At 42.2% G+C, this 144,179-nt stretch overlaps 1 protein-coding gene across 1 annotated transcript; it reads left to right on the top strand.

The window, feature by feature from the left end:
• Positions 1-56,557: 56,557 nt before the first annotated feature.
• Positions 56,558-103,439, top strand: LOC147635013 (Protein kinase superfamily protein). Its single transcript, XM_086804263.1, has 11 exons — positions 56,558-56,686; positions 57,319-57,478; positions 57,637-57,779; positions 57,926-58,039; positions 58,377-58,565; positions 96,400-96,555; positions 96,821-97,086; positions 102,127-102,224; positions 102,415-102,593; positions 102,718-102,828; positions 102,957-103,439. The coding sequence occupies exons 1-11, from the start codon at positions 56,561-56,563 to the stop codon at positions 103,131-103,133; spliced, it is 1,719 nt and encodes a 572-aa protein (XP_086660389.1). The 5' UTR covers positions 56,558-56,560; the 3' UTR covers positions 103,134-103,439.
• Positions 103,440-144,179: the final 40,740 nt, after the last annotated feature.

The raw sequence follows: 144,179 nt of genomic DNA, 5'->3' as shown, positions 1-144,179 counted from the left end.
TACCATGGTGACTGTTGTCATGTGGCTCAAAGGCAATTCTACATCAGTTAACATAGGTGCCATAGTTGATGTGATGCCATCCACTAGAGGAGGCAGTGAACTAGTATTAACTTGGGCAAGGGTAGCTCTAGGATCTAAGAAAGTGAAGCTCATACTAGTCTACCCTTTACTCCCTATAGCATGACCTTGTGGGTTAGAGGATGTAGATTGGTCCATGGTATATCCAGGTAATACTACAAAAGTAGGATCCGTTGGGCTCACGGGAGGTGTTACCATTCTGCTCATTGTGGGCATCCTTGCTTTGGATGTTCCCAACTTGCACCATGGGCCTTTGGTTCCTTTTATGTCCAATGACCCTATATATACAATTGCAGATACCCTGCAATCATTCCTCCTCTATTGTGGCCCCAGATATGGATTGGACAATACCTTCCCAAACTAACACCATATGCTTGGCCTATGGTGAAATCCACAAGAGTCTCTGTGGATGTGTCATACTCCCAATCGTTTGTAAGAAGATGTTGATCCATGATTTGCAAGCCTAGCTCTTTTCCAATGGGTAGATGCACTGTTATTGTGAGAAAGAAGAGATGAGAGAAGAGACAATGTACTCAAGAACTCATTAATGAACCATTAGCCAACTTGATTAGAAATGAACTACAATGCCTCATATATATAGGAAAGTTCCTCCACCCAAAAATGTGTGTAAATAGGAAAAAATGGAAATGAATGCTATAAATCCCAAAAATGCCTAGAGGCTAAAGAGTGTGCCACTAGCGTGACACCATCTGGAGATGACCCCTATCCAACACCTCCTCTTCAGGTCCAGATGGGAGGACCAACGCCAACGCACTGTGAAGAAGATAATCCAAGGTAGGTCGAGGAAGAGGCTTAGTAAACAAATCAGCAACATTATCTTTGGTAGGACAATACTAAAGGTGAATGCGACCTTCAGAAATCCAATCACGAACAAAATGAAAATGAACATCAATGTGTTTGGATCGTCCTCGAATAACTGGATTTTTGGCTAAAGCAATAGCACTCTGTAAATCTGAGTAGATGAGTGTCGGAGTAGATGAACATCCAAGATGATTCAGAAATCCAAGGTGATTCAGAAATCCAATCACGAACAAAATGAAAATGAACATCAATGTGTTTGGATCGTCCTCGAATAACTAGATTTTTGGCTAAAGCAATAGCACTCTGTGAATTTGAGTAGATGAGTGTCGAAGTAGATGAACATCCAAGGTGATTCGGAATTTGAGAAAGAGCATCAAACTTCTTAGGTAAGAAATAAACCCATGATTTGCGAGAGAAGTCATCCACAAGAAGCATATAATACTTGGATCCACCAAGCGATTGTACTTCCATAGGTCCTGCAAGATCAGCATGAATAAGCTCAAGTATGCGTGTAGCCCTATGAGTAGCCTCCTCTGGAAAAGAAGCCCAATGTTGCTTTCCTTGAGCACAAGAAGAAAAAATATGATGGCGAGGTTTTTGAAGCTTTGGTAGACCTGTAACCATGTCATGTGAGACAAGATGTTGCAAAGTAGCAAGAGGAACATGGCCAAAGCGGAAATGCCATAGATCACTATCTTCATTAGAAACAAGTGCTTTAGGAGAAGCAAATAATTGATGAAGATGAGACTCATGTGGTGGCAACTGTGCTGTAAAAGAGCTTATATGATAAAGCCCAGCATTTTGATAACCATGTGCCACACAAGAAAGTGATTGTCTATCAATGATTTCAATCACTTCATCATCAAAGTAAACCCCAAGACCTTTAGAAGTAGCCTTAGAGATAGAAAATAAGTTGGCAGACATCTTAGGCACATGCAAAACATCATGTAAGATAGCATCTCCAAAAGAAACATCACCAATACCAATCACAAGGAGAGACGAAGCATCACCAATGTGTACTGATGAATAGTGTACTGATGAAGAGATAGACTTATAGTTTTCCAATAAGGAAGAACTATTCGTCATGTGAGAGGTAGCACCACTGTCGGCAATCCACTCATCCGCAGTATGCGTATCAAGATCTTTGATTACCACAAGTGATGTGTCACATGAAGAAGTAGAAGACATAGCAACATATGCAACCTTGGCGTTACCGTCTTCCTTCTTGTCTTTGTTTTTATTGTGAGAAGATGTTGATGTAGAAGAACCCTTAGATTTGGATTCAACTTCAGCTTTTACCTTCTTAAATGCCGCTTTCTTAGCAAAACAACGATCCTCTGTATGGCCACTACGACCATAGAAAGTGCACTCCTTGGAAGAATCCTTTGATTTGTCCTTGTCGCCTTTGGTTGAAGAATCTTTAGCATTGGAATTAGAGCCTTTGCGTTGATCATTCCCCTTGCCTTTGCCTTTGCCCTTGCCTTGGCTTACAAAAGCCGAGTCCTTTTTATTTTGCTTGCAAGTAAGGCACTTATCATGAAGAAGACCCATAGTCTCTTCAAAGGAAGGGAAAGGAACTCGAAGAAAGATGTTATCTTTGAACGATTCAAAAGAAGAAGGCAATTTACCAAGTAGCTTGTGGACCGGATTGCTTACCAATGTACCAAACTCTTCAAGTTGCCGCTTGATTTGATTGAATTCTCCAAGCTTCTCCACTATGTTGTCGGATTTGGAGATAGAAAGCTTATCCAAATCTTCTTCCAACTTAGCCATCTTAACCATTGAAAGTCTTCCATATTGCATTTGTATAGCGTGCCATAATTGTTGAGCCGTACTCCTTGTAGAGAGAAATTGAGACATAACCGATGTAGACATGCCATGCACAAGTAAAGCTTTAGCCCATGCATCCATATAGGTTTGATATTGAGAAGGCACCATATGAGGAGAAGTGATTATAGACCACACCCCAGCGCTTTCCAAAAGAAGTTGCATAAACAAGGACCAAGTGTGGTAGTTGTTTGGGGTAAGCTTTTGTGAATCAGAAAGACTTGGAAGGCTCAAAGATTGAGTGAATGGGTTAAAGGGCTGATATGATTGAGTGGGGAGAGGAGTAGTAATGGAAGTAGTAGAAGGAGGAATCATAGTAGATGAAGTTGCCATAAAAGGCATAGATGATGTAGGGGGATATATCATAGAGGGCATAGAAGTATGTGGATAGGAAGGCATAAAGGACAAAGAAGAAAGAGAGAAAGGATCCATAGAAGGTAATGGATATGACGAAAAAGAGAAAGTAGAAGCACCTACCGAAGAAGGAATTGCACCAACTTCCATTGTAGTAGTTGCCAGTCCAACCGTCGTAGGAGATGTAGGATCCATAGTATCTTCAAGTTTGCCTTTGTCTTTTGGAGTAGAGGACTTCCGAGATCCCATAGGGAGTGTATGGTGGGAAAACACAAGGGAAGAAGTGTCGTACCTCCAAAAATGCAGCCAATAGATGGGCTGTCCCCACCAAGGAAGTATCTCCAAAATATGCACAAAGATAGTGTAAAAATGCAGCCACAAAACGCAGCCGATATATGAACCAATAGACTCCGTAGAAACCACCAAAAGAGGGCTAAGAATGTAGCCTTAGGTAGAAGGAGTATGGAGGAGTTGATTGTCCACAAAAACGCAAACACAAAATGTATAGCAAAGTGGAATTTTCAGCCGCCAATAGAGAGGTGTAGAAAAGAGGATGAATATGTACCTCAAAACACCATGAAGAGGGCTGAAGTTGATGATGAAAACGCAGCCAAGAAATCTCTCCACAAGAAGCCTCCAAAAAAACGCTACCGCATGTAGGGAAAACTAGTTGGTAATGTTTTCACCGCAAGTAGAGTTGTAGGACTCGGATTGAAGTGCTTTAAAAACACACTTGTAGAGGATGATAAGGGGCTGGTTTGAAGCCTCTTGCATCATTGAATGAGTGCAAGGATGATGAGTAAGGGCTTCTGCAAAAAACGCAAGCACAAATTCTGCATGCAGGCAGTCTGCGAAGAATAACTCAAAAACGGTGAGGAATTTGCGAAAACTTTCTTCTGCAAAGTTGTGGACCACGATGATTCCAGTTAGTCTTGCAAGCACATGCCTCAAAAACGCATTCGTTTAGCAGATAATCAAAAAATGAAAAAACACAATTGAAAGCGGGGTTGTTGAAGAGGACTAGAGGTAGAGAGGAAGAAGGATAAGGAGGAGAGGAAGAAGGATAAGGAGGCTCTATGTGCGCCACCACCTTGCTCTGATACCATGTGAGAAAGAAGAGATGAGAGAAGAGACAATGTACTCAAGAACTCATCAATGAACCACTAGCCAACTTGATTAGAAATAAACTACAATGCCTTATATATATAGGAAAGTTCCTCCACTAAAAAATGTGTGTAAATAAGAAAAAATGGAAATGAATGCTATAAATCCCAAAAATGCCTAGAGGCTAAAGAGTGTGCCACTAGCGTGACACCATCTGGAGATGACAGCTATCCAACAGTTATTGCTTGTATCAAGACTATCAGCGGGCACTACTTGCGCAGTCCTAGCATGGGACTCGTTTTGGGTGTATTGGGTTGTTTGGGCTGCTAGTCGTTGTTGTTGTGCTAATTACAAGGTCTCTTCTTCCTTTACTCTAGCAACTTGGATCAATGCCTCTATCACCTGCACTTATTCTAATGTCCTCCCACATCGAGTATAAGCACTTGTGCAGGGGATGGTTCGATGGTCATAGTCCTATTACAGGGGATGGTTCGATGGTCATAGTCCTATTGCAGCAGAGCAAGTGCAACACGAGCTGTATGGATAGGATTATCAACTAAAATTCTCCCTGCTTGCAACGATGAGAGTAAACCAGGTGTCTCTTTGGAGTTAACCTCAACTCCTTCATTATATGGCATGTAGGTTGTAAGGTTTGGCTCAAAGGTAGCAGTTGACGCCGGACCTCTGAGGTAGCTAGCTACGTGGCCAAAAAGATTAGTAGTTGGCTTGGCTAGACTGGTAAGACCTCTGAGGTAGCTAGCTACGTGGCCAAAAAGATTAGTAGTTGGCTTGGCTAGACTGGTAAGACCTGGTTAGGGTTCTCACTTCTTGGGGTTGGGGATCCTTCGATTGACTCGAAATATGAAGATGTCTCATTGTTCCCCAGAGAAGAGGTCCTTGTACAACACTAAGCTAGTTTCCAACTAAGCCCAGTGTACTAGACTATCGTCTATTTTGGCCTCTAATACACGTCTAGATTATAGGTGCATGTTGTTATAAGGTGCAGGAAGGTCCTATAGATGCCCTGGACAAGTTTGGGAATTTTTGAATGTTTTTTAATATTTTTAAATTTAATTTTTTTTGAAATTTTTTTGGATTGGCCAAAGTATTTCCGAAACAGGTGTTGTGTTTCTCAGCCCATCTGGCATCAGAAATAGTGTACTTTCTTCGGGTGAGTCAAGTGCTCAGGCGCTTGGGCTCCCATAGTTAAAGAAGATCCTTAACTATATAAAATTGTAATTTTTTTGGGTGTCGCACAAGTTGCGTCAATGCAACAGCCTAAAACATATAATAGGCAAGTTTGTGCGAGCAATTTTTGAAAAAAATTGTATTCTTTTTTTCCCCTCGGCCTTTTACCTTTCCCCTTTTACCTTTTATCTTTTCACTTTTCACTTTTTTATTTTTCCTTTTATTTTTACTTTTTTGCTTTTAGTTTTTTATGTTTCACTTTTATTGTTTACTGTTTACAGTTTCACTTTTCAGTTTCACCAAAAAGGGGGGTTTTCCTAGAATCTTTGACTTGGGGCCTACACACATTAACTATGTCCAGCCACATAATAAAATAGACTTTTGAAAATTTGTGGGGCTAGTGGCCTAAAATCCTGCATGTATTAAATGTGTCCAACCAATCAAGATGCATGCATTAAATGTCGCCTAAAAGCCTGCACGCATTAAATGTGTCTAGCCAATCAAGATGCCTCTCGAATTAGGGAGAGTATTATGTGTAATTAACTCGTGTTAATTACACTAATGAAAAATTACAAAAAATATAGAAAACATAAAAAATTATGTGTGTGCCAAATCCTCCCCTAATTTTTTTTATTATCCCAATTTCTCCACATAAGAAGTCAAAATTGGGATAAACCCTTTGCTAGGAAAGCGATTTTGTGGCCTGTTTTATCCAATTCTTTCAATTTTTTGCTCAAATGACTGTTTTTAGATTTTGAAATTGAAAAAAACATGCAAAAACCAAAAAATGCATAATTCAGAAATTGGACTTGCAATTGAAATGTGAAAGAGGAATTAATCTAAATGAAATAACTACCACACTCACAGGAAATGAAAAACGAGCAAAATTTGAACAATATGTAGGAAATTGTAGAAAATGCAGAAAACCCAAATCAAAGACCTGCTGCATCTTATCATCAGCATCCATAGTTTCCTCATCCCACAGTACAGCTTCCAAAACCTCACCATTATAGACATTCAATACAATACTCACATAAGCATCCACTTGCATATTGTTAGGCAAAATTTTGTAAAGGTTTTTTGGGCTTGTGTACATATGGGATGCATGGCATGTAAAAAAGCTTTGCCTTGAATGCCCTGGCAGGTGTACAGAGTGGATGGTTTTGTAGTAGGCTAGTACATGCATGTTTTTTTTCTGGGAGCCCTTGTATTTGAGCCACGTGTTCTCTTGCAAGATGTAAAGAGGAATCTCATAGTAGGCGTGGAAATATGCCTTTAGACAGAATAAGTGGAGGACCTTTGTGTGAGGTGGGAATGGGGATTAAGGCCCACTTAAATAAAATTTACAACTAAGGCTTAAGACTTAGCCAAAACTTAATAGGCATGGTGGCAGCCGCCACAAGTATGCAGAAACCGGTAGCTGGATTTGGAAATTACATGAGATGCGTGGACAAGCCCATGAAGGAAAGATTGGGAGGTGGCATGCCTCAAGCGGTAGCTAAGAATAGAAGGAAGGTGAGGAGGCTGGAAGCCGTCAGTCATCTGCATCATCTAGATATGCGTATGCTATCGAAGAGAGAGAGAGCTGGCCAAGACTAGGGGGGATGCTGCCAAAATGCCCCTGGACTGATCAGAGAATTGAGAAGACGAGGGGGTGGCCTGCCAAGCCGACACCTTGATCGTGTGGAAAAGAAGAGGAAAAGCCCTCTGAGTAAGTGGCCCCTCCGTCGAGCTGAAGTACAGAAGGCTGATTGTCATGAAGATCAGTGAGATGAGTCTAGAATGAAGACAACGCGATTAAAATGCTAGGAATTTTGAGGTTCGTGGACTGACCGTCTATAGTACGCCGATAGATTGCATGGGGCATCATTAAGAGATGCCCAAGAAGACATGAATCTAGATCGAAGGAGAAGTGATGAAGACCCAGCGTTGAGGGTTTGGAGGCAATGATGACAGCACAAAAAGCCGACTAGTTATGGTTCGAGAGATGGTTGACTTCAGCTAAAGAAGGTTCAAGGCAATTGAGAGGGTTATTCCCTTGGTTTTCCCTCATGGGATGCTATCGTTTGTTCTCAGCAGTAAGGATATGTGGGCACCCAATACAGTTCCCAGTGTAGTACCACCTTTACTATACTCCGTAAAAGATCCTAGTGGAGTAGTGGGTAGCCGGTGCTGCGTGCCAGGGCCCAGTGTTGACTCCAAAGGTTTGAGAGGAGTGTGAATGTGATCTCATATACGTCCGGGTGTTTTCCTCTTCCGTAAAAGATCTACAGGCTGTTGTAGTTAGAAGAGGGTGATTGTGCTGTTTTTCTAGTGAGGGTGGTGTGGTGAGCCGTGTGAGAAGTGTTCCAGCCAGTGTGCTAGTGGTGCCCCATGCTCATGGTGTTTCCAAGGCTGTTGGATGGCAGCTATAGAGGCAGGTGATTCCGTGGTCCGGAATTTCCGACAGCTTTTTGGTGCCCCCCACTGAGGAGAGCCAAGTGTTTTTCTTCGTCTACAAGGGTGTATGCCCAAGGGATTGAAGGTTTCAGGGAAGGTGTTTTTCTTGTTTTTTCTTGGGATTTGAGGTGAAACGTGGAGATCAAAATGATGTCATATCCAGAGTTTTTTGGTGGTCCTAATGAAGATGTAGCAGATTTTCTTGAAAGAATGGAGGTTGCGTGCATAAGCAACCACATCAACGAGCCGGCACAGGTATTGCGGTTGCTGAATATATGTTTAAAAGGAGATGCGAGGGCATGGTTCAAAACTTTTGAAGAGTCGTTAAGGGATGCTGAGCCACGCATTCCAATGATCGAGAATGGATTGGATTGCATTTTTGAACAAGTTCAACAGGTTCAAGAAGGTTGAGGATCCAGACAGAGTCTGGCATGAAGTGCAGGGGTTGACACAAGGCGAATTGGAGCCAATTGATGATTATGTGAAGAAATTCTCTTTGCTGTAGGAGACCTTATGCAGGGCTTTGGGGGAGGATCTCCGGACATGATGAAGAAGGATCATTTTGTTGCGGGATTGAAGGGAGGCATTCGCTGGAAGGTTGAACTAAAGAAGCTGAAATCTTATGAGGATGCGGTGGAGATTGCCAAATCAAAGGATTGGATGTTGTAACGGATGAACTAGCTGGGGATGGTTCCAGTGGTAGTGAGGCCTGAAATTAGAAGGGTAGAAGCGGTACCGATGAGAACCGTGTTGGAAAGAGTGCAACCGACAGAAGCTCAAATGAATAATGCCACACCACAGGGGACAAAGGTGGCACCCACAGCTATTATAGCTTCTGATGAAGGGCTTCAATAGGACATGAGGCAAATAGTGGATTGTATAAAGGAATCTGAGTTTGAAAATGATACGGAACACAGGTGGTGGTGGATGTGGCCGAGGCAGAGGTTATAATCAGGAAGGGGTTGAAGGTCAGACAGGCTATGGAAGTGGCCATGGTTTTGGCAGGGGTAGATGGTTTATTCCTACATGTTGGAATTGTGGTGAATTGAGGCATATAAGTCCCGATTATGATAAGCCGCCGCAAATGGGGGGTGATATGTATCCCTTACCCTCTCAGATTCCCAATAGGGCAAATGATTATGGAATTGAAATTAAAGGTGAAGCAGGGACCAGTGGGTTGACAAATGAGGAGAAGGGTAAAACTAAGGTGGTGAATGTGGTCACCCTTGAAAAGACAAAGGAGACAGAAGCTGATGTAATGCCTTTGGGGAAACGGACGCCACAGGAAAGGGATGGCAGGGATACTGCAGGGCCTAGCAAGAAGAAAGGTAAAGTGAAGGAAGGAGGGGATGTAAAGGTCAAGCGGAAGCAGAAGCCTCGTAGGAAGTTTCAAGTGACTGATTTTCCACTAGGGGTTGGGCAGGATAGCTACAATTTGCAGGAGGACATGGCTGGAAGGAAAGCTAATATTACTTTTGGTAGAGTTAGCTCCCAAATTGAAACGTCAGTGGAAAAGACTCGTGAATCCGAGAAAGAAAGAGCCTGCCAGAGGGATAGTGACTATTTTATCCGTTGAAGAGTTACCTGATATATGTCCTGTGGTAGATGTATGGAAAAAAGGGAAGAATCTGGGAGAAGCATACATAGATGGTGGTGCACAAATTTGTGTAATCACACTAGCAACTGTGTAGAGGCTTGGTCTTCATATTACTGAAGCATCTGGTTTCCGTATTCGGTTGGCCAATCACCAGAAGGTCAAATGCTTAGGTGTGATCAAGGAATTAGAGCTGCAGGCTTTTGATGTAAAGGTGCTTGTGGACTGTCATGTTATGCCGGCAGGAATGGGTGTGTTCCCCATCATTTTGGGAAGACCATGGCTAAGAGCGGTGAAGGCTGTTCAAGTCATTACTCTATATAACAGGCGAGGGGACAAAAAGCAGTTTAATATGGATAATCAGAAGCCTGTTGATGATGAAGAGGAAAATGAAGCATATTCGACTGTTGATGATACGACTAGTAGCACCACTACTAGTGAGGGAACAGAGAACACTTCATCCAGTGAGGAGGATGTAGAGATGGCTGCCCTGGTTATTGATGAGGAAGTGCTTAGTGATAAGGTTTCCCAACAAGAAGAGGCCATACAGGAAGAATGCGAGGAAGTGTCCAACTGATTTTATGACAGAGGATGCTCTTGAAGAGTATATGTTTTTTGAGGCAGATTTCCCTCAAGATCCTGATGTACTTCCTTTGGATGCTATGGTTGAGGTACAAGTGAATCATGAGCAGATGTATGCATGTGATGTGGAAGAGTATGCTTTTGAGTCTTTGGATGATGTACCTTTGTGGGATGAGTGGGATATAGAAAGTCTGCAGGATGATGAACCCAAGTTGGAGTTGGATGATGTGCATTAATGTTAAGAAAGCCACGAGCAGAATTGATGCTATGAAGAAGTCTATGAATGATGTTGATGCTATGGATGCGATTATGGATGCTGTGATAGATGAATTTCTTATTAGCCTTGATAAAGATAAGCATACAAAAATTGAGGTGGATGCTTTGGCAATGGTGCCTTTTAAAGGGGAGTTTGTTTTGCCTGTAGTAGTGGATAGCTTTGATGGTGATGTTTCTTATGTTGATGGACAAGAAAGTGCTATAGCACAGCAGGTCTTTCTTGATGAAGCTTTTATCAGTTATTACCCTCAGCAGGAATTGCTTCACTGGTTTTCCAATAATAGTGTTGACTATATCAGTGATTATGGAATTGAGATGAGGCAGGATGCTATGTATGTCAAGAGCTTTGTTTCCAAAGTTTCCTATATTATGTTGTGGAATGTGGGATGGCAAACTACGTCTTGGGAAGATAACAGTGTTTTTTCGAACACATGGAATAGAGATGTTTTGGTTACCTTGTATGATGCTCAAAGGATTGACAGAGGGAAACGTGGTCGTATGCTTTTTGCTGCTGATCATAAATGATACAGCAAACTAGGGGTTGGGCAAAGTATGTTAGGCAAAATTTTGTAAAGGTGTTTTGGGCTTGTGTACATATGGGATGCATGGCATGTAAAAAAGCTTTGCCCTAAATGCCCTGGCAAGTGTACAGAGTGGATGGTTTTGTAGTAGGCTAGTACATGCATGTTTTTTTTCTGGGAGCCCTTGTATTTGAGCCACGTGTTCTCTTGCAAGATGTAAAGAGGAATCTCACAGTAGGCGTGGAAATATGCCTTTAGACAGAATAAGTGGAGGACCTTTGTGTTAGGTGGGAATGGGGATTAAGGCCCACTTAAATAAAATTTGCAACTAAGGCTTAAGACTTAGCCAAAACTTAATAGGCAAGGTGGCAGCTGCCACAAGTATGCAGAAACCGGTGAACACGCAGAAGCTGGATTTGGAAATTACATGAGATGCGTGGACAAGCCCATGAAGGAAAGATTGGGAGGTGGCATGCCTCAAGCGGTAGCTAAGAATAGAAGGAAGGTGAGGAGGCTGGAATCCGTCAGTCATCTGCATCATCTAGATATGCGTATGCTATCGAAGAGAGAGAGAGCTGGCCAAGACTAGGGGGGATGCTGCCGAAATGCCCCTGGACTGATCAGAGAATTGAGAAGACGAGGGGGTGGCCTGCCAGCCGACCCCTTGATCATGTGGAAAAGAAGAGGAAAAGCCCTCTGAGTAAGTGGCCCCTCCGTCGAGCTGAAGTACAGAAGGCTCATTGTCATGAAGATCAGTGAGCTGAGTCTAGAATGAAGACAACGCGGTTAAAAGGCTAGGAATTTTGAGGTTCATGGACTGACCGTCTGTAGTACGCCGACAGATTACATGGGGCATCATCAAGAGACGCCCAGGAAGACATGAATCTAGATCGAAGGAGAAGTGATGAAGACCTAGCGTTAAGGGTTTGGAGGCAATGATGACAGCACAAAAAGCCGACTAGTTATGGTTCTAGAGATGGCTGACTTCAGCTAAAGAAGGTTCAAGGCAATTGAGAGGGTTGGTCCCTTGGTTTTCCCTCATGGGATGCTATCGTTTGCTCTCAGCAATAAGGGTATGTGGGCACAGGGTGTTCCCAATACAGTTCCCAGTGTAGTACCACCTTTACTATACTCCGTAAAAGATCCTAGTGGAGTAGTGGGTAGCCAGTGCTGCATGCCAGGCCCAGTGTTGACTCCAAAGGTTTGAGAGGAGTGTGAATGTGATCTCATATACGTCCGGGTGTTTTCCTCTTCCGTAAAAGATCTACAGGCTGTTGTAGTTAGAAGAGGGTGATTGTGCTGTTTTTCTGGTGAGGGTGGTGTGGTGAGCCGTGTGAGAAGTGTTCCATCCAGTGTGCTAGTGGTGCCCCATGCTCATGGTGTTTCCAAGGCTGTTGGATGGACAGCTATAGAGGCAGGTGATTCCGTGGTCCGGAATTTCCGACAGCTTTTTGGTGCCCCCCACTGAGGAGAGCCAAGTGTTTTTCTTCGTCTACAAGGGTGTATGCCCAAGGGATTGAAGGTTTCAGGGAAGGTGTTTTTCTTGTTTTTTCTTGGGATTTGAGGTGAAACTTGGAGATCAAAATGATGTCGTATCCAGAGTTTTTTGGTGGTCCTAATGAAGATGTAGCAAATTTTCTTGAAAGAATGGAGGTTGGGTGCATAAGCAACCACATCAACGAGCCGGCACAGGTATTGCAGTTGCTGAATATATGTTTAAAAGGAGATGCGAGGGCATGGTTCAAAACTTTTGAAGAGTCGTTAAGGGATGCTGAGCCACGCATTCCAATGATCGAGAATGGAATGAAGACTGCACTTTTGTACAGGTTCAACAGGTTCAAGAAGGTTGAGGATCCAGACAGAGTCTGGCATGAAGTGCAGGGGTTGACACAGGGCGAATTGGAGCCAATTGATGATTATGTGAAGAAATTCTCTTTGCTGTGGGAGACCTTATGCAGGGCTTTGGGGGAGGATCAAGTGCCTCGGGACATGATGAAGAAGGGAGGCATTCACTAGAAGGTTGAACTAAAGAAGCCCAAATCTTATGAGGATGCGGTGGAGATTGCCAAATCAAAGGATTGGAAGTTGCAACGGATGAACCAGCTAGGGATGGTTCCAGTGGTAGTGAGACCTGAAATTAGAAGGGTAGAAGCGGTACCGAGATGAGAACCATGTTGGAAAGAGTGCAACCGACAGAAGCTCAAATGAATAATGCCACACCATAGGGGACAAAGGTGGCACCCACAGCTATTACAGCTTTTGATGAAGGGCCTTTTGATGAAGGGCTTCAACATGACATGAGGCAAATAGTGGATTGTATGAAGAATCTGAGTTTGAAAATGATAGGGAACACACGTGGTCGTGGATGTGGCTGAGGCAGAGGCTATAATCAGGAAGGGGTTGAAGGTCAGATAGGTTATGGAAGTGGCCGTGGTTTTGGCAGGGGTAGATGGTTTATTCCTACATGTTGGAATTGTGGTGAATTGGGGCATATAAGTCTCGACTGTGATAAGCCGCCGCGAATGGGGGGTGATATGTATCCCTTACCCTCTCAGATTCTCAATAGGGCAAATGATTATGGAATTGAAATTAAAGGTGAAGCAGGGACCAGTGGGTTGACAAATGAGGAGAAGGGTAAAACTAAGGTGGTGAATGTGGTCACCCTTGAAAAGACAAAGGAGACAGAAGCTGATGTAATGCCTTTGGGGAAACGGACGCCACAGGAAAGGGACGGCAGGGATACTCCTAGCAAGAAGAAAGGTAAATTGAAGGAAGGAGGGGATGTAAAGGTCAAGCGGAAGCGGAAGCCTCGTAGGAAGTTTCAAGTGAGTGATTTTCCACTAGGGGTTGGGCAGGATAGCTACAATTTGCAGGAGGACATGGCTGGAAGGAAAGCTAATATTACTTTTGGGCAATTGATAGAGTTAGCTCCCAAATTGAAACGTCAAAGGAAAAGACTCGTGAATCCGAGAAAGAAAGAGCTTGCCAGAGGGATAGTGACTGTTTTATCCGTTGAAGAGTTACCTGATATATGTCCTGTGGTAGATGTATGGCACAAAGGGAAGAATCTGGGAGAAGCATACATAGATGGTGGTGCACAAATTTGTGTAATCACACTAGCAACTGTGTAGAGGCTTGGTCTTCATATTACTGAAGCATCTGGTTTCCGTATTCGGTTGGCCAATCACCAGAAGGTCAAATGCTTAGGTGTGATCAAGGAATTAGAGCTGCAGGCTTTTGATGTAAAGGTGCTTGTGGACTGTCATGTTATGCCGACAGCAATGGGTGTGTTCCCCATCATTTTGGGAAGACCATGGCTGAGAGCTGTGAAGGCTGTTCAAGATTGGAGGAAAGGGGTCATTACTCTGTATGACAAGCGAGGGGACAAAAAGGAGTTTAATATGGATAATCAGAAGCCTGTTGATGATGAAGAGGAAAATGAAGCAGATTCGAGTGTTGATGATACGACTAGTAGCACCACTACTAGTGAGGGAACAGAGGACACTTCATCCAGTGAGGAGGATGTAGAGATGGCTGCCCTGGTTATTGATGAGGAAGTGCTTAGTGATAAGGTTGCCCAACAAGAAGAGGCCATACAGGAAGAATGCGAGGAAGTGGCGACTGATTTTATGACAGAGGATGCTCTTGAAGAGTATATGTTTTTTGAGGCAGATTTCCCTCAAGATCCTGATGTACTTCCTTTGGATGCTATGGTTGAGTACAAGTGAATCATGAGCAGATGTATGCATGTGATGTGGAAGAGTATGCTTTTGAGTCTTTGGATGATGTACCTTTGTGGGATGAGTGGGATATAGAAAGTCTGCAGGATGATGAACCCGAGTTAGAGTTGGATGATTAGATGTGCATTAATGTTAAGAAAGCCACGAGCAGAATTGATGCTATGAAGAAGTCTATGAATGATGTTGATGCTATGGATGCGATTATGGATGCTGTGATAGATGAATTTCTTATTGGCCTTGATAAAGATAAGCATACAAAAATTGAGGTGGATGCTTTGGCAATGGTGCCTTTTAAAGGGGAGTTTGTTTTGCCTGTAGTAGTGGATAGCTTTGATGGTGATGTTTCTTATGTTGATGGACAAGAAAGTGCTATAGCACAGCAGGTCTTTCTTGATGAAGCTTTTATCAGTTATTACCCTCAGCAGGAATTGCTTCACTGGTTTTCCAATAATAGTGTTGACTATATCAGTGATTATGGAATTGAGATGAGGCAGGATGCTATGTATGTCAAGAGCTTTGTTTCCAAAGTTTCCTATATTATGTTGTGGAATGTGGGATGGCAAACTACGTCTTGGGAAGATAACAGTGTTTTTTCGAACACATGGAATAGAGATGTTTTGGTTACCTTGTATGATGCTCAAAGGATTGACAGAGGGAAACGTGGTCGTATGCTTTTTGCTGCTGATCATAAATGATACAGCAAACTAGGGGTTGGGCAAAGTATGTTAGGCAAAATTTTGTAAAGGTGTTTTGGGCTTGTGTACATATGGGATGCATGGCATGTAAAAAAGCTTTGCCCTAAATGCCCTGGCAAGTGTACAGAGTGGATGGTTTTGTAGTAGGCTAGTACATGCATGTTTTTTTTCTGGGAGCCCTTGTATTTGAGCCACGTGTTCTCTTGCAAGATGTAAAGAGGAATCTCACAGTAGGCGTGGAAATATGCCTTTAGACAGAATAAGTGGAGGACCTTTGTGTTAGGTGGGAATGGGGATTAAGGCCCACTTAAATAAAATTTGCAACTAAGGCTTAAGACTTAGCCAAAACTTAATAGGCAAGGTGGCGGCTGCCACAAGTATGTAGAAACCAGTGAACACGCAGAAGCTGGATTTGGAAATTACATGAGATGCGTGGACAAGCCCATGAAGGAAAGATTGGGAGGTGGCATGCCTCAAGCGGTAGCTAAGAATAGAAGGAAGGTGAGGAGGCTGGAATCCGTCAGTCATCTGCATCATCTAGATATGCGTATGCTATCGAAGAGAGAGAGAGCTGGCCAAGACTAGGGGGGATGCTGCCGAAATGCCCCTGGACTGATCAGAGAATTGAGAAGACGAGGGGGTGGCCTGCCAAGCCGACACCTTGATCGTGTGGAAAAGAAGAGGAAAAGCCCTCTGAGTAAGTGGCCCCTCCGTCGAGCTGAAGTACAGAAGGCTGATTGTCATGAAGATCAGTGAGCTGAGTCTAGAATGAAGACAACGCGGTTAAAAGGCTAGGAATTTTGAGGTTCATGGACTGACCGTCTGTAGTACGCCGACAGATTGCATGGGGCATCATCAAGAGACGCCCAAGAAGACATGAATCTAGATCGAAGGAGAAGTGATGAAGACCCAGCGTTGAGGGTTTGGAGGCAATGATGACAGCACAAAAAGCCGACTAGTTATGGTTCTAGAGATGGTTGACTTCAGCTAAAGAAGGTTCAAGGCAATTGATAGGGTTGTTTCCTTGGTTTTCCCTCATGGGATGCTATCGTTTGTTCTCAGCAGTAAGGATATGTGGGCACAGGGTGTTCCCAATACAGTTCCCAGTGTAGTACCACCTTTACTATACTCCGTAAAAGATCCTAGTGGAGTAGTGGGTAGCCGGTGCTGCGTGCCAGGCCCAGTGTTGACTCCAAAGGTTTGAGAGGAGTGTGAATGTGATCTCATATACGTCCGGGTGTTTTCCTCTTTCGTAAAAGATCTACAAACTGTTGTAGTTAGAAGAGGGTGATTGTGCTGTTTTTCTGGTGAGGGTGGTGTGGTGAGCCGTGTGAGAAGTGTTCCAGCCAGTGTGTTGGTGGTGCCCCATGCTCATGGTGTTTCCAAGGCTGTTGGATGGACAGCTATAGAGGCAGGTGATTCCGTGGTCCAGAATTTTTGACAGCTTTTTGGTGCCCCCCACTCTGAGGAGAGCCAAGTGTTTTTCTTCGTCTACAAGGGTGTATGCCCAAGGGATTGAAGGTGTTTTTCTTGTTTTTTCTTGGGATTTGAGGTGAAACTTGGAGATCAAAATGATGTCATATCCAGAGTTTTTTGGTGGTCCTAATGAAGATGTAGCAGATTTTCTTGAAAGAATGGAGGTTGCGTGCATAAGCAACCACATCAACGAGCCGGCACAGGTATTGCGGTTGCTGAATATATGTTTAAAAGGAGATGCGAGGGCATGGTTCAAAACTTTTGAAGAGTCGTTAAGGGATGCTGAGCCACGCATTCCAATGATCGAGAATGGAATGAAGACTGCACTTTTGAACAGGTTCAAGAAGGTTGAGGATCCAGACAGAGTCTGGCATGAAGTGCAGGGGTTGACACAGGGCGAATTGGAGCCAATTGATGATTATGTGAAGAAATTCTCTTTGCTGTGGGAGACCTTGTGCAGGGCTTTGGGGGAGGATCAAGTGCCTCAGGACATGATGAAGAAGGGAGGCATTCGCTGGAAGGTTGAACTAAAGAAGCCCAAATCTTATAAGGATGCGGTGGAGACTGCCAAATCAAAGGATTGGAAGTTGCAACGAATGAACCAGCTGGGGATGGTTCCAGTGGTAGTGAGGCCTGAAATTAGAAGGGTAGAAGCGGTACCGATGAGAACCGTGTTGGAAAGAGTGTAACCGATAGAAGCTCAAATGAATAATGCCACACCACAGGGGACAAAGGTGGCACCTACAGCTATTACAGCTTTTGATGAAGGGCTTCAACAGGACATGAGGCAAATAGTGGATTGTATGAAGAATCTGAGTTTGAAAATGATAGGGAACACACGTGGTGGTGGACGTGGCCGAGGCAGAGGTTATAATCAGGAAGGGGTTGAAGGTCAGATAGGCTATGGAAGTGGCCGTGGTTTTGGCAGGGGTAGACGGTTTATTCCTACATGTTGGAATTGTAGTTTTGGCAAGGGTAGACGGTTTATTCCTACATGTTGGAATTGTGGTGAATTGGGGCATATAAGTCCCGATTGTGATAAGCTGCCGGCCGTGAATGGGGGGTGATATGTATCCCTTACCCTCTCAGATTCCCAATAGGGCAAATGATTATGGAATTGAAATTAAAGGTGAAGCAGGGACCAGTGGGTTGACAAATGAGGAGAAGGGAAAAACTAAGGTGGTGAATGTGGTCACCCTTGAGAAGACAAAGGAGACATAAGCTGATGTAATGCCTTTGGGGAAACGGATGCCACGGGAAAGGAAAGGCAAGGATACTGCAGGGCCTAGCAAGAAGAAAGGTAAAGTGAAGGAAGGAGGGGATGTAAAGGTCAAGCGGAAGCGAAAGCCTCGTAGGAAGTTTCAAGTGATTGATTTTCCACTAGAGGTTGGGCAGGATAGCTACAATTTGCAGGTTTGAGAGGAGTGTGAATGTGATCTCATATACATCCGAGTGTTTTCCTCTTCCGTAAAAGATCTACAGGCTGTTGTAGCTAAAAAAGGGTCATTGTGCTGTTTTTTGCCAAGCCAGTGTCCATGGCAAAAGCTGTCAGAATGGCGAAGGACTTTGCCAAAGCATCGTAAAAGTCCCGCCAAAGCCAGCTCCCTCATCCTTCAAGAGATTTCAGACATCGGGAAGTTCTTCCAACTTTTCGCCTCCAAAGAGACACCAAGGTCCTACCCAGAATGTGGAGACAGGAAGCTTCAGAAATGAAGGAAGACCTTTCCCCCAAAGTACATTCTCAGGAACTCCAACTCTCTCCAGAATGCAAAGGGAAGACCTTCGATGCGAGAACAGATGCTTCAGATGTCAAGGACTTGGGCACAAGCTCAAGGATTGCCCCTCTCCTTCTGTGGGCCAAGGAAACCAGGGTCCCAGAGCCTCGAGACAAACTCCTTCTTATCAGTCCAGGGTCCCCCGCGCCAGAATCAGGGAAATCCCAGGAGAACTCTAGCTCAACCGCCGTCTACCTATGTCCAAAGTAGCCTCAGAACTCCTTCCCAAAACTAGGGCAACCAAAGAGAAAGAGTTCCACCTCAGGCTGCAGCAGCTAGAGCAGTCACAATTGCAAAAGTAGTGGAAGAGGAAAGAGGATAGATTTATGCTGCAATTGAAAACCAAGGGCCAAATCGTCAATTCTCCATCATCAATACTCCAGCTCAATATCAGGGTAAGCCTTTTAAGCTTTTGATTGATTCAGGCACAGCAGCAGTACTCATTCTTTCATTTCTCCTGGATGCTTGCGTAAGCTAGTCTTAGATCAAAAATCAGGGAAACCTATGCAAGTTGAATTGGCAAGTGGGAAGATTCTTTTCACTCACCTTGAAACAGATTATATTCAGTTCAATCTAGATGGGAATTTAACTGACTGTCAGTTCAGAGTTATACCTTTGGGAGTTTTTGACGGGATCCTTGGAATGGATTGGCTCCACAAAAATCAAGCTGACATTCACTGTCATAATGGAACCATTTCCTTCCGTGACCTTCACGGAAACAAAGTTCAAGGAACCGGAATTTCAGGATCCCCAAGTCTACAGTTAGTAAAGGCTTCTAAGTTACTAAAAGGACTTAGAAAGAAGCAGCGCATTTATCTTGTCAAAATGAATCCGGTAGAATCAAAGTTAAAAGCTAAAGAACCTGAATGGTTAAGTGATTATGATGATTTATTCCCAGCAGAGCTAACAGAGATGCCTCCAATTCGGGAAGTAGATCATGTGATAGAATTGACCCCCTAGAGCTCAGGCCCCTAGTAGCCCTGCACACGTACAAAATGCCAGTTCCTAAAGCCATCATACTCAAGGAACAGGTTAGACAGCTGTTAGAACAAGGGTTCGTAAGACCCAGTGTTTCACCTTGGGGTGCGCCAGTTCTCTTTCAGAAAAAGAAAGATGGAACGTTAAGACTCTGTGTGGACTACAGAGGTCTAAATCAGCTGACAGTTAAGAATAAGTATCCTATCCCTAGAATTGATGAGCTTCTGGACAGGCTAAGTGGAGCCCAAATCTTCACAAAGATAGATCTCAAATTAGGATATTATCAGGTCAGGATTAATGAGCAAGATATCCCGAAGACAGCCACCATCAATACTCGGTATGGGCATTATGAATTCACTGTCATGCCGTTTGGATTGACTGTCATGCCGTTTGGATTGACAAATGCCCCAGCTACATTCAATCGCTTAATGCAGGACATTCTCAGAGAATACTTGGATGATTTTGTTATTGTTTTCTTTGATGATATTCTGATTTACTCAAAGCATTAGGAACTCAATGGAGTCTTCTTGGGCCCTTTAATTTGGACGTTTAGTGAAATGCTTAAAATGCTAATCCATCTTTGACCAAGCCTAGAAGCCTAGTCCTAAAAGCATATATTTGATTTTTCACAAAAACAAAAAAAAATAAAAAAAAGGAGATATTCCTAGATCTGGCCACCTAGGTGACTTTAAAGCTTTGTAATGGGCTGTCAGTCAGTAATCATAGCCTGCAGCAACCTTTTCGAACTCCAAACATTCCAAAAATTCGTCACTTTCTTCCCCCCTTTTTTGTGTGTACACCAGATCTCTTTCTCTCTCTAAATCTTCTCTCTAAAACGCCCTGCACTCCTTCTCCATGGAAAAAAGCGTCTTTCTCTACTCCAAAAGCCATAGCTAACAGATCTGTACTCCTAAATGAGCCTTCTCTCTCCAAACCCACAGTAGTAGCCATGGCTTGCAGGGAAGAAGCTTACCATGAGCATTCTCTCTACAGTACTTGGTCCTCTCTCCATAGCTAGCAGGTCTGTACTCCTAAATGAGCCTTCTCTCTCCAAACCCACAGTAGTAGCCATGGCTTGCAAGGAAGAAGCTTACCAGGAGCATTCTTTCTACAATACTTGGTTCTCCCTCCAAACCCACAGTAGTAGCACAGAAGAACCTTTTCATGAAGTATTCTCTCTCTATATTGCTTAGCAGCCATAGCTTGCACTAAAGAAGCTTCCCATGATGCATTGTCTCCTTTGCATTTTCGTCTCACCATTGCCAACCCTCTCTATGTTTCTTTGGCTCCCTTTCTGGCTTCTTTCTCTATCCACAATGCAGCTCTAGAGAAGCAAACCTCATCTCCATTCTTCCCATTATTTTTTGATACCATATCCTGCTCCTTCCACTCCTATTCAACCCAAGCTTACAAGCCTACTTTCTTGTAGATGGCACTACAAGACATCACCAATAAGCCTTCTAAGATCCGCCTTCAGGTTGATTTGGAGACAGAATACGCAACCCTACGCAGTAGGCATGTTGCACCCAATATTTCATACGATCAGCTTCGAATGCAAGGAGCAAAGGCCATTGATCTTTGGATTGATGGAAATCTTTATCCACCAGATCCAATATCTGGTGCCCCTCCACCATTCAAAAGCATTACAAGTTTTCTTATGTTTGTTGGTGATGGTTTCAATGGGCTTCTTGGCTATTGTAGGAGATTACACATGTTGTGGCTAGATGAGGCAGCTGAAAAGAGGCAAACACAATTTGTCTTCGACCAGCTTCAAGCGGCATCGACTAAGCAGATCAATGGTTTGATGCAGAGGAATAAAGAGCTCTCAGAGGAGCTTGAGGTGCAGAAGAATAATCTAGTGGATCGTGTGCGCACAATAAATCAATTTACCGATAATTATGTTCGTCTTCAACACTCCACTCGTAATCTTCGGCGTCGTGTTCACCATTTCACTCATCTTCCCATGGGATATCACGCAAGGCAAAGAAAACGTAAAGCTGTTGGGTTGCTTTCAAAGACAGCAGGCGCATGCAAGAGGCGTAAACAAACAACCAGGTAAAAATTTTTGTAGGAATTATAGCAGCTTTGAGAAGCAATTAATGAATAAAGCATCTCTCATGGTTGACCATTGTGATTGTAGGGCTTGTGCAACAGCTATACTAGGATGTAACAACGCTGAGGACAATGTTAATGCCTCCCTTCTTCAGCATGTCCTTCAGGAGAAGGATATTATGGAAATGATAACAGGTTCTGGTAATGATAAGCTGCGGGAGACCCTTCGTCAACATTTCTTGAAGGAAATCAAAGAAATTGTCACCCCCAAAGAGATGCTTGATATATGTGACTCAGCAGGTATTAGCCAGAAAGGTTACAGAGCAATGTACAGGTCAATCACTTTAGGGTTGCGAGCAAAGGGAGTTACGCAATCCTTGCTTCCAACACTTTATAGCTTACAGATGGCAAAGAAGTGTGCTAATGGTGATATTGCATCCATGTTCGAGGGTGGGTACAAGTGGGTGGAGGATATTATGCCAATGCCAACAATCAAACCCTTTGAATACAATGCATATAACAATGTCTACATTGACATGGAAGTGCTACAAAAAGCAATGATTCAATACTATGGCCTCACACTTGAAGAGACAGGTGGAAATGCCGTGTTTGTCTTGAAGCTGGATGAATGTCAAGTGGTTAAAGGTCAAAGACTGGAGCGTGTTAGTTTAACCTTGATGAGCCGAGCACTTAGAGGAAGGCCTTTAGAGACCCAAGAGTTGGATGCAACTGAAGACAGCAACAATAGGGGTCAAGGGCATAAGCAAGACTACTACGGCATTCAATCAGAGAAGAACATCTGGTGGCAAGCAGCATGGGTCCTCCCAAAAGAGAACCATGATACCTTGAGGTGGTATTTTGAACGGTCTGGCATTCAACATGTCGTCTCTTGTCAGGTCAATGGTCAGAAGCTTGATGTTCCCGGAATAGGCTGCTTTAACGTTGAATGGCACTTGGGTGGCGATCTAAAAACCTTAAAGTGTATGTTGGGTTGTAAAACAGGTGCGAATACTATATTCTCATGTGTTTACTGTTGTCATTCCAAGACAGCAGTAGACTCAAGAGTAAAAGGGAAACAACCTAGCAAAGGCAAAAGTCAAAAACAGGTGGGTGCAAAAAAAGCAATCGTTTTTTATGCTGAACAGAGGAAAGGATCAAAGGTATGGCATAATGGCATATTAAGTTGTGACCAGAGCAAGCCACCTAGTCGTGACCAGGAGGACAATGCTTGGAACCCAATCTTGGAAATTCCACTATGTCAAGTGCATGTGTGCACATTACATGCAAGACTGAGGATTTTGGATAAGCTATTGATGCTCCACATAAACTATGTCTGGAACATGGAGCCCGAAGATCGACGAGAAGAGTCAATACGTGCACTAGAGGGTGTACTTTCCTCTATGGGATTACATGCTGGAGCAGTGGTCTTGACAAAGGACAGAAAATCAAACCCTACACAAGACAACCCTAATAAAATTTGCATGGGTGGATCAAAGGCAAGACACTTGCTATCAAACCACTTGGGTTCTCATAGCCACACTGACTTTGAAATTTGGAAGAAGATATGTGATGTCACAACATATCGAGGAAATGATGCCAGGCTTGGCCTAAAACGTGCACATGTATGGGAGGTGTGTAATAAAATGGTCGATCTTCTAGAGCGACCTCACCTGGATGACCATGGTATTGAGGCACTTAAACAAGCCACTTGTAGATTCACAGAAGAAATGGTCGAGGCATGGGGAGAAACACACATTACTCACTACATGGTAATGTTGTATTTATTGTGTCCTTGTAGTATGTTCTTCATACTGTTTGTTGACTTTTTGTAATTTTCTATGCAGCATATATTGTATGCACATGGGCCATACTTTCTCGATAGATATGGCTCTTTAGCACTTTGGAGCAATCAAGGCATGGAGAAATCACATTACCAAGCAAAGGCCGTGTATTTTAAGGGCACTCGCCATGGTGGTGGCAAAGTCAAGAGTAATGCACTCCATGAAATGTTCAACTGGTTCTATCGCGTTCTGGTTGGCAAAAAAAGGCAGAAAAGTCGCGGTAATTTGTCTCTTAGGCGTCAAATAATGAAAACTGTTAATGCAAGAAGAACTGAAGGATACAACAGATCAAATGCTAGGGAGAGACTACGGCAGTGGGTAGCAAGCAAGCGTCGGTGTGGTTCCTCATGGGCTTAAACTCTCTGATTATAATCTTTTTGTGTTTTTAAATTTTCTAAAAGTTTTAAAAATTTATATTTATAGACATATTTAAGTCATTTTTCATTTATAGAAACCACATTTCAATTTCTTCTTTGTGCTCTACTCTCTCTTGCCCTCCCACTATCTCTTGCACTCGTAAATACCTAGGCCATGCCAGAAGAACAGGAGCAAGACTTGCGGTTTTTCGATCAACTCGGCCCACTACCTGCTACAGCAAAAAGGACAAGTCTACCTATCGTAACAGAGCAAGAGGCAAAGGAGATGAGAGAAGAAGAGCGCAGGAAGGAGGCCGAAGAAGCACAACGCAGGAAGGAAGCTGAAGAAGCAGGGCCTAGTAGAGAAGCAGAAGAAGAGCGGCGTCGAAAAGAAGCCGAGGAAAGTCAAGGGCAGCCACCGGAGATTGTTATTGAGGCCGACACCCTAGAACAGCTAGAGGTTATCTTACAGAACAGGGAGGTCGAGCTCTTGTCCTACGGCATCACGAAAGATACCATTGACAAAGAGTTTGCTCTTGTGAGGGCAGCTTGGGAGACAGAAATGCAAAAGAGACAGCAGCCCAAAGAGGACGCAAGGAGGGCAAGCCAAGCACAGCCACAGGCAGCCACAACATCCAGGCGGCCAGTCAAGAAGTGTGGTAAAAGAATGGAGGGCAAGTTTTGGGACCAACAAGAAGAGGAAGAGCGTGCACAAAAGAAAAAGAAGTTCAGGTCTGAACGACCACGGTGGGAGAATCAAAGACCACCACCGCCTCCACCAGTTACAAAGAAGAAGAGAAAATGGAGGCCAGGGACAGTCGCGCTACGAGAGATTAGGAAATATCAGAAAAGCACAGATCTTCTCATCCCCAAGGCACCATTCTCTCGACTGGTGAGAGAAACAATGGAAAAATATTCTGACAGGGTTGACCGCATACAGAGCACAGCTCTTGAAGCTCTTCAAGAAGCTGCTGAAGATATTGTAGTTTCTGTTTTTGAAGACTCAGTGCTGGCTATGGTACATGCCAAGAGAGTTACTTTGAAGCCTGTAGATATGTCCCTAGCCCTACGTCTACGTTTAGAGCGTAGCCTTCTACCTCAATAGGCTAACCCATTTTGTAATTCTCCCTACAAAATTTTGTAATGTTCCCAGATTCCTTTGTAGCTTTTTCACACATTAATGAAAACTTTGTGAGTTGTGTTACATTCTTTGTTGAGTCCATTTTTTTGTATGCTCAGTGCCAATGAACATTTCATTTAAAAATTATAAAAGCACTATACACACAGGACAAAACACACACAAACACACACACACACACACAAATATATATATACACACACAAACATATATACACACATATATATACATATACAAATATATATACATATGCACATATATATATATATATGTACACACACACACACATATATATGAATATTTATATATACAAAAAATGTAGATCCTATAAAGTCAACTAGAGAAACTTATAGAGTGCCTTATGAGCCTCAAGGCAAAAAAAATAAAAAAAAATTAAAAAAAAATGCCATGTGCGCTACGGCGCGTTAATCTCTAGTTTGACCAGGTCAAAATGGAGATTTACGCGCCGTAGCGCACATGGCATTTTTTTTATTTTTTTTTGATATCTATGGTCTGGTGAGGCTCATATGACCATTATAAATGCACCTAGAGACCCTTATAGAGTGCCTTATGAGCCTCAAGGTCAAAAAAATAAAAAAAATAAAAAAAATTTGCCGTGTGCGCTACGGCGCGTTAATCGGCACTTTGACCAAGTCAAAATGTCGAATTGCGCGCCGTAGCGCACATGGTATTTTTTTTATTTTTTTTTGATATCACATGGTCTGGTGAGGCTCATAAGACACTTTAGGTGCCCTAACAGCCCTAAAATCTTATATATTTATATAAAATATTATATATATGTATATATATCTGATAATAGCCTTAAAATCTTATACACACACACATATACACACACACATATATACACACACATATATATATGTATATATATACATATATGTACATATATATATACATATATGTGAGTGTGTTTACATCTATAAATACAATATTTTTTCATACCGCTCTAACCCAATCTCGATTACTTTTTTTAATCTCGATCACAATTAAAAAAAATCCTAAACAATTTTTCCTATGAACACATGAACAAAATCTTAAAATTGCGAGGCTTGAAATGGTATATCACAAGTACGCCAGGAAAAATCACAACTTACAATGCACAACAAAAAAATTTTATTAAACTTAGAAGAGAAGTTTGCATTACATCTTTTTAATAAGCTCTTGGAAGAGCTCAGGAGAGAGAGTTCTAGAGGCTGGTTTCTGGCCTAAGCTTTGGAATACATCACTCGGCTCATTGATTCCTTGAGCCTGAGAAAGGGCACAATGGCCTAAAACTGAGCCGGGATGGTTGCCCGTGAAGCAATACAAGGCAGCTTCCCTAGCTACCAAAATACATTTATTTATGTTCGAGGCTAGGGGGTTCTCCGACAAGACAGCACTAAGTGCTTTACATTTTAGGAGCTCGGCATAGGCGATCTCTGCATATTCTAAATGAAAAACCCGCACTATGTCGGCCCTGAGGGCAGGTATGTAGTGCCAAAGGGATGCATCTCGACCCTCTGACTTTGGCCGCGTTCCTCCTACGCGCATAGCAAACTTGTCCACTTCAAAAGCAGTCTGTCAACATGTCAATATAGAAGTTAGGAAGCGTGAAATGATACAAAAAATAATTTGCTTTACAACTAAGAAGTAAGGACATACCTCAGTTGCATCGTCACTTGCAACTAGTTGCTCATTCGTCAGGTTTATGCTTCCTTGGTCTTGAGCATCGCCAGCAACCAAGGGCATGTGTGGTTCAAAGGCAGCTACGCTCTCATAGAATTGCACTTCATTCTTTATTTCGATGAGCGCTTTGGCCACTACAACTTCCAAGGTACTGCTACCAATATCATATGCCAGCGCTTTTGTGAGGTTGTCATCTTCAAAAGAAATTTTTACTTTTCCTTTGTCTTGACCCCCAGCATTCACGGCAATAATAGAAAGTGCCTCATCCTCACGTAACCCGAGTGTCTTGGCAATGTCATCCAAAAACAAAAACTCTTTCCCATCAATAATGATTGGATGCAAAGCCATGATAACAAGGTCTGGGACCTCCTCGAGTACTTCATCCCCTTCTAGAACTAGGTCCGGAACCTCCTCGGGGACATTATCTTGTAGAGCCACCAATGCCATTGAGGCCTCCCATTGTTCTGTAACATTCTCTTCCTCAGCATGGGCCTCTTGGACCTGCTCCATTAGCTTTACTTTGTCCTTTTCTTTTTCCTTGCCACTTTCTTTCGCCACACCCTCTTGTAACAGAAGGACCAACACCATGTCCCAGCTTAGGAAAGAAGTGCCGATGTTGCCCATTTGTAGTTCCAGGAGTAAGTCTTCCTCCTCATTTCTGTAGTCCTTTTCTGTGAGGGATTTTAAAAACCTGGATAGGCGAAATCTAAAATTCTTCTCTTCCCTGAATATGTACTTGATGAGGTCAACTGGAACCCATAAGCCCTCATCACCCTCAAACATGATGGAGTACGTGCTGATGTGTTCATCCATATACTGAATGACATCTGTAAAAGCATCCGCGTGTAGATGCATTGTTGCACGTACATCAATTACTCCCTCAAACATAGGGACGATCTCATCAACCCTATGAAGTAACTCAAGCTTTCCTAGCTGTGCAATAAGTGCATCAAGTAGAGGTGCCATGCTATGAGTGATTGGAGGAAATAGAGAGTGTGTGATACAGAAAGGTGTGCGAAATTGAGAGCAAGTGTTAGGAGAGAACGATAATTGTCAATTGATGTAAATGAGTAAAGTATCGTTTATATATGGGCGACCTTGTTATAAAATTTTTAAAAACTTTTAAAATTTGTAAGTACCAAAAAATTTTTAAAAAATGGTATGCGAAAGCAAGAACGTATCCTTCCATCGCAAGGTCATTTCCAATTTACTAGTGGCTCACGCCACAGATGCTTCTGTGACCAACCTTACACTATCACAAAAAAATAAAACTGCACAAGACAATTAAAAAACCTTAATAAGACAATGAGGCAAAAAAATTGAAATTGTATTTACTTCAATTCAAGATTACATATCCAGTGGTTATCTGATAGCTACACAGCCAGGGAAAGTAATTTCTCTACAAAGAAAAGATCGTTCCTGCCTTTTGCGCACTACTCTACCATTGATTATCAAAGCAAAATCACCACTGAGTGAGAATCGAAGAACTAAGTAGTCATGTAAGTTGGCAAGGGACCAGTCATCATTCACAGTAACATCTTCTACATCCCCACCTTGCATGGATATATGTAGCACACCCTGTTCTGTAGAGGTTGTGTCGGAGTCTAACGCCTCCCATTCTCCATTTGTAAGCTTCCATCGCCTGTAAGGAAACGCAATGGACAACTGTTGCTTGGCAATATGATAGCGCATCACAACCTTCTCAACAATTACTCCGCATCTGATGGTGTCTCCATTGTGTTGAACAACTTTTTTATCCCATGCAGGTGATAAGAAACAAGTCAGAGCTCTCTCCCCCTTTGCAATCCATAAAGTTGGGGTACGATGTGTGTCACTTGTACGGAACAGGTACACAAAGAGGTGTAGAGGTATGAAGCAGGTTATGGTTGCTTTGTGAGATCCATATGTGCACTTCATAGCATTTTGCACCTTGCTTTCGATCTGCAAACAAGCCATGGCCACTGAAGCATTGTCTGGAATTGGCCATTCAATAGATGTGAGAGTTGGCGTAGGTTTTGGAACTAATTTTCCAGTACCATTTGCTGTCGTGGGAACCACATATGTATCCTCATAGAAGAAGATGTTTCGTGCAAGAAGTTGTGCAGCTGGACACCCTCCAAAGATTAAACTACCAAGCTCCACATGGTATGCTTCAAAGGTTCCTGAAATTGCCTCCATAGGCTCCCATTCACTATAGTTTGAGGGAAAAATATCTACGCACAGGAACCCAAGAACAATCAACGCAGTGCTCAGTATACCATTATTAGCACACAATTGATTTAAAAACAAGAATACAAAGTGGTGAAATAACTTACAATTTGCAGGAAATCGTTGACGTTGGTCATGGTCTGCTAGTTTCAGCTCTGTTGCCTTGTAAACATGTTGGACCTTAGCTAGCTTTTTTCCATCACGATTTTGTTTGAGCTCCAATATCCGCCCTTTCCAATGGTGACTTTGTATATCAACGTATCGCTTTGACACCTTGTGGCTTCCTCTTGTACTAGGCTGCATCGTAATCCAGTTCCACTTCTCGTACTGTTTGATGTTCCAGTGCCCATCCTCATCTTGACCACTACTACAAGAGAGAGATTGAATACTGATCGGAGGCCTTCGAGCTCTAGAAGAAGACATCAGATGTATATATTAGAGAGATTATAAACCTTGATGGCAAAGAAAAATAGAATGGTGAGAAAAAAACTTAGACTAGGAAGATGTAAAAAAGAGAAGGAGTTGTAGAGCAAGTTCCAAGGGCTTGGCTGTGCTATTACTGCACTTTGAAAGAGGATATTGGAGGGGATGAGAGGAGACAATGAGTAAGATTATGAGAGCCAAAGCATTTGCAACTCAAGCTTCCATAGCTTGGCTCCACTGTTACACTCTGTAAAAGGAGGTTGGACAAGGTAGAAGGATGTAAGTGAGGATCAAACTTCCCTAGCTTCTGAGAGGAGGTTGCAGATCAAGCTTCCATAGCTAAGCTCTGCTGTTACACTCTGTAAAAGGAGGTTGGACAAGGAAGATGGATGAAGTAAGGAAATGTAAGTGAGGATCAAACTTCTATAGCCTCTGAGAGGAGGTTGCAGATCAAGCTTCCATAGCTAAGCTCTGCTGTTACACTCTGTAAAAGGAGGTTGGACAAGGAAGAAGGATGAAGGAAGGAAATGTAAGTGAGGATCAAGCTTCCATAGCTTCTAAGAGGAGGTTGCAGATCAGAGGATCAAGCTTCCATAGCTTCTAAGAGGAGGTTGCAGATCAAGCTTCCATAGCTATAGATCTGGGTTTCTGAGTGAAGAGAGAGGTAGATCAAGAGGTAGATAGCTAAAAGAAGTAGTCTAGAGAGTGAAAAACGCCTTGCTATGAGAAAGGGGGAAGAGAGAGCGTTTTGGAGGGAACGTGGGAGAGAGGGATAGTGGAAAGTGAAGGAGAATGTGCATTGAATGCATGGGAACTCGTTTTTGGGCCTCTATCACTTTGGAGGCCTTAGTTAATGATGGCTGCAGGCTGCTGGCAGGCTGCAGCTATCCTTTTCTATATAAAATAGGGGAAAAATGCATATACGTTTTGAATTTTTGAGTTTTAGTTGATTTTGAAAATTAAAAAAGAGCCTATTTAGCCTATTATTCTAAGTTTGACCACTACCTTCTAGGCTCTTACAAACCATTGGTGTCAGTCCACATGTAATCTCCCTATTTGTCTATTTCTTAATCACCTCCATTAGGCAATGGCAAATTAAAGGGCCCAAAAAGACTCCATTGAGTTCCTAATGAATGCAGAAACTCATGTCAAAAAAGTTTGGATTGACTGTCATGCCGTTTGGATTGACAAATGCCCCAACTACATTCAATCGCTTAATGTAGGACATTCTCAAAGAATACTTTGATGATTTTGTTCTTATTTTCTTTGATGATATTCTGATTTACTCAAAGAATGACCATGACACTCATGTCAGAAAAGTTCTTGAGATTCTAAGGAAGCACTAACTCTTTGCCAAAAAGAGCAAATGCACTTTCTCTGCCGACCATGTTGAATACTTGGGCTTTCTCGTATCAAAAGATGGAATTTCTCCAGATTCCGCAAAAGTCCAAGCAGTCATAGATTGGCCAAAGACAGTGAAAGAAGTCAGAGGATTCTTGGGATTGACTGGTTGGTATAGAATTTTTATACCAAAGTATGCTCTCATAGCTTCCCCCCTGACTAATATTCTCAAGAAGAATATTCCATTTCAATGGTCTGCCAGGTGCCAGAGTGCTTTTGATAAGCTGAAGACCGCCTCCAATCCCATCTTGAAGTTGCCAGATTTCTCTCTACCCTTTGAGGTAGTAACTGATGCCAGTGGTTTTGCCCTGGGAGGTGCACTCATGCAGGAAGGTTATGCAGTGGCCTATGAATCTCGAAAACTCAGAACACATGAGAGGAATTATGTTGTCCACGACTTGGAACTACTTTCAGTAGTATATGCCTTGAAGTTGTGGAGACATTACCTACTGGGTCAAAGATTCACTTTCATGTGACTAATCATCTGAGCTTAAAGTGGAGCTTAAAGTGGATCTTCACTCGGAAGGATCTCAACATGCGCTAAAGAAGGTGGATGCAGACCCTGCAGGAATTTGATTTTGAAATCAAGTACCGCCCAGGCAAAGAAAATGTGGTAGCAGATGCCCTCAGCAAAAAAGCCTCCTTACTTGCAATTACTGTAGTGTCAAATTCCTTGATTATTGAAGCAAGAGAGAAGATCATGCAGGATAGATTCTTTGGCCCTATTGCTACCCTACTTATGCAGGAAAGTAAAACTCCATAAGAGTTGAACCGAGTTCAAGGGTACAGCTTGGATGATGGAATTATGTATTATAATCGCACGCTATGCATTCCCAATGATGAGGGAACCAAGGGACAAATTTTGAATGAAGCCCATGACAGCCTTATTGCAGGACACCCACGTTTCATCAAAACCTACATGTCTGTGAAGAAAAGCTTCTTTTGGCCTGGTCTAAAAAAGGATGTGCTTAATCATGTACGTCAATGTCTGACCTATCAGAAAGTCAAGAGGGCGAGAGAGTAAAAATGCCTGGGAAGTTACATCCTTTAGATGAAGTGCGAATGTATCAGTATGGATTTTATTACTGGATTACCTTCAGTGCAATCAGGTTACAACTCCATCTTCGTGGTAGTTGATAGATTAACCAAAGTTGTCCATCGGATTCCAGTAAAAGAAACCTACACTACAGTGGATGTGGCCAGAGTGTTTCTCAAGGAAATCTTCACTGCAGTGGATGTGGCCAGAGTATTTCTCAAGGAAATCTTCAGATTGCATGGCCTGCCCAGAAGAATAGTAAGTGATCGAGACCCTAAATTCACGTCAAGATTCTGGATTGCATTTTTTGAAGCAGTAGGAACTTTCTTGGATCTCAGCACAGCCTACCACCCTGAGACCGATGGTCAAATAGAAAGGGTAAACCAAGTAATCGAAGATATACTTCGGTCATACTATGGCAGGGAACCCAAGAAGTGGCTAAGCTATCTGCACCTAGTCGAGTTTGCCTACAATGCTTCTTATCCACAGAAGTATTGGGATGAGCCCTTTCAAAGCTTTGTATGGACAAGATTGCTTCTTATCCACAGAAGTATTGGGATGAGCCCTTTCAAAGCTTTGTATGGACAAGATTGCTTAACTCCATTAACTTGGTCCGACCCAGTGATTAGGGTCAAGATGTCCAAACAGATACTTGATGACATGGACTAGCAGCAGATGCAGGCAATTTGTAAAGATATAAAGGCTGACCAGGATAGACAGAAGCAGTATGCAGATAAGAAGAGGACAGACAGAGAATTCAAAGAAGCAGATATGGTCTTCATTCGAGTACGCCCCAAAAGAAGTTCTCTATCTCTTGGGAAGTATAAGAAGTTATCCCCCAGATATTGTGGGCCATATCTGATTACAAAGAAAGTAGGCGACTTAGCCTACGAGCTTCTTCTGCCTCCTCATCTTAAAGTACATAATGTATTTCACGTCAGCCTTCTTAAAAAGTATATACCAAGCCCGAATCATGTGCTTGATGATCAAATCTTAACTTCTTCAACCCAAGGGCAGATGGAACTCCAACCTGAAGAAATCCTTAATGTTCGAGAAAAGATTCTCAGGAACAGAATTCTGAGAGAATTATTGGTCAAATGGAAGTTCTATCCTTTTGAAGATGCCACCTGGGATAAAGAAGCCGAATTGTTTTGCGAGATTACCCCCAGTTTGCGAGATGAGGACATTTCACGTTTTTTAAGTGGGAGAGAAATGTAAGATTCCTCCCCAAGCTCTCAAGATGTCCAGCATCTTCCCTCCGATAATCAAATCCCTCTTCAGAAATATAAAAGATCTTGTTTCTACCTATTTTGACCTAGAGAGAGAAAATATTCTAGAGAGAGAATATTCAGATTTTGAATATTTTTGGATAGAAAAATATCTCTTCTTATTAAAATAAGTTCCCCCAAAACAGAAGTTCAAAAAGATTTTCAGAAGGTGCATTAGAAATCAAGTATAATCTGTTCAAGAGGCCTTATCCTAGGGGTCCAGATTTTTTAAAAAAAAACAAATTAAGGTTTTGAAGGACCAATCAAATTCATCCAAATGTATGAAGAAGATAAATAGAAGAAATGAAGAAAATCCACCCCCCCCCCCCAAAAAAAAAGAGAAAATACTCACATAAGATGAAGAGTGGACTAAGGACCAAAGGAAAAGCTAAATTTTTTTTATTTTTGACACCTCACAATGGGGATTCCCCCCTCATGAATGAGACGCCTACTTCACATGTGGGGTGGAGTTTTAAATCTTTAAAAATTGAGATATTTCATCTCTCCTCTCTCCTACTTCAAGTCTAGTTCCAAAAAATGACCTAAACTGACCTAAAATGGTCAAAAATTGACCAAACTGATTTGGAAAATAGACAGTTTGCTTGGTTAGGAGCTCACTTTTTCCTATAAATAGAAGCCTCCCCCTTTGTTGAAAAATAATAGTGTTTATGCACTCTTACTCTACTCCTCCCAAAGGCCAAGAACTGTGAATTTCTTAATAATTCACTAGTTTTTGACCTTTCACTCTTCCAAAGATTTGGTGGCCACTCTTGTTACAAACAAGAGTAGAACCCTCAAACCATCAAGCCAAACGAAAGCTCCCAAGAATTTATGTAAGTTAGAAATCTTATATTTTTCTTTATTCTTTTTTTGCTTTTCTAATTTTTGTGTTGTTTGAAATGATAAATGGACGCTATGCCTTGGTCGAAAGGCTTTTCCCCTCTCTCATTCTTAAAATTAGCCCTTCTTTATCCTAGTTAAGTGATAATAGTTGGAATTAAACTTTTTATATTGTTTTCTCTTTTATAAGTGAATTTTTATTAGTCTAGATTACTTTAAACCAATTAGAGTTAATTTTTAATAAAAATTAAGTAGGAAAATTTAAAAAATGGTCAGCCATACAAAGGAGGTTATGGCAAAAAAAATTTTAAAAATTTAGAAATAAGTATTATCTTTTATTATTCTAAAAGAGTAATCTCTATCATTTCTATATTCTAAAAGTGTCATTTTCATGCATAGAAGATGCATATTGAATTTTTTTTATGCATAAAAGAATAATTTTTTTATTATGAAAGTGTTACTTTCATCAAAATGGATTTTTATGCATAAAAGAATAATTTTTTATTATGAAAGTGTTATTTTCATCAAAATTGATTTTTATGCATAAACGAATAATTTTTTTATTATGAAAGTGTTACTTTCATCAAAATGGATTTTTATGCATAAAAGAAAAAAAAAATTATTATGAAAGTGTTACTTTCATCAAAATGGAATTTTATGCATAAAAGAATAATTTTTTTATTATGAAAGTGTTACTTTCATCAAAATGGATTTTTATTTTTTATTATGAAAGTGTTACTTTCATCAAAATGGATTTTTTATGCATAAAAGAATAATTTTTTTTATTATGAAAGCGTTACTTTCATCAAAATGGATTTTTATGCATAAAAGAATAATTTTTTATTATGAAAGCATTACTTTCATCAAAATGGATTTTTATGCATAAAAGATTTTTTTTAAATGAAAGTGTTACTTTCATCAAAATGGATTTTTATGCATAAAAGTATAACTTTTTTTATTATGAAAGTGTTACTTTCATCAAAATGGATTTTTATGCATAAAAGAATAACTTTTTTTATTATGAAATTGTTACTTTCATCAAAATGGATTTTTATGCATGAAAGAATAATTTTTTTATTATGAAAGTGTTACTTTCAACAAAATGATTTTTATGCATGAAAGAATATTTTTTAATTTCAGAAATTTTTTATTAACGTCCAAATAAGGTTCTAAAGGGTCAATAGGATTCATCTAAGTGTTGGGATGACAAAAATACAAAGAATAAAAGAAAATACCCCAAAAATGAGTAAATTCTCACATAAGATGAAGAGTTGACCAAGTACTGGGCTTATTAGTTAAAAATTAAGGTTTATAGTAGGAAAAAAATCAATTTCTCAGTAATAAGGAGGGAGAGGGATCATGAAGGAGATGCCTTTTTTTTCATCATTACCTTGCATTTTTAATTCAAAAAAATGAGATATTTTTATCCCTTCTCTCTCCTCCTGCAAACTGGTTTAAAAAGTGAGCTAAACTGGTCCAAATCTTGTCCAAATTGGGTCAAACTAAAGCTGGAAGCCTCTAGAACCCAATTGGACTTGGTTAGAAGAAATTTTTTTTTATAAAAGTGTTTCTTTTATCATTATTGATTTTTATGCATAAAAGAATTTTTTTATTATAAAAGTGTTACTTCATCATTATTGATTTTTTTATGCATAAAATAATTTATTATAAAAGTATTACTTCATCATTATTGATTTTTTTATGCATAAAAGAAATTTTTCTTTTTTGTAAAAGTGTTACTTTCACTAATATCGATTTTTATGCATAACAGGATGCATAAAATAATTTTATTTTTATATCAAAATAACAGTTCTCTTTAATCCTATGTCTAATTCCTATGAATATTGGTAAATGATTAAGTAAATACTCTGTGAAAGAAAATCCTACCGTTTCATATTCTCTAAGATGATAATGAGAAAATTCAGTGAAGCTATCGAAATCGAAATTTTAGATAAATGATTCTTCATTGGAATTCGTGATTAGTTTTAAATTCAGTAAAGTAGTAATTGAAATATTTCCCTTTGATAAAGATAGTTCAAGAAGAACCTTTCCAGACTATAACCAAGACATAACTCCTTCGTCAGTTTCAAGAAATGACGATGTGACCAGTCCCATAATCTACACTCAAATCACCCACCGAATCTGAAACTAAGTTGAGACCTTTGATTTTAATATGAGGATGAAGAATTCAGAATTCAAGGAATTCTGCTTGGGAATCCAGACTCTGATCTAGAAGTCTTGGGATACGGAATTAAGATATACTCCTTGTATTCAAAAGAAAATCAAAACTAAAAACTTGCATAGAAACCCTGTTTTCTTAAAAGACTGTCTTACCCCAGAATGTTGTGGAGAGAGCATTTGGTATATGTGTTTTCTAAGGGAAGTTCGGTTGCAATAGCTGGCGGGGATTGTTCAAAGGATAGCTCACGCGGCAAAGCCTGCCCAGGTCTTGACCAGCCTCGGTATGGTTAAAATGGTGCACTTCCGGTATGATGGACGAGGGCCGACGAAGTGGTCCCTTAGTGAAGTGCCAGGACACCTAAGGAGAATCCTGGAGGGTTCTGAAAAGGCGATGCATGGGCTCGCAGTGTCGAGGACACCCATGCGTATGTCGAGGAAGATATTGTATGATGGACCAATGTTTATTGTAATCTATTACTGGATCTCGTTGTTGTTGACCCGTTGGTCTCAACGGAGAGTCTAGAGTGATCCTGTTTTGTGAGAAACAAAGACTCAATAGAAATTTTGAGTTATGACATGTGTAACCAGTAATTGTTTGTCAATGGATTGTTTTATAAGTTAAAGTTTAAAGAGGAGTGTGTGCGTATCTGTATTCTAAAGCAAAAGTTAAGAAAGGCATTCAATTATGGGTGGGTGAGTACTTGTCTGGTTCTACTATTCCAGTGGTTGGGCGGTGGCTAACCCATGGGCCGAATAGGCTGGAATCAGTAGAGTTTTAAAACAATAAAATTGAATAATAGGAATACGCTTAGAACTCGAGTAGTTAATTAGAATCCTAAAGACTTCTCTAAAGAATAAATCAACGGGAGAATAAATCAACGGCTGTGCCTGATTCAATCAGGAAAAAAGCCTTGATTCCTTCAAGTTAAGTCTGTAATAGTTTCCCTTCTATTTGGTTTATTTAGATGAAGGTTAGTTCAATATCTTGACCTCGTTAGAAAAATCCGTTTTCTTTTTAAATGGTGGAATCGTCCCCGCTTTCCGAGCATGGGAAATTTTTACGGTTTCGGTTTTTGGAAGGACCACCAGCTTAGTCTCGTGCCCGGACATTCAAGGGCGAGGCCCCGAGTGAGAAACCCTGCCCCGCGCAAGAGGAAGGTACTTCCGCTGCTACCATCCAGGAATCCGGTGCACAGAGGGGGCAGTGGGATCTCACACTAATCCTCAGTGAGGGCCCCAAAACAATGTGTGGTTGCTCGTCGGTGATGGCCTCTACTACACCACCAGCAGAGCAGGCACACAAGAAGAAGACATAATGGGATCAAAACTAGGAGACACTGAAATCCCAGCTCCAAGGGCACCAACCGATCGAGCTCCTATCCCCAGCCCTCCAGCTGACTCAAGGGGACACCCAAACACTCCTCAACACCATCCCAACCTCCCTATCTGATGTAGTTGTCTCCTCGAGTTATCCTCCCAGGTTAGCACTAACCTCCAAAAGGTCTGATCTTTTATGTACAAGCCTCTCCTGAACTCAGCTGACTTCGAGCTGACCAAATTCACTCCCAATTGGACACAAAACTATTCAGGTTCTACCTCCAAAATCCTGATGTTTGACCTGTTGAGATGTCAAGTTCAACATGATCTGACACTCACGAGGCTCCTGCATGACCGTTCGACATTTACATCACTGGCGGGTTTGGTAGCTGGCACCAACATATCTTCGCCAAAGATCCTACAACTAGACTACACTAACTAGTCCACACCTACCCACTCCACTTAGTGTGTTCACATTATATGGACCACTTGTATATACTCTATTATGTGTGTTAGTCACTTTATCTTCTTTGTAGACCTCTTTTGTGTTAAATTTGCAGCAATGTGATGAGCTATGGTAGATCAAATGCTTGAATCAACATCATTAACAAAGAGATTAGATGATATTAAGACGTAATTAGTGAGTAATTAACTAATAGCTTAATGTAGGCATGGATAATCAAAAACCAGCAAATTCTCATTAGGCCAATGCCTCAATTTATAGAGTTTACATCCAAGCATCTAATCCCACTGATCTCTCCTTGATTCACTCCACCTCTTTTGCTTGATTCTCTCCACCTCTTCCCAGAATATCTCCACACATCCTAAATCTTCTCATGCTACCCTTTATTCTCTCCCAGTAGATACTTCTCACCTTTTCATAGCTTCTCTCTCATTTACAGATTCTCTTTTACAGCCTCTTGCTAAGGGCTTGTTCCCGCACACACCCTATTCACTTGTATATTTCAACATTTTGTTGTGTGAAGAAGAAGAAGAATTTTTAGCCTCTCACCTTGTGTGTTCTCTTCTAGGGTTTGTGTGAGTATGTGTGTGTGTGCTTGCAAGAGCTGACGCTAGTCTGCAAAAAAATTTATTTGTTGGGGGACAAAAAATTATCGGGCCGAAAACGCATTTCGAGCGCGTGTGGACCTTCGTTTTTCAGTTCGTAGGCGTTCATGGGCACTACGAGTAAGTTTCGATCTCTACTGCAGAACTCTATTTTTGGAACTGTAGGAAGGGTGATTGGTTGTGAATTTCTTTCCTCTCTGTCCTCTGACACTCTCAAGCCCTCAAAAACATTCAAATCACAACAGAATTGAATACTACAAACACTTAGCTGACAGCATAGCTGCTTCACAGCTAACTCTGGAACACTCTTTAGACCACTTGTCAATCTGACTCCTGCCTGCTGCTGTTGACGGTCCTCCGACTGTCAAACCTAAGTCAAAAACTCCTTCCTTAAGCTTAAACAAGACAATCCAAGATCCCTACACTCTCAGCTACTGATAATACTGATGTTCAGCTGAAACGAAACTAACTATGTACCTTCTCAACTAATTCTGACTTTAGAAGTAACTGCCCAGTTATCAGACTAGCACACACAAAAGATTCATCTCCATGAACTCAAGGAAAACAACAACTTCATCAATCACAACCGAAACATCAAAACAAAAGATGAGACCCAAACTTTATCTCCTTCAAAAAAACACAAGGAAACTCAAGGATTCCCCGCAAGTGAACTCGATGACAACACTTAAAAGCTCAATCCTCACTAGCTACAGTCGGAGAAGAAATTAAAATTGGGTCATGTATCTGACAGAGAAGTTGCTCTGAGAACCCTGGGACACACCCCTTGGCCAATTCTCCAGCTCTCTCTGCTCTGATCCACGAACAACTCTTCTGACATGACACTACCTTTTCTATAAACTTAAAAATATGTAGGTGCTCTTAGCCTGCATTCTTCACAACGAAAGCAGACCTGTAGTAGGAGACACACTCCACCACTGCAATCTCACCTCTACTTCGCTCTCTGGTGGTCCCTCTCAACTTCCGTTCTTGCCTATGTGTTTTTTAAACTATCTCCCCTGCTATCTTTAGCCCGCCAGCGTCCTCGATTCTTCCAGAATACTTTGCCTCCTGTCTTCCTTGGATTGCCATACGCTTTCCATTTCAATTTACCACATATGTGCCTTCTCCATTTGACAGCCACGCGTCTTTTGCCACCTATGCTTCACCATAGACCATCACATGTATTTTCCTCCCGTCTATACATCATATTTAGGAGTATTTAGGAGGGGCTTAGGATTCACCTCACAACGTCTATAAAGAGTTCTAGAAAAATCAATTGGTAAGGTTATGCTTCTTTAAGAACCTTTGATGCTAGATCTTTCCTTAACTTTTTTGCCTCTGGAAAACCATTAGCGAGAAAGTTAATGATTCTCCCACTATACTCTGATATAGCCTCCACTTTAAAAATTGTAGCGTAAGGTAGATCATCATCTATTCTTGTTGGTGCTTCACCATTAGGTACACGAGATAGATGATCAGCCATGATATGTTTCTTGCCAGGCCATACCACCACTATGAAATCAAATTCTAGAAGAATCAACAACCACCTAGTGATTCTTCATGTGGAGCACTGTCTGTTGACAAGGTATAGCAAGGCTTGATGATCAACATAGAAAATAAATTTATTAGCTACTAGAAGGTAATGTAAGAATTTCTTCATGGTTTATACCATTCCTAAACCCTCAAGATCTATGGTGGTATAATTCATCTCAGCCTCACATAACTATTGATTGGAGGTAGACCTGGTTCTTAGACCAATCATGTACCATCTTTGCCTCTCTCACGAACGAGCACCCTAAGATTATTTCATATGATTCTGGTTGTTTGGAAAAGTCCATTATAGCAATGAAAGTATGTTTAACCCAATGTTTGAGAACCTTGATCTTTAAATCTCGTAGCATCCCAATAGGTTTTACGACAGTTCTGTTGTCAGCCATCTTGACAATGATGCTTGATACTTCTAAACATGGCTTGGCCATCTTCTTCGAGCATTTCTTGGTGATTATGCTCACTCCCGCACCACCATCTAGGACTCCCATTACTATGATGCCCTTGGCGAATGACTAGTAGTAGTGTGTGTTAGATTCATCACCTTCAAAGTATTATTTTGTTAAGTGCAATTTAGATTCCATATTTTTTTCTTCTATTGGGACTATTTATTCGAGTAAAAGTCAAGGTATCTCCATTGTATATTGGGGACATTCCTTATGCATGTCAAAAAATGGTGGTAATCCAATATTGAGTTCTCCATTAAGGAGATCTCTCATCGCTTCAAACAATTCATCAGGATCTCCACTCAATCGGGCGGTTATAGTTGTACTAGTTTGTGAGGCCATAAAGTCTAACAATTTGGGGATATTTAGTGGTGTATTCATGACCTCCTTTCCATAAATAGGTGTCAATGAGACTGAAAAATCCATCTCCGAGATGGGCTTAAGGTTTCCATATGGTAGTTATCCCTTCTTGAACCAATCAGGGAGGATTGAACTGAGAGGTGGAGACATCAGTGTCTTCCATGATGACACTCAGCACTCACTTGCTTGGGTTTTGGTTCAAGATCCTCTTGTGTTTTCATAACTAAATCACAAATTCTTGGAGTTACTCAACCTCCTTTTAAGGATTAGGATAAGAGCCAAGTGTTGTCATGTGTGATCTAATTTCAGGAATTACAGGTTTTCATGGGGTCTCCCTCCCCGTGCTCTTGGTTTTGGATAGTATGTCTCTACCCTGTTCAAAATTGGATCTTGTGTCCAAGGAGTCCTAGTCCTTATCTTGGTCCCTAATGAAGATTGGCTCTTGAGGCATCCCAAGATTTTTCTTTTTAGTTTCCTTCATTTTCCCATTCTTAACCAACTTTTTTCTCCTATGTCCCTTCTTCTTCTTAGATTCTACTATCGAAGCCATAGATTGTTACTTGGGAACATGTTGGTTTTGGGCTTATAGTCGAGTGATAGCATTCAAAGGTGTGTGATGATCCAGATTTTTTAGGATCCGCATTTGAGTTTGATTACTTACCCCAATCATGTTTAGGGGTGTGATGATGGGTCCTTTCTATGGGATTATCACCAACCACAATCTTGTTGGGGGTAGTCCTTAATCCAATGATCTATGCTACAATGGTTACAAGTAGCAAGTGGCATGTTTGAGGGCACCACTTGGTTGAGTTGAGGAAACTTCAAAGGGCATTCCAAAACTCGATGGAAACCTTGGCAGTGGTGGTAACATTGAAGAGGCATTCTTCTAGTTGTGGTGTTAATGTCCCCATAGCAAGTTGGTAAACTGGCTTGACTCCCCCTCCCATACTTTACATAATAGTTAGGATGAATCTCTATGGGGTCCTTAAAGAGGTGGGGTGTGGGTTCAATAGGCTCCTAGAAGCTTACTTGATTAAGAGGTCTCACCCTTGGTGGAGGTGGTTGCAGTCCTAAGATTGGTGGAGGTAATGGCGCATTGGGTGCATGGTGCATGCCCCCCCTTGACAGGAGTTGCTATGTGGGATGTTCAACCATTGCTTGATTTGTTAACAAAACCGAGGGCTAGCATTTGTTGTGGTGCCGACAATGCTAATTGTGGTCTTGTTGTATTGACAATAGCCTATAGGCATGTTCAAACATCTCGAACCATAGCGTGCCCACAAAAGCTACAGTTACCATTGTAAACGAGCTCTTAAAATTGGACATTTGCTAGTGATATGTCCCTAACGGTAAATGGAACACCAATGTAACTCTACATGTGCACATTGTCTAAAACTTTGAAAGTCTTCATTTCCTCTTGGAGGGCTTTTGAGAAGTCAAACCAAGTCATTTCCACGCACTAAAGTATTACCTTTAGGGTTTTACAGTGGTGGTGCTACCACCACTAACATAATGGACTTAGAATCTAAAGCTCTTACTCCCTTTATCTCATCAAGTTATCCTCAAGTTGGATGGCATTAGTTATGACATCCTCCCACGTGGTGATACCTTTAATGACGAAACCATTATGGATATGTTCATGTTTAAGCCCAACACTACTTGCACAGTCCTAGTCTGGAACTTGTTTTGGGCATACTGAGCTATTTGTCGTTGTTGTACCACTTGCAAAGTCTCTTCCTCCTTTGCTCTAGCAGCTTGGATTAGTGCCTCTACTTCCTGCACTTCTTCTAATGTTCTACCATTAGGCATAAGCACATGTGCGAGGGGTGGTTCGATAGTCATAGTTGTAATAGGTGCAACAGGTGCAACATGAGCTTTATGGATAGGGATATCAACGTAAACGCTCCCTGCATGTAACGAGATGAGAGTACATCAGGTGTCTCTGTAGAGTTTACCTCAACTCCTTCCTCATGAGCTTTATGGATAGGGATATCAACGTAAATGCTCCCTGCATGTAACGAGATGAGAGTACAACAGGTGTCTCTGTAGAGTTTACCTCAACTCCTTCCTCATGGGATCTGTATGTAGTAAGATTTGATTCAAAGGAAGCGATTAAGGCCAAACCTCTGATTCAGTCAAAAAGACTGGTAGCTTGCGTGGTTGGTGAGGCCTCGTTCAAATTCTCACTTCTTGGGACTCGGGATCCTTCCACTGACTCGAAATATGACGATGTATCACTGGCCCCTAGTACAGCTCCTTGTACAATGCTAAACTGAGTTCTGACCGAGGGTCATGATCCTAATATAGGTTGGTATGTGACTAACTTGATAGATACACTATCGCCTAAATAAACCTCTAATACACGTGCAGATCGTAGGTGCATGTGAGTATGGGGTGCAGATCGTAGGTGCATGTGAGTATGGGGTGTTGGAAGGTCTTATAGATGCCCTAGGCAAGTTTGAGAATTTTTTTTAAAAACAAATTAATAATCTATTTGGAAAAATTTTGAATTGTCCCAAATTTTTCCGAAACATGTTTCTGGTGTTTCTTAACCCGTCGAGCACCAAAAATAGTCTACTTTTTTGGGTCAATCAAGCGCCGCAAACGTCAGCTCCAATAGTTAAGGAAGCTCCTTAAACTATGGAAAAATGCAAATTCTTGGTGTGTTACATAAGTCGCATCAACACGATCGTAAACAACCTGAAACATATATTAAGCATACTTGTGTGTACATTTTTCAAAAAAATTCTATCTTTCTTTTTGCCCCGGACCTTTTACCTTTGAACCCTTTTCCCTTTTCCCTTTTTCTCTTTTATCTTTTCTCTTTTTTTTATTTTTATTTTTAGTTTTTTTTAGTTTTTTTTACTTTTCTATTTTTTACCTTCATGGTTTTAATTTTTAATTTTATCGACGAAAGGGGTTTTCCTAAAATCTGACTTGGGCGTACACGCATTAAAATGCATCCAACCCCTCAAAACTTACCCAAAAATGGGTATTAATAGGCTTTTGGACCTTTTTGACTAGTGGTTGAAAAGCCTGCACGCATTAAATATAGATAGCTAGTCAAGATACCCCATATTAGAGAGAGGATTAAGCCTAATTAGCTTGCATTAATTATACACATAATGTGCATAAAACACAAAAATTTCTATGTTGCAAATCCTCTCCTAATTTTTGTTTTTATCCCAATTTCTCCACATAAGGAGTTGAATTTGGGATAAATACTATGCTAGGAAACCAATTTTATGGTCTATTTAACCCGATTCTTTCAATTTCATGTTTAATTGACTGCTTTTTTCCCTTTGAAATTAAAAAATATAGAAAAATAAGAAATGCAAAAACCCAAAAATTGAACTTTAGAGTTAACCTAAATGCACAAATTACAAAACTCGCTGAAAATGTAAAAATTACAAAAATTAAAAAACATGCAAAAATTGAAAAATATGTAGAAATTATAAAACATGTAGAAATTATAGAAATTGAACAAAATTTCATAAGATTTCAACAACAATGCAACAAAATGGATAGACTCAGAATTTCATTTCTACCATTCTCTTGAAAAAAATAGAAATATAACAAAAATTAACCATACGCACATAGGCATTCAAAATGCATTGTGGCTATATAATAGGGGGGCTACTCCTCGATATAGCGATGCCACTTATGGAAGGCCCTTGCACCATAGAAAGAGTGCAAGAACAAACCAATGTCATAGGGCTTTTCCCAACTACACTCGGGAGCATAAAAAATCTCAACTAAGAAGCCAATATCCCATGACCTAGTTCACAATTGCATGGACAAGGTGTGTCACTCACCTTGTGATACTTGTGCTCGAGATTCTTGTAGGAGACGTTATCGCACAGCTGCCACCACTGTTGCCACGCTCCAAAGCAAGCTCGATCCTCCTCACAGCTTACTCTCTCACACTCTCTCTTACATGCAAGCAAGCAAGCACACATAAGAGCTCACATAAGCAAGCAAGCAATAGCATAAGATAGTAGATAAGAGCTCACACAAGCAAGCAATAGCATAAGATAGTAGATAGAGAAGAAGAGCACTCTATTGAATTAGCATAAAAGAATGAGTCATGAGATACAAACTAGCTACCAAGGAACGTGCTACACTAAAACATATCCAAGCCCAAAAGGAAGCACGAGAGAGACAAATCAAACTTCAACAATGTCGAGAAGCAAATATCAAACCTGTTACTACTGCACAAGCATATATTGGAGAGGTAGTAGATGATATCACATTCCACCTCTCAACACCGATTGAGGATTGAGAGGTGTAGCCCTTATGGTAAGGTTTTCTACAATACACTACATGACATACGTGCTAGTCATAATTTACTTCCTTTTGCTACATGGAAGAATCAGTTAGGTAAACCTCAACTTGAAAAAACAAACTCTAGAGTAGAAGTTATCAACACCAAAAATACCAAAGTGCTTGGCTCGCTTAAAACTATCATATATAGTGATAACATGCACTTTGTCAGTAATTTTTTGGTCATGCCTGTCAAAACCTTGAAGGAACATGTCATTCTCAAAACCTTGAAGGAACATGTCATTCTCAAATGGAAATGGATGAACGTAGCTCAATGCAAAATTGAATGGGGCCACAAGGAGTGTTTCCATGAAAAAAATCCTAACTCTATACCCAATGCGCTATAGTACCTAGAACTTGAGTACTGCAAGGATGAAGCCTTACGATCAACTCAACCCAAGTTATGTCCTTCACAACAACATCTACTGCCAACTCTACATTCGCATCTTCTGCGGGAAGAACCAAGCAAGAAAGCCACAATGCACCTTCAAATGGGTTCCCAAAGTTAACCTACTTTGCCTCAACCATCATAAGCCTGAAAGCCTAGGTAAAATTATCACCAAACCTAAAATTACTTCAAGGTGGATTCCCACTTGTCTTCTTCAAGCTCAAGGCTTCCACCATGGTAACAGCTGGATTTGGGTTCCAAAGCGCAATCCAATCATTCCAAGCATGATGCAAATGTACAAGCCTCGCCACCAACACAACTACCAACTCCAATAGTTCAGAAACAAACAAGGGAAAGCTAGTCATGATGAAATCTTTTACCATCATTTCCTCAAAAAAATTAGATTCCCAAAAACCTTCGGACATTGGACTCTACCTCAGGAAGGGGGGGGAACCGAGCATGCTTCTACTTCAATCGCTTCTACTTCAATAAGAGAAGCTTCACATGTAGTTCGTTCATCAATGCTCCTGTCTAGAGATGCTTGATGTCTTGACCAGAATAACACTTCCCACAACTCTTCTAAAGGAAGAACCAATAAGCCCGATTCATTCTTATGAGAGTTCCTTGCACCCTTAAGCATCAATGTCAACATTCCTATGATGCCAAAGTTTTCTTCGCCACACCTACCTCATCATTAAGAAAAATGGAAAATTGACTTCAAAAGGCATACATCACCCTTTGGGAACTCCATGGATGATGAGAAATAGGAAGGGGGCGTACAACCAACTTCTATATTTGTACCCCCAAATATTATTTTATTCCCTAACAACTTAACTTCACACAAAAAGCAGGAAACCTCTTGGGAAAAAATAGCTCCCATATGTACAGTAAAATAGCACTTATACCAACAAAAATGGAACATTAACTTTAAAAAAAGCCTGAAAAGATGGAACTTCTATATTTGTACCCCCAAATACTATTTTAAACCCTTACAACTTAACTTCACACAAAAAGTGAGAAACCTCTTGGGAAAAAATAACTCCCATATGTACAGTAAAATAGCACTTATACCAACAAAAATGGAATATTAACTTTTAAAAAAAGCCTAAAAAGATGGAACTTCTATATTTGTACCCCCAAATATTATTTTTTTCCCTGCTGACAACTTAACTTCACACAAAAAGCGAGAAACCTCTGGGAAAAAATAACTCCCATATGTACAGTAAAATAGCACTTATACCAACAAAAATGGAACATTAACTTAAAAAAAGCCTAAAAAGATGGAACTTCTATATTTGTACCCCCAAATACTCTTTTGTTCCCTGACAACTTAACTTCGCACAAAAAGTGGGAAACCTCTTAGGAAAAAATAACTCCCATATGTACATTAAAATAACACTTATACCAACACACATCTCAAAAAAAGAGAATGCTTAAAATGTGCAAATGAGATTATTTCTTTACGTGACATACAAGTCTCAAGCAATGGATTTCACTTGGTGTGATATTAGTGCACCTATTCTAGATCCAGACTATCAAGAATGGTATTATCAGGGAGTATCTAGCATACCACCTTTCCATACATACTCTCATTACTTTTATGCATTTTTAGTAGTGGCTTGTTGTGGAAATAATTTCATTGATTTGTTTTTATTACAATTCCATCCCACTCCTTCATATGCCATGTGTAAAGGACATATGCTCTTTGCTACCCGTGTCTCATCTTTGTTGGCAATGCTATGGGACTACTTTACTCCAATCCATTGTAGGAGTGACACCGTAAAGGCATGATGGCCTAAGTGTTCTATACGTGGTCGTTGGACTTAACCAAGTATGAACACCCCAAGAGGAAATAATTAAGCAATGGAGGCAAGAGTGTTACCTTGCATTCATGCCACCACTTTATGAGATGCTATTACTAACACCATGTTCATTCTAGGTAGCAATAGGAGAGTTTATCGATGCTTTTCAGGGAGTAAGATACTCGACCAACTTACCTATAGTATCTATGTCCTTCCATCGCTAGGATACACTGCGACCACTAGAAGGTTATGTTTTAGGAAGCCCAAGAGAGGGGAAAGATACCAAGTGATGTCGAATCATGCGTATTCATCACTATGGTTATTTGACAATGGGCTTGCCAGATAGAACTGTTTTATAGGTTATCAAGTTGCAATCCAGGCACCAAATCCAGATTCTATGACTCAATGAACTTATGTAGCAAAGGACATGCAATCTCGATATGGACCAAATTCTTCCACTTGCTTAGGTGTACCCTAACTTAACTTCACTTCTAGAATAGTTTCTTTACTTCACAAACTTGTATTCATGGAACTAACTTAATGACTTTATGACTCGAATGGACTACTTTCTACTTGTCGCTTAGAGGAAATCTAAGGCCATATTATTTCTTAGACTTCGTAATTTCCATATCCGACCATGACTGACCTTACAATATGGAGTATGTCAAGTACTCCCACTAAGCCTTTAGTGAGTTGTAGGTTTAAAAAATAATAATATTTTTTAAAAAAAGAGAAAAAATAAAAAATAGAGACCCAGAAGATAACTATCACCATATAGGATCCTAGTAGGACTCTTGGTCACTCATGGCGCACCTTGTGCTTTAACTTCACCATTGGTTTCCTTAGTGGTATAATTGCTCCTTTTCCCGTATACTTGAGCTTTTTCTTCTCATTACGGACCCCATACATAAGTACAAGATCTCCTACCTTGATCTCTTTGTCTTTGAGGTCTTCTTCTCATTATGGACCCCATACATAAGTACAAGACCCCCTACCTTGATCTCTTTATCTTTGAGGTTTTGGTCAAACCACTATTTTCTATGGTATTTCTCAGTTAGCATATTCTACATGGTGAGTTGTCTTTTCTCCTCGAGTTGTTCCAAAACCAATAGCCATTCGTCCAGCTTATTACCATCAAGCTTCACATTCACAATCACTCTCAAGCTGGGAATCATGAACTCCCAAGGCATTACTACCTCCATCTCACTACCATCAAGCTTCTCATTCACATCCACTCTTAAGCTAGGAATCATGGACTCCTAAGGCATTATTGCCTCCACTCCATACACCATCTTAAAGGGCATACATCCAATTATAACCTTATACGAGGTGTGATAGGCCCATAAAGCTACGATGAGCTTAGACTCCCACAATAAGTTTGTCGAACCTCCACAGTCATAGTTAAGATTGAAATAAGGACCTTGTTGGTGCTCTCCACTTGGCCATTGGCTCATGGACGGCATTGATTTACGGTGTGTGCAATCATGGATGTACTAATGAGATGTTTGATTATGTCATTGATGAAATGTTTACCTTGATCACTCACCAACTCAAATGGGCATCCAAAACGTATAATGATGTTTTCATGAAGAAATTTAGCCACTTCCATAGAATCTACTTTCCTTGAAGCTCTTGCTTTGGTCCATTTGGTAACATAACTAGTGGGCGACTATGATGAAGCATGCTTGTGTGCCACGAGAAGCATAACTTATTGGCCTGATGAAATCTAAGCCCCATTTCTCAAAAGGTTGGTTAACCTAATGGGATACAACGACATTATGCTTTGTTTTATGGTTTGGCATAACATTGGCACTCATTAAAATCCTTGATAAATAATACACATTCTTTAAAAAGAATTGGCCACCAATACCTTGAGTGGAGTATTTTCCTAGCTTTGATTTTTGCCCACAAAATGTCCACCTACTATCCCCCACTGTGCTTGTTCCAAGATCATGAGATATTCATCCTCCCAAGGACAATGTCTAAGAATGTCATCCTTCCCTCTTCTACAAGTTTCAACAATAAGTTGGTAATGTTTGCTTGCTTTTTCCTTTCATAACTCCTTCCCTTCTAGAAAACCATTAGCTAGAAGGCTAACAAGTTTTCTTGCTCCACTACTGTGGAGTAGCCTCTACCTTGAATAGTGTAGCGTCAGATAACCATTAGCTAGAAGGCGAACAAATTTTCTTGCTCCACTGTGGAGTAGCCTCTACCTTGAATAGTGTAGCATCAGATAAATCATCATCAACTCCTGTTGCTACTTCACCATTAGGTATGTGAGATAAATGATTAGCCATGACATGTTTCTTACCGGGCCTCATAGCCACTAGAAAGTCAAATTCAAGAAGAATCAACAAGCACTTGGTGATTCTTCCTATGGAACATGATTTGTTCACAAGATACAACAAAGCTTGATGATCAACATCATAAAATACAAATTTGTTAGCAAGAAGGTAATGCCAAATTGTTTTTTTAGCATAAACCATTTCTAACCCTTCATGCTCACAAGATACAACAAGGTTTGATGATTAACATAAAATACAAATTTGTTAGCAAGAAGGTAATGCCAAATTTTCTTTATAGCATAAACCATTTCTAACCCTTCATGCTCAGTAGTAGTATAATTAATTTCAACCTTGTCCAATTGTCGACTTAGAAAACTAATAGGATAGTCCAACGTGGGTTCTCATTGCTAGGACGCATCCAATTACAAAGTTTGAGGCATCAATGTGCACATGGAATATGAGTCCTAGTCGGGTGCTCATGAGATTGGAGCACTTAGCAAGGCCCGCTTTAGCATGTCATAAGCTTGTCGACGCTCCTTGGTCCAACAAATACAACCAATATCGTGTACAAAGTACAAGCTATCTCTGCATAGAAAAAAATAAACCAATGGTAGAATCCATGTGTTCATAAATGCTCACATTCCTTGTGCACCCTTGCACTTCCCATGTGCCTACTTTTTGACCATTGACCACATTTACGTTCATCCATTCACATGCCCAAATAACCTTAGCTTTCATCCATTCCAATTTCATAACATCCTAGGCTCCATCTACCTTACTCCCACATACATGTGTCCCATACATTGCATGATGGGCACCACATTTCAACATCCCTACTTAGTGCCTAGATGGGTCTTCTCACAATATAAGGACACACATACATAACATGATATCACATGACATTCTTTGCCCCCCATTGATGGGGACAAGGTGTTTTTTTTTGTGAACATTTTCGAGCGAACACTTTTTGATTTTCGGAGATGAGCAGTTTCTCTCTCTACGCTTCCTGTCTCTATTTACTCTTTCTCTCTCTACTATCATGCTCTTTCTCTCTCCAATTTCATAGCATGTTTTTTTAAAAAGACGATGGGCAACGATGAAACTTTAAATATTGTTCAATACATTCCAAGACTTCTGCACACTACGAGATGTTAAGCACAAGACCCCATGGGCCACTATCATTTGTAACTTTTTTACAAAGACACCTTAGAGAGATAAAACTTCCATATGATATTCCAAAGCAAAATTATAAGACTACATCATATTATGACAAACACCTATGAGATGTTGAACACACACAAAAATACATCAAAGCATGTGTGTACACAATGTTGTTTACTTCCATGGACCACTAACATCGTAACTTCGTTACACCATAGAGAGATAAAACTTCCATTATATTTCAAAGCAAAATTACAAAGATAGTAGCATATTATGACAAACACTACGAGATGTTGAACACACGCAACAATACATGAAAGCATGTGTGTACACAATGTTGTTTACTTCCATGGGAAGCTATCATTGCTAATTCTTCACAAAGACACCATAGAGAGATGAAACTTCCATTATATTTCAAAGCAAAATTATAATACTGTAGCATATTATGACAAACACCTATGAGATGTTGAACATAAGCAACAATACATGAAAGCATGTGGGACCTCAACTATCATCTTGGCCTTCTCTCTCTACCCTAAATTTGCAATGAAGGTGGCAACTTCTCCTCAAAGACGAACCTCTTTTACCTCTTCAATGATGCCAAACCTCTCTCTCTTGATGGAGAAGGGAGGGAATCTTTTCAGAATCCACTGACCCGATTCCAAAAAAAGCCCTCGCTAGAAAATGCTCACCAGAAAAAATCCCCCATAGGGACACATACACATTCACTTAGCCTATATCATCTGGTGGCTAGAGGTGATTACATCAACCTAACATAATATGATCATAGACATAGAAGATAATCATAAACATCATCATATCTAGAAAGAGATGTTCTTTTAGAGCATCATCAAGAGTTGCTTCCACCATTACATTGGATTTTTGCTTTCCTTTGACCAACAATTCTTCTCAAGGTGACCTACCTTGCCACATGTATCACATACAAGCTTGGGCTTGTTTCGATGATGACATTGGGCCATTACATGCCCCATTCTACCACAATGGTTATGTTTGACATTAGATTTGTTAAAGAAAGCAATCTCCCTATTGTTTGTTGAGCTTTGTTGTGTACCTTTTAGCTTATTATCCTCTTCAAACAAGGAGGATCAAACACCTTCAAGAGTAAGATTTGGAAGATTAGTAAGAGTTGTTGGGTTCGCAAATCCTATCCAAATCGTTATTTTTATCCCAAATTCTTTGCGTAAGGAGTCAAAATTGGGATAAACCCTATGCCTGAAAAACCAATTTTATGGCTTAATTAACCCAATTCATTCCATTTCAAGCCCAAATTACTGTTTTTCCTGTGCGAAAATTAAAAAAATGAACAAAAAATAGAAAATGCAAAAATTAACCAAAAACATGAATTGTAGAAATTAAAGACACACAGTTTTAGGGCGACAAGAAAAACGAAACATAGATTTCCTAAAATAACAAGAAAATGAAATAAAGATAAAAGCAATGCACTAAAATCAAAGGTTTTTAGGGATTTCTTATCTACTCTTTTCTGGAAAAGAACAAAAATATGATAGATTTAACCATTCACAAGCTTTCAAATGCATTGTGGCTATGCGGTGGGACTATTCCTCGACAATGGCGCCACTTACGGAAGCCATGGCACCATGGAGAGAATGCAAAGAACAGCCCAACATCGTGGGGCTTTACCCAACTGCACTCAGGAGCACAAATAGCTCAACTAAGAAACCAGTATGTCGTGGCCTAGCACATAAATGTAAAATCAGGATATGTCACTCACCTCATTAAAGCTGGTTGCCTGGGATTCTCGTTGGTAGAGTTATCGCCGCACAGAAGCACCCAAAAGCTCCACTATGTTATGCTGCCCTATTGGAAGCTCAACTCTCCTCACAACTTAATCTCACACACTCACTCTCTCATATACATGTAAGCAAGGACACAAGAGCTCAACAAGCAAGAGGAAAGCAAGAAAGCATAATATCATATTCCTTATGAGGAACATCTCCAATAATTGCACGAAGAGGAACAAGAAAAGAAACTTAGGCAACCGTAGAAAAATTATTGGCCCACCAATGATTATGCCTACTTTAATTTTAATGACTCCCAAGCAATTCACACATCAAATTATGGTCCTATGGCCAACAAATTGATGGTGAATATGATGAAATAGTTTTCTAATGAGAAATAGGCAGAGATGGGTGCTGGAGGATTTAATCCCAATCGATAGTTGTTCTCCAATGAAAACATTAGATTTGGATGTATGTAAGAAAACCTCAAGTTGCAAATCCAAGAATCAGAATGGTCAATGTTGAAGTAGAAACTATAAAGTAGAAACTATGAAGTAGATCCATCCTCCTCCAGACTACTTCACATAACAAAAGTGAAAGGTGCTATGCTCTTTAATATAGATAAATATTCAAAAAAGGAGGTCATTTTATTTTGTCATACACTATTGGGAATTTCTAATCTACATCAATTATTTTTAGAAGCTCTACTAGTTCTCCAAGCCAGTATTATAGGATTCCTTGGGATCACACTATAGATTTGGGTAAAACAACTATATTCCAAGGAGGGATAGGAACTTCTACAAAAATATTTGGAGGTGACATAGTTGGATGGAAAACTCACACAAAGATTACAACTTTAAATAAAAAACTCTATGATCTTGGTCTTGGAAGATTATTTCACTTATTGCTTCATAGTAGTGGGGAAGAACATAACGAAAGGATGAAGACCTACAATATTAATCCATTGCTAAAGTCTCCTATACAATTCATAAATGTCTCAAGAATATGGATGAGACTATTGGCAGATTTAACAAGCTAATTTAACACCTGTAAAGATACATCAACTCATTAAGGAGGGAGAATAACAAATTCATGTATAAATAAAAAGGCAACAACCTCACCAAAACAATAGTAGCTGACAACTAACATATGTCGCACACTTAATTTTGGATGTTTGGAAGGTTCATATAAAACCAAACCCTTCACCACCATTACAGATTTAACATTTGTAGAGATACATCAACCCATTAAGGAGAGAATAAAAAATTTATGTATGAACAGAAAGGCAACAAAGCTCACCAAACAATAACAGTAGTGGTTGATAGCTAACGTATGGCTTTGGTGGCTCTTATTGATCATTGTCTATGTAACGAGTTATAGACCCATGCCCACATCATAATACAACGCCCATTATAGGCTGTCTCATGCATCACCCATGCCACAAGAACAATGATATAATGTCATGCTTTGCAGTAGTGTGCAAGCCCATTTAGGTAGGCTTAAAAAATTGATCATGCCACTAAAGTATTAAAATGGCTATGCAAGTACTATTTATTTCATTGTGCACTTTAAGCATTTAGCTTTGTGTAGCGTATATTATGTCACTAGATCATGTTCTTTGCTACCTTCCACTTATAGAATCACCATTACGGATCTTGAGCATGGAGAAGGATTTGGAGGGAATGAGAAATTGGCATAGGGAAATGGTGACGGCAAGTGTGGCAACAATGAGGGCGAGGTTGAGGGCAAGAGCAAGGCCAAAGATGATTGAATTTCATCCAACTTTCCCTCTATAAATATTATGGTATTAGAGGAGGGCAGTTGGATTTCATCCAATGCATCCAACCTCCAACTCGCCACGCTCTCTCTCTCTATATATATACACATGTACATACATACATACATACATATACACACACACACACACACACACACACACACACATGTATATAAACTTATATGTATATGTACACACACACACACACACACACACACACACACACACACACACACACACACACACACACACACACATACATATGCACATACATACACACATTACATACATGTGTGTGTGTGTGTGTGTGCGTAATGACCAGCTAACCATATCATCCAACCGAAACCATATTAGACTACCATGATCATTTGAGATTGTTTGAACCTTCAAATGGGATGACCCGTAACTCGAGAACAATGTATCCTTGGTTTGCTATCAAGTGTTAACGGCAACTGCTTGCACGAGCATGCATCCTACTTGGTAGACCATCTAGCCACATTTGGTCACCATCTAGAATCTAAACTAGGAATTGTCGGGTGCCTAGGTGCACATCTACAATAGTTACTCCTCATATAGGGGGCTTTACAAAATAGAGCACACGTGTCACACCCACAATGATAACACAAGGGTGGAGCATTGAGAAAATGTTGTTCCAACATTGGGGCCTCTATTTTTCTTATAAATATATCAATGCTTTCAGCCACTTGTAGATATAATTATTCTTTCTTTTCTATTGTGTCTTTGCTTGATAAATTTTATCATACTCTTTAAAATTTGGGCAAAATGGAACAAGCTACAACTTGCCCCGTTTTGCCTACATTTTTTATTTTTATGTAAAAAAAATATTGCTACTATTTGCAATGGTTTTGTAAGGTTGCAGTGATTTTTCTACAATGTTTCTTGGTGTAAATAACAAGGCTCTTACACGAGTTTAGAAGATCTAAGCAAGGCTATTATGGCAGTGGTCATTTGAAAATAGGAAGGCTTTTATGGTTCTTTATCAAGGAATATAGCAAGGATGTAGGGAGGGTTTTGTGATCGTTTTGTGAGGATTAGCATTGGGATGAGACTGATAGTTTAGCAAGACAACTAGAAACAATTTTGTTTTTTTTAGAGAAATTATAAATGTAAAATTATTGATATTTGACCATTCCGTTATAGTGCTATAGCTTCTTCTAAAGTTTTAAAGTGACCTAAGTTTGAGACTCTTCCGTTAAGTACTCTTTCACTAAATTTAGGCTATGGTCATGCTTGTGGAGGAGGTAGATGTGGTCATTATCCCAATCATGAACTAGCATGACTTCATGTATATACGGACATCCTCATATGACATTATATGAGCTTGGTTACTAGTAGAAATTCATCACAACAAAGGTGTGATGGAAGCTCATGGAGAAGATTTTAATCTCAAGAGCTTGAAAGGCTCCCACCAATCTTGTGGTGATTCCATCTACTAATTGTCACAGTAGTGACCAAGCTATTCATAAGAACTTTGGGTAGTTCTTTTTTATCTTTTAGGCTCGGATGATAAAATTATCATGCGTGCTTTTACTATATAAGCTTTATAAGCTTGGCATCCCATTGATGCATGATGGATATTCACGAAGTGCATTGCATGAATTATGCATATTATAATCATGTTAACCGTAGTGGTTACGAAGTGCATTGCACGAATTATGCATATTATAATCATGTTAACCATAGTGGTAATAACAATGACCTTATTAAAAGTAGACAATAGCCATGGTCTCCCCCACTTGGAGTAGAGTGCTTTAGAGACTTCAACTACCTCTTCTTTTTTAGTTGCCACTTTGGGTACTCTACATGGGTAGCATCAGAACTAGTGCATGCATCTTACTCATGTGCCCGTCACTTGGATGGTTGGTTAGTGCTTTGCTTTTTTTGCCTCCTCTCTTTCCTCTTTTACTTTTACTTGTAGGTCTCCCTCTTAGATTTGTTCTTCTCATCAAAGTTGGCCTCTTCCTTATTTGGTTCCTTCTATATCTAGGCTCTTGCCATCACATTGTAAGTGGCTCCTTAGTCTTGGGTCTATAGCCCTTCTTTCTTTATTTCCTAACTTCTACTCCTTTTGAGGCTATATTGTTAGCTTTGTGTCCCATGCAAACAAATTGAGAGAGAGAGAGCCTTAATTACTGAAAAATAAGTTGCAAAAGGGAGCCTTGCCCCACCATGTCACTATGTAGTGTTTTTATTATAACAATAACTACACTTACACAAATAAAAAATACTAATCATCAAAACATATCTACACAAAATAAGAAATCCTGGAAAACAAATCTCTGTCCTTGATCCCTTAATGATCTATTTTTCATTATAAACAATAACTATACTTACACAAACCATTAATGCTAAACAAAACAGCTAAAAATTGCAAAATAAACCTGACCTTAAAAAAACAAGAAATAATACTAATCATTTTTATGAAATGGACTCATTTTTATTTGGTGGAAAAAAACTTATCACGGAGCTTCCCCGCATGGCTGCTCCAGCAACTGCGTCTTCGTCTTCTCTTGTGTTCTATCGATTACAGGGCCTGAGCTTGTCGTCTCTGGTGAGTCTTACTTTTCACTACAAATCTTCAACCCAATTTGATCTCCAAGGGGCAATAAACCTTAATCTGATCTTATTAGCACAGCTTCTTTTGCCCTGGAATCGATTCCAAGGTTTTGATAATCAAGTTATCAAGGTTGTAGTTAGGCTGAGTTACAGGAAATAAAGTGAATTTGTGAAGAATTGTCGAGTGTGCCGTACATCAAGATCGGGAAAAATGCCATCAAATTAGACATCCTTAAGAATTATTTGCATGGTTTCGCGGATCCCAGAAGCATGGCCTCTTTGCCACTTACAATACCGGCTTATACGGTGCACGGATCACATCTCATAACCCTACAAGATACACAACAGGTCATGTGGTGCCGAATCACATACCCTTTTGATAACCCCTGAAAATCAAATGTCCTATCATAACAAACTCCCAAATTATGCATTTGAATAGCCCTTTTTATGTCCATGCCATGCTTTTCCTCTAATGCTGCTGCACATCAAAAGCCTAAAGAAACAAGCCCGAACATGTATGCCACCAAGTCACACATTCTTTTGAAGTTACACATTAGTCTCATGTAGTTCAAGAGTAAGCTGTCTGGATTTATGTTAATATCCATGATATTTTTGCAATTCTGTCAGAACGGTTCTTACTTTGGGATACGACAACCCGTTTTGAAGCTGGGCTGGAGGCCATGCATGAAACCCTCCTTCAGATATCTTCGTGTGAGGGGTCGATCAGCATCCACTGCTGCCACCTCACCCTCCTCCTCCCAGACATTCAATGCAAAATTCAGAGAAGGTTAATTAATGGTTATTTAACCCTTATAATCATGTGTGAAATTCATGTTTTGCCCAAAATGTGGCTGTTGGCTTCTTGATTTCAAGGTTACGACATTAATTAATGCACGGGATGAACTTGATTATGGGTGAAGTTTGAACTATATTATGGGCATGCAGAGAGGATCAAGAAGTTCTCTGAGCTCATTGAGGATGTCATTCGCACAACTGTTGACACGGGACCAAGAGGCGCCATTCGGTTTGCGCAAGGCATTGAAGCTGTGGTAACTGTTGGTGGAGAATGGGCAATTGAACAGTTGAGGGTAACTACATTTTCTTGGTCTACTTGGGCAATATCTTTGAGATCAACAAATAGCCCCTCAATTACTTCATCATGTCAAGGGTCTCTTGCAGCGGGATATTCTCTAACCATTTTTCTTACCAAGGCTATGATCTCTGATGTGCGCAGAACCTGCAGATGCCTGGAGCTATGGATTCTGGAGTGCAGATTGACATTCCGGGTCCTTCTGAGCTCCGCAAATTATTTGAAAGACTGGGTGCCACTTACATCAAATTAGGTCAGGTAAGTTCAGAGGAGGTTGAATCAGAAAATCACATTGTCACTATTGCACTATTGGAGTAAAACCAAGATGTGACTGATCTTTTTACCATGCCGGTAGTTGAGCCAAGGTTTTGCATAATGGGCTATGTATCTGGGGCCTTAACATGTTTGGCCTTGCTATGCAACCATGATCTTTTGACCATGGTGGCAGCTGAGCAAAGGCTAGTGTAAACACAGTGATATGTACAGGTCTGTAATATATCTGGTCTTTGCCCATTCTAATCAGCACCATTTTTTACAGTTATTGTTTGAACATGCTCTCAGTGTGGTACCTTTTCTGTATGTGTCGTATCAACAGTTCATTGCCTCGACACCCTCATTGTTTCCAGCAGAGTATGTGAAGGAGTTTCAAAGCTGCTTGGACAAGACACCGCCTGTACCATTTGATCAAATAAGGGAGATTATCAGAGAAGATCTGGGCCGCCCCTTGGAAGAGGTCTATGAGTACGTGGATCCAGTGCCCCTTGCTTCAGCTTCTGTTGCCCAGGTATCGCCATCTTCAATTGAGCGTAGACCATAGTTACCAAGAAACGCCATTTCCCCACCAAAAAATAACGAAACTCCATTTCCCAGACTTGCCATTCCCTGTTTCCCCGTTTAAAAATATGCCATTTTATAGAATACGATTTCGATGCATGCCATACATAAGGCCTTTAACTATTACTTTGCTATGCTTTTTTAGAGAAAAAAGGCATAGTTTGTATATCAAAACATGTAGTCCTAGTGACATGCTGTTCCCTGTTCCCATTTCTCCGCAAGGATCCCCGCTCGTGTTTTCCCGGGACCCCCGTCCCGGCTTCCCTGTTTCTGTTGTTGGCAACTTTGTTGTAGACATAACGTTTTTCCATGTTGACAAGTGAGAGGAGGTACAATATTGAGAAAGAAAATTTATATTAGCAACAACCACTAAGGTCTATGAGACAAAGAGAGTGTACAAACGATTCATGAGTGGCTAAAAAACCCGTCCACCAAAAAATAGGGCCTGCGTACTATGTGAGCCTTGTATGTACAATGAAAGAGGTAGGTCTCATCTTGTGCTATCCTTCCCATATGTAGAGTACATAGTATCAATGCCCACTTCCTGTGCCGGTGCTTTTGGATTATGGTTTGAACATGGAATTGATGGGAAGAGGGTCTGGATCTCTGGGGGCGGGGACATCCGGCTCTCGGGAGGGACTGCTCTCTCTCTCTCTCTCTCTCTCTCTCTCTCTCTCTCTCTCTCTTGCTCTTTTGACTCCATGCATGTGCAGAGCCATCATATCTTGGGGCCGAGAGGATCTCTTATGTCAAGATCTAGTGTTGTCCATGATCTGTCTGCTAGCATGCTAATTTTTCAACAAAACTCACATGTTTTTAAAATAAAAAAGCGTGAAAAAACATGTTTGAAATGCATGAAACATTTCACATGTTTCGTACATTGCAACAATGAGCGGGATGAGCGGGATACCACTCAAACCTCCATTAGCCCCACCATATGGATATGACAGATATCCAGTTGCGGAAAACCAAAGGGGGTTTTTCTGGGATTTTGAAAACATGCATCTGTTTGCCCCTTGCTTTCTACAGTGCATCTACCCACATTATAGCTTTCTATAATGCATCTGCCCACATTTTTAAAGTAAAATGTGAATAAATTCAGTTTTTATGGGGTTTGCAATTCATAATGCATGATTTTGGAGTCATTTATTTCATTTTTCCTTGAAGTAGCATTCAATTTCTGCTTTTTTGTGCTGATACCTTGTCAAAATAGTACTTTTAGAAACACCCCCCCCCCCCCCCCCACCCCCCCCCCCCACACCCCCCTGAACAGAAAAGAAAACAAAACCAAACCCAAAGAAACCTTTATGAAATGTTTCATTCGAATATGAAACCTGTTTGAAACCTTATTGAAACGATTCTTACCAGCCATTATGATCCAGCTTCCCTGCTTGTAGCCTCATCGAGGCCTCTCTATGGCGGTGCAGCTCTAGCAAATACAGCCTTAACATCTCTGATTTTTGATAATATTAGGGCTGGCGGACCAGTATACTTTATCCTATCCAATGTCTATTTATAGGTAGATTCATGTTCATTCATGGATCATCTTGCATATTCAGAGAGAGCTCATACAACCGGCATTTGGCTCAACAATTTGGGTCAACAATCTAGTGAATGAGAGATGCTGCTTGCAGCCACAGATCCCCAGGGAGCAGCACAACATTGACATCAGCAAACACACATCTTCCATAAGCGTTTTCATGGAGGACATTCACATTTATAGTTAGTGCATCAATAGTTATGGGTAGCATGATTGTGTGCACAGCATTCATGGTCTAGATGAGATGTTTGTCTTCAATGGCTTTGCTGCATCGAGCTCTCCATATATGCCACGCGGCTATACTACTGCAAATCTCCCATCTTTGGCAAGAGCCTGGGGTCCACCGATCCGTAGGCAGGGTTGGAACTGGCACAATGGAAATACGAAGGTGAGGGACCTGAAGGGCTGGTCCCCCACCTTCTGTCACAAGTAGGAAGGGGACCCGAAACAATATGATAAACCAACACTTCAAATACCAAACAGAGCATGATAACACAGCGGAAGAACCATAAATAATACAAAAACACCGCACTAGAGTTGGAACGGCCGGCTCCCGCGTAGGAACTTCTTTATTCACACAGAAGCTTTTACAAGATTCCAAGGTACGGGTGCATACAACACCGGATTTTCCACAAAGCATCAACACAAATCTCTTGCCCAGATATCTATCTAGAGCCAAGACAAAACATAGCTCCAAAAAGCCATCCGATAAACTGTCTCTAAACAGTCCCATAATCAGCCCATAAACTGTCCATAAATCAGCCCGGTACAGAGCCAGAAGCTGCCCCGCATTCTGTGCCAAAACAACCTCAAAACTGAGCCTCAAATCAGCCCCAAAAGGGAGCTTCAAATCTGTCCGAGATTCATCCAAAACAGTCCACGAAAAAGCCTCAATCTCAGTCCACTGTACGGCCAGATTTGAGAGCAAAAACAACAGCTGAGAATTGCCTCTGCACGGCCAGCACAAGAAAATTACCAGAAGTTGCTGTACGGCCAGCGCAAGAGAGAAGAGAGAGAAGACTGCAGTCGACCAGCCGTGTCAGCTTCTATGGAGGCAGAGTCGACCAGCCCTGTAGCATCTTTGGAGCAAGTCGGCCAGCTGAAAACAGTCCAGAATCTGTTGTACGGCCAGCGCAGGAGAGAGGAGAGAGAAAATCTGCAGTTTGCTAGCAGAGGAGAGAGAGAGAGAGAGAGAGAGAGAGAGAGAGAGAGAGAGAGAGAGAGAGAACTCCAGTGGGATGCGCATGATCAAAAAGGCGAAGCCCCCACCTCTTTAATGAAGTTGACTAGCTATATTTGCAGCACTTTACCTTTTTCCCAAAATAGGTGAACTTGGCCAAAAATATCAACTTTATGCTTTTCTTGGCCCAAAAATATCAACTTTATGCTTTTTTTTGGCTTGCTGCCCAAGTTTAAGCTAGGCACCTTCTTTTGTCCACTTGTCCATGCCCAAAATATCATATGTCTAACCCGTCTTTAATAATATATGAACACACCGACTTATAAGTCACTTTATTGATAAAAATCCCATGGTGCCATGCTGTGTGGCCATCTTTCAAGCCAAACCATGCTAGTAAAATGCTCTAGCTTTCTTCTGTGGGAAATACCCGTTCACACCTTGCTTCCGTTGAGTGTTTGAAACAGTAGTCGAGACTGGTGAAAGGACCAAATGGTGACATCTCCTCTGTCTTATAAAGCAGTGGTCCGCAACTGTATAAACCTAATACTACTGAGATATCCTTCAAGAATAGCGCAGATGCACGGCCAATCCATAATATTTCAGCCATAAATCCAGATCCATGATCCGAAGTCAGATACGGGCACAAGAGCCAACCGTATCAAGAAACAAACTGTATCCATATCGTGAGTCAACAACTCTGATAATAACTAGACACGGGCACAAGAGCCAATTGTGTTGGAAATATTCATAAATCCATAAGCCAGATAATAACTAGACACAGGCGCAAGGGCCAAGTGTGTCCCAAATATTCATAAATCCATGAGCCGGATAATAACTAGACACAGGCACAAGAGCCAACTGTGTGCCAAATATCTATAAATCCATAAGTAGCTTTAAGTACCTGCAAAAATAAAGAAGCAGCATACATAGCCACAAAACATCTTGCCATGCCATTGGATTGCATAAGGGCACCACCTGTATGATCCATGCGCATGCCCAAGCCATATGGTTCACCAGGGCAACAACCCTTTCATGAAACCATACATGCTCACCAGGGTTTCCCTTCCACGAGGCTTCACTCACTAGGGCAACTGCCCTTCCATGAGTTCACTCATTTGGTGGAGACATAAGTCCCCAGCCAACAAGGCGTCATGTCCACTCATACCACATGCACTCCATGTCGGTACCCAAGATACACACTTTGGAGGAGAGATGGGCTCAAGTTCACTCTACTACATGCACTCCGTGTTGGTACTCCGACCACACACCCAGGAGGAGAGGTGGACTCAAGTGCACTCCTTGGTGGTATCCTAATCACAGACTTGGAAGGAGAGGTGTGCTTAAGTGTAGAAGATAAGATGAGAATAAGTCACATGCATAAATATCCTGGTTTCTCATAAGCATGTCCGCGACAGATAGTTTTTACAGGCATTTTGGCCGCCAATAGTTTTACGGGCATTTCGGCCGCCAATAGTTTTACAGGCATTTCGACCGATAAAAGAAATCCTAGAAAAATCCTCGATCCATGAAATATCCATAAATTCTAGAAATCCACTGCATCCCAAATAAAGGGAGCCAAAAATATACTCCATCCAAGCAAAAGGAGTCAAAAACTTTGTCCTTAGTCCTTGGACATATCCGTAAGAAAAACCATATAAACCAGGCTTTTCAACCATAATGTTTACTTGAAACAATTAAAGGCAAACAAACAACACACAATTCTCCTTGTACATGCATACAAGGGTTAAGTGTCCAAAATACTTGCAATAAATTGCAAAAGTAATTTACAAAAGTAACAACTTTGTAAAACTCAAAGTATACTTAGCTTTTATCTTTGCCAGGTTCATCATGAAGCCAAAAGAAATATCTCCTTAGCATACACATAAGGTATCTTGAGATATAGCTCCATATAGCTTGCTCATAAGCTTGATTTATAATCCACAATAGTCCATATGGAAAAAGTGCTGAACATGGGCACATAAAACCAACTCCATATTCCGAGGATCAAATATGTGAATCTATAAATCCTTAGACTAAGTTGTCTACTGCTAATGACTGCTTCCACAAGCTCAATGGCAAAACTGTTGGTCAGTGTAGTCCCCACTTCTGATCTTTTCTCTTTCTCGTTGTTGGAAGGAAGCCTCTTGCTTCCGAGAAAGCCTTTGCTTTGATACCACTGCCACAAGTAGGAAGGGGACCTGAAACAAGATGATAGGCCAACACTTCAAATACCAAACAGAGCATGATAGCACATTAGAAGAACCATAAATAATACAAAAACACTGCACTGAACCGGAATGCCCCCCCCCCCCCCCCCCCCGGAACTTCTCTATTCCCACAAAAGCTTTTACAAGATTCCAAGGTGTGGGTGCATACAATGTTAGAAGTCATCTCCTGTCTTTATTGAGACACCAGGGCCTCTGTTGTGGGTGTGCCCGCCCTTTGTAGATGTTTTCTCATTTTTCCTCACTCTCCATATTTTTTCCCATTTTTTCCCTATTTTTCTATGGCTTGGGTGGCTAGAGTACACAGATGCTGGCCGACTGATGCTTCAGGTTCACGACTACACCTGTGAGCTGGCCGACTTGATATAGCTGGCCGACTGGGTGTTTTCAGCAGGTCGTGGAGATACAGGCCTTGTCGGCTGTCCCTGAAGCAGGCCGACTGCTTCTTTGGGGCCATATAAAATGGCCCCATAGCCCCTTGCCATATTCATCTTGTATCATTTCGGGATCTTGTGTATATAGAGCAGAGTTACACGCCTATCTCTCTCCTTCTCTTGTGCTGTCTATTTTCTGCACTCTACTTGCTCTTGTGGTCTCAGATTTGATTATCATCTCCGCTGCATATTTTGACATGGTATCAGAGCCCTAGGCTCTTGATAGATCTTGGTGTTGAGATATCGAGCTCGTCTAGTGAGGCGGTGGCCATTGATGACCCGCCTGGGGGATAGGCCCCACACTTACACCACTGGCATGGTTGCTGAGATCTTGGGTGATATGCGGCCAGTGGGATGACAGGCTGTGTGACAGCCATTCTAGAGACTGGCATAGTTATAGCGCCAGCTCATTTAGTCGGGTTCACACTATAGAGAACCCGTGTATGTATTTGGTTGAGTACCTTTCATATTGTGTGTACTCTTATTCTTGTATATGGTGTGTTGAGTGTTGAGTAGAGAAGAAGAAGATTTTCAGCCTCTCACCTTGTGTGTTCTCTATTAGGGTATTGTGAGTGTGTGTGTGTGCTTGCAAGAGCTCAAGCTCTCTTCCTCCCTGCATCTTTTCATGGTATCAGAGCCTGGTTCGTGCTAAGGGCTGAGCTGCAAGCAAGAGAACCACAGGAAGCGGTACGAGGGTAAGAGCTTCAACTACTCTTCCCTATTGTGTTGGTGACTACACCCTTGTCGGGAGCTCTACGGGAGGCACCGGCAAACGATCTCCGATTGAGGAGCTTTCTTCGCGGGAGTGAAGCTACAGGGCAACTATATAGTCCTATGGACTGAAATTTCCGGGCCGAAAACGCGTTTCGGGCGCGTCTGGACCTCCGTTTTTCAGAAAGCAGGCGATTTCGAGCACTGCGGGTAAGTCATCGATTCTCTGCAGAACTCTGTTTTAAGAACTGCAGGAAGACAGATTGACTGTGCAGACACTGTGGGTGCTGCAAAGAGATCTACAGTTGCCATTGGGTGTATGTATGCACATTGAAGTCACTGGTTGTGACATTTGAGAGTACTAGAGTACCGCTGTGCAGAAAATACAGCATTTGTGCAGAAAAACCAGAGTGCAGTTTCTGGTACAATTGTGTGTTTGGCAAGATGTCTAATGATGGCATAACACAGATTGTGGCTGAGAAGCTGGATAAGAATAACTTCCATGCTTGGAGGTTCAGGTTGACGAATTTCCTGATGGGAAAAGGCTATTGGGACTACATAGAAGGTGAGCATGAAGAGGCACCGGAGATACCGGATATAAATCCGACTGCTGCAGATGTGAAAGAGTTTAAAGACTGGAATCAAGGAGCCAGGAAAGTAATGTATTGGCTTTCCATTAGTATACAGGACACCATGATTGGGCACATTCAGGATGCCAAGTCCCCCAAGGAGGCGTGGGACACCTTGGTAAAGCTTTATGAAACAAATACCAAGGCACGTAAGATACAGTTGAAGAATGAACTTCATACTGTGGAGAAAAAGAGCATGTCTGTGAATGACTATGCGTTGAAGATAAAGGGCATTGTGGAATCCCTTGCATCTATTGGTGTGTCAGTAGATGTCACCAATTGGCCGACCATTTGGTCCATTCCTAGCTTTTGCGTCTCGTTCACTTGAGGCCAGGCCGGTGTCTCATGTGAAGAGGCCAGTATTTTGCTGACATGGACGGGAGCCAGACTGGTGCCACCCGTGTGTTAGCAGGATGGTGTCGTATGGACGGGAGCCAGATCAGTGCCACCCGTGTATGACCTGGACTGTGCTCGATCCATGGGACTGTCACGCCATGGAAGAGCCAGTATTCGTGCCGTGTTTTGCCTATGGGACTGTCACACCAGTCACCAATTGGCCGACCATTTGGTCCATTCCTAGCTTTTGCGTCTCGTTCACTTGAGGCCAGGCCGGTGTCTCATGTGAAGAGGCCAGTATTTTGCTGACATGGACGGGAGCCAGACTGGTGCCACCCGTGTGTTAGCAGGATGGTGTCGTATGGACGGGAGCCAGATCAGTGCCACCCGTGTATGACCTGGACTGTGCTCGATCCATGGGACTGTCACGCCATGGAAGAGCCAGTATTCGTGCCGTGTTTTGCCTATGGGACTGTCACACCATAGGGAAACTCGTGCCTGGAACTGTGTCTTACCTATGGGACTGTCACTCCATAGGAAGACCAGGTTTTTATGTTTTATGTCGTGCCAGTTCTGTGCCGACAGATATTTTGTACATGTTCCATGAACGGGAGATATGTCCATGTTACTTTTTGCACATGCACACATATTTTGCATGTTTGAAACTGTTTTCGCATGACATGTATTCGTGTGTTTGCCTGCTTGACGTGTTACTTACTGAGCGGGGACGCCTGCCAGTGAGTCGTGAAGTCTGCTCTGTATTCTGACGAGTTCCAGTGCATGTGAACAGGTGGTAAGTATATGGTACATGTTGTTTTAATGTTTTATATTCTAACCCTTTGATTTATAAGGTTAGGGGTTCACACTTATTTAAAAGTGGGCACCCCCTTTGGGCACCCACTTTGGGGCCAAGGTGGGGAGCCTCACTTTTAAGTGAGTGTGGGGGTGGGCATGGTCACCAACCCCCACTAATCCCCCACATGCAAACGTGGGTATGACCAAGGTTATCTCCACATGATATTAAAAAAAAAAAGCAGGGCTCTCTTCAAGCGTGGCATGCATCGCTTCTTGCGTTGGTCCATCACCCATCGCTTCCTTCTCACGTAGACAACCGGCGACCAGTACTCCGGCTCCTCTCAGGCTGCGCATGCCACCTCCAGTGGGCTGTGTTTCTGCATACGGCCAGCAGGCAGTGTTCATCAGCAGCAACAGGCGGCTGTCTATCTCTACAGGCGACTACACCTGTGGATGCTGGCTGCGTTGAATTCTGCAGGGGGCTGCTTATGCTGCTGCTGCCTGCGCCAAACTCTCTACAGGCTGGCTGCAACCACCCCTGCAGGCGGCTGCCTTCTCTTTCCACCTCTACAGGCGACCCCTTCAACGGGCTGTACCCTCTGCTGCCGGCTGCTCTTGCCCCTCTACAGGCTGCAATCAAGCCCATCTACATGCTCCTACAGGCGGCAGCAAATTGGCAGTAGGCACTGCCTGTTTCTCTTACAGGAAGTCGTGGGTCCTCTCCAGAAAGTCTACGCTTGTTTCTCCAGCAAGCTACCATCTACAGGAAGCTACGCAGGCTGCAGCTAAATAGCTGTGCACAGCAGCCTGGTGCCTCCTCCATACTCGGTGGTTTCTTTTCTCTCTCAGGCGGCTGAGCTTACAGCGGGAGGCTATCTTCAGTTGGCAACTACACAAGCCTCTCCTTCTTTCACAGCAGGTGGCTGTGATCTTTTGCGGTGACTCTTGTCTTGGTGGTTCTCCACGAGGCAACTGCTTCTTCATCACCTGGAAGACTTCATCATACTCTGAGGATTGGTTTTCTATCAACCTTCAACAAGTAAGTGAATTTTCAGATTTAAATAAAGTACTTTGTATTAAATCTGCTAAGGGATTCATCCCTCTACGGCCACACCCGTTCGGTGCCGGGTTGTCCAAGCTATTTTGGCACACCTCGGTCCAAAGGTGCTGAGATCGGGAGAGCCAGGCGTTAGTACGAGAGCGCCTGTCTGTGCGTGGTCTCGGAACACCAGTGTGGCGCTCTCCGCGGAGTCCAGTGAAAGCACAGGACCGTAGCGATTGGACCACCCTAGTGGTCATTTTGCTTCGAGCTTCTACATCGAAATTCGAGCTATTTGTTTGGTACTGTTTTCATATGTACATGGACATTATCTGGTTCTCAGAACCCATGGAGCATTGTATTCATTAAATACTCCCAATAAATATATCATATATTGAGGGGGGGGTCGGCCCGTTCCGGCCCCAGTGCTGGTGTCCATTTTCCATTTCATTTCATTTAAATTTCAAGTTGTTTTAAGTTGTCCATTTCATATTTGTGGTTTTTAAAGTTGTGCTATTAAGCGTGTGGATGTCCAACGGAGTCTTTCCCACTTGACGGGATCGGTTTCATTGGTATCAGAGCACGGTTGTTTCCCTCTTCCTAGTGGGGAAACAAACCTGTGTACTGGACATCCCGCTTTTAGCAAACTTTGAACACAATGGACAGCCAAGGCAACCCTTTGGAAGTACCAAATTCGAGGGGTCCTTCTAGTGCTTCTCGTGGGTCTGATGCCCTGCGTGGTAGGCACAAGCCCCTTGAAAGGGTTCTTGATAGTGAATCCAAGGGTCAACTGTCTCCAGGAAAGACAGTTATGCTTGAACAAGACCCTGATGATATGAAAGCTGAAATGGAACATATGAGAAAACTTTTGCAGGCTCAAGAGCAAGAATTGAAGTTTTTGCATGAAGATCCACATTTGCAAAGTGCTATTGAAGCCAGGAAGGCTGATGCTATGGTTGATGTAACCTTTGAATCAATGGCTCGTGAAGTGGGCAAGAAACCAAGGGAGTTGGCACTTGCCTATCTCCTTCGCAAAGGTGATATCAAAGAGGGGGATGACGGAGAGCTAAAATTCAGAAATCCACCTCGTTTGAAGCATGGAGATCCCGCATCCCAGAGGCTGAAATCTTTTATGCAAAAGGAAGAGGTGACTGTCACCTCTCGTCATGCATCCTCTCCCCAAGGCACTAAGCCTGACAGATTTATGTATGCCAGTGCTCATGGAGGGCATCAAAGTCACATGCATGCAAGATATGTATCTCATGGTGACAGGTCTGCTTCCAGAAAAATTTTGCCTTCTGAGTTGTCTCATGGAGACACTATGCCATATGCAGGTAAGTCACATGCATCTGAGCTTCGAGTTCGTGGAGCACATGCCACCGTGCCCCATGAAGCTTCTATGACGGCCCATGGAGCCCATGCAGACAGGGCTACCCCGTTGGATAAGGGGAAAAGGAAAAGAGAGGACCATGAGCCTCATGCCAGGAAGCTCAAGGAGTTCAAAGCAGGTGATAAATCTGTCAAATTTGATGTCTTTCATGGTGAACATGATGCTTCTAAGGTGTTAGCGTTTGTGGCACAGTTCGACATTGCTTTTAGCGATGAAGACTTTACAGAAAAGTCGAAGGTGCGCCATGCTAGCATGTTTCTGAAAGGCACTGCTGCTCATTGGTGGATCACCGAAAAGATCACCAAGGATCCCATCTCTACTTGGAAGGAATTCAAAGACAGATTTTATGCTCAGTTCTTGCCACCCAATGCAGAGCAAACTCTCACTCAAAAGTGGGACAGGCTGGAACAAAAAGATAATGAGAGTGTGCAACAATATGTGAACAAATTTTGGAAAGTGTTGCTGGAAGTGACTCCCTTCATGCTAATCACAGAGGAGGAAAGAAAGAGGAAGTTTCGTTCTGGATTGCAACCTGCTTATAGATCGGGTATTGAATTGCACCCAAAACATACGTTGCAACAACTCACAGCTTCTGCTCTTGCCACAGAGCAATTGGTGCTCAAGATCAAGCAGGATCAAGGAGGTTCCAAGGCGAAGGACAAGGCTGTCCCAAATCAGCAAAAGGGTGGACAGCCACCTAAAAAGAACTTCCGAGAGCCTTACAAGGGTGGTAAAGCTGAAAATTACATATCTAAAGAACAGGGCCCGAGAAAGAACAAATTCGGATTAACCCCGGAGCAAAGAGAGCAATATGCTAAGGATGGAAAATGCTTTTCTTGTGGTAGCAAAGACCACATGTTTCGGCAATGCCCAGATCGCAAACCAAAGCACGAGGACAAGCACACCAAAGCAAATGTTCATGCAGTTCCTGATGTGCAAGGTAATACAGGTCATGACGCAAAAGAGCGTATGGTTTGCAAGGCTTGGGGGCAAGTTAAGGATCAACCCGCACTCTTCATGTTTGATGACTGTGCAACTGACAATTTCATCTCTATGCAAATGGCAGCTGCATTGGGAATTGAGGTTGAAAACATGGGACCTCAGATTGAAGCCGAAGCTGCATTTATTGGTAAAGAGGTGCAGGTTACCCCTTTGATTGGGAAGTTGCGTATTCATATACAGGGCTATCTTGATAATGAGCATTTCCTAGTTGCTCCTTTGAATGGATGTGATGTATTGTTGGGCAAGCCGTGGCACCATAGGCTTGAGCCCCGCAAAGACTACAAGTCCAATATGATTTCTTTTATGCATAAAGGCCGCATGCACTTTATTGATGCTGGCAAAGAAGGGGATTCTATCCCAGTTGTATCACACATCCAAATTAATAAAGCAATGAAAAAGAGTCTTTCAGCGTACTTGGTTTTTGTGCGTGATAGTCTTGTGCCAAATCAACAAAATGTGGATGTTATGTCTAATGATAGGCTGAATTTTCTTAATGCATTCAAAGACTGTTTTGCTGACTCGCAGTTGCATACGAGAGCCGTCGTTTGCATGATGCTGAGCTTCATATGGATATCTATGAGAAAGAGCTCTTGGCTGTAATTCACGCCTTAAAGATTTGGAAACATTACCTTCTTGGGGCTGAATTTGTAGTCAAGACAGATCATCAAAGCTTGAGATACTTTCTATCTCAAACCAAGCTTTCAGAGAAGCAGATGAGAATGGCAAATTTTCTTTCCATGTTTCATTTTCAGATTGTGCATACTCCAGGAAAGAAAAATGTGGTGGCCGATGCACTTTCTAGGAGGCCTTATATTGCTGCAGTCTCAGTGGCCTCTCATGGAGATCTATCTGCTATGAGAGATTTGTATCATTTGGATGCTGATTTTTGCCATATATGGACTGATTTGATGGCTGGTCATTCACATGCCTCTTATGTAATCAATGAGGGTTATCTCATGAAGGATAATTGTCTATGTGTGGTGAAGGATTTGCGTCCAAAGGTTATGGATGAATGTCACGCCCCACCATATGCTGGTCATAGAGGTATTATGCCTACTACTCGCATGATTCAGAGGTATTTCTTTTGGCCAAGCATGCGTAAAGACATTGAGGCTTATGTGCGTGCATGTATTACTTGCCAAAAGGTGAAATTTGACAGACAAAAGCCTCCAGGTTTGCTTCAGCCATTGCCTATTCCCTCGCAACCTTGGGAAAGTATCACGATGGATTTTATTATGGATTTGCCTAGATCCCAGCATGGGAATGATGCTATTTGGACTATTGTGGACAGGTTTAGCAAGCAAGCTCACTTCTTGCCCGTCAAGAAAACCATTAAAGCTTTTTCTTGCTAATATTTTCAAGCATCATGGTATGCCTAAATCCATTGTTGGGGATAGAGATCCCAGGACTACAAGCCTATTTTGGAGGGTTTTGTTTGATAATATGGGTACTAAGCTTGAGTTTTCATCAGCTTATCATCCCCAAACGGATGGCCAAAGTGAAGCTGCAAATTCAGCCGTGTTGGATTTGTTGAAGTGTTATGTGGCAGATCAAAAGAGTGCATGGGAGAAGTATCTTCCACTTGTTGAGTTTGCCTACAACAATACAATCCATGCTTCCACAGGAAAGGCTCCGTTTGAGATTATTTATGGCAGAGTGGTCTTGCCACCCATCCTTCGTACAAAGGATGAGATTTTTGCAGCTGATGAATATGTTCGTGACTTGGATGTTGCCTTTGGTCAGGTGCGGACAGCCATTGCAAGATCTCAGGATAAGCATAAAAAGGCTGCTGACAAGCATAGAAGGGACATGGAAGTCAAAGAAGGTGATTGGGTATTGCTGAAATTTGAGAAGGCTAGGCTTCGGAAGAGGCCAGGACGAGAAGGATCATATCCTAAGCTTTCTCCTCGCTATTATGGACCCTTCAAGGTGATTCACAAGATCAATGAAGTGTCCTACAGGCTTGCTTTACCTAGTCATTGGAAGATTCACAATGCTTTTCATGTGAGTCTATTTCGGAAATATGTGGGGCCAGATCCTGATGAGCCTGTCACAGAAGATCCGCCAGAAATTGAAGAGCTTGAGGAGATTCTCCAGCCAGAACAGATTGTTTTTCACAAGGAGAGAAAGCTACCTGCAGGAAAGCTTTCCAGGAGATACCTTGTGAAGTTTAAGAATTATTTGCCTATTGATGCCAAATGGGTAAATGAGGATTATTTTGCAGATTATCCGCAATTGTTGCAGGCATATCTTGAGGCTTTTAAGTTGAGGTCAACTCTTTAGAAGCCCGGGGGGATGTCACCAATTGGCCGACCATTTGGTCCATTTCTAGCTTTTGCGTCTCGTTCACTTGAGGCCAGGCCGGTGTCTCATGTGAAGAGGCCAGTATTTTGCTGACATGGATGGGAGCCAGACTGGTGCCACCCGTGTGTTAGCAGGATGGTGTCGTATGGACGGGAGCCAGATCAGTGCCACCCGTGTATGACCTGGACTGTGCTCGATCCATGGGACTGTCACGCCATGGAAGAGCCAGTATTCGTGCCGTGTTTTGCCTATGGGACTGTCACACCAGTCACCAATTGGCCGACCATTTGGTCCATTCCTAGCTTTTGCGTCTCGTTCACTTGAGGCCAGGCCGGTGTCTCATGTGAAGAGGCCAGTATTTTGCTGACATGGACGGGAGCCAGACTGGTGCCACCCGTGTGTTAGCAGGATGGTGTCGTATGGACGGGAGCCAGATCAGTGCCACCCGTGTATGACCTGGACTGTGCTCGATCCATGGGACTGTCACGCCATGGAAGAGCCAGTATTCGTGCCGTGTTTTGCCTATGGGACTGTCACACCATAGGGAAACTCGTGCCTGGAACTGTGTCTTACCTATGGGACTGTCACTCCATAGGAAGACCAGGTTTTTATGTTTTATGTCGTGCCAGTTCTGTGCCGACAGATATTTTGTACATGTTCCATGAACGGGAGATATGTCCATGTTACTTTTTGCACATGCACACGTATTTTGCATGTTTGAAACTGTTTTCGCATGACATGTATTCGTGTGTTTGCCTGCTTGACGTGTTACTTACTGAGCGGGGACGCCTGCCAGTGAGTCGTGAAGTCTGCTCTGTATTCTGACGAGTTCCAGTGCATGTGAACAGGTGGTAAGTATATGGTACATGTTGTTTTAATGTTTTATATTCTAACCCTTTGATTTATAAGGTTAGGGGTTCACACTTATTTAAAAGTGGGCACCCCCTTTGGGCACCCACTTTGGGGCCAAGGTGGGGAGCCTCACTTTTAAGTGAGTGTGGGGGTGGGCATGGTCACCAACCCCCACTAATCCCCCACATGCAAACGTGGGTATGACCAAGGTTATCTCCACATGATATTAAAAAAAAAAAGCAGGGCTCTCTTCAAGCGTGGCATGCATCGCTTCTTGCGTTGGTCCATCACCCATCGCTTCCTTCTCACGTAGACAACCGGCGACCAGCACTCCGGCTCCTCTCAGGCTGCGCATGCCACCTCCAGTGGGCTGTGTTTCTGCATACGGCCAGCAGGCAGTGTTCATCAGCAGCAACAGGCGGCTGTCTATCTCTACAGGCGACTACACCTGTGGATGCTGGCTGCGTTGAATTCTGCAGGGGGCTGCTTATGCTGCTGCTGCCTGCGCCAAACTCTCTACAGGCTGGCTGCAACCACCCCTGCAGGCGGCTGCCTTCTCTTTCCACCTCTACAGGCGACTCCTTCAACGGGCTGTACCCTCTGCTGCCGGCTGCTCTTGCCCCTCTACAGGCTGCAATCAAGCCCATCTACATGCTCCTACAGGCGGCAGCAAATTGGCAGTAGGCGCTGCCTGTTTCTCTTACAGGAAGTCGTGGGTCCTCTCCAGAAAGTCTACGCTTGTTTCTCCAGCAAGCTACCATCTACAGGAAGCTACGCAGGCTGCAGCTAAATAGCTGTGCACAGCAACCTGGTGCCTCCTCCATACTTGGTGGTTTCTTTTCTCTCTCAGGCGGCTGAGCTTACAGCGGGAGGCTATCTTCAGTTGGCAACTACACAAGCCTCTCCTTCTTTCACAGCAGGTGGCTGTGATCTTTTGCGGTGACTCTTGTCTTGGTGGTTCTCCACGAGGCAACTGCTTCTTCATCACCTGGAAGACTTCATCATACTCTGAGGATTGGTTTTCTATCAACCTTCAACAAGTAAGTGAATTTTCAGATTTAAATAAAGTACTTTGTATTAAATCTGCTAAGGGATTCATCCCTCTACGGCCACACCCGTTCGGTGCCGGGTTGTCCAAGCTATTTTGGCACACCTCGGTCCAAAGGTGCTGAGATCGGGAGAGCCAGGCGTTAGTACGAGAGCGCCTGTCTGTGCGTGGTCTCGGAACACCAGTGTGGCGCTCTCCGCGGAGTCCAGTGAAAGCACAGGACCGTAGCGATTGGACCACCCTAGTGGTCATTCTGCTTCGAGCTTCTACATCGAAATTCGAGCTATTTGTTTGGTACTGTTTTCATATGTACATGGACATTATCTGGTTCTCAGAACCCATGGAGCATTGTATTCATTAAATACTCCCAATAAATATATCATATATTGAGGGGGGGGTCGGCCCGTTCCGGCCCCAGTGCTGGTGTCCATTTTCCATTTCATTTCATTTAAATTTCAAGTTGTCCATTTCATATTTGTGGTTTTTAAAGTTGTGCTATTAAGCGTGTGGATGTCCAACGGAGTCTTTCCCACTTGACGGGATCGGTTTCAGTAGATGATGATGACAAGGTGGAAGTCTGTCTACGTGGTCTCGGGCCACAATACAAGGCGTTTAAGACGTCTATTCAGACTCGGGAAAACATTCCCAACTTTACAGATTTGGTGTCTATGCTGATTATCGAAGAGAAGAACTTGGGTGAAGACCAACAGTCTTCACAAAGCAAAAACAGTTCAGAGCAACAGGCCTTCTACACGAGTTCAGGAAGAGGACGAGGTAGAGGAGGCCGTGGACGCGGTCAAGGAGGTGGCCGAACAGGTAATCAGAATTATGGCCAGCAGCAGCAGCAACAACAACAGTCCCAGAATCAACAACAACAACAACATGCAGGTGGAAGAGGCAAATTCAGAGGCAGGGGGAGTCAAAGAGGCCGTGGAAATTGGCAAAGGCAGTACAATGATGCACGTGAATGCTATTATTGTGGTAAGCTTGGACATGTGCAGGCAGAATGTTATAAAAAGCAGGCTGACATGCAAAATGGGAAAGTGCAGCAAAACAACTATGCATCCTCAAGCAGAAATAATGAAGATAATGAGAGGTTGTTTGTTATGCAGCATGTCGTGAATGCCATGTCTGAAAATGTTGATGCAGCACAAAAAGATAATGTTTGGTATGTGGATTCAGGCGCTTCGAACCACATGACGAGTCATGGGGAGTGGTTCAAGGAGATGAAAAACCCGGAAAGACCAGGTTTTGTGGAAACAGGGGATGACACTGCTCATCCAATTGCCCACGTTGGAGATGTGCCATTGTCTATGCAGGATGGCAAAGTGAAGTACCTTGCAGATGTACTTCATGTACCGAACATAACAAAGAATCTGGTTTCAGTTGGCCAGATGATTGAGCAGGGTTTGCAGGTTCGGTTTAACCCTGATGGGTGTTATGTTGAAGATTTTAAAGACAAGTGCAGGTTGGTTGCAAAAGGCAACAGAGTGGGCAGAATGTTTACGTTGAATGTAGACATGCCTGAAATGAGTGCTGCGATGTTTGCAAATGGTTCAGGAGTTGTTGCAGACACAGACATATGGCATAAAAGAATAGGACATGTAAATGTGCAGAGATTGAAGTCTATGCAAACAAAAGGAATTGTGACAGGGCTGCCAAAATTTAAAGTGGAAGGTATGCAGAAAATATGTGAAGCATGCCAATTTGGGAAGCAAACAAAACATGTGTTTCCACGTAACAGATATGTGAGCAGAAATGCACTAGATGTTGTGCATTCAGATGTATGGGGTCCTACGAAGACCGTGTCTATGGGAGGCTGCAGGTACTATGTCACTTTCATTGATGACCACACAAGGAAAGTGTGGGTATATTTCATGAAGGAGAAGAGTGAGGTGTTCACTCACTTTCAGAATTTCAGAGTTTTGGTTGAAAAGCAAACAGGGAAATATATAAAGTGCCTAAGGTCAGATGGAGGGGGAGAATACTTCTCCACTGAGTTCTCTGAATTTTTGAAGAAAAATGGTATTCGGAGACAGTTCACATGCAAATACACTCCGCAACAAAATGGAGTTGCTGAGCGGAAAAACAGGCACATTGCTGAGATTGCGCGAGCATTGATGGAAGAGAAGAATATGCCGCATTGCTATTGGGCTGAGGCTGTTTCTACAGCAGTATACATCATGAACAGGACTCCAACTGCAGCCATACATGATGTAACTCCAGAGGAGAGGTTTACTGGCAGAAAACCAGATTTATCTCATCTGAAAGTTTTTGGATGCATTGCATATGTGCATGTGCCAGATGAGCTGAGAACCAAGCTGGATCCGAAAGCTGAAAAATGTGTGTTCATTGGATATTCCCTTGAGCAAAAGGGATACAGGTGTTATAACCCTGCTACACGTGAGTTGAGGGTAAGCAGGGATGTTGTCTTTGATGAGATGAGCAGCTGGTATGCTGCTGAAAAAGAAGCTGTTGGGGCTGATGTGAGTGGAAGTGTGGTTGCACAGAATGCAGGTCAGTCACAGTCTTTGAGTGGACCAGGAGAGTCCTCATCTAGTGGGTCTGTTGATAGACCATGGAGTGGCAGGTTGCGTCATAATACCAGTCCTGCAAATGTGATTAGTACATCACGTAAAGGAAAAGAGAAAGTGGTTGAGCCCCTTGGTATGCCTGACATTTCTGCAGGGCATTCTCATGTTGATGGAGAGTCTAGTGGCTCAGATATGAGCCTTGATGAGGAGCTTGGGATCCCAGCTATGAGAACACCTGGTGTAAAGAAGGCTATGGAAGCCATGAATGAAAAGCTGCGAAGATCAGGGAGAGTGAAGAACCCTGTGCAGAGATTTACATATGATGGTTATGTGGCACATCACTATGCATATATGGCAAAGGTTGTGCAGGTTGTTGAGCCCACATGCATTGATGAGGCTGTTGGAAATGTGCATTGGGAGAAAGCTATGGATGAGGAGATGGATGCACTATATGGAAATGAGACTTGGGATTTAGTGCAATTGCCTGAAGGCAAGAAAGCCATTGGATGCAAGTGGGTGTACAAAGTTAAACATAACAGTGATGGAAGCATAAACAGGTACAAGGCTAGATTGGTAGCCAAAGGATATGCGCAGACATATGGGATTGATTATGAGGAAACTTTCAGCCCAGTTGCCAAGATGGCAACGGTGAGAGTTGTGATAGCAGTGGCTGCGTCAAAGCAATGGTCTTTACATCAGATGGATGTAAAGAATGCATTCTTGCATGGGGATTTGCAAGAAGAGGTGTATATGTTGCAGCCACCTGGTTATGAGGATGAGGGTCACCCCGAGCATGTTTGCAGGTTGAAGAAAGCCTTGTATGGCTTAAAGCAAGCACCAAGAGCATGGTCTGACAAGATTTCTGAATATCTTGTCACTATTGGCTTTCATGTAGCCAATGCAGATTTCTCGCTGTATGTGAGACATGGTGATAGAGGGGTTGTGCTTGTTGTCATCTATGTAGATGACTTGATCATTACGGGGGACCATGATGCAGAGATCTTTGATGTAAAGATCCTGCTTAGACAGAAGTTCGAGATGAAGGATCTGGGGGAGCTCAGATATTTCTTGGGCATTGAGGTGATTAGGTCACCACATGGTATTGGATTACTGCAGAGACAGTATGGCTTGGACATGTTGTCCAAGTATGGTATGACAGGCTGTAAGCCTATTTCTGTGCCATTGGATCAGAATGGCAAGTTGAGTGCAGATTCAGGAGAGATCTTGGAGGATCCTACTATGTACAGGAGCATAGTAGGAAGTTTGATCTACATGACGATCACCAGACCAGATTTGAGCTATGCTGTTGGGTTGGTGAGTCAGTTTATGCAGGTTCCACGGAAACCGCATTTGGATGCTGTGAGACGCATACTGAGGTATGTGAAGTCTACTTTACATTGTGGACTATTCTATGAGACTGGGACAGAGATATGTGTACATGGGTACACAGATGCTGATTGGGCTGGTAGTATCTCAGACAGAAGATCTACCAGTGGATTCATGTTTTCTTTGGGGAGTGCTGCTGTGACTTGGAGCAGCAAGAAGCAGCCTACGGTTGCTCTATCGAGTACAGAGGCCGAGTACGGAGGAGCTGCTATGGCAGCATGTGAGGTAGCTTAGTTGAGAAAGCTACTTGCAGATTTGGGTCTATCAGTGGATAGACAAGTTGTCATTTTCTGTGACAACATTAGCAGTATACAGTTGGCCAGGAACCCAGTCTTTCATGCTCGTACGAAGCACATAGAGGTCCACTACCACTTCGTCAGAGAGAAGGTCTTGGCAGGAGACCTTGACCTTGTTTATGTCAGCACAGAGGATCAGGTAGCTGACATCTTCACTAAAGCATTGGGTACAGAGAAGCTCCGCAGATTCAGGGCTTCACTTGGTGTACATGAGATGGAGTTGAGCTCGAGGGGGAGTGTTGAGATATCGAGCTCGTCTAGTGAGGCGGTGGCCACTGATGACCCGCCTGGGGGATAGGCCCCACACTTACACCACTGGCATGGTTGGTGAGATCTTGGGTGATATGCGGCCAGTGGGATGACAGGCTGTGTGACAGCCATTCTAGAGACTGGCATAGTTATAGCGCCAGCTCATTTAGTCGGGTTCACACTATAGAGAACCCGTGTATGTATTTGGTTGAGTACCTTTCATATTGTGTGTACTCTTATTCTTGTATATGGTGTGTTGAGTGTTGAGTAGAGAAGAAGAAGATTTTCAGCCTCTCACCTTGTGTGTTCTCTATTAGGGTTTTGTGAGTGTGTGTGTGTGCTTGCAAGAGCTCAAGCTCTCTTCCCCCCTGCATCTTTTCACTTGGGAGTTGTGTGAGCAAGAGGGGGACTGTTGCGTTGCTGATTGGTGGATTGTTCGGGAAGAGAAGAAGCAAGAGGACGGCGGGCTGAATTGCTGGACAGCCACTTGCAGGTGTAAGTTTTTTTTTACCACCCACCCACCCTTTTCAGTTACATCCCCGCAATGGTAGATTTGTTAGAGATGGCTGAGAAGCATGTGAAGATCCCAACACTCCCCACGTTCCCGGTGGACCGTCGGTTGGACCGGAACAATTACAGCATATGGAAGGTTATGATGGAATCTGTGTTGGAGTCATATGACCTTGCTGATTTCATCATTGTCGGGGTTCCACGGCCGGAAGCAGAGGAAGGGGAGTTACAGTCAACCAGAAAGGACCGCGAGGCACAGGCACAGTTGTGGGATCGTGTCAACGCCAGGGTCCGTTCATTTATCTTCCTCAACTGCACACCGCAAGTAATCAATCATGTAAAGCATACGACGCTGGCCAGAGACATATGGCAGCACTTGGCTTCTCTTCATAACAGGGTATCGCCCATGAAAACGATTTCCTTGGAAGTACAGATGCGGGTTATGAACCCTGCAAAGTCGTCGACGATGTGGGAGCATATTAACAAGCTGCAGGCCCTTCAGCAGGAAGTCCTTCAGGATGGGAAGGAGGTATCATCAGAAGATATGGCCATCACTTTGCTGTCCCACTTGCCTTCTCAGTATTCCGCTTTCTACTGTTCTTTGATTACTAGTGGCAGGCTCAGCACCATTACATGGGAGGAGCTTGTGCCCATGGTCTTGGACCAGGAGGAACGATTCACGAACCCTCCTCACAGCGGAGGTTCGGAGGCCTTAACTGGCCAACGGTCGAAAGGTCGGAATAACAAGGGCAAAGGGAAGGCTTCACCGGAGAAGTCTTCAGAGAAGAAGCCTGACACAGATCGAGAGAAACTGAAGGCCGAGAGGTCTTGCAATGATTGTGGCGAGAAAGGCCACTATTGGAGGAAGTGTCCTAAGCGGACTGGGAAGAGTGCTGATTCTTCAGCCTCAGCTGCAAAGACTCCAGCATTTGTGCACTTAGAGATGATGGACTCAGATACTTCATCGTCTTCGAGCGAGGAGGCAGTTGGCTTCACCGCAAAGGATACTCGGGAGTGGATTCTCGACAAGTGGTGCTTCCAGGCACATGACTCCTTCCCAAGACTTCTTTTTGGATCTGAAACGGCAGTTAGGTCGCATCTTCACTGGCGACAACTCCACCATTCCGATACACAGTGAGGGCCGGATGGAGATTATTCCCGACGGCAAGGGGGGTAAGCATTCCTCCCGTGTTCTTTATGTCCATGCTCTTGGTTTTCATCTTCTGTCAGTGCATGAAGTATGCAAGACTGGCTTTCGGGTGGAATTTGAGGAGCATTCAGTTGCTCTACGGGACCATGAGACTGGCCAGGTTGTTTGGGAAGGCGGTGTGGAGAATGGTATCTACAAGCTCTTCGCACTCTCCTCATTGATAGGTTCTCAGGTCGGAGATTTGTGGCACTTTTGGTTTAGCCACTTAAATGTGGATGCACTGCGGCGAGCTTTCCGGGACGAGATGGTGGTTGGCTTACCAGATGTTGGCAGCAAGCGTCATTGGTGTCAAATAGGATACCTTTGCACCGACAGCAAGGATGACCACGATTCGGACCGTTCTTGCCCTTGCTTCTTCTCAGAGATGGCCTGTGTATCAAATGGATGTAAAATCTGCGTTCCTTAATGGTGACCTGCAGGAGGAGGTGTATGTTGAGCAACCTCCAGGCTTTGTTGTTCCAGGATCAGAAGGGATGGTCTACAGGTTATGTAAGGCCTTGTATGGTCTTAAACAGGCTCCTAGGGCTTGGAATCAGAAGATTGATTCTTTCTTTGTTTGGACTGGTTTTCAGAGATCGGTTGCAGATCCCAACCTATATCTCTTTCGGGAACGCGGCATGGTTACAATTATCATCCTTTATGTGGATGATCTCATTCTCACCGGCGGTCATGTGGAGCACATTGGCGTGACGAAGGCTGCCTTGTCAAAGGAGTTTGAGATGACCGACCTAGGCTTACTCCACTTCTTTTTGGGATTGGAGATCTGGCAGACCCAGAGGGGGTTTTTCGTCTCTCAGCAGCGGTATGTTCATGAGTTGCTTGAGGCCTTTGGAATGGAGAACTGCAAGCCTATTACTTCGCCGATGGACCCAAATACAAAGTTAACTGTTAATGATCCTTGTGAGCTAGTTGATGCCTCGTAGTATCGGAAGTTGGTTGGTTCATTGATCTGGTTGCTGAACACCAGATTGGACTTGAGCTTCTCCATGGGGTTGTTGAGCTCTTTTTTGCAAACGCCATTGCAGTCTCATTGGGATGCAGGATTGCGGATCTTGCGGTATCTGTAGAGTACGAAGGATCTAGGACTCTTCTACACAGGAGGGGATGGAGTCAGACTCCAAGGTTGGAGTGACTCAGATTTGGGAGGAGATCCAGACACAAGGAGATCTACTTCAGGTTACAGTTTTACCCTCGGCTCAGGAGCAGTTTCTTGGAGCGGTAAGAGGCAGCCAACTATTGCCCTATCTTCGACAGAGGTAGAGTACTGGGCTGCTTGTGGTGCTGCTTGTGAGGTTGTGTGGCTGTGGAGGCTGCTAGGCGAGATTGGGTTTCCACAGAAGGAGCCCACAGTCATCCAGTGTGATAACCAGAGTTGTACAGCTATTGCTCGGAACCCGGTCTTCCATGCCCGGACCAAGCACATAGAGATACAGTATCACTTTGTACGTGAGAAGATCTTGGTTGGTGACATCTTGCTACTTTATTGTTCGACGGAGGACAATGCGGCAGACCTCTTCACGAAGTCTCTACCTCAGGCTATGCTCAGGCGGCACTCCAGCTCGCTAGGGTTGGTTTCACAGCCAGGAGCTAAGAGGGGGTATTAGAAGTCATCTCCTGTCTATACTGAGACACCAGGGCCTCTGTTGTGGGTGTGCCCGCCCTTTGTAGGTGTTTTCTCATTTTTCCTCACCCTCCGTATTTTTCCCCATTTTTTCCCCATTTTTTCCCTATTTTTCTATGGCTTGGGTGGCTGCCCTGTGGTGGCTGGAGTACACAGATGCTGGCCGACTGATGCTTCAGGTCCACGACTACACTTGTGAGCTGGCCGACTTGATACAGCTGGCCGACTGGGTGTTTTCAGTAGGTCGTGGAGATACAGGCCCTGTCGGCTGTCCCTGAAGCAGGCCGACTGCTTCTTTGGGGCCATATAAAATGGCCCCATAGCCCCTTGCCATATTCATCTTGTATCATTCTGGGATCTTGTGTATATAGAGCAGAGTTACACGCCTCTCTCTCTCCTTCTCTTGTGCTGTCTATTTTCTGCACTCTACTTGCTCTTGTGGTCTCAGATTTGGTTATCATCTCCGTTGTGTATTTTGACATACAACACCGGATTTTCCACAAAGCATCAGCACAAATATCTTGCCCGGATATCTTTCCAGAGCCAAGACAAAACATAGCTTCAAAAAGCCATCCGATAAACTGTCTCTAAACAGTTCCATAATCAGCCCATAAACTGTCCATAAATCAGCCCGGTATGGAGCCAGAAGCTGTCCTGAATTCCGTGCCAAAACAACCTCAAAACTGAGCCTCAAATCAGCCCCTGAAGAGAGCTTCAAATCTGTCCCAGATTCATCCAAAACAGTCCACGAAAAAGCCTCAATCTCAGCCCACTGTACGGTGAGATTTGAGAGCAAAAACAACAGCTGAGAACTGCCTCTGTATCCGAAAGCTGCTGTACGGCCACAACGCAAGAGAGAAGACTGCAGTCGGCAGCCATGTCAGCTTCTGTGGAGGCAGTCGACCAGCCCTGTAGCATCTTTGGAGCAAGTTGGCTAGCTGAAAACAGTCCAGAATCTGCTGTAGGGCCAGCGTAGGAGAGAAGAGAGAGAAAATCTGCAGTCGGCCAGCAGAGGAGAGAGAGAGAAAGAGAACTCCAGTGGGATGCGCATGGTCAAAAAGGAGAAGCTCCCACCTCTTTAATGAAGTCGACTAGCTATATTTGCAGCACTTTTACCTTTTTGCCCAGAATAGGTGAACTTGGCCAAAAGTATCAACTTTATGCTTTTCTTGGCTTGTACTCCAAGTCCTGGCCCAAAAATATCAACTTTATGCTTTTTCTTGGCTTGTTGCCCAAGTTTCAGCTAGGCGCCTCCTTTTGTCCACCTGTCCATGTCCAAAATATCATATGTCCAGCCTGTCTTTAATAATATGTAAACACACCGACTTATAAGTCGCTTTATTGATAAAAATCCCATGGTGCCATGTTGTGTGGCCATCTTTCAGGCCAAACCATGCCAGTAAAATGCTCTAGCATTCTTCTGTGGAAAATCCCCGTTCACAACTTGGTTCCGTTGAGTGTTTGAAACACTGGTCAAGACTGGTGAAAGGACCAAATGGTGACATCCCCTCCATCTTATAAAGCAGTGGTCCGCAACTGTATAAACCTGATACTACTAAGATATCCTTCGAGAATAGCGCAGATGCATTGCCAATCCATAATATTTCAGCCATAAATCCAGATCCACGATCCGAAGTAAGATACGGGCACAAGAGCCAACCGTATCAAGAAACAAACTTTATCCATATCTTGAGTCAACAACTTTGATAATAACTAGACACGGGCACAAGAGCCAATTGTGTCGGAAATATTCATAAATCCATAAGCCAGATAATAACTAGACACAGGCACAAGAGCCAACTGTCCCCCAAATATTCATAAATCCATAAGCCGGATAATAACTAGACATAGGCACAAGAGCCAACTGTGTCCCAAATATCTATAAATCCATAAGTAGCTTTAAGTACTTGCAAAAACAAAGAAGCAGCATACATAGCCACAAAACATCTTGCCATGCCATTGGACTGCATAAGGTCACCACCCCTATGATCCATACGCATGCCCAAGCCACATATAGGACAACCACCCTTTCATGAAACCATACATGCTCGCCAAGGTTTCCCCTTCCACGAGGCTTCACTCACCAGGGCAACTGCCCCTCCATGAGTTCATGCGACACTCATTGGGGTTACGACCCTTCCATGAGTTCACAGAAAGAATTCACTCACCAGGGTTACCACCCTTCCATGAATGAACATGCTCGCCAGGGTTTCCCCTTCCATGAGGCTGTACTCACCGGGGCAATTGCCCTTCCATGAGTTCATGCGACACTCACTAGGGTTACAACCCTTCCATGAGTTCACATAAAGAATCCACTCACCAGGGTTACCACCCTATCATGAATGAACATGCTGAGTTTCCCCTTCCACGAGGCTTCACTCACCAGGGCAATTGCCCTTCCATGAGGTCATGCGACACTCACCAGGGTTACGACTCTTCTATGAGTGAGTCCAGATCACATGACCCTTGGTGCAGACATAAGTCCCTAGCCAACAAGGCGTCATGTCCACTCTACCACATGCACTGCATGTCAGTATCCAGGACATACACTTTGGAGGAGAGAGAGGCTCAAGTTCACCACATGCACTTTGTGTTGGTACACCGACCACACACCTAGGAGGAGATGTGGGCTCAACTTTAAGTGCACTCTACAACGTGCACTTCGTGGTGGTATCGTGATCACAAACCTGGAAGGAGAGGTGGGCTAAAGTGTAGAAGATAAGATGAGAATAAGTCACAAGCATAAATATCTTGGTTCTGTAGCATCTTTGGAGCAAGTCGGCCAGCTGAAAACAGTCTAGAATCTGCTGTACGACCAGCGTAGGAGAGAAGAGAGAGAAAATCTGCAGTCGGCCAACAGAAGAGAGAGAGAGAGAGAACTCCAGTGGGATGCGCATGATCAAAAAGGAGAAGCCCCCACCTCTTTAATGAAGTCGACTAGCTATATTTGCAGCACTTTTACCTTTTTGCCCAGAATAGGCGAACTTGGCCCAAAATATCAACTTTATGCTTTTCTTGGCTTGTATTCCAAGTCTTGGCCCCAAAATATCAACTGTATGCTTTTTATTGGCTTGCTGCCCAAGTTTCAACTAGGCGCCTCCTTTTGTCCACCTGTCCATGCCCAAAATATCATATGTCCAACCCGTCTTTAATATGTGAACACACTGACTTATATGTCACTTTATTGATAAAAATCCCATGGTGCCATGTTGTGTGGTCATCTTTCAGGCCAAACCATGCTAGTAAAATGCTCTAGCTTTCTTTTGTGGAAAATCCCCGTTCACACCTTGGTTCGGCTCAGTGTGTGAAACACTGGTCAAGACTGGTGAAAGAACCAAATGGTGACACCCTCCTCCTTATAGGGCATGCTGATCTCGGCGTGAGTGGCGGGAGTCCGATTCATAGTGATCCGGGAATAGCTTTGTATATAATCAATGTTGGGGTAAAGGCATTATGCCCACCCTTATAGTGTGTACTAGCCCATAAGTTTTATAGTACATAGTACACTTAGTACTTTTAATGTACTAAGTGCACTGTGTGTACTAGAGCAAATATACATGTGTGATAGGGGAGTCACACACTCACACTTGATGAGTTGACTTATCCCCATATGTCTGTCTCTCTCTCCCTTCTTCTCTCTGTGTATGTCTCCCACATGAAACCCTAACTCTCTCCCTTCAACTGGTGTCAGAGCCTGCAGGTGAGGATTGGTGTGTTGCTTCTGCTGAAGCTTCAAGGCACGATTGGAGTTGTTGATCCCTGTCGGTGAGATTTGAAGCTTCTCCTCCTTTTGGCCCACATTCTCCATCGCTTCCAGCCGACCAGGCCGTCGAGACAACAAAACTGCTACGCAGGCCGTTGAGAACGCTGGTGTCAGCACGTCGACTGTAGAAGAGCTGCAGCGCTGGAAGTTGCCTGGGTGTGCTGCGTGTACAGAACTGGTCGCCTGTGTGCAGAACTGGCCACGAGTTGCAGCAAAGCGTTGGGCGTTAGACGCCTGGCCACAAAGCCTAAAACCACTAGGCGGAGGCGGCGTCAACAAACAGGCCTTGTCGCGTGTAGCGCTGGCCACTAGGCGGAGGCGGCATCAACGAGCAAAAGCCCCTTGTGGCGCATGTCGACTAGTTCGCTTGCCCGTCGCCTTCTTCCCGACTCGTTGGGGCAGCGCTCGCAGCAGGTGAGGCACCTATAGCGAAACGCCGCTAGCTTGCAGTTCCCTCCGTCGACGTACCAGCTTCAACCATACTTCCGCCTGAGGAGCCCTCCATTGGCTCAGTCTTCTGCAGCACGCTTGAGGATACTCACGCCTGAGGAGCCCTTCATCTGCACAGCAGCAGCAGCAGCAGCATCATCAGTTCACGAATCAGAGCAAATACGACTCCTCTCTTTCTGAAACAAAAATCAGAAATTGTCTGAGGTATTTTGCTTCAATTTTTTGGGATTTTGCATGTCCATTTTCATCAATTGAGTAGGTATAGGTGCCAAATTGCTCAGATTTGAGCACAATTGGCAACAATTGGGTGACATTGGTCACACTCCGGGTCAATTTGCAGGAAATTGGATGTCAAAATTTGGGGCTTTTGATGTAATTGTGCCATTGGGCATTCATACATGCTGTATGATGTGAGCAATCTCACATTTGGGCCAAAATTGCAGTGTAAATCAAAGGGCTTTTGTGCCAATTGGGTTGATTTGCATGCAAGCACTAGCATTTGATGCTTTGGGCAATGTGTTGATGCCTGTCAAGCACTCAATGTGCCATTAAATCAAGGGGCTTTTATGTATTGGATGTATATGTGGCGAGGGGGAAGCATTGTGAAGACTCTGGATGCCTTCATGTGCATTAATGTACCATTATGCCCACCCTTATAGTGTGTACTAGCCCATAAGTTTTATAGTACATAGTACACTTCGTACTTTTAATGTACTAAGTGCACTATGTGTACTAGAGCAAATATACATGTGTGATAGGGGAGTCACACACTCACACTTGATGAGTTGACTTATCCCCACATGTCTCTCTCTCTCTCCCTTCTTCTGTGTGTTTGTCTCCCACATGAAACCCTAATTCTCTCCCTTCAACTGGTATCAGAGCTTGCAGGTGAGGATTGGTGTGTTGCTTCTGCTGAAGCTTCAAGGCACGATTGGAGTTGTTGATCCCTGTCGGCGAGATTTGAAGCTTCTCCTCCTTTTGGCCCACATTCTCCATCGCTTCCAGCCGACCAAGCCGTCGAGACAACAAAACTGCTACGCAGGCCGTTGAGAACGCTGGTGTCACCACGTCGACTGTAGAAGAGCTGCAGCGCTGGAAGTCGCCTGGGTGTGCTGCGTGTGCAGAACTGGCCACGAGTTGCAGCAAAGCGTTGGGCGTTAGACGCCTGGCCACAAGGCGTAAAACCACTAGGCGGAGGCGGCGTCAACAAACAAGCCTCGTCGTGTGTAGCGTGGCCACTAGGCGGAGGCGGCGTCAACGAGCAAAAGCCCCTTGTGGCGCATGTCGACTAGTTCGCTTGCCCGTCGCCTTCTTCCCGCCTCGCTGGGGCAGCGCTCGCAGCAGGTGAGGCACCTATAGCGAAACGCCGCTAGCTTGCAGTTCCCTCCGTCGACGTACTAGCTTCAACCATACTTCCGCCTGAGGAGCCCTCCATTGGCTCAGTCTTCTGCAGCACACTTGAGGATACTCACGCCTGAGGAGCCCTTCATCTGCACAGCAGCAGCAGCATCATCAGTTCACGAATCTGAGCAAATATGACTCCTCCCTTTCTGAAACAAAAATCAAAAATTGTCTGAGGTATTTTGCTTCAATTTTTTGGGATTTTGCATGTCCATTTTCATCAATTGAGCAGGTACAGGTGCCAAATTGCTCAGATTTGAGCACAATTGGCAACAATTGGGTGACATTGGTCACACTCCGGGTCAATTTGCAGGAAATTGGATGTCAAAATTTGGGGCTTTTGATGTAATTGTGCCATTGGGCATTCATACATGCTGTATGATGTGAGCAATCTCACATTTGGGCCAAAATTGCAGGAAATTGCAGTGTAAATCAAAGGACTTTTGTGCCAATTGGGTTGATTTGCATGCAAGCATTGGCATTTGATGCTTTGGGCAATGTGTTGATGCCTGTCAAGCACTCAATGTGCCATTAAATCAAGGGGCTTTTATGTATTGGATGTATATGTGGCCAGGGGGAAGCATTGTGAAGACTCTGGATGCCTTCATGTGCATTAATGTACCATTCATGATCAGAAATTGATCTTGAATCAAGGGGCTTTTCAAGATTTTGTGCTTGTTGAGCTTGGCAAAGCAGCAGGGAAGACTTTTATGCCTTGAACCCTCAGAAATCCACTTGCAGTCAAGGGGCTTTTGCTCAATTTCTGTCCGGGACTGTTGTATGAAGTGGTAGGGGCTGTCAAGGTCTGATTTTCACTCATTTGGACAGCCAGGAGAGCATTTATTGCTACTGTACTTGTTGGTACAGATTTGGTACAACTTTGTACAAGTTTTGGCATGGCTATACATTGATTTGAGTGAGGAAAAGGCTCATTTTCAGCTGCTGTACTTGCCGGTACAGATTTGGTACATCATTGGTGAGCACTTAGTACTGTTGTACAGTACTTCGGAAGGGGAACAGAGCACATTTAAGGTGCTGTCATAAATCTGCAGCAACCAGATTTTGGTGATTTTATCACATTCAGTGGGAGGAGAGTTGCATTCGTGCTTCCGCAGTGGGAGATAAACTTTGGGAGAACAACTGTGAGCACTTTGTGTGCTTTGGTGCAGTGTTTGCACATCTTGCAGGGAGTCAGGCATTGACAAAGGTTGCATATTGCTATGGCAACCACAGGTGAGAGCTCTTCATTGCTTCACATCAAGAAGCTTGAAGGCTCACATAATTATGACATTTGGCAAACCCAGTGCTATGATGTGTTGCTCGAGAAGAAGTAGCACAAGCCCATCAAAGAAAGAGGTGTAATGCCCGCTTCTCTTACTGCTGAAGAATGGGAAGATATGGATGAGCTGGCAAGATCCACCATCATGTTGTTTGTGTCAGACACTTTACTTTTCAGCATACGTGAAGAGAAGACAGCTTGGGGAATGTGGCAAAGATTGCAGGACTTGTATGCCCAGCAAAGTGCCTCAAGCAAAGTGTATTGGTTGAAGAAACTCATAGGTCTTCAAATGAAGGAAGGGGCATCTATGACAGCCCATCTAAATGAGTTTAATGGTGTTGTCAGTCAGGTCATCAATCAAAAGTTGGCAATGGACGATGAGTTCAAAGCCACCTTTCTCTTATGCACTTTGCCAGAGAGTTGGGACATATTCAGGACAGCCACTAGCAATTCAAATGCTATGCTGTCATATGCAGATGTGGAGGGTGCTCTCCTTCAAGAGGAGATGAACAGGAAGAACAACTCTGTTGGAAAGTCCAATGCAATGAATGCACGTGGGAGATCCCAGCAAAGGGGTAAAAGCCAAGAACGGGGAAGGAGCAAGTCCCGCTCCAAAAAGGACTTGGAATGCCATTATTGTGGCAAGAAGGGACATATCAAAAAGCAATGCTACAAATGGAAGAATGATCAAAAGGAAAAGGGCAAAGGAAAAGACAAAGACAAAGATGAAGCCAAAGATGCAAAGCCAAAGGGCAAAAGTGGAGTCAAGATTGAAGAAGTCAATGTGTCACATGCAGGTGACAGTGAGGATGAAGTCCTATTCACGTCTTCACTTGATGCCCATTCACTTCTTGCAGGAGATGGTCATGGTATGCACTCATGGATCATTGATTCAGGTGCCTCCTTTCATGTCACAGGTTGCAGAGACTTGTTTGTCAGGTATACTGCTGGCAATGAAGGAGTAGTTTATTTGGGTGACAACCATGCATGCAAGATTCTTGGCAGAGGTGATGTGAGGCTTGTGTTTTCAGATGGCTCACAGCTTATGCTCCATGATGTCAGGCATGTGCCTGAGATCAAGAAGAACCTGCTTTCTACTGGACAGCTTGATGATGCTGATTATGTTACCACATTTGGTCGTGGAAAGTGGAAGATTAGTAAGGGCTCATTGGTTGTTGCCAGAGGCTCTAAGGTGGACACTCTTTACTTCATGCATGCTGGTGTTTGTCACCATGTTAATGTAAATGCAACCGAGCTGCCGGGAATCTCTATGTGGCATAGCCGGTTGGGACACATGAGTGTCAAAGGAATGGAGCAATTGTCTCGTTTTGGTTACTTGCCTTCTCTAAAGTTTTCAAGTTTTCAGTTTTGTGAGCATTGTATATATGGCAGGCAACTCCAGTGCCCCCACAAGAAAGCTCTTGGACAGAAAGATGCTCAGTTAGAGCTTGTGCATACAGATGTATGTGAGATGCCTCAGCTTTCTTTGGGAGGGGCAAAATATTTTGTGTCTTTTATTGATGATGCCACACGCAAGGTGTGGGTTTATCCTCTTCGTTTGAAGAGTGATACATTCTCAGTGTTTCAGAAGTTTGTTGCTCATGTTGAGAATCAAACTGGCAAAACACTCAAGGCTTTGCGTTCCGACAATGGTGGAGAGTATATGTCCAAACAGTTTCAGGACTTTTGTGATGCTAAAGGCATCAAGAGGGAGCTCTCTACTCCTTATGATCCTCCACAAAACGGGACAGCAGAGAGGATGAACAGGACCATTCAGGAGAAGGTCCGTTCTATGTTGTCACATGCTGCGTTACCTCATGGTTTTTGGGCTGAAGCTGTTATGACAGCCGTTCATCTTATAAACAGGTCACCTGACACGAGGCTTGGTGGGAAAGTGCCAGAGGAAGTATGGACAGGGAAGCCTCCGTCATACAAGCACTTGAGAGTGTTTGGTTGCGTTGCGTACGTGCACATACGCAGGGAAATACGCACCAAACTTGATCCTAAGTCTCACAAATGCATATTTCTAGGATATGGTGACAGAGGTGAAATGGGGTATAGACTTTGGGATCCAGTGAATAGAAAGATTATACGCAGCAATGATGTCATTTTTGATGAAACATGCATGTATAAGGAGCCTGCAAGGCAACAGGAGCCTGGCAGAGTCATCTTTGATGATGATGGACATCATGGACAACAACCAAGGGCTGTAAATCAGCCATTACAGCAACAAAACCAGCCCTTAAATGGTGCTGAAAATAGTCCAAATGGATAGCCAGAAATGGCAGAAGATATCCCTATGGATATCCCACAGTTAGAGGAGATACCAGGCATGATCTTTCAACCTTAAGGCATGGAACAGGAGCCACCAATAGGTGATATGCAGGCTGGACAGCAACCTGCAAATGATGGTCATTGGGTACGGAGGTCCACAAGACCCTCCAGAGCCCCTGACAGGTTTGTTCCAGGGGTTGACTACTTGATGCTCACTGACTGTGGGGAGCCCTCATGTTATAAGGAGGCTTTATAGAGGGCAGACAAGGCTCTTTGGGAGCGTGCTATGAAGTCAGAGATGGATTCTCTGCACAAAAATGGAACATGGAAGTTGGTGCATTTGCCTACAGGCAAGAAGGTTTTGCCATGCAATGGGTTTACAGGCTCAAAGTTGCACCTGATGCAAAGCCAAGATACAAAGCCAGGTTAGTGGCTAAGGGCTTCAAGCAGGAATATGGTGTGGACTTTGATGAGATCTTCTCTCCAGTGGTCAAAATGACCACACTTAAGCTGTATTAGCTTTGGTTGCTCATGATGATCTGGATTTGATTCAGATGGATGTGAAAACTGCTTTTCTTCACGGTGATCTCCATGAGGAGATATGAGGGTTATGCAGTGAATGGAAAGGAGAAGCTTGTATGCAAGCTGAAAAAGAGTCTTTATGGGCTCAAACAGGCACCAAGGGAATGGTATCATAAATTTGATACATTCATGAAATCCCAGGATTTCAGGAGAAGTGACATAGATCACTGCTTATACACCAAGAAAGCTTTGGATGGCAGTCTATTGATCCTCATCTTGTATGTTGATTGCCGGGAAATCTCGTAAAGAGATGGATGCCTTGAAGAAGAGGCTGCATCAGACCTTTGATATGAAGGATTTGGGTGATGCAAATCACATTTTGGGTATGCGGATACTTTGGGACAGAAATCAGCATGTGCTGTATTTGTCTCAGAAGGAATACATTGGCAAAGTTTTGCAGAGGTTCAATATGGACGGGGGGAAGAAGACTAGTACTCCTTTGCCTCCATATGTGAAACTCAATGCTATGGACAGCCCACAGTCAGATAGTGGCAGGGCTGATATGGCCAAGATTCCGTATGCTTCAGCTTGTGGCAGTCTCATGTATGCCATGGTTGCTACCAGGCCGGACATTGTATTTGCAGTGGGAGTGGTTTCTAGATACATGGCCAACCCTGGCAAGAAGCATTGGGAAGCAGTGAAAGGTGTCATGAGAAACCTGAAGGGCACACAGGATATGTGCATATGCTTTGGCAAACAGGATGCATTAGTGCATGGTTACATGGATTCGGATTATGCCGGTCATCCAGATAACCGGAAGTCTACTACCGGTTATGTGTTTACATTCACAGGAGGTGCTGTGTCATGGATATCCAGGATGCAGAAGTGCACTGCCTTATCTACTAGAGGCTGAGTATATTGCAGCCACAAAGGCTTGCAAGGAGGCATTATGGCTATCTCGGCTAGTGGTTGATTTGGGTTATACAGGGGATATTCCATTGTTGCATTGTGCAGTCAGAGTGCCATCCAGTTGGCAAAGAACCCTGTCTTTCATGCAAAGACGAAGCATGTGGATGTGAAGTATCACTCATCAGAGAGGTGATAGAGAACAAGCAAATTCAGCTTGTTACGGATGACAACCCGGCTGATCTGTTGACAAAGAGTTTGCCTCCAGAGCGGTTTGCTCATTGCAGACACTTGATGGGCATTGGATGAGGCCAGTTTCAGCCTTGATATGGCCTTGTATATTATCATGTACATGCTGATTTTTCTTTTCTTTCATATAAGGGCACCTTGCCTTTAAGTGGGAGGTTGTTGGGGTAAAGGCATTATGCCCACCCTTATAGTGTGTACTAGCCCATAAGTTTTATAGTACATAGTACACTTAGTACTTTTAATGTACTAAGTGCACTATGTGTACTAGAGCAAATATACATGTGTGATAGGGGAGTCACACACTCACACTTGATGAGTTGACTTATCCCCACATGTCTCTCTCTCTCCCTTCTTCTGAGTGTTTGTCTCCCACATGAAACCCTAATTCTCTCCCTTCAATCAAGAGGATCTGCGTAGGCTCAATCTCGGATTTTAGGGAGCTTCACCTTCCACTTCGAAGATTCCTTACACAATGTTTAAGTTTTCTCACTCGTGTTTCCTTCTATAATGTCTCTGTGTTTTTTTTTTCTTTTCTCTTTTTTGTTTTGTTTTTTTTGTTTTTTTTGTTTTTTTTGGTTTCCTAAATGTTTTTTGATATTTTGGTGTCTTTTATGTGAATACTTGCTTGAAGTGCCGCTAATTTAAATGCTTGTGCATGTGTGTTTCTTTGGGGTAGGGGATCATGCCACATAGTTATCAATTACAACATAGCACAGAACATCACATTATCATTTCACCAAATTGAGCATTACAATTTTCACGATTTAACTTATCTATGTTCACAACACAAAGTGCAAAACTTGTAGGTTAGGGAAAGAGTCTTTTCTACTTCTCATTACTTCTCTGTGTCATCATTGTCCGTGCAGTGTTAATCTCTACACTTAGCATTATAATCATTAATTATGTTTTGGTATAATTAGCATGTTACATTCGTATGAGAGCTTTAGGTCAGCCCATTTGCTAGGTCTTGCATTAGGTCATCTTGCATAAGCATATGTGTATTAGGTTTTGCGGGTGACCAAGGTTCACATAGGTCATTGTGTTAGGGTTTTTGTAGCCAAGGCTAGCACATGTTGTGTTAGTTCACACGTAGTTAGCTAGGTCATTTCACTAGTGTTATTTTGCATGCAGTCACATCTAGGTCTAGTAGGTAAACAACAACATGGACTCCATAGAAGATGGTACCATGGCTAGCTGTTTCATTTTCATTTTCATTTTCCAAGATATAGTTACCTCATGGAACGATTGTAACTCTTTTTGGTCTCATAGACTCTTTGGATAGTTTTTAGACGTTTAATACAACTTTCTTCTTTTCCTTGTGTCACATGCGGAAGCTCGAGAGTCTTCTTTTAGCCCTAAACACCATCCTAGAACAACCTAATGCAAAATGCAAGTGTTGGCAAGTCCTTGGCTGCCCCTCAAAAGATGGTCTTGACTCAAGAGAGTCCAAATCTACTGATTCTACTCCCTAGAGGAGTGAATGACATAAACAATGAGCACAATGTCCTTATATAGGCCTTGGAAGCACTAGTGGGTCGGCCGACTGGCTGTTGGCCAGGTCCCTTGGACAAATCTCCAAATTGTTGTAGCCGACACAGATATCCCTCGATGAAATAGCCTCTTGGGTTCTTCCACAGTCTTCCTGCCCATGCCTAGCTGTTGTAGCTCCAGACTGTGGTCCTAAAAGTCCTTTTTATTTGCTGCCCTTCAAGAAGTAGCAGTGGAAATGATTATGCATATGTCTTGCACATGACATCCCCCTCTGCTAAACTTGATGATGGGATTCCAACTTCTGTTCTTGGATGACTGTCATCATCCCTTTGTCTTTTCCTGGAGTCCCAAACTTGTCATCCTTCCCTACCTGGAAACCTTTTCACTGAATACCTTGCCCGGTCTCCAAATCTACTCCAAATCTAATGAAGATCTATGCATCTGTTCCACTTTCCCGATGTTGACCTTGCTTTGCCATTATGTTGGGATGCATATTTTGGGGGTTGTGGGATCATGGAAGAACCAAGAAGGCCTTCATGCCCTGTCCCGGAACACGTTCTTTGGTCTTCTTTTTCCGAGTATTGAGTATGGCATTCTCACTCCACCCCTTGGAGGATCATCCTCCCTTGGAACCGTTGCCTGAAAGCCTTTCTTGGTATGCCCCAAGTGGCATCCGACTCACAAGACTGCCATTCCCCTTGGGTCTTGTGGAACACCACCAACCAACCTTGTGGGAACTTCTTCCATGTCTTGTGTTACTTTGCTTGGACCGTGCCCCTTCATCTGGGACACCATCAATGTTTAGCCTTGTTGAGCCTGATGCTGACACAATGTTGCATGGTCCCCACACCACGAAAAGATCAAGACACAGACAATGGTTTCATCCATGCACGATGTAGTAAGGGACGAGGGTGGATGGGTGGTTGGGTGGGTCAGTGGGACATCAACATAAGCATGGGTGGGACATGCGCAACAACAATATCTCAGAACTAGCCTGAAGCTTTGATACCAATGTCACATGCGGGAGCTCTGGGAGTCTTCTTTCAGCCCTAAACACAATCCTGGAACAACCTGATGCAAAACGCAAGCAAGAGAGATGGAGAGAAGAGAGAGAGATAGCTGTGTTTCAGTATATTCATAGTATACAAAAAGGATGTATCTTGGCTAGCCCTTGGCTGCCCCTCAAAAGGTGGTCTTGACTCAAGAGAGTCCTAATCTATTGATTCGACTCCCTAGAGGAGTGAATGACCTTAACAATGAGCACAATGTGCCTTATATAGGCCTTGGAAGCACTAGTGGGTTGGCCGGCCTGCTGTCGGCCACTGCTGTAGCCTGTCGGCCAGGTCCCTGGACACATCCCCCAATTGCTGCAGCTGACACAGATATCCCTCCATGAATGCTGGCCAACGGCCTCCTGGGTTCTTCCAGTCTTCATGCCCATGCCTAGCTGTTGTAGCCCTAGACTCTGGTCCTAAAAGTCTTTTTTATCTGCTGCCCTTCATGAAGTAGCCCTGGGAATGAGCATGCACATGTCTTGCACAAGACACCTTGCCTGCCACCATAAGGCTTGAAGCTGTGTGTTATGGGGAAAGAGGGGTCCTATTTCTAGAGACAAACTATGCTAATTAAGTTGGCCAACTAGTTGGCTAACTCTGTGTTAATTTGTGTTTATTGCCTCCACTTGCGTTAATCTGTGTTTGGTGTTTACCACATTTACACTTTGCCTCTTTTGTCCCCTTTTATAGTAAGCTCACAACATGGACTAATTCTTTACAAAATTCTAAATGTAACCTTAATTATTGGCCACTTTAACCCAAATTATAGTTGGTAGCCTAGCGTGACACATGCATCCAATGATCAAGGATATGGATGTGACAATGAAAGAAAATGGATATAATGGCTTGGCTCAACAAAGAGCTAGATCCTCCGGATTCCTCGATGAATTCAGCCACAACATCATTGCATAATCCAAAAGTAGTTAAAGATAGTGGACGCCTATAGTTCCTGGGTTCCATGGGATTTCCAGCCTTGTGGATAGGAGTAATGGTATAAAATGACCAAGTATGAGGGAAATGATGTCATTTTTCTTCAATTAATATGCTGTTTGATATAATGTTTAAATTGATTCTTAGAGCTCTATGCTTTGAATTTCATGCAGGTACATGGAGCCAGGTTAAGGGGGAGCATGAAAGAAGTAGTTATTAAGGTTTTGAAGCCAGGTGTAGGTGATATATTAACTGCAGACCTCAACTTTCTCTACATTGCTGCTCGGGTCTTGGAGTTTTTAAATCCCCAAATCAGCCGTACTTCCCTTGTAATCTTTACTTCTTTTTAAATCCCCCAAATCAGCCGTTCTTCCCTTGTAATATTTACTCCTTTTTAACCTCTTGTTGCATGAGAGCACACATCAGGCCACACTAAAGAATAGGCATGGGCATGTGCCTGTGTTTATACTCTTAGAACTATCATAACACGTGCGTATGCAGTGATGGATATACCATGTCAGTTTTTAGTGCCTTGTGTGTGCACGTGTGCTTGTGCAGCATCTTGTGATTCTGGCAGTTTTTTGGCTACTGCAGGTGGGCATTGTAGGTGATATAAGGTCTTCAATGCTGGAGGAAGTTGACTTTCAAAAGGAAGCTATCAATATTGAAGCTTTCAAGAAATATGTTGAAACTGCAGGACTTACAAGTCAGGCTACAGCCCCACAAGTTTATAGACATTGCAGCACCAGGCGGGTTCTAACAATGGAAAGATTTTATGGTGTTCCACTCACTGATTTGAATTCTATCAGATCCTTTGTGGCTAGCCCGGAAGCGACCTTGATAACAGCACTTAATGTGTGGTATGTGCCCCTCTTTCTTTCTCATATTCAATTATGAGTTTGTTTCTCTTGTAAGTGTGTGCAAAAGCATGTTTAAAGGGGTCAAAGTGATTGCCGCTGTTTTACTCCAGCTTTTTGTGCTGTTTTTCTTTGCTCATTGTCCCTTTGGTTGTAGGTGGTGATGTTTATACAATTAAGGCCTTGGTTCCCTCCCCCCCCCCCCCCCCCCCCCCCCCCCCAAAAAAAAAAGAAAAAAGAAAAAAGAAAAAAGAGTGGATTACTTAACCAGGTGGGCTGAGGCTAGATATGTGGAGCATTACTGCCAAGGAAGTGGCCAGGTTTGTCTTTGAGGATATTTATGCAAGATTTGGTATGCCACCGGAGTTGTTGACAGATCAAGGACCTAGATTCGGAGGCCAGATTGTACAAGAGCTTATGCAGAAATTGCATATTACATAGGTTTTCAACCCCTTACCATCCACAGTGTAATGGGCTGGTTGAGAGATTTAATGGGGAGGTGTGTACCATGTTAACAAAGTGTTTGGAAGAAGAACATCCCAAGCAATGGGGCTTACATGTATCTTCAGCTCTATGGGCCTACAGGACAACTGTGAGACCAGCTACAGGGTTTTCACCATACCACCTGGTTTTTGAGAAGGCGGCCGCGATAGCCATTGAAGTGGAGATTCCTAGTTTGCAATTTCTGTTAAAACATCAAGACAGGGACATAGATGAGTATGAAGAAAGGTTGCTGGATCTTCAAGAGCTGCAGCTGGCTAGGGAAGAGGCTTTGGATCATTACATCCAGTTGAGCAATAGATGAGCTGAGCTTTTCAATGAGACAGTGAAGGATAAAGGTATCAAAGAGGGAGATCTGGTGCTTAGGTACAATAGCAAATTGGATAACACTTTCCAAACTAAGTTCCAAATCAAGTGGGAAGGTCCTTTCAAAGTTGTGCACATCTATGAGAATGGTACTTACCAGCTTGCAGATCTGGATTATCAACTTCATTCAAAGAGAGTTAATGGCTACAGATTAAAGCCATATTGGTGCAGAATCATGATAGTCCATAAAGATTCGTGGATGAAGACCTGCCTGATGATGACGCTGCTGTAGAAGAACATGAAGAAACTTGTTGGAATTTGGATATATTTTTTGCTGAGGATTGTTTCAATGAATCCATAGTGTTTGGTTGAGCATAAATGCTATAACCATGGGGGGTTTGGCAAAAAATGATAGGATTTTTTATGGCCAAGAGGACATGCACCATGGGGATTCTCACCCCAACCCCAAGAGAAGAAAATAATAAATTGGGCTTGGTTAGGGACCCTAGGAAACATAGGATTCTTGTATGGATAGCTACGCACTTGTAACTAGTTGTACTAAGCCGGTAGGATTGGGTAGAGTAGGTGAGGGTATGCATGGAGATAGAGCATAGCTGTGCAAGGAGGATGAGTAAGAGAGGGGTGTGTAAGTGAGTTTGGCATTGAGAGAGAGGAGTGTAAAGAGCATTGTGGTAGCTTTTGTGTGTTGAAGAAGAGTTTGCTGAGAGAGCCAGTGTTTGGATGTGAAGATTGCGGTGAAGCTAGTTAGGTATCTGGGGCTTGTTCTGTGTAGAAGGCGACGGGTAATTGTTGAGAAGACTTGATCTGTCTAGAGCAGGGGATTGCTGGAGTGGTCGGGGGTTCTGTGTGGGAGATTGTGTCCCAAAACCTCATTGAGTGCAATACTGTTGGAACTTGGGCCAGATTAAGGATTGCCAACAAGCATTTCTCAGTTTGTATTTGCCAGCTGAAGCCTGCAAGCTGTGGTTGCAGATCATATTGTTGTTGATGATCTAGTTGAAGTTGAGAATACATGTTTGGGTTTTTTTTGTGGTCATTTGTGTGAGAGTTTCTTTTGATCTGTTGCTAGTTTCATTCATCTGCTCAAGTCTCAGGGTTTGCTGCGTGGTGCACAGTCTTCTTAATATACACAATGAATCAAATTGTGTGGTATTAAAGAGTTCTTTTGTGGTTTTGGTTCAATTCTGTGTTGCTTGAATGGAGTTCTTTTGAAGAAAAGGCTCCAGGTGAAGAATTAACTCTGGTTGAGTCTGTGCTGGGACAATCAACCTGTGTCGGGGACAACCATTGTCAGCCAGACATCAGAATAGTCAGCAAGGGGTATGGGGATCTTGTTCTGTCCTGTTTGAGTTCAGGGGAAGCAATTCTAATGCACAGCTGATGGTTCTAGGTCTGTCTGAGGACAGTTGTCAGAAGGCTTGTTGTCTTACAGGGTTTCTGTGGCAGCAGTCTGACACTAGTGGTCAGCTGAGAGCTTCTGATTCTGGTTCTGGTTTTGTTTAAGTGTTTAGTGGCTCCTGTGGTGTTAGCTGACTCAAAGTTGGGAGAATCTTGTCAGCCAAATGAGTTTGGTTAGTTGGGTGAAAACACTCCGTTTAGAGGCAGCTGTGGGCTTGTAGTAGTTAGCCGAGAGCTTGAAAGGTGATATTTTGATAAGTGGAGAGACATCTGAGGGTTTGTAGCTATCAAAGGACATTTTGGGAAGTTTCAGAATCACTATAGACTTCAGAGACAGACGGCTGTGGGGCAGAACTGTGCAAGAGGAAGATCAAAGGATGGTCGGAGGAGGGTCGGTAGGACAATCGGGAAGGTCTAGAGAGTGTAAGTACAAGGCCTGCGGACGCTGGGGGAGAGGCTGTTAGGTGGAAAATCAGAGGTATTGGAAGTAGGGGCTGACCTTAGAGAACAACCTGAGTAAGCAGCTGGATTGAGTAGGGAGGCTGGGAGGGTAGAAATATCCAATTGGGGAAGTTGAGGAACAGGGGATGTTAGCTAGGTGTTCTGGTGCCTTCTAGTGCTGTTTTCGCTAGGCTGTGGTGCTTGTAATACTCTCCTCACATAGTGGTGTGCTTTGGACGGAGCTATAGAGGCAATATCTCCCAAAGCCATCAATGTCTTCACCAATTTTATACAAAGTTCAAAGATCGAGGGACCCATGAAGCTGTTTGGCTAGATGAAGAATTCTTCCTCGAGTATCCACAGTTATTGGTGGACTATCTCGAAGCTATGAACCTGCCGCCAAGCTAGGTAGGAGGGAATGCCACGTGCACCCATGCACTGTGGTACAAGGTGACAAACTAGCTCATCAACAATGCAAGAATCATGTGCAGAAGTAGTACCTCTTAGGATATTTTGTCGTATGCCGTGACCCCTTTGTGAGCCCCAATCCAGGACATGTTAGGAACGAGCTACATAGGTTAGTCTCCTAGCCATAGAGGTCAGTGTCAGGTCAGTCCTCTTAACCCACTGTGGAGAATTCAGCAAGTGTTCATCATGTAGGTGCATGTAGATGTCAGCCATAGGAGTAGTCTGCATTGTAAGCGTTTAATTGCACTTCATGTAGTTGGGACCAGCCCCAAGGCAGCCCCTAACCATGGGCAAGCCTTGCAACAGGTACGTAGTACCCCTAGCCACCCGGCGGCAGCCTATATGGCTTGGAAAAGTAGTCGGGCAGGACAAGGAAGGCCTGGACAGCAGTCGGCCAGTGCTAGACTGCTGTCGGCCAGGTTATGCAGGTAGTCGGCCAGCAACTCGACCAGCTCTACAACCAAAAAGGGCATTAAATGCCATTGCATCTAGTCGTGGGCTTCCTCTGCAGGCCGACAGCATATACTGGCAGCCGACCTGCCCTTGGGTCCATATAAAAAAGCATGCCACATTCAGTCCCAAAAAATCATCAGATAAAATCAGAGGTATCAAGCAAATTCTGTCAAGCATGTGTGCATAGGCTCCAGACTTCGCATACTTACAGCCACTCTTGTGCTTTCAGCCCAAGGCAAAAGAAGATCAGTCTCTTCAAGAGTATTGAGCACACCAACCCTTAGTCTCGGGCCATGTGTTTTCTTTGAAGATAGCTTCATAGTCGCCTACAGTTTATGCACAGTTTTGCCCAGCGTCTAGTCGCTTTGTCCTTGCGTTTGACGGTCAGTTAGTCAGTTTGTCCGCTCGGTCTTGTGGACACAGTTCAGCTTGTATTCAGTTCTCTAGAAGAAGAAATGAAGCAATTACTCCTGCTTGCAGGGGGGGTGGGGGGCCCTTTGGTGGGTAATTTGGGACCCCATCTGGTGTCGTCTCTACATCATCTCTTTCAGATTCATGTATGCTGTTTTAAAGGATTGCTAAATACTCAATAAACTCAGGTTTAAAGAAAAGCTTTGTTGTTTCACACGGTCCTAGCTCGGCGCATGCTACAATGGTTCACAGGTGAGGTTTGGTCTACCTCATCCTTGCGTTTGGCCTTCCTCAGTCAACCGTCATCAGTAAGTTTTCTGCATTGTAAAGAAAGTGATCCAAATCAATAAAGAAATTACGCTTGCTTGCGGTAGGGGGCCCTCAAGTGGGTAGTTGGGACCCAATCTAGTGTCAACTCTACATATTCTCTCTCTACAGCTCTATCTCCCGTATCAAAGATTAAAGTAGATTGCTTCATGCTCGCTAACATGAAGTAATAAAAGTGGCTTTCCTGCCAGTTGCATGATCAAACCGGTTGCATATTACAGTTGCTCAAGCCTAGAAGGAAGAAAATAGCAATAAAGGAAGACAGGCATAAGGTGAAAACGTACCACCACCCCACCTATTTATCCTGGCTATTTGATCCTGACACTGCCTGGATAACTTGCCAACCTGGAGCAAACCTGTTGGGTCTCCCATGCACCGAACCCCTGGCAACTTGCCGCGGGCTTGTCCCCATCGGCAGCTTGCTTGAGACATCTTGTTCAGCCCACTACTTGTGAAGCATGGGCTGCTCCCTGTGCCATCAAAATTACTTTTCTTTGTACAGCTTGTTCTTAATTTTATTGCTTTTCCTTGACCTTGATCATTGGATCCTTCGGATCGTTGCCAAAAGCACTAGGGTCATAACACACTCACTTGCACTTGCAATGCTTGCATGGGCTGTGTTTTTTTTGACGAAATGAATTTCTTAGATTTTGAAATTTAATATTTTACTTTCTGATATGTGCGCAAATTGTGCTAAGAACTGATCTTCATGTTCAGGTTTGGTAGCCTTCTAGCTTGCGAATCCTTTCATGCTGATGTTCATGCTGGAAACTTGTTGGTGCTTCAAGATGGACGTGTTGGATTCATCGACTTTGGTAAGATTCAGATGGGGTTTGCAACTTTCCTCGTCTCCTCTTTTCTTGGCAGGAGTGAGATCTCTCTTCCATATTTAACATAGCTCTACTTTGGTTAGGAGACTGGCAGTTTCTAATGCCTTTGTTTATTCTGACGTATCATTCTTTGTCATTAGCAATGAATACGGTTTCTGGCTATAAATACTGGCAGGCATTGTAGGACGCATTACACCTGTGACTTGGGCGGCTATCGAGACATTTTTATCTTCTATTGGGAATGGGCAGTATAGTGCAATGGCAGCTGCATTGGTTCAAATGGGGGCAACTGATGCAAAGGTTGACATAACCAAATTCGCACAAGACCTTGAGAAGGTGTTTACAGCTGTTCAGGTGATCATTTGAACTCGTTACCTGAAGATAGTTTCAGAGAGAACCATGAAACTAGATGGCATTTATGCTTCTGCATATGTTTTTGAATCAAAACGTTTGATTATTATGTTCTTGTAACCTATAGGATTTGGACTCAGAGATCATGATCACGGCGGTCGGTGGACCTCGTAGTGCCACTGTGGCAGCAACATTGGCCGTTGATGAGCAGCAAGTCAATGCTCTTTTCCTTGATGTGGTAGGGTTTTATCCCATCATTTTCATGGTGCATTTGCTTGTGTGCAAGCATTTGTATTGAGATCAATTGCTCTTCTTCTTTTTGTTTTTTTTCCTGAGAGATCAATTGCTCTTCTTATGCTCTTGTAGATCCGTGTGAGTGAAGCATACGGCCTACGGTTTCCTCGAGAATTTGGCCTTCTTGTCAAGCAACTCTTATATTTTGACCGTTATACACGCCTGCTTGCTCCCGACTTGAATGTTTTGCAAGATGAAAGGATAATGATATCTAATCGCAAAGATAAGTACCCGAGGTATAGGTACTGAGACATGGCTTTGTCCAGGCTTTTAGAATGTAATATAATTTGATATGGTGCTTGGACTGGAGAGTTGGCCCATTATAATTTGTAATTTTGTAGATATGAGGAGTATGAATATGTATTTAAAAAGAATGCTCCTTGGGTGGTTGTGTGGGATAATGCTGGTACTCATGTTTTGTACCATTGCACCTCTCCTCTTGAGCAAATTTACCGTCTGCAATGGGTTGCATAGATGGCTTAACTCAAGAGCTCCAACTCAGTGGACTGTTATGTGTGGTCCCCCGTCTTCATTCCAGACTTGGACTTCGGTGCACATCTTCTCCTCCTTGGCATTCACACATCACACATGCATCATGATTTTCCTAAGGTTCATCTTCCCACCAAATCCATTAAGTTTAATCATGCTCTCAAATATCGTTTCACCTCACCTAATCTCTGCATGGTGTCTCTTTGCAATCATTACCCCCTATTATTACACAGTGCACCTGCTGACTCAAAGCAAGTGAGTATAGTGTCGGATCTGTGTCAGATGCATATGAAACTGTCAGTGGTGCTCATCCTATGAAGATTCTTGAAAATCCATGTTTATGAGGATTGTTAACCCTGTTTTGACCTGCTGTAGGAGACAAGTGAGGGGTTTACTTTCACCCAAGGAGGCTAAGAGAGCACGAACGAAATCTTTCCTCCAGAAGATATATTTGTTCAAATGAAAGGTAGAATGATTAGCACCTTGTTGGGTAATGAATCGAAGAAAAGTTGAATGATTTTATTTGAGGGGTATCCACTACACCCATCAGTGATATGTCCTTAGGTGCTCATGGGTTTCTATCCAGCTGGCACATGATCTATCTGAGATTTGTTGGTCTTCCTTGTCTCTATACTCAATAATATCATGGTGAAGGATGGCATCCATAGACTTCATAAAATTGTAGATGAGTAACAGGTTTTAGGCTCATGGAGTGAATATCATCTTGTAGGGGTGTAGACACATTCTCCTGCCCTTCTTTTGCTTGCCCAAATGTTTTTTGGGCATATTTAAAAAAATTACTTTTGGTTAATAATTTCTTGTACTCTGCAAACTTTTACCTCTTCTGCGCTTATAGGTTGGCCCATCCATGGTTGCTAAAGGGTGGGAGTTATTCCATGTTGCTATCAGAGCTTTGATGCTTGTCCATAGTTTTTTCTAGCTTTGGTTGGTCGCAATAATGAAACTTGTGAAGGTCTGCATATTAGTTTTCAATCAGGAATTTCATTTACTCTTTCACATCTGCTCGCTTTTCCTCTTCTGCGCTGATAGGTAGGGCCCTTTCATTGTTGCTGCATAGTAGGAGACATGCAACATTTGCTATCAAAGCTTTGATGCCTGTCCATGGCTTTCTAGCCTTTTTTGCATGAAAACGGAACTAGTAAAGTTGGGCCCAATGTGCACATTTAACTTGGCATTAGGAGTGATCATTGCTATAGTTGTGTAAAGGGTTGATAGAACTAATCAAAACCAATGGTTCATGTTTGATCCAGGTAAAGACACACTAGTGGCTATATGAAATAGTTTGTCAACGTTTGTCTTATGACTGGATAGCAGCACTATCATATCATTCCTATCCACATACATTGGGGGCTTGGGAGGTCCTCAAAAGGGTCCTTTTTTAGCATTTAAAATGGGTGTTGGCATTGTTTAAGAGTTATAAAAGCAACAAAACGAAGCATTTGTATCTGTTGTACTTGCATGGTGGAAACTCAATAATCACACCGTGATTATGTAGTGAATACCCATTTTTTACATTTTTAAAAATCGTGAAAATTCGATAAAAAATAAAGAGCCATTGATCCTATTGCTAGCTATCACTTAACCATTCATGTTGCAAAGGAACAATTTGGAAATTTTAAGCTAGAGAAATTAAGATTTGCACCCCAAACCATTTATCTTTGGGCGAAACCTGTAGAATCATGTTGATGTGAATCATGCCCGTGTTTTTTGATCACATTGTGATTCTTTGCTCACAATTCTAGCTGTCCCACTAACCTCGAGATTGTGCATTAAATGTGCCTTGTATTTGAGATATTTAATCTTATCTTACCTTATTCGATCGTGATCATGGATATTATGGATCATAAATCACGGCTTGTGATTGTTAATCATGCGGTGACTGCTATGTCATAAAATCATGCCTTCGAATCATGCATGTGTGATTGGTAAAATCACGTGATTTGCGTGATTTGCCACTTCACCAATCCCCACTTGATAATTTGATAAGGTTGATATCTAAAACAATTAATAAGGGGCCTCATAGGGGACTCATATATCGTTCATTAAACTTGTTTGGGTGAAGATCATTACTGCGATTCTGTAGAGGATCACAATCGTAATTTTGCAAAGGGTCACGATCGTAATTCTTGACCTTGCAAGGTCACGTCAACACAGGTGAGACTTTGGGTGTCATCAAAATAAGTGCTCAGGGGTATTTCTAAGGTCGCGCTAACACTAGGGGTGGTTGAAAACAACTGAGAATAAACAAACATTTTCTCATGATTTCTATCGTGATCACGCCCAGGATTTTTGATCACGTTTGTGATCCTATAAAAATCTGGTAATGGTAGACCTAAGTAATTCTAATTGTGTGTATTTTGCCATAGTTAAAACTTAAGGTCCGAAACGATATTGCCCCTGATGACATTGCATCTAATCGATTGGGATCCTCTTACCAGAGAAGCCTAGGGTTAGCTTACATGGCCAACACACAAAGAAGTGTGTTTGCTGTATAAAGGCTAAATTGTTTTGAATCATCAAGTAGTGAGGAAACCATGGAGAATACACTTCACGAGGAATTGGTAGGGGGAGAAGGGTACTCCTCAATACTATTTGGTGCGTTTATGGGCTTAGCCCGAGGAATCCTAGGATAAAATTATGGGCCTAAAAGGGAAGCTCCATAGGTTATCAAGGGACAACCATCAAGCTCATATAGGGAAGTATGCACTAGAAGACCTGGGAGTACAAGGTGACAATTGATGGAAGAGTAGTCTTACTAGGGAAAGCAATCCTCAACCCTGGTACAACTTACTCTTGAAATTCAAAGGAATTCTATAAGTGCACAATGGATGAGTTCAATGTATTTTCCCACTTCGAGGGAGCTAACCGCTCTCGTAATAGAACCTCTCTCAGGTAACATTAATTTGTCGAGAGAAAATTTAGAGAAAAATTACTCCAAGATAGAAGTATATGCAATGTTAAGAACCCCAGAGTTTTAGAGTACATGAGAGGCATACAAGGGAGAAGAAGTCTTGGATGATGATGATGTGAATAGGAATGTGGGAGCTATCCCAATACAACCTCACCCAAGGTATATATAAAAATCGATATGTTAGAGCTATAAGAGGCCAAGGCAGGGGTGGGGGGATAGCCATAGGAAGGATGGCATACGAGGCCCTACCGAGGGATCCAATTAAAGTAACCCCTCATATGGGAGTCACAACTCCTGCCTCCCTATTAAGAATGGTTGAAAAAATAGAAAGGGGGGTTGCTAGGGAGTTAGGTACAACATCGGCACCATAAAGAGCACCATTGGTCAAGCCCAATCATGTGGTAAAATTAATGCAAAAATTTTTAGGCAACAATGGTGATGCCATACAACATCTCGAGATATTTGAATTGGTGTGTGCAAAACTTGTGGTTTGATTAATGACCAAACAAAAATATTTGCAACCAAACTAGAGAGATTAAACCACGGGTCTCGAAATGATTGGGGTGCGATCAAGGGTGGTGGCAACACCACTTAATGTCATGACTCGTTTGCAAAAACGAAAGACCTTGAAAAACAATGGAGAATATTTAGCTAAACCATCTACTTGTATGTCAAGAAGAAGAAGAAGAATAGCAAAGAAGGTGGCAAAAGAAGACTTTGCAACGGTGATTTAGGATGGTTCGGATGAGGGAACGGTCGATATACTGCAACCACCGAGTCAAGCCACGTTAATGTGATGACAATAAAAAAAGAAGTGGTGATATGAAAAGAAGTCAAATCGACTGATTGAACCCAAGACACCAGGAGAGGTGGGTGAGTACCCCAATGCCTAGAAGGAAATAGAGAAACTAGAGGCCACACAAGCCCTAGCCCAGAAAAGCCAAAAGAGGTTTGAGGAATGGTTGCACGCTAGTTGGGCTACTAAAATGGTATATCTCGTGGATAAAACACCACAAGGGAAACAAAACAATTGAATGTGCCAGAACCTATGTTAGAACACCAGGATGTTTGAGGAAGGAGGAGAATATTCTCTATATGAATCGATAAATGCTATCCTAGAATCATACAATAATGTTGGTGGTCAAGTCCAAATGCGCAGAGAGGTGGAAGGGCTAACAACATTTCTCTTTGTAGAGATAAAAATGTCGATTAGAGTCTAGCTAAGAGGAAAGCCCTAACTTTGGATAGACTTAAAAGATTAGATGAAAGGCAGAACATAAGCTAATCCCCCAACCAACAAAGAATTATTGTGGAGGAAGATTTAGAATTGGTTGAAGGAAGGGGCGACCTGCCAGAACTAGTTGAAATAGCAATCAACCAAATGGAAAAGTATTATGAGAGTGTGACAACACAAATGCAACACTTCAAGTGGTGCATAAGGGTTATCAAGCTCTTGCGATCCTTGATGGTGGAGTTTCAGTAAGTATTGTCACAAGGCAATGTTGGGGAAAAATTGGGAAAACTAGCCCTAGAGCAAATGAACCTCATTGAAAAATGGTCGACGGTACTTGGGAGTTTTATAGAACATAAAGATGAAAGTCTTCTAATTTTGATGCGGCCATACGGTTAGGGGCATAAACTTTACTCGGCACACAAATGCATACAATATGATTCTTACTAGACCTTTTATGAGGAGTGCTAAGCTAGTTCTTCACGATTGGGCCACATATCACATTTACCTATGAAAGGACTCACAAATGCTGAAAGTAGACATATGAACATGGAAGATGCATCCCATGGATGGAGGAAATGATTATGTAAACACGAAAAGAATAAACTCAGTAGTACAACCCATTAACAACCACAGAAGTGTCACCTAGAAAGATAACATCTTATGTGCTCCTCTTCCAAATGATGATTTTTGTGAAAACTGAATGCACAATAGATGTCATGGGGAAGTTTGAAACAAAGCTTGTGGAGCCAGATTGGAAGGATAAAATGTCAGTCACCACGGTGCACATGATGAGGTCATTTGTGATGGGCATGTCATGGGAAAGCCCTTCAGAAGAGCAAAGGTCTAAATCAAATTACAAAAAAGAATCTTTGGATTTAGCCCCACAAGAGGTTGAAGTTCTGAAGATTGATGAAGAAGAAGCGTTCTTGTGCCGGTGATATTCTTAGAAGAGGACACACGAATGCTCAATGGCTAAGATACATTGAAACTATTGAAATTCACGAGGAATTTTCTAAGACTTGGGGAGAAGCGTTAAGCCAGATAATGTTACAAACACCTCAAGAGCCGAAAAAGAGCCAAGAAACCCCCAAGCTCACAAGGTCGGAGATACATTGGAACTATTGAAATTCACGAGGAATTTTCTAAGACTTGGGGAGAAGGAAACAAAACAAAGCATTGGTTGAAGATGAACATGAAGGAAAAAGAGCATTAGCAAGAAAGGAGGAGAATGAGGAGAAACTGGACTTGTAGAAGGTTCCCAACATTTTGAAACATTTGGTTCACCTAAGGGCGCATTGCTCAAAGAGTGAACGAACAGGGGTCTCATATGATGGACCCGTGGAGGGGAAGGAGGTAGATATTGTAGAGTGAACAGGGGTCTCATATGATGGACCTGCACAGGTGAAGCAGGTAGATATTGTAGAGCCTGATGAAGATCCCAAACCAGCCTTCATCGCCATGAACCTAACCCCATAGGAGGCATTGAAACTATAAGGACATGAAGGGTGTGCCGTTGCTAGAAGTAGTTCAGCACACCATTCCTCTCGTAGAAGGTTCAAGGCCAGTCAAGCAATGTCCTTACCAAAAGAATCCAAAATACTTAGCAATTATAAAGGAGGAAATTGACAAACTCATTGCTATTGATTTCATTTACAAGATTGAGCACATTGATTGGCTATCACCAATTGTGATTTTACCAACAAAAATGGAAAGCTTCGTATATGTGCCAATTTAAAGAAAGTAAATGCAGCACAACCCGCATTTGGGATCACTACCCATTACAGTACACGGAGCATGTTTTGGAGAGAGTGGCTGGAGTAGAAGCTTACAATTTTCTAGACGGATTCTCATGATACAACCAAGTATCCATTACCCCAAAGCAACAACACAAAACAACTTTCTAGACGGATTCTCATGATACAACCAAGTATTCATTATCCCAAAGCAACAACACAAAACAACTTTCACTACCACATGGGGAACCTTTGCATAGTACAAGGTCATGACGTTTGGATTAACCAATGCTCCTGCAACGTTCCAAAGGTTAATGGGCATAGCTTGCAAGGATTACTTGCAAAAGTGGTTGGAAGTGTTCATTGATGACCTCTGTGTACATTTGCAAATGGATGAAGCATTTAGCATGCCTAAGAAAAGTGTTTGAAAGGTGTCAATTATATCGTATATCTTTAACCTTTTGAAATGTCAATTTTGTGTAACGCATGGAGTGATATTGGGACATATAGTGTCCAAGAATGAGATTTCCACTAATGAGATAGCAAGGTGAAACTTATATTAGAGTTGCCACCACCTACCAATTATAAAGGAGTAAAATGGTTTATGGGTCAAGTAGGCAATCACCGGAGGTTCATTGTGTTCTATGCTAGTATTTTTAGGTCATTATATAAGCTTTTAATTGTGTTTTCAAATGGATTGAGAAATGTCAACAGGTTTATGATAAATTGAAGAGGGCATTAGCTAGTGCACCTATCTTGAGACCACCAAATTGGGACCTCATATTCCATGTACATATTGATGCATTGAACTTCACAATTGGGTGTGTTTTGGCATAACCAAGAGATCATAAATTAGGCTACCCAATCTATTTTGCAAGTCCATAGCTCAATAAATTTGAGAACAGAGAGGGAAGGGTTCGCCATGACAAGACATAATGCCTTTGGTTCCAATAATTGTGCAATAACCTTTTAAAAATTGGGGAATAGATTTTGTTAGACTGATTAGCCCAGTTGCGCATCAAATGCAAGCCCAGTATATAATTGTTGGCATAGACTATTTCACTAAGTGGGTAGAAGCGAAAGCCACAAGAAAGGTAGATGCTCATACTACTGCTAAATTCTTATACGAGATGTCATATCAAGGTTAGGGATAAGCGTTCCCATTTTATCAATGAGGTCATTGAACATCTATTGTGATGAGTGGATTTATGGTGGTGCACCAAAAGTCATCACCACACTATCCTCAAGCCAATGGGCAAGCATTAAGTACTAATAAAGTCATTTGTGGTAGCTTGACAAAGATTATAGAAGCTAGTCGGGAACATAAGTTAATAGCAACAATGTGGCCTATAGGACTTCCTATAAGGTTGCTATAGGATAAACTCCGGCTAGCCTAGAGGATTGAGATAATGATACCTATGGAATATTTTTTTACCCAGGATAGCAGTGAAAGAATGTCTTAGGGAGAATGCTTTAGCTGAGAGGTTGATTGAAGTAGAAAAGCTTGATGAAGCTAGAGTGGTTGCTCTCCATGGGATGATAGTAGAGAAGCTCAGGCACAAACGATTGATCAAAACCTAACATGAAAAGAGCTACAGGAGGAAGGATATTTGGTAGTTATGTACTGAGCTACTTCTTCCAAGAGGAAAAACCTAAAATATCGAGGGCTAGAGCCATTTTAGATTTGTGGAGCTCACCTCCCAAGGTGCGTCTCACATCAAAATCATTGATGGAGTCAAGATACAAGGCTACATAAATGGTAGAAAACTAAAAAAATATGATAAATCTTAAATGAGAAAAGCTGAAACAAGAGAGGCTTAAGAAAGAGACACAAGAAGACTTTTACCTTTGCATCATTCACCAGTTTCATACACCTGGGAGAGTGGTACTGATGAATACACTTGGGAGAGTGGTACTGAAAATACACCATTTGGTTCTCCACTGTCTTGTTATGGTTGAGTATGGTGCCGTGGCATTGAGGGCCATGAGAGGCTCGAGGTAGCTAGTCTTCTAGTGAGGATAGTTTTGGTTTCTTTTCCTTTGGCCTTCTTCTTTAGGGTTATATCATCCCCCTCTGATGATAGTGGTGACCCCGGGTCTTCACACAAGGGGTCGGGATTCATGTCCTTACCTACCATGATAATGAAACATAGAAAATCAGTCCACTAAGTGACAGGAGCACCATTTTCCCTTGTTAGAGTTTTTTTATTAGAATTCTATGTTAGGCGAGGCTGTCAGCACATACTGTCTCAAGAGATTGGAGGATCAATTGAAGCTCTCTGAAAAGACAATCTCATCGCCATGATACAATAGACTGCAAAATCACGGTCAAACACACCTCATGGTCTTCACCCTTTTTGGGTAGCAGGACACTCAAGAAGTATCAAGGATTAAGAATTGGATCTGTGCATAATGGATATCTTTTCGTGATTGTGCAATAACGATTGGTGATGTGGCATCACAGTCATGATTCCAGAGATTGTAGAATCACTCTGAAAGTATTGTGGATATTGGTCTTGAAAAAGGCTCTTGGGGATAGTTCCTGGATAGTTGGGGTGGCTAACTCATGTTGTAGAGTGGAGATCTGCCTCCTACATGATTAGTGATAATGTAGCATTCCCTGTCATGATTTTGTAGAATAAATTTACAGTGTGATCCTATAGCCTTCAAAAGCACTAGAGGCATGGGAAAATCTTGATTTTGTTGATTTTATACGGGATAAACAACCGTGATTATACATGCGTAATTGGTGATGTGGCAATTAGGACATGTGATATGTGGCACTTGCAGTGTTGGGACATCCTAGGTGGCTTTGGTTATTCAGTCTTTAGGTTTTGCTTGAGTCTAGGGAAATCCACAATGACAATATATATCTCAATTCCCTAGATGATATGTGTGCTATTCTTTTCTCCCAATCCACTTCGCATACCAGTAGCTGTGCTGCTCCCCATAGTAGTAGCTCTACAGGCAATTCTTGGTTTGGCTCCAATACAGGTACACCATACTTGGTTCTGCACCATACTGCTCTCCTCGTCTCGCAACAGCAACTCTAGTAGCTGCAATAGGTGCTGCCTATGACCTTCGGGCAAACGCTCAGCTCATACACAGGTTTGGATAGCAAATACATCTTCCTCTGTAGCAGGATCGCCCGCGGTTTTTTTTAAAAAAAAATGTGTGTGGCTCAAAGTATACCCAAAGGGTTAAACCCTTTTAGAACCTTAACATTGTGTGTAAAAGAGACTTCTCTAAGGGTTGTTCACATGGGGCTTACAAAAACTCATTTATGAATTATCTGTGGTGGCTAATCTACATGATACATTCATGCCAAGTGTCATTGACGTGAAAGTGCTAAGATGGAGACATACATGGTGTTTTGGTGGTCATCAAGAACTAGAATTATTTTACATTTGGGATCTTTGACATACAGATGTATATACCTTTTTCTCTCTCCTTAGCCCTAAAAAATCAAGCGGATATCGGTTTCACGAAAGCTGTGGATTTTGACCACATTGGATCGGTGCCCTACCCTTGCCTTGATGCATAAAAAGGATTGTATTGAGTCTCACACCCAAATTATGAGGGTCCTATGCCCGAGCCCGTGGGTGCTTAAAACGGTTTGTAATGTGGTGTGCATTGAGTTGTGCACACATGGGCGATGCACTTTATGAGTTGGTTTCTGTTCCTGGGCACATGGGTGTCTAAAAAGCACTTGGGTGGCTCCTCTCGAGAAAAATGGTGCTTGAAACAGACTTGAGGTGTCTAGGTCGACTAGACACACACACACACACACTTATTGAAAACTATAAATTTCTTGATAAATTTATATTGGGGGGAGTGTTGAGATTGGCAATGTGCCAAATTATTGAGGTGAGAGGTGAGTTGGTCAAATTGATTGGAGAGATGGTTAGTTCACACATCTAATTTTACTTTGAGGAGGGATATTGAAATGTGCAATGTAAGATTGTAATGGGTTTTGATGTGTGAGTTTATGTTTGTGTGGAAACACACCTTATGGGTGAGATGAGATATTATGTGGGATGTGATTTATGAGAGCCACATAAGATGTGGGATATAGATTACCACATGGCATGATGATGTGTTAAGGAGATTGGGTCAATGGCTATCTATATTAGAAGCCTTTCATTTGTTTGGTTCATACAACATATGCAATAGAGTATTGTTGAGTGTGCTACTCTCTCTCTCTCTCTCTCTCTCTCTCTCTCTCTCTCTCTCTAGCCATGGAGTTCTTGGTGTGGTATAACCCACCATAGTTTATGCTTAATCTATGTTGCACAACACCATGATTAATCCCATATTAGGAGTTTTAACATATCAGCCCAAATGATGGAGATAAATTTCCACATGCATGCCTTGGTCAACAAGCGCATACTCACATTAGGGCCAAAAACGGCTAGAAAAGGGCTGTTTGTTAATCTAAGGATTAAGAAATTGTCCAATTGTGAATTGACACGTATACAAAAGTATGGCATTCTTGTCTCCTCTAAATGTCTTCTTAACGGTTCTATTTTAGTGGCGAACGGCTAAAACGGCTTAATTTAGACTTTGACAGGGGTCTTCTCTTGGGGTTTTCTCTTTGACAGGGGTCTTCTCTTTGATAGGAGTCTTCTCTTGAGCTGGTGAAGAGCTCCTCTTTAGCAGGAGGGCTAGGGCTCTTCTCTTTAGCAGGAGGGCTAGGGGTTTTCTCTGTAGCCTGAGGGCTCTTCCCTTTAGAATGGGTCTTCTCTTTAGTAGTGCTCTTTTTCCCCTTGGAAGATCTGCTCTTAGTAGGGCTCTTCTTTCTTTCCTTCTTCTCTTTGGCAGAGGTCTTTTTCTTTTTGGATGAGCTATCCTTGACATGGCTTTTCTTCTCCTCCTTTTTTCTTTTCTTTGAAGTTGTACCCTTGGCTCCTTTCTTAGGTGGAAAGGGGGAATCAGGATCAACTGGATTGATAGATCTTTCCAAAACCATAGACACTGCCTTCTCCCTTACCCAACTTACCCAAGAATCTGGATATTCATGCAACTAAGGCAAAAGAAAATGATAAAATTTCTTAATATGAGAAAGTCACTAAATGTATTGACCCAATCAATCAATGCTATCATTACATGAACTTACAGTAAGTGTTGTCATTCTAAATCTTGACTCAAGATATCTCCAAGCATTAGCAAGCACCATCCATCCACAAGATGTTGAGTCTTTCCGCAAAGGAACTTTCTGATTGTAGTACTTAAAATCTTCAAGTTTGTAGTCTTCATAGGTGGAACCTAGGAAACTCAAGATAAGTTTGGCAGCACTGCAAGCATAAAATATTGAGGGTCAACCAAACAATTGAAAACTTACAAAATATTGCTCTAGAATATAAACCATGGTAAAGTTGATTCTTACATTTTACTTCTCCCATGAATGGATGCTAAAGAATTCATAAAGATTACATCTCTATCCAATAGATTGAAGATAATAAGACTCCAATGGCCTCTGTGATAAGATGAATACTGCAATTAGTTGTGAATATTGTAATGATGGACAAAAGATAATTGAGTGTGTCTTACACTTCAACATAAGGGTATACAATGTAATTGCATGTCAGCATATCAAAGTTTTTTAGAAAACTTGCAAGATCCCCTTGCCTATTGAAAAGGCACTGTGTAACAAGGAGATCAAGAATGGTCACTTGCATAGCCATTGAGTCAGGAAGATCCCTCATAAGACATCTGGAGACATAAACAAAACATATCAATAAAATATGGAATCTGAGAAATTCATCAAGAAAGCAAAAGGAAATCCACACAAACCTCAGACAGATAAAGAGGACTGTGTCACATATCTCAATATTGTGATTCACAAGCATACTTGTGTCTTCAGGGGCAATGTCACAATAAACCTCATCCTCTCCATGCATGGAGACATCTACTACCATTTGACCTGTTACATTCTGATAAAGTTCTAAATTGGATGCATGAAGAATTTCAGCTTGCTGAGAAAGAATGGCATCCTCTGTAATCTTCTCCTGCTCTCTCTCTTTCTCCACTTCTTCTTTAATATCGTGAGCTTTTCTTGTACTATAACTATGCGAAACATCTTCAACTGATTGTTTGGGTTGTCTTGCTGGAGGAATATTTAGAATTTCAAAAGCCCTCATATCTTGACTTGGAATGGGTTCCAAAGCTTTGTCAAACTTGTATCTAAGTCTGGACACAAGCACAAAATCTTTGCTCGTGAGAGTGATCCTATGAGCAAATGCAGCAGCAATGTATCCATCATTCATAAAGTCGATCAAAAAATTCTCAGCAGCCTCTTGAAGACACATAAGGGCCTGTGACTCCCATCGGACTTTATCAAGATATGTGTTTCTCATTTTGCCAATTAACCTTTCTGATATGTCCCTGACAACCCGCATAAATGGCAGTCGAGGGATGAGAAGATTAGTAGATTTTTGTGCCGCTCTGATCTCTCTTAGTGACTTCACCTGATAGTTTAATCTCTCTTGCTGTTGCCCTAGCACGAGGCTTTGGAGGAGGCTTTTCTTGTTTTTCATCGACAATTGGCTTTTTGGAAGATCCTAGTTTGTCTTGAGCTTTTTCAATCTCCAAAGGGACGTAAACTTTCCTTGCAGTCTGTTTTGTCCTCGCCATTGAAGTTTAAGAAAAAGAAGAGAACCCGATCGGGGTGATTTGTGAGTTGAGATAAAAAAACTAACAGTGGCCCGAACTAAGCGATGGGGCGGATCCAAATTGGTTGGATTAGCTCTATCGCTTGATTCGGGCTATGACTATAGGAGATGGAACTAAGCGATGAATAGCTTCCAAAAGGATTGGAATAGCTTAATCGCTTGATTCCGGATATGTCCAAAACAAAGTGAAAATGGAGATCGGCTCTATTGCTTGATTCGGGGTATGGCCAAGTGATAGGGGAGGATCCGGAACCAAGCGATGAAGAAGGTCCGATTTGTTTGGACGAGCATTATCGCTTGAATCCGGGACTAAGCGATGAGAAGGATCCGAGATGTTCGGATGAGATCTATCGCTTGATATGGGTGAGAAGGGTAAAAGAAGATTCCGGGAATTTTGGAGGAGCAATATCGCTTGATACCGTGACCGTGTCGGTGAAAAATAGAAATGTTTTCATGAAAATTAAATTTTTATACCTCGAATCCGTCCGTTGGATACACGTGTCATGCAATCATTTTTGCCACGTGGCACGAACGGTCACTATTTAAGGTATTTTTGCCACGCTCCACGTGCTCCATCGGATATTCTCAAAAACTCTCTCTCGTTTTTTTTCGAACCTTCAAATTGCCAAGGCCCGCACCAGATGATAGAAGCATTCCTTAACTTTTGGACCACTTATTTTCGCTTAGTCGGGTTCTGCCATATAGTGACTTGCAAGATCTATTTTGCAAAACTCTCTCTTTTTTTTTCGAACCTTCAAATTGCCAAAGCCCGCACCAAGCGATAGAAGCATTCCAAAACTTTTGGACCACTTATTTTCGCTTAGTTCGGGCTCTGCCATATAAAGACTTCCAAGCCTTCTTCAGAATTGTTCCAGCGTTTTTCTCAAATATCACAAATGAGTAAAAGTGTTGAGGGACGACATGAACTTGTTGAAGAAAGCCCAAGTGAAAGACTCTTAAATGCTATTTTGCAAGATGGTCATGACATGAAGGTATACGCAGATGCAGTGGAGATATTCAATCCAAGGTTTGTTCTTTCAGATGTTTTGATGAAGCTTAAGGACATTCTTGAAGAGGAGTACAAACAATTTGAAATGTCAATTGAAGGTCATTGTTTTCATATCGGAGACAATGATTTTTGTCACCTTACCGATTTTACTCAGCTGTCAGTGGAGAAAGCCAAAGTTACAAAGAGGTTCAGTAGATTTTCAAATAGAATCTCTTTCACATGCCCTTCATCCATTTCTTGTCCAATTCATAAAAAGCTTTGTAACCTTGTCCCCAAAGATGTCTCCTTTCTTTTCTTTCTATTTTTGAGAGCAGAAATACAAGATAAAGAGTAAGAATCAGATATTGATGCAGAGAAGGAGGAAGAAAACTTAAATGTCACCACAGTCAAAGCTAGAGAAAAGTGAGATTTTAGAAGAGGAAGAAATTGATGTTCAAGCTGAGGAGAAAGAAAGTGCAAATCTTGATGTTGCTGAATTTAGGGCTTTCACTGTTACTGAAGAGCCCTCAGAGGAAGCAAGTATATCTGAATCCTCTGTTACTGTTCCAAGCCTTCCTTTCTTCTATATCAATGAGAAAGATTTTATTCCTTTGTCCTATCTTCAATGTCTCTTCAATATCAGGGAAGACTACTGTATTGCAGCAATTTCAGAAGCTTGTGAGGTGACCAAAGACTTTATTGATACCGAAGTAGAGTCAAAGGAAGAGTTTTTGGAACTTGATTTGCAAACATCTGACCACTCATTTATCCCTGCTCCTGATGCACTTGCCTTGTGCCTTAAAAGAGTGGATGAGGAGAAACCTTCCCTTAGAGATGAGGATTTTGAGAACAGGCTTATTGAGTTAGGTGTAGAGTCTTTTGGCAGAGATTTCAAGCTTCAGGTAGATTCTGATAAAGTGGAAAGGGTTGGCTCATGCAACTTGATGAAAGACAAAGCAGTAAGTGAGGATGAGTTGCAGAAGGTAGTTTCCTTTTAATCTTTTGCAAAATGTTATTGTGATTGTAATTTTTTTAAAGTGAGGTTTTTGTCTTGCAGATTGAATTGCTTGATAAGGATGATTTTCTAGGAAGAGCTAAAGGCAGCAGAGTGAAAGCTACAGAGACTAGGTCAAGAAGGCCTTCATCTTCTCTCATGCACTACTTACCTACATTGGATAAGGCTGTGTTCTGTGCATTCCACATGAACTTCTCTGAAGATGCTAAGTTGCCAATATTTGCCTTGAAGGTGTTGTCAAGGTTCATGGGATACACTCCCCTTCAAATAAATGCTAACAAGGTCTTGCTTCTAGAGAGAGCTGCTACTCTTAGAATCTTTGGATATGCTGTAGGTTTCAATGCCTCAAGAGCAAGATACTTTCTTTGCTACTCTAGCTATGCAGCTGCAGTTGAGGAGTGAGATATCAATCTTCTTGGAGGTTATAGAAGGAGAAAATTTTTGAGATACAGAGGTGACATGCCAAATAGTCCCAAGAGAATCAAAAACTAATGTACACACAATATTTTGCAAGGACTGATTATAATTCAGCAAATATTTTATAAGAGGTACAAATGTGTTAGTAAATCATTAGTCTCTATCTTGAGGTGTTTGTGTAGTTTCAGATTGCGGGTTCTTTGATCTCATCCTTTGTAATTGCCTCCTGTAGAACCAATTGAATAATTCTTTAAGTGCATTGCTTCTTCTTTGACCACCTCCTCTTCTAGTACATCTGAAAAAGGAAGTTCTCGCTTGATAGTGAGACTTTTCCATTCCTTGTGTGTTCCATGTTGCAAGGGGTCCTTCTGTAGCAAAATATGGTCCATGCAAGTAAAGAATATGCTACAAAGACAATTCTTTGTTAGTAAATTTAAGAAATTACACTTTAATTTTAACTATTTTGATAAGTCTGAACACTCACCAAGTTATGTCTTTTTCTCCCCAGGCATCTATGATAGCTTTTATTAAAAGCTTTATTGCTTTTTTGAAATCATCTGCATAAGTATTTGAACCAACTTGTTGTCTTAGGACTTTGAAAAAATTGTCGAGTTTTTTCCAAACTTCCATACGTTTGTTGGCTACATCTGGTCTACTTTTGACATTTGTGGTAATGACACATAGATGTTTCAAGTAGTTCCACATTGCATTGACTTGTTTGGTGTCATGGTTGCTCAAAAATCTTCTTGCTTTTGCTCCTCCCATTGAAACATCTTGCAGAACATCACCTGTACCTCTAGAAAGAACAGGATCTTTTTTAAGATGCACTTCGCCACCATGGAAACCCATTTGAGAGAGCAAGGCTTCACATTTTTCTATGCACTCATCTGCAAGTTTAGTCGGCTTAATACAATATGCATAGTCCAGATGAAGTCGGAGCAATTTATCCAAGATTCTTATCTCTGCATGCAATGTACATATATGCACATTTTTTAAATGTATTGGTAGAATTGGATCCCAAATTTTAACAGAAGTTGGATAATCGACAACATTCACATTATTTCTGGATGGTGGTTTTCCAATCTCATTTTTTGCAAGCCATTCTCTTGTCCCTGTGCTTGCCATGCAATAAAGACATGGATATTTGGTATTTGCTCCTCCATATACACCAAACATACACTTCAACGCCTTGAGGTCGGCACAAATGCCATTCCACAATGAAATCACCTATGTCGTCTACATGAAGGTGTTCACCTGCATTTTGGCTCTGAATAACTGAAGGAATATCTGTATGTGAAAAGGGCCACTTTAATGTTTCATGACTCTCTACTGGCACATGAGCTGATCCAATCCACCATAGCTCCATTTCTGATTGAGTTTTGTGGTATGGAGAATCAAGCTTACCTTGACTATAGTCCAATGCTTTATTCATTAGGGATATAGATATTCTTTCCATTTTTTGACATTTTTGGATTTGAGCTTTATCTAATTTTATAACAAATACAAGTTTTCCTTCACAATATATTTCTCGAATTAATATCTCACCATAAAAGATTGGACTTTTCTTATGTTCATCCAAATATTATTATAAACGTTGTATTCAAAAGACGATTTTTTTTTTGTCTCTCATATGGCATTGTTCCCTCAATATAGAAATACCCTCCGAAATGTTTGAAAATTTCCTCATTTAACAGAGTTCTATATTTTCCAACATTGTGAGGTCTAGGCAACCCAAAAGCTTTGATTTTGTAATACTTAAGGAACTTGAACCAGGTTTTAGAGATGGCTCTGTATCCCTTTCTACTCACTCCCACTGTGTCGTCACAAACTTCTTGCATTTGGGAAGGCTGGACCAATAAGTTCATATCTTTTAGTAGATGTTGAAAGACTAGTTTTTTTTGAGTTTGATTTTCAGGAAGTTTCAAAAGTTTCAAGATATCTGACCTATTCATAAGCTCATTCAAAAATCTTACCCTTTCCTGAGCATTAGACATGTCAAATCCTAGAAGGGTAGTAACATGATCTCTTACAAGTTTTAACCTTTTTTTCCTTTGTCCAAATCTCTCTGTCAAGTTAACTACATCCCTCATTCGTTTTACTCGTGCTCTTAACCCTATTGGAGTTTCTTTTAAGGTTTTCAATTGATCATTTTCTTGTTTCAAAGACACTATTTTGTTTTCAAGTTCTATAATTTTTGTTGCATTTAAAGATAAAGTATTTTGAAGATATGTAATATATTCTGCATAATTAATATGTGATTGAGATAGTCTTGAACTATAACCAAGTAAACCATCCACCCCATCACCAACAAATCTAATCAAATCATGTGGTGTGTGAAAAGAAGGATACCTTCCTGTTCTGGGATCCGGTGAATATAGACTTCCATCTGTCCACCATAGGTCAATATGCTTCTTTCCTTCGTTGCGAAGATGTTGAGCTTCATTCGCACATGAAAGGGGTCTTTGGTAGACACTCCATGTAGTTGCATACTCTTGGTTGAGCTTGATATTCAAATGAAACTTAAGATTAGATGTATCACTCATTACTAACAGAGTTAAAAATATTAGCAGAGCTATTAGAAGATGAGAGACGCAGAAGAATGAGAATGAGATGTAGCTTGTGAAATTGGAGTGAAACTAAGAATAAGCTTGTGAAATTTTTTGGAGAATGGATGAGAGCGCGTTCGGAGGGAATGGTCATTCAAAAGTAAGAGAAATAAGTATTTGCCGCGGTCACTAAAAGAGGACAAATTTCGAGACGAGCCATTAAAGAGTAGCATGAAAACGATATATTTTTTTAGATTTTAAAATATGTACTTAGATACGTGTTCAATCACATAGATACGCTTTAAATATCTAAAACGGCCAAATTTGGAGCCGTTTTGACCGTCAACGTTCTACTAACTAGCAAGTTAGCGAATTCCTTACACAGCCCATTTTGAGACGTTTTTGGCCCTAATGAAAGACATGCTAGTACCTTGGCAAAGGTTAATGCCCAAGTAATGGCACAAGAGGATCAGGTAACTAGGGATGCTAAGAATAAGTATAAGGAGTTGGTCGATTACAACCAGGCTCTTAACATACAAGTATAAGCACTCCTTGGATAACTCGAGTACCATAGGGAGGAGGTAATACATGAAAGAGACCACCATACATAGCTACTACAAATCTAGTGGAGAGCCTCACAGAACAACACAAGCTTGAAGTTGTCGACTTATAGGCTAAGGAACATACCAAAATGCTAGAAGTATAGGCCAAGATAACTAATGACGAAGATAGCCACTGTTCCCTTGAAAAAATATTGGAAGAAAAGGAGAAGGAGCTAAAGGCACACATGGTAGCTTTGGAAGGTCAACTAGCACATACCAAGGAAATATATGAGATAAGTTGTGAGAATTATGAGATTCATTCCAAAGATCTCAAACAATCCCTACAAGGCTTACAATCTAAAAAGTTAAACATGCTAAAAAGTCATTAGCATAGGTGATATCCCACCTAAATGAACAGATTTTGGATGCCCACATGGTCACAATACTAGGTCTACAAGCCGAGGTGGTGATCCTCACAAAGGAGAGAGATGGCCTCGCTAATTAGAACTTGTAACTCACTAAAGTCTGCCCACCAAAGAGAAACAGAGGTGGCTAGAGCCTTAGCCAACCAAGAAGCCCAAGTAATAGCTCTCCAACAAAAACTATGCCAACAAAGGGAGCTAGCCGAAGCCGATGATGAGATCCTTTTGGTAAGCTAGTGGAAAGGGTAGCCGCTTTGGTTGAGCTTCAAGTGTTCCTTAGGCCCTTGCACATACCTTTACCTTGTTATTTTCTTCACTAACACTCTCTCTCTCTTAGTATAACATAAATCGCACTGAGGAGCTCACCTAAGGGGATCTAGCATTAATATAATAGAATACCACAAGACATGCTGATCGCACCAGTCATCATAGCTATATTTATGGGGGCTCTCAAACTAAGGGAGGGACAAGCTCTTTATATCCCCTACACTCAATTATACTTAACTTTAGATCTTGGTGTATATTTCTCATACATTCAACTAACTTTAATAAAGGTGAGGAGCTCCTAGAGCTCATGATACCTACTAACATTAATTATTTTATTGCTCCCCACCCTAAAATACAACAAAGCCTTGACTAGATGCTCACACATAGGGAAGCCTGGGATACACACCAGCACCTTCTCCTCCCTAATTGTAAAACTTGCCACTACACATAGAATACCCCTCATTCCCTAAGAAGTCCCTACGGAAGAAAACCTCCATGCACTTCATGATTTCTTAACTAAAAAGCCACCACCTTTTGATGATAGGGATAGGGGATAGGCAAGAAGAACAAGAGGACAACACCTACCAGTGCTCCCATTACCTCTTATTTATCTAGTATTTATGATAATAAAAATAAAGGTGACACTAATGCACCACTAACTAAGAGTGATTTTTCCTCTTCCTCCTCTGACTTCACCACCAATAGTCATAACCCTAAGGAACTGCTAGACAACCAACCCGAGGCCAACAAACCTACTACTCAACAATGTATGCAAGCGACAGATTACCACATGGACCCAATTTTGGATCTCCCAACGTGTAGAGTATGAGCAAATAATTATTACAGGGAATCCATTACTTAAATCTCATCTCATGCACCAAGCCCTCTTACAGATAACCCCTTTTGATCCCACCACTCCTATACAAGTAGAAGCATATGCAACGGTTTCCCTAAGCCATAGGCAGTTGGATCAACTAGAATCACTATGGATAAATGTAGCAAGAGGCTCAAGGCTCACTAGCCTCTGGCTTGCTGATTTACTTAAAATCCAAAATGTGGATTAACTTGAAATTCACATTGTCACATTTATGATCGCCCATGCTTACAAATGATGGAAGTGGAAGCATTTAGAAGAGTCAAGGGGAGGTTATGAAGAAATCCATGCAAACATTGATGATGGCTGAGTTCCAGTGGACAAATTTGGTATCCAGATGGCCTGCACGGGGACATTCTTTGGCCATAAGACAATATGCTGACATCTTCAGAGCATCCCCACCATGGCATCTTTACATTGATCCATTGTACATGCCAATCAAAAGCAGGTTCACTTAAATGGAGCTCAAGGAAAGGTGGGATTAGGATTCACACTTCCTTTATAACTTTCCTTACTTTGAGCATAGTAAATTTGAGACTCTCAACAAACAATGGCAATTTATGCTCATCATAATGCATGCATGGAGTGCAATCCCAGATCTAGATGTAGTAGCCATTGTGTGGTTTTTTAAGCTTATCATGCTTCATATTGATATCCACCGAGATGACTATATCCATAGCTACAACCATGAGGGGGGATGCGCTTTGATCTCAACACAAGGCCGCAGGAGAAGAGTGAAAAAAGTGGGTAAGGGTGACACTAGGGTCACAATCCAAGATGGATCCGAAGAAGATACGATCGACACCGGATCCACCCAATCGAGAGAAGAAGGGGATCAAGGGATCAATCACAAACAACCGGACCTAGAGGAGCAAAGGGAGAGACCATAAACTCCTAAAGGAGTCGGTGAGTACCCAAATTCTGAAGAGGAGATACGGAAGCTCGATGACGCTAGGCCCTTAGTAGAAGAATGTCAACGGCTTCATGAAGCCAACCAGATCAGGGATAGAATGTATCCAAGGAACGAGCCAACAAGGGAAAGGAAATTAAACTTACCTACTCGAATTCCATAAGAAACAGAAGAGGGATCTCAAACAAACACAATGTCCAAAATGTTTGAGGAAAATGCACTGGGTGAGTCCATCCATTCCTTCCCCTAGGGATGAATATGAGACACACACATGGGGGGAGAACCCTCAATCTCCAGAGAACCCAGAGACATAGGAAGTCTCGTGGCTGTATTGTGCATGCCTGTGCAAATGCCATTGGGGCAACTGCTACGCAGTTTACCAACCCTATGGACATACATAAAGGAATGGGTAGAAGGTGGACTAAGGTCAGTCTCGATACTATAGAGGAAGTTTTGCCACCTCTGGTAGAAAGACCCCTAAAACACATAAGGCAAACCTGAGTTGTCAAGATACCAGTTAATGAATTGTGATGTTATTATGAAAGTGACGACACAAATGCTACAATCTCGATTCATCTCATGATGGGTACCGGCATTGGCTATTCTTCTGGATGGTGGGGCGGGGGTTAGCATCATCACGAAACGTTGCTGGGAAAACTGGGAAAAACCCGATCTAAAAAGAGTAGATCTAATCGTTAAAATGGCAGACGGTACATCAAGACCCATTGGACAATTGGAGAATGCGAAACTCAAACTCATTACGTTTCGCTACCATTATACACTTGTGGTAATGGACTTCTTGCGCCAACCCAACTCATATGACATAATATTGGGGAGACCCTTCATGAGGGAATGCAAATTGGTGCATGATTGGGCATTAGATCATGTGTATGTGTGTAGGGATTCACAAATTTTAAAGATAGATCTAAAAACATGGAGAGCACACCCCATGGAAGGGAAACTGTTCAGTAAATGATTCGGTCAACGGAGCGAACCACATTCGTACAAATATGCCAGCCCACGGTGGAAAATTCCAAGGAAGAAGAGGAAACGAAAATGTATGCATCACTTCCTCCTTTGGACTTCAGAGAAAACTGGATCTATGTGCTAGCTACATAGATGTGATGCAACCCAGGGGGACCCAATATGTGGAATCTAGAACTGTCCCTTACGACCTCTGTCTATATGGTTAATTGGCAAACCATTGATGAAGAATCAAAAGAGGAGACCTCTAGCATAGAAGGGACCGTAACACAAGACCATACCAATTCTCAATGCCTCATAAGATGGCAAAAATAGAAACGATCTATTGCTACCCGCCGATGAAATGCCCTATTACAAAGAAAACCCACGGCGGATGCCCACCAATGGCTAAGATACCTTGCCACTAAGGTACACAATGAGTTTTCCAAGGATTGGGGTGAGGAATTGAGTAAGATATCACTGGAAGGAAAACACAAGGAGAAAGTCACCCTTTAAGAGCCAAAAACACCTAAGCTTACGAAAGTTGGGCATCGAAAATAGAACAAAGCCTTGGTAGAAGCCGAACGTGAGGCTAGAAAAGTCATGTGGCTAAAACCAAAAGTGAAAATGAGGATAAACCAGACTTGTTCTTAGTACCATACCACTTGAAAAGCTACATTGTTGATGAATGGAAAGTGGTCCGGACTGACAGTAACAGCAACACAAGGGTTAAGGATGATAGGCTATCCACATCATATGATGGCCCTCAGAGGAAGTCAAGGAAGTTGATATTGCAGGACCAGGGGAGCAAGCCTAACCTGTATATATTGCTAAGGAATTGACTTCAGCTAAAGAAGATGAGCACGTTGCCCTCCTTAAGGAATTTAAGGACTATTTCGTCTGGAATTATAAGGAGATGAAGGGCATACCACACCGGAGGTAGTGCAGCATCATACGATTCCAATCATGGAAGGATTGAGACCAACCAGGCAGAAACCATACCAGATGAATCCTAAGTATGCAAAAATTGTAAAGGAGGAAATAGATAAACTCATTGCCTGCGCTGCTGGTGGATTTCATCTATGAGATAGAACACATGGATTGGTTGTCACCAATCATAATAGTGCCAAAAAAGAATGGGAAACTTAGGGTATGTGTGGATCTTAAAAAGGTCAACGCAACTACTAACTAGTAGGAAAGACCATTATTCATTACCCTACTAACTACTAACTAGTAGGAAAGACCATTATTCATTACCCTATACGAAACATGTTTTGAAGAGAGTGGCTGGTGAAGAAGCTTACAACTTCTTGGATGGATTGTCAGGCTTCAATCAGGTGTCAATAGCACCAGAAGACTAGCATAAGATAGCTTTCAATACAATGTGGGGGACGTTTGCATACAAAGTCATGCCTTTCGGTCTCACCAATGATCCAGCAACATTCCAACAATTGATGTGCACAGCCTTCAAAGACTACTTGCAGAAGTGGTTGGAGGTATTCATTGATGATCTGTGTGCACACTCTCGATGGGCAGACATTCGAGCGATTAAGGAAGGTGTTCGAGCGATCAACTCATTGTCTTTGAATGGACTGAGGAGTGCCAGACATCATATGGATCGATTGAAGTAGGCATTGTCTTTGAATGGACTAAGGAGTGCCAGACATCATATGATCGATTGAAGTAGGCATTGGCTAGTGCACCAATTCTACGACCCCCCAGTTGGCACCTCATATTTCATGTGCATATTGATGCATCAAACTTTGCTATTGGTGGATGCGTACTAGCCCAAGTCGGTGAGTTGAGATACCAAGTTTATTTTCTTTGTCAACCACCATGAAGCACTACTTTACTTGGTGAATAAGCCTTGCACTATGCGGGGTGCATCACCTGATGTTTACTTGTTCTTTACGAGTTCAATTTAACCATCAGTGTGGAAAGGGATGTTATGTGTGGAAGGGATCTATGCATGTCCATGTCGATCACCTTTCCATAATTCCAAATGAAGAACCCCCTATATGAGTGTAAGATGACCTTTGTGATGCTCCATTGTTCCATATTGACCACATATTAGCACGGAGTGAAGGCAATGAATACATTATCCAATTCTTGGCCAATGGATTTCCCATTGACCGTCCCATCAAGAAGGATAGATCCAATAGACACCTCATAATATAGATGCCCTATCAACAATTAATAGTAGTGGAGATGCTTTACAAGAAGGGTCAAGATGGCATCATGAGCAAAGTATTCATGAAAATGAATTTGTCATCAACAAGTCCATTCTAGCTTAGGTGGAGAACACTTTACTAGGGACATGATTACCCATAAGGTTCTCCATTGTGGATGGCCTACACTATTTATAGACATGCATTTGAGTTATTAAATACTACAATGAATGCCAAAGGTTTGCCATAGTCCAAGAGAAGGACCAAATGGCCCCCATGACCCCCAAAAATTTTGAACAACCATTTGAAAAATATGGGCTTTGGACTTCATGGGTCCCATTATCTCACAAACTACTAAGGGAACCAATGTGCATTTCATTATCATCAACCCCACCATCGATCACTCCACAAAGTGGACTAACATAGCAAAGCCATGAAAAAATTTAATGCCCACCAACTTCTTTTATGAGAATGTGATTACTTATTTTTTGATTACCTAACTAGAAATAGTGAGTAGTCATGGTACATGCTTTATAAACAAAGTGGTGGAGTTCTTTCTCAAAGAGTTCCTTCGGGTGAACAAAAATTCAACACCGTACCACCCACAAGCAAACAACAAGCTAAAAGCACAATTACGACATTGTGCACTGTTCTCACCAAAATAGTAGAGGCATCAAGGAGAAAATAGGAGCATAATTTAAACAATGCTCTATGGGCCTACTACTACACACACTATACAAGGTGGTTGTCAATAGCACACCTTTTCAACTTGCATTTAGTCTTGACATAGTCATGCTAATGGAATACTTGGTTCTAGACCTTTGAATTATGATCAAAGGAATAACCTCAAGCAAGCCTGAAGAGAACAAAAGGACAATGACCTTAACAAATCCTTAGAAAGAAACTAGGCTGGAAACCATTCCAAGCACCATTCTTATAAAGAAGAAACCTTTTAAGTTAAGGAGGCTCACTATTCAAACAGTGAGCCTCATTACAGCTACCTAGAAGACAAATTCAATCTCTACCAAGAGAACTTCCAAATCCACCCCACCCCACCGCTCTCTAATCAATATAACTCTACACCTAGCCCATATCCATTCAGCCCCAAATCCTAGAGCTTCATCCCCCACCTCAATCACCTCAAAATCCTAGAGCTTCTCCACCACCTCATCCAACCACAAAATCCATGATCTCCCTATACTTGTAGCATTCCACAAGGTACCATTTAACTAGATAAAGGAAAAAGACTTCACCATCTAAGCAATTTTGCATACAAGATGCACACATGAAAATAAAACACAACGATAGAGCAAGAGATTGCCATGAAGATTGTTTTCTTCCTTGAATCGCTTGTGTGTCAAATACAATAAAATGGTGGTTGTAACACCATGCAAGTACGTGATGCAAGTACGTGGGATATGAAAAGTCATAAGTGAATATGAAAGTTCATAATTCTAAGGTTCTAAGAGTTCTTTCATATCATGCAACTACATAAGTGTGCATAAGTGTACACAACATATACATGTGATACCATGCTATAGCATACAATATGAATATGTAGAACCATGCATCAAGAATAAAATCTCCACCCTAAGCACATGGAGTGATCCACGTCTAGCTACCACATAAAAATCTATGTAGAGCACCAACAGTGGATTGGATTTCGAATCCAATGACTCGAGCCTAAAGACTTCCCTTACCAAACATGATGCCAAGGCTATGTACAAAACATATACATTTGATACCATGCTATAGCATACAATATGAATATGTAGAACCATGCATCAAGAATCAAATCTCCACCCTAAGCACATGGAGTGATCCACGTCCAGCTCTACCACATAAAAATCTATGTAGAGCACCAAGATCTCCATCATAGGTTGTTGAAAATAGCCTATCACCATAAAGATATGTTGATGTAGATCCTTGAGCATCAAGAACATGTCCCAAGATGGCGCAACACCACAAAAACTTGTCAATGAAGCACATGGTGAAATACCATCACCTGCATCAAGCAATAATGGATGGTTGGATAATCCTGCAAAGATAACACCATCATATCGAAATGATTCACCATAGGTACAAGAGCAAGAGTATGTTCCTCCACTTGGAGATCATCTAGAGCATCGTCATACTCTAATTTTGACATAGCATCATAAAAGATATCATCATCAGCAAGAACATGTGTGTCGCTAATTAAGGTGATAAGAAAAATCTCCTCCTTCCTCCCTATGCACTGCCAGCACGAGAAGGGCCTTTAAGAAATATATCCCCCATATCAACATCAAAGAATATAAACACATAGAACATTAAATCTATAATATCCCCATGCCTATAGTATAGGAGAATCCATGCTCTCCCACCACAACATATAATCCATAAGCACATGCTTGAACATCCAACACATGATAGAGCATAGGAGAATCTGCATACACGAGGAACCACCATAAGAGAATTTGCATCTAGGACATCCTCCTCATCATGTATATCATTCACATGATCACCAAGAATGAGAATTATATCATCACAAGGATGATCAAGAGAACCCAAGAATCACATTTTCAAGGCATCACCATCATGATGATGATGAAGGGAATCATCATATAAGTAAGCACAACATCCATGTATAATGAACCTAGAGAATCATAAAATGAGATCATATCAATGTGATAGCCACCACCATACATCATAGGCTCAATAGATAGAACCTTAAAATTTAGATCATGAATATTTGGAACACGTGTGGCTTATCGCTCTCATCGATCAATTTATTATCGGTCTTAAGAGAAAGAGTTTTCATGAGTCTCTACCTATGGAACCAACACAACCAAGCTCCCCTGTATTGCTAGATGCAGTGAGAGGGAGGACTCAATGATGGGAGGTGAAAGTTGGCCTTCCCCATAGCTAATGCAATATCTTTTTTGAGGTGATCAATGATAATTTTTTCTTATCCACTTCAAAGGCACTACCTCCTATAAATAAGGAATCATCAATGCATATATCTTACACATTAGTAGGTACTAGCCCACCTCAAAGTGAGTTTGAGCCCAGTGCAAGTATCGCTTATCGGATATAGTAGGCCTCACATCCTTCTTCTCTATGGAGGTCCACCGAGTTTTGATAAGTTCTCTTTTACAAAGAAAATATTATCAACTTTGGAGAGACATAGCACAGAAAGAATGAATTGAAGTTAGTAGCCCAGGTAGCTAAACCTAAGTTGGAGGAGGAACAGAATGAACCATGCCCCATTCAGCACATTCCCTCCATGGCCAAAACCAAAGGATAGCCCAAAGAGCCCATGAACAAGCTAGAATACAATTTTAAAAGTGATGAAATAAATGCCTTGTTACATGTGTAAAAAGCACTTATAGTCTCTATGATCTTGGATAGTGGTGTTGGTATTAGCATAATCACACGAAGGATTACTGAGAGGCTTGGGGAAGCCCACCACTCATCATAGGCACAAGCCTCATGGTCAAGATTACCGATGGGAACACAACTAAACCCTCAGGCATCTTGCAAGATGCAAAGATGCAAAGATTAAGACCTTCAGACTAAGCCTCCACCACACATTTGTGGTGATGGATTTTTAGAGAAAAAGGTCATACGATGCCATGATCCTCGAAAGGCCTTACATGAGAGATACAAGAATAATGTGATTGGTAAACCAATCACATTTACATAAATAAAGGTAAACAATCCTTGAAAATAGACTTGAAAACAGGGAAGACTCATCCCATGAGGTAAAGGAATTCTCGCCAATAAGTTAGACATAACTAATTGGACCACTTCAGTTGAGCATGCAATATAAAAGCCCACACCATGCCGATTAACGTCTATAAAGCTTATAATAAGATATTAGATGGTGACCAAGAATATGACCCCCTTTCGAAGCCTATTAGCAACTCCAAGGGCTGGATTTATGTTCTTACTACAACCATGGACACTCTTCCATAGAAGCTCGGGACAAGGTTTGCACGATTAAATGGTGCCAAAATCATATCCGTATTTGTGCTCGACAAATTCAAGATAGAAGCAGCAATGGAACCAGCTCGTCTCTATCTCCATTCATTTGAGATAGAAGCAGCAATGGAACCGACTCGTCTTGAGTTAGAGTTCCCCTAAAAAGACCACCTAGTTATGTGGACTAACATGGTAACATTGAGGCTAGCCCCCACAATGTGTTATCTTGGGAGATGTGGACCTCATTGGGCCACCCACCCCTTGCACCATCTACTAGCAACCATTATCATAGAAAAAACTCCTAATCTATGATCATCGGTTGTTTTGAATCAAAGTTTCTAATTGGATCTAAACATACATTTGTTGGGATTTTTGATTTGTTCTCCATCTTGTGGACCTAGAGGCTTTTAGCTTGTTGTTTTTACTTTTGGAAGACTCAGTGACTCTTGCCCATTTCTTTCCCGAGAGCTCTTTCTTTTGCCCTCACACACTTACTCCATGTGTGCTCATTTGGCCATGTTTCATCAAGGGTTACATTTTTTCCAAGTTCCAACTCTTGGTCGTGCATTTGCCTGCTCATGGATTTTGAATAGTGGGGCATCCCAACATATATGACCATCAAAAAGGACTAGTATAGTTCCTGGTACCCTTTATAGGAATCAATCAATGTTATTGTATGTAATAATGCTAGATGTCCAACGAAATGGTATGGAACCATCTCATTTGTGTGGCAGGTAAACAGGTGAAGAAAAGAAGCTGTCTAATGTGCTCTATGTGCCTCAACTAAAGAGAAACTTGCTCTGAGTTGCTGCAATAATAGATCATGGCCTTGAAGCATGCTTCAAGAAAACAGGAGCAGAGATTATAGATGTTGACGGAAAAACAGTTGGCAAAGTTGTGAGGAATAACAATTTGTACGAGTCAGCAGTTGTAGACAAGGGAACAAGCAAACTTTGGCATGAGTGATTTGATCACATTGGATTTAGTGTGCTAAAGGAGATGCAAAAAATGGGGATGGTGGAAAATTTACCTACATTTGCAGAATTGCAGGAACCATGTGAAGCTTGTATGATGGGAAAGCAACAACAGAAGATGTGGGCTTATTTCCACCATTGATAAGGCTAAGTATTTTGGCAAGTTTAAACAGTGGCATAAATTTGTGGAGAATGAGACAGGATAGAAAGTGAATTTCTGAACAAATCGAGAGGAGGAAATTTCACTTCAAGTGAATTCAATGAATACTGCAAGGAGCATGGCATCAAGCGCCAGCTCATTGCTGCACATACGCCTTAACAAAATGGAGTTGTGGAATGTCACAACCGCACAGTCGTGGAAATGGCAAGGTGCATGATGAAAGGGAAAGGGTTACCACCGCACAGTCAGCACTGCAGTTTACATTCTCAACGGATCCTACACAAGGTTGATCAAAGGAATCACACCATATAAGGCCTATTCGGGTAAGAAGCCTCCATGTTCTCATTTTTGAACATTTGGTTATGAATGTTACATGCATATACTAGATGCAAATAGAACTAAGCTTGCTTCCAAAAGCAAGAAACATATCTTCCTTGGATTCAGTGTACAGAGTCAAAGGCATATCAACTATTTGATCTAGAGGCTAAGAAGATAATGGTTAGCTTGTGGAGAGTCCACATTTAGTGGAGGACAGTGATTTGTCCACTTTATCTTCAAATGGAGAAATAATCCACCGTGTGCCCAACCCAAGCACCACAAAACTAAAGGAGGAGGAGTTTTTGGATGATGAAGACTCTCAGAAATCACACTAGCTTTCCTCTGTACCTAAAGGATAGCCACTTCCTACATGGGTAAGGAAGCTTTTTTCACGATCGCAACCCCCCACCCGATGTTGTAGAAACTTCAGCAGATGGCTTACACAGATCAAAGAGAATAGAGGAGTAGAGAGGGTCTACTCTGAACACATTGTCAATATGGCCTTGATGGGGCTGAGATAATGGATTTAGTGAAGGAGCCCACAAATGTAGAAGAAGCTTTGGCAGATCCAAAGTGGAAGGCAGAGATGCAGTCAGAGTATGACAACACCATCAAAAACAACACTTGGGAACTCATTGATCGACCACCAAAACGACAAGTAATTGGCACCAAGTGGGTGTGAAAAGCTAAGTATGAATCTAATAGTTCATTGGAAAAATACAAAGCTAGGCTAGTTGCACAAGGTTTTGCACAAGTTGAAGGTTTTGATGTCAGTGAAACCTTTGCCCCAGCAGCTTGAATGACCACTATTTGCACAGTACTTGCCTTGGTTTCTAATAAGAAGTGGCCAATTTTTCAAATGGATGTAAAATCAACTTTTCTAAATGGTCATCTCAAGGAGGAGGTGTATGTCGCTCAGCCACCAAGGTTTGAGATGCCCGGATTAGAAAATAAGGTTTGCAAGTTGAAGAAGGCTTTATACTTACGTACTAAAACAAGCCCCAAAGGTATGGTACCAACAAATAGATGCTTTTTTCAAAAATATTGGTTTTTCTAGAAGTGCATCTGATGCTAACTTGTATGTACTCAAAAAGGATGGCAAATGTGTGATAGTTGTTCCCTATTTTGATGACCTGATTATCACTGGCAACCATGAAGACTTAATTTAGCGAACACGAGAAAAGCTTGGCTCTAAGTTTGAGATGACAGACTTGGGGCTCTTGCATTATTGTTTGGGTATCAAGGGTTGGCAAGAGTCTGACAAGAGTCTTCATTTCTCAATAGAAGTATGCAACAGAGATCTTAAAGGCATTTGGTATGACAGGCTACAAGCCAATAAATACTTCGATGGAGGTAAAACCAAGGCTTTCTTCTGAGGACACTTCACCTTTGGTTGACATCAAGATGTACAAGAAGCTTGTTGGGAGTTTGATTTTCTTATGGAATACTAGACTAGACATTTGCTATGCTATGCAATTGGTGTGTTAAGCAATTTCTCCAACAAACCAAGGGAAATTCATTGGAATGCAGCATGCGCGTGCTTAGGTACATCAAAGGTATCATTGAGTATGAAATTACATACATGTCTAGCGACTTCTTAGTGGGATATTGTGACTTCAATTGGGCTAGAGATTGTGACACCAAAAAGTCACTTTCTGGATATTGCTTTTCACTTGGATCTGATGTGTTCTCTTGGATTAGTAAGAAGCGACCCACAGTTGCACTTTCTTCAACTGAAGCAGAGTACAAGGCCGCTTGTTTTGCTACCTATGTGGCAGTATGGTTGAGGAGGATTCTAATAGATATGGGAGTTCCAGTGAGGTCAGCCCCCACGACCTTACGATGCGATAATGAGAATTGCATGGCCATTGCAAAGAACCCTATCACACAAAGCACATTGAGATTCAGTATCATTATGTGCAGGAGTTGCTCAAGAATGAGATTTTGGAGCTAGAGTGTACTGTTCTACGAAGTAGAACTACGTTGAAATCTTCACCAAAGCTCTTGAGAAGGACCATCTCACTCGACATCTTCATGGACTTGGCATTGGACCAAGAAACTCTTAGTTCATCTTCGAGTGGACATTGAGGAGGGGTGTTAGTATATGTTCAATGCCCGCCTCTCACCATGTATCTCATATTAATGTATGGTGCACATTTGTACGGTCCCCATTATGAGGAGAAGCCATTGGTGCACATATATTTAGTGGGAAACCTAGCTTAGATGCTAGAAGGGATTATAGTTGTGACCATTGATGGTTAGGAGGTGATGAGGAGTACAAGCGTTAACTGGAGTCTGGGGAATATTCCTTGAAATATTTCCTCAAATACTAGTTTCATCATTAGTGGGAGGTGGTCAGTTGTTTGGGATGCGTTATGAATACTGGAGCGATGAGCCATGTCAATGCAATGTAGCAGCCCACGTCTTGGACGCGTCCATCGTACTACCTGCAGCACTATAAATAGACATAGTTGGTACAGGCATCCAATGCTTGTGAGGATATATTCCCTATACTCTCAGTATGCCCTCCATCTAGAGTCTGTCTAGATCGCCATCTAAGCTCTACATACTAGAGTGCACGGGTTGACAACACCATCATATTGTACCTATCTCGTGTTTGGTATAATCATAATTTTAAAATTCTCTCCATTCTCTCTATTGCATTGTCTAGTGTACTTTCTCTTGTTGTATCTGTTTCCAATGTGCCATACTCTTACACTTCCATTGACATGATACTAACCTTTGATATTACCACCACAACTGGTTTCTTGTGAACCACACCAATACAATAGTACTTTGTGACTTTGCCAACGGACTCTAAGAGTCTGAATCACGAGAGCTATGAGTCATTCATATGGATATCCATTGACTATGGTTCCTTGTTCAAAGCAATGGTGTAATAAAGAGCAAGAAACTTTAATAAGATGTCACATGGGACACCTCTTCAATGTTTCCATTGTAAGGGCCCACACCATGTTGTCGAGTGTCCTTATAAAGCCGTTGCTCCAAGTACCTCAACTTCATCCCTGAATCTAGTGCCAAACCCCAACCTCATTCTTTTTAAGGCACATGTTATAAGTGTGGATTTGAACATGCTTTTAATAGAGTGACAATCAACCCAAGTGCAAGAGGCATTAACCACTTCAATAAGTTTTAACTTGTTAAGTGTATAAGGAGGACTTGTTCATGTAGTCCCCCTTCAATGCCATCAAAATTGCCCCATTGGAAGGAGATCAACCACTTCAACAAGCCTTAACTTGTAAAGTGTACAAGGAGGACTTATTCACATAGTCTCGGACAAAGGCAAGAACATCCGCCGATGATGATGCTAATAAGTAAAAAGCTCAAACTTCAACCTTGAACCAAGTGGTTAAGGAGCCTGAGGTGCAAGCCCCAAAGGCTGCAGTAGCCTTGAAAAGAATAAAGAACCAGAATTAGAGGTCTAAAAGAAGAGAACATTAAAGATCATGTGAAAACATAATGCACAATCGATTGTCAAGGACAATGACGTTGTGACCATTGAAAGTGTTTCAAAACAAGAGCTCTCAAGCTGCCACCTTGCTAAGATAGCAAGTAATTTTTGGCTCAAACCAGCTCTATCATGAGCCCCTTTCCCTTTAACTTCAAAAGACAAACATGTGGAGGCACATAGCATAAGTATGAGTACAAGTATCAAGTTTGAAGCTCGTAGTGCTAAGTTGGTCATCCAGGGATGTTAACGACTCTTACAACCAACTACCTAATTTTGAAGGGTCCCAACCATTTCCATAACAAAAAGAGGCCTCACATGAAGAACTTCTACATCACCTATACCTTTCATGCCACCTCGACAAGCTACCTACCACTAGCACTACTTATTACCAAAGTATATCTCACTAATGTGCCTTTCATCCAACTACAAGACGACTGCAAATCGGTCTTGAACCATACCCCTTCACCTCATATGCCAACCTCATGGTGTATACTAGACCAAATTAGCCTTACTAAATAGGAAACATCTAAGGACTTTTCCGTGTACATAATTGCTTAATTCTAGTAATAGAGGCCACACCATTTTTAAGTTTGGTCGACGTAGTGTGAAAACTAGTCACTTATATAAATGCCATTTTTTATAATAAGCAATGCGTAATCATTCCCTTGGAAATAGAATACTTTTGAGATCCTACTCTTTCTTGATTATATGCTATTAAATCATGTTTGCTTAATGGATGCATACTCGATAGTTTTGTTTGTAGGTTTCCCTCTTGCATTAGCGTTCTCTTCTTTCCCTACTTTTTGTGAGAAAGAACTACTGCAAAGACCAGTGTCTGTGTGCCTCTATCTAGGCATAGAGAGTCCTTCCTTTACCCCATTAGCACCTATGTGAAAAACGGAGTGAGGACGTGGCAGAGGAGCTAGAGTTGCATTTGCGGCTCAAAGTAAAGGTCCAACGGCACATGCTTCGGCAAGACTACAGGAAGCTCTTGACTTGAAGGTAAGAAGGCAAAGCACCTTACAAGATGATAGGTCAGCCAGGTGAAGCCATATTAACCTGCTTAAAAAATGTGTTTACACTGAAAAGTGTGTAAACCCTTGTGCATTGTCTTTATAAATAGTTATATTAAATTACAAGGATCATTTTTGTAAAAATAATAAGTTTTATGTGCATAGAAAATTAGCTACAACCCCCTAGAGTGTGCACATGCACATGCTTCACTCAAAAATTTGAGGTCTACCATACCCTGAGTGACTTGTTTCAAGAAAACCAAAAAATCAAGCAGGGCATAGCAAAAGGCCTCTTATAAAGAAGTCTATTCATCATTGCACATCCGATTATCATACCATAACTTTGACTTTCCAAATAAAGCGGGTGCATTATCTTCAAATTGGTGCAACCGAGTGTTTGTGTGTGTGTGTCCATAAGTAGATTGATAGTGCGCCATATAAATATTGATTGAGAGAGAGAGAGAGAGAGTAAGAGGGAGAAATAGAACAAAAGAGAGCACATTGGTTGCACTACATTACATATCTTCTAGTACACTCATTAGTACATTGACCCCAAACCACATAAATATTGATTGTGAGATTAAGCAAGAGAGAGAAAAGCCATAGGTAAAAGTTGTGCAAATTGGTAAAACCATAGCCAAAACCATAGGAATCATAAACAACTACTATCAAAAACACAAATGACTAGTCACCACTTTAAGTATGAGGAAGGTGCAGATGCTCACTAGTCGTACGGGTTTTCCCCCATAGTGCATCATTAGTAGCCTATGAACTTCTAGCCTCCTCATATCTTCCCTGATTCTTAGCATGTAGTAAGGGTTGCACATATGAAGACAACAGTCTCATCCTTTTTCATTATCGATGCACACACATCCTGCCTTCAAACATGCCTTAAGAATAGGGGCTATACCACATCCCAATACCATCGTGGGCCATAAACAACTCAACAAAGTAAGCCATAAATTTGAAGCTCCTCTCCAAGCCACCATGCCACTCCTCCCCAAATAGGCTCTCTAGCCCGTGATATCTCTGGCAAATGGTGGGTAAGCCACCACTGACTCCAAAGGTTGAGTATGCAGAGCCTCAAATAGTGGTGGACTCTCTCCAAGAAAAACATAGGAGGCACTATCTCTCGTCTATGCACCACAAAGAGCATAGAAAAAGCATACTGCAAATTAAACCCAAAAATGGTCAATTCAAAGACAATGCTACAAGTTTGCATTCAGCATAGAGATCCAATCAACAGTGGAAATACTATCTCTATCTGAAAGCCCCCACTCTCATAGTAACCAGAGGGAGAGTGATGCATGACAACAATCCATAGCCAGATCTCCAAATATGATACAGTAGTATCGATCCACCCAACCGATAGTTTTCCCTACCACATAAGGCAAAATGATCATTAATGTATTGCATGAGATTAAAAAAAATATTTAAAGCAAGTAGTCCAAGCATTTGGGATTACCGCCTATGGATGTGTCATAATAAAAAACGAGCCTGAATTTGAGAGTTTTGATGTTTCAATAAAACTCCATAGTGCACTTGATCCTCTGTGATGGTGTCCCAAGGAGACCGTGAGACAAAACCATGAAGAACACCACCAAAAGAGAGGTCCAAAAACACAAAATTTTCTGCCCAATTCACAAACCTCCCCTTCCTAGCATACTCTCGACCCTATGCTCTAAACCTCAACATATTCTCATGAATATTTATGTATACTGGATTTTTCATCCCACTTGAGAAATCCCTCGCAATAGCAATGTAGTCTTTGATAATAGCAAGACACTTAGGCTCGTCACCAAGACAAACATCCCCAAGTGTATAGTCTAGATAATACACATAATTGGTTGTTCTCTTTGCAACAAGTACCTTCCCAAAATTGCCACCCAACACTCCCTTCATTGTCATAGTAATCCACAAGAAATATTTCTCTTGTCACCACCTTAACCACAATGGAAGCGTCATTACCTCACATGACCTGGATATTAACCTCACGACCACGTCTCTGTTAGTTGGCCTCACACCTCCCTCACCTAACAATGCTACCTTGGATGTCTATTATGGCTCACCCTAACCCCCCTTGAAATACATCCAACAAGAGATTACGTGGTAAACCGCAACTATCGTTTGTGAGGATCTTTCCAATGGCCAAGCTCGTAACCCTTGAGGTCTCCAAGCTCTACAACTCCTTGAGAAGCAGTTCCACCGTGTCTCCTACGAGCGTTGTCCATCGCCATGTTACACTACGTGTACTTGTCTCTCCTCTCACCCTACTTCACTCACACACAACAGTCACAATAATCATCCTTACATAGTACATTTTGATAGCTCCCCAATCATTCCCTTGGTAGGATCAAAGCCCATTGAATATAAAACCATATACCTCACTAATGTATGTCCTATTTAGTAACATCTTGTGGGTCGTCCCATGCACCACACTAAACCCTGAACTTTGTAGGCATAGAATAGAAAACCATCATAACTTAGACCCCCTCTAGGTAACAAGGGGTAAATATCCTCGTTGTTGTCACTAATGAGCAACCAATCATGTGCACCACCTTGAACTTTGTAGGCATAGAATAGAAAATCATCATAACTTAGTCCCCCTCTAAGTAACAAGGGGTAAAGATCCTCTTTGTCTCACTGATGAGCAATCAATCATGTGCACCCATCAGACTTGTCCATTATTTTGTTATTTTTGACTCACCTCTTTTGCAACCATCAATCCTCATATCCCCGGTTAACATGAGTAGAAGTATCCTTTGTTAGCCGATGCGTGCACGCACTCCATGTGAACTCACCCTTAACCATCATAACCTTTCACCTACCCTATGCCTTTTACCCCTTCATATACATGAGGATATACTACCCTATTATCTTTGTAATCGGACATTCTAGCACCCATGAATGAAGCAATACAGCAGCAATGGCCTCGTGTATCTATGTGTGTATGTCCTTTTAATTTCTGTTTTAAAGGCTTTTGCCGTAACACTTTGGCGACCACGATAAAGCACTGGCAGGGTGATGAAGTTGGCTGATCCCTAGTGATTGTACTCCTTCCTATTCGAAGCGAGTGCCTCTCTAGCAGTGATTGCGAATTTGTTGGCGATGGAGTGAAAGTTTTAGATGCATTTCATGGCAGCATGTTGCACCAACGAAGCACTAACGGTGGATTAACCAGTGAACAGAGGCGCATTACGGTCGACTCCAGATTGGATGTGCCACTGCAAAATTGTCTGGAAGTTAAAGAGGGAGTGAGTGGTGACATCGTAGACTACTGCAGCAACTGAGGTGGGTGGGAGCCTTGATTCAGAGGGACCCGAGAGGCCAGGGCTTAGCAGACGACTGGTGGCTGGGTTGGAATCAAAGCATGGTTTTGCGGTCCGAGTGGAAATCCGAGTCCCGAGTAGAGCGAATCTGGAGCACTCGAGCCAAAAGTCAAGGTGAGGTCCGCTATCTGAGGGAGTCGTGGTCCGAGTCGGCCAAAGTCACGAGTGTCGGGACTCGGATTAGTGTATCCACATCTGAGTCCGGAGATCAGAAGTTGCGGCGGAGTCTGGAGTTTCCATACCGGAGCGGAGTAGTCCGGAGTGATCAACCTAGACTGGATTTTTTCGATAATGGTGTTGATGAAGAGAGCACTCTGATCTCATGGACGTGTGTATTTTTCGGAACGAGATCCAACCGGACGCAATAGCCGGTGCCCATGCGGAAGGCAAAAAATGCATCGTTATCCGACCCTTTGAATTTGGACGTCGGAGAATCGGACAAGCAGATTGGGGTGGATCCGAGCGAATCCGGAGCAGAGTTGATCTCCGACACGGAAACAATAAGTTCAATGGCCATATTTATCTTGGGCTTGAGGATCTACTTTGAGTCGGTATAGTCAGAATCCCAAGTTGGACCATGTGAGGTCGGATAGTCCGCAAGTTGGATCATCTCTGCTGATCTGATAATCTGCCGGTCGGACCATCCTCCAGGCGGATCATCCTCGAGTTCGACTCTCGTGCAATGTTTTTGATGGGCCGGAGAGCATGCAAGCGATGTGGCAGCAACAGGCATCGGTCAAAGGAGTGTGTGCCCCCTGTGTTTATTGTGGTGAGTGCAACCATCAAGACAAAGACTGCCAGTTCTACTTGTGCCGGCAATGTTCAGAAAAAACGAGGCCACCGAAAGACCTTCTGTGCAAGAGCTTTGGAGGAAATGCTGAAGGATGTTCGGAGGGGATTATGCAAGGCAACCAGTATAGCGGGAAACTGAAAAAGGGGAGAAAGGAGTTGCATCCATGCAGTGGTGGAGGCAATGGTGTGTGCTCAACGATGGCATCTTTTGCACAATAGAGGCAACTCTGTAAGCTGCTCACAGATTCTGAAGATTGAAGACCTGCAAGTAGCAGCCCGTGACCTGATGGCACAGGATGACTCTAACAGAGCGAGTCTGAAGAGTGTGATGCCGATTTGGATGGAGGCTCTGTATCACCAACCATGATGTCCAGTATTGAGCATGCAGTAGCAGAGATGAGACTGGAAGACCCTGCCTTTGTCTAGTTCAGTAAAGAAGAATCCTACGGTGAAGTGGTAAATCAATTGGCACAGGTTGTTCAAGTGGAGCATAATGAGAATGTACCGGAGAAAAAATATGACTATGTCCCCTACATAAACAATGGTAGATGGCACAAGGAGAATGAGTAGCCCACAATTGAAGAAGAAGAGGATGAGGATGTTGTGGCTAAGGAAATAAACAAAGGCCATGTTGAGCCATATGTATGGCACAAGTTCTCACCCAGATGGGATGATGGTCAATCTTAAAGAGAAGTTTCCAGTCGCAACTTTCATACCTCCCACATTTCGACATCCTTATGATCACTCTGGTTTGGGGTACCAATTAGCCCCAATGGAGGTGTTTTCAGGCTGCCATTCCTCAAGTGTTCAACATGAGAATGATGTGGAGAATGATACCCAAGTTGTGGCCAGCCAGGAGAGGGAGGGTAACTCTGCAAAGTCTCCAAGTTATGTCCAGTCCATGATAGAGTTGCTTTATGATCTTGAAGATGAATATCATGACTTGTTCAATCGTGTAGTAGGTTGTTCTCTCAAGATGATGATGTGAGCCATCTGGATTGGAGTGTTAAAGAGATGCCTACATTGCAAACAACAGCTCCAGGGGTTAATGATGAGATACAAAGTATGCAGGTTGTGTGTGCATGGAAGGGAGAGACAGACAAAGATGTCTCGGAGGATTCCCTAAGTATGCATGACCTGATACCCCAAGTTTCTCATGGGTTGGTTCAGGTCCAAGATACTGATGATTTGGTGAAGGTGTGGGAAAGTCAGCTTGGAAGAAAACATTATGATACCAATCTTCTGGTGGATAGAGACTTTGACTAGGACCACACAGTTTTTCCAGATTTACCAAGGTGGGATCCTGAGCCTGATGATGATGAGAAGGATGGATTCTCTATCACAGTAGCTCCTACCAATACTATATCGAATGTTGTTCAACAAAATAACGTTCATGATGATTTAGATGAAAGCATGGGCAACTTGTAGATTCTTCAATTAGTGGATATTGGGGCAGATAAAGCTAGATGTAAGGCATTTAGGCACAAAGAGTATGCAGGCTGCATGAAGCACTCATGTAAGGACCGAGAGATGTTGTTAAAGTTGGTTGCTAGTCTCGAAGGACAAGATCACTACATCGCAGGAAGTTTTGGATCACAAGTACGTTTGCTTGAGGTTCGAAGCATGAGGATGGGGAGGCTGTGCAAGGAAGAGCTAGCAGTTATGGACCAGGCCATGCTGGTGGGCAGGGATAGAAGTTGTCTGGTACTGAAGATGGTGCAGTGGACACAGCTCAAGAAGGGGTGGCTAGATAGCCAGAATGCGCTTGAGATGTTGCTATGCGGTGTACACAGTGGAGCCAAAATGATTGCTCAGTATCATGGGCAGATGAAGTAGGTTGCCACGATGGCAGAGAGAAATAAAAAAGACACAAATAAGTAGGAGAGAAGTCTCTCAAATGCTCGGATGGATGCGCAGGAAGATTACCAGTGGTCAGCAGGTGCTTGGGTATTGAGCAGATTGTTGGTATGGAAGTGTTCCCAGTGGCAAGATGCACAGGTTGGGAAAATAGGCAGTATGTATACTTCTTCGAATATGAAAGATGTTGATGACCTTGCTGACTTTAATGATGGGATTGTTATGATGCAAATGTAAGCAGCATGGTGGCAGGAGAAGCCAGGTGATGCCCTTGGGTGCCTCTAGCTTTGCATTCGATTTCCCTCATGGTGCAGATGGTCAGGAAAATCGTGATTGAGATGATGCAATAGAATGGTTTGACATGCTGCTTAGAGATGATGGAGTGTCTGTCAATGGTGATAGCCTTGTAGAGGTGGATGCAGCTTGGTTTGATACCTTGCTGGAAGAGGATAGCAAAAGGAAACAAAAGGAGCTTAGTGATTATGCTTATGCAGTAGTGCATGGCTTGAGGGTTCCCAGTGAGCCTACAAAGCCTGTTTGCAGATGTGGATAGAGTGCTTAAGTTGATGCTTATGCACATGCTTTTGTGCTATTTAGAATGGTTCTATGGGGTGATGATGTGCCATGTTCATCGATTTGAATTCGAGGTGTTGTGCCATTTATGGTACATCAACATGTAGCAGATGCTGGAGCTTCATCGACATATTTTCTTGATGATAGGCTATTCTTAGCCTATGATGTAGTTGCTGGAGGCTACATTGACATTTTTACATGCAGATATCTTTATGATGGTGTCAAGTTGCTCGATACATGGTCCAATCCATGCTCTTGGAGTGTTAACATTCTGATCCATATATGGTATTATGTTTTCATTTTGTATGATCCTATATAGATGACATTGTATATGACAGGTTCCCAGCCGTGGCATGTTGGCATGAAATGGTTGCACTATATTTATACTATGATATATGTTAACTACACACTGGCATGACCCTATGTTTGTGGGTTCGAGTCATTGGATTTGCTATCCAATCCACCGGGTGTGCCAAGTGTTAGCCGTGTGTGCATGCACTCCATGTGAACTCACCCTTAACCATCATAACCTTTCACCTACCCTATGCCTTTTCACATTTACCCATACCCCTTCATATCCCTTTGCGTACATAAGGATATACTACCCTATTATCTTTGTAATCGGACATTCTAGCATCCATTAATGAAGCAATACAATAGCAATGGTGTTTTC

Source organism: Cibotium barometz, chromosome 10, assembly GCF_041138505.1.
Source record: "Cibotium barometz isolate CiBa-2024 chromosome 10, ASM4113850v1, whole genome shotgun sequence".
In the NCBI taxonomy this organism is placed as follows: Eukaryota; Viridiplantae; Streptophyta; class Polypodiopsida; order Cyatheales; family Cibotiaceae; genus Cibotium; species Cibotium barometz.
This window is presented reverse-complemented; position numbering and strand designations above follow the sequence as displayed.

What these genes read in the sequence shown, in the direction of transcription:
- LOC147635013 (XM_086804263.1), top strand. Translation starts at nt 56,561, where the DNA reads ATGGACTCATTTTTATTTGGTGGAAAAAAACTTATCACGGAGCTTCCC. An exon ending in GCCTGAGCTTGTCGTCTCTG is followed by an intron (nt 56,687 to 57,318) that starts GTGAGTCTTACT and finishes CAATTCTGTCAG; the next exon opens with AACGGTTCTTACTTTGGGAT. An exon ending in GGGCAATTGAACAGTTGAGG is followed by an intron (nt 57,780 to 57,925) that starts GTAACTACATTT and finishes TGATGTGCGCAG; the next exon opens with AACCTGCAGATGCCTGGAGC.